Consider the following 121,896-nt stretch of genomic DNA (forward strand, 5'->3'; position numbering starts at 1 on the left):
AATTATTATTTTAATATGGTAGAGGTAAGTTATTTACTTAATATTAAATTATATTTGTAAAAGAAAGAAAAGTATTCAACAAAATTAAAAAAAGCCTATGAGCAACTGCTACACGTTGTGTGCTAGGGTTATAAATATTAAAATTTACTTTTAAAATTTTTGGGAACGAAGGGAACAATTCCTGCACATACTTAGTTACGCTTAAAATATAATTTGACAATAGATAGCAGAGGAAGGCAAACTAGCTTGTATGGGGAATAATTTGCAAAAGTGTTGAGCTTGAAGCAAGAAACAATAGTTCTAGTTCTTCACAGACTGGTACATGGACGTACCCAGAATTTTGTTAAGGGCAGAAGAAAAAGCGTAAAAAGTCTATATTTTTGTAAAAAAATAAAAATGATTTTTATTTACTGCAACCGTTTACTCACCTTTTTGGCAAAATCTAGCTAAAAAAAAAATATTCACATTTATTTTTTGCTGTTGGTTATCTATAATAATATATATAAAAGCGAAAGGTCACTCACTCATCACGAAATCTCCGAAACTATAACACCTACAAACTTGAAATTTGGCAGGTAGGTTCCTTATAAGACGTAGGCATCCGCTAAGAACGGATTTTACGAAACTCGACCTCTAAGGGGGTAAAACGGGGGTTGGAAGTTTGTATGAAAGTCCTATGTTTTTGAAGTAAGAGACTTGAAATTTAAAATGTAAGCTCTATAGATGGTGAAAAGGTGTCCAAATAATGAATCTTTAGAAATTTACTCCCTTTTGGGGTTAAAACAGGGGATGGTAGGCTGACTCACTCATCGCGAAATCTCCGAAACTATAATAGCTACAAACTTGAAATTTGGCAGGTAGGCTCTTTATAGGACATAAACATCCGGTAAGAACGGATTTTACGAAACTCGACCCCTAAGGGGGTAAAACGGGGGTTGGAATTTTGAATGAAAGTCCTATATTTTTGAAGTAAGAGACTTGAAATTTAAAATGTATGCTCTATAGATGGTAAGAAGGTGTCCTAATAATGTATCTTTAGAAATGAACTCCCTTTGGGGTTAAAACGGGGGATGGTACGCTGACTCACTCATCGCGAAATCTCCGAAACTATAATAGCTACAAACTTGAAATTTGGCAGGAAGGCTCCTTATAGAGCGTAAACATCCGCTAAGAATCGATTTTACAAAATTCAACCCTTAAAGGGGTAAAACGGGGGTTGAAAGTTTGTGTGAAAGTCCTGTGTTTTTGAAGTAAGAGACTTAAAATTTAAAATGTATGCCTTATACGAACGAGTAGATGATGAGAAGGTGTCCAAGTAATGTGTCTTTAGAAATTAACTCCCTTTTGGGGTTAAAACGGGGGATGGTAGGTTTACTCACTCATCGCGAAATCTCCGAAACTATAACACCTACAAACTTAAAATTTGGCAGATAGGCTCCTTATAGAGGGTAAACATCCGCTAAAAACGGATTTTACAAAATTCGACCTCTAAGGGGGTAAATCGGGGATTGGAAGTTTGTATGAAAGTCCTATGTTTTTGAAATAAGTGACTTGGATTTTAAAATCTACGCTCTTTAGATAGTGAAAAGGTGTCCAAATAATATATCTTTAGAAATAAACTCCTTTTTGGGGTTAAAACGGGGAATGGTAGGTTGACTCCCTCATTACGAAATCTCCGAAACTATAACAGCTACAAACTTGAAATTTGGCAAGTAGGTTCCTTATAGGGCGTAAACATCCGCTAAGAGCTGATTTTATGAAACTCCATCCTTAAAGGGATAAAACGGAGGTTGGAAGTTTGTATGAAAGTCCTATGTTTTTGAAATAAGTGACTTGGATTTTAAAATCTACGCTCTTTAGATAGTGAAAAGGTGTCCAAATAATATATCTTTAGAAATAAACTCCTTTTTGGGGTTAAAACGGGGAATGGTAGGTTGACTCCCTCATTACGAAATCTCCGAAACTATAACAGCTACAAACTTGAAATTTGGCAAGTAGGTTCCTTATAGGGCGTAAACATCCGCTAAGAGCTGATTTTATGAAACTCCATCCTTAAAGGGATAAAACGGAGGTTGGAAGTTTGTATGAAAGTCCTATATTTTTGAAGTACGAGACTTGAAATTTAAAATGTATGCTCTATAGATGGTAGAAAGGTAACCAAATAATGTATCTTTAGAAATCAACTCTCTTTTGGAGTTAAAACGGGGGATGGTAGGTTGACTCACTCATCATGAAATCTCCGAAACTATAACAGCTACAAACTTGAAATTTGGCAGGTAGGTTCCTTATGGGGCGTAAAGTTCCGCTAAGAACTGATTTTATGAAACTCGACTCTTAAAGGGATAAAACGGGGGTTGGAAGTTTGTATGAAAGTCCTATGTTTTTAAAGTAAGACTTGAAATTTAAAATGTATGCTCTATAGATGGTAGAAAGGTGACCAAATAATGTATCTTTAGAAATCAACTCTCTTTTGGAGTTAAAACGGGGAATGGTAGGTTGACACACTCATCATGAAACCTCCGAAACTATAACAGCTACAAACTTGAAATTTGGCAGGTAGGTTTCTTATGGGGCGTAAACATCCGCTAAGAACTGATACTAAGGGGGTAAAACGGGGCTTGGAAGTTTGTATGAAAGTCCTATGTTTTTGAAGTAAGAGACTTGAAATTTAAAATATATGGTCTATAGATGCTGAGGAGGTGTCCAAATAATGCATCGTAATCTATATATATAAAAGAGAAAGGTCAATGACTCACTCATCACGAGAACTCAAAACCTCATCCAGGTTGGACAAAGATAAAGTTTGGCAGGGATGTAGATTATAGTTAGCAGACGTCCGCTAAGAACGGATTTTACGATATTCCATCGCTAATCGGGTTTAATTAGGGTTGATAGTTTGTATGAAACATATACAGCCTGAAAATAAAACCAAAAATGTGGTGAATAGAGAGGTTTTATAACAATAACTATAAAATTATACTAAATTGTGCCTTTTAAAGTTACTCAGTTTGATAAGCATTTCAAGTGACTGAAATAAAAAAATAATTTCCGTTAAACATCTAAATAGTAATACATATCTGCATAACCACGCGGACGTAATCGTGGGCAACAGTTAGTGTATTATAAAACAAAGTCTCCAAAAGTGTATGTGATCGATTCGCTCAAAATCTACTGAATGGATTTTCATGCGGTTTCACCATTGTAGAGAGGGCTCCACCATTGCCAAGAGGAAGGTTTACGGAACGGCTAAGCCGATTTTAATGAGAGTTTCACTGGAAGTTTGCCGGCAAAACTTTGTGACACACTAATTTCAACGCGGGCGAAGCCGCGGGCACAGCTAGTACATAGTATAAAACAAAGTCGCTTTCTCTGTCCCTATGTCCCAATGTCCCTATGTATGCTTAAATCTTTAAGACTACCCAACGGATTTTGATACGGTTTTTTTTAATAGATAGAGTGATTGAAGAGAAAGGTTTATATGTATAAAAACATCCATTAAATAGTGGAGAAATACTGTTATTTTTGAGGTTTCTAATGTGATGTCGTAAATAATTACGTTTTTTCCGCTTACATTGCAAACGCAGTCTGAACCCTACGAGATTAATCAAATTAATGTACTAAGTTTTGTACACATTGAAAAGGTCTACAGAAAACTCCGCTATGGTATATGTCTATCTCTTATGGATATCCCACAATAACATTTTTTTTGTCATTTACTTTTTACGACAAATAATGGCAAATTTTCGAAGCGATTTTAACCAATACAGCATTAATCCTTATCTTATCTAAATACTCTAAATACCTAAAATACATTGTTGATTTAATATAGATCTATATGGCCCTTTACAGCATATGATTTAAATGAATATTTTCGAAGAAATTACAAATTTAAAAATTGCGGTACGTAGCGTTTGCGGCGGTTCCGGCCGGCTTTTACTCTAAAGTTAACGCGTGTAGGCCACGGGCAGTAATGAATATGTCGGCACTAGCGCTGTCGTACACAATTAGAAAGGAATTTATAAACAATGGATGCAACGATCGCCCTACCTAGCACATCGTTCGATAGTCACCTACCCTCATTCATTATATTGCTCGAGTTATTATGACGAGTATAAAACGAACGATGCTACCTCGGCTAAGGCAGTCTTGGCTCTGGCTTGGCACGATACACTTGTTGTATCCTGTTAGTAGCTTAACCTAGACTCATTCAATAATTAATTTGTGCAAACGAATTAATTGTTACGTATTAGGGCAAACAATTCGAGCAGTGAAGGTGAGTGTTGATATCTCAAAGGGGGCCTGCCACACGATGGATTCGGCACCCGTACGGTGAACTGTGAATTCATCGAATGCTAAGAAGGTAGTCTTCGCCCCCTTAACTAATAACTATCCCGCCTTCCGTGCTGCGTTATCTTTTTGTTAAGTGAATCCCGTTTCATGATAAATTGATGATATCATAAATTGTGTTTACTTTTGTCAACATTACTCACTGAAGCCCACAGTAGACTGAGTACTCTGAGACCATAAGAAAGAGAAATATACATTCACGCCGACAAAAGTATATCTTCTTCATCTCCGACAAATAAATCAAAACTACTGGATCGATTTTAATCATTTTTCAGGGAATGACATAGGCTATAATTATATTTTATACCCGTGCGAAGCCGGAGCGGGTCGCTATTATATAATATAATACAAAACTTCGTTGATTTGTTGTGTGGCTACGGCAGTATACCAATATTTAATAATACCAATACAGTCGACTCTCGTTAATTCAAACTTGCGATAATTCGAACCTCTCTATAGTTCAAAGTCATCACAAGTTCCCTACAAAATCTTTTTATATTTCTAACTTAATCTATATATTTTTATATACTTGGTAATTCGAACGAAAAAACCATTGCTACGTAACAAAACGACGCATTAATTCGAACTCCTCGGCGTCAAACACTCGACAATTCAATGTTGTAGAGAGAAAGAAACAGAAGTTTGTAAGTACATTTAGAGACAAGTTTAAACTTGTACACATTGTATACAGATTAAAAGTTTGTGTTAGTTATGACTCCTAAAAAGTATAAATGCTTGATGATTACTAAAAAGAAGAAGTTAATCGAAAAAGGAAGGAGAGAAGGAAGATGATTTTTGTCATTGTTAAAGAATAGCAGTTAATAAATTTGTATGTAATAATTGATCAACACTTAATAATTCGAAGTTTTATTTATTTTCTCTCAAAAATTTCGAACCATTTGATATTTCAAACATTCGATAATTCGTATTAATATTTTTCGAATCCCCCGAGTTTCGAATTAGCGAGAGTCGACTGTATTTGATTTCTAGCATAGCCACCTGGTGTGGATGTCGTAAAAGGCGGTTTGGAGTTGGACGCCTAGAGGGGGGGAAGGAACCGGAAGCGGGATCGAAAGTAAGAAGGTTAATTTGGATCATGGAGTATATTATAAAATAAGGAAATGATGTGCATGTCACGGCGAAACCGGATTGAGAGTCACGTAAGTTGAGCATGAAATTGTGAGTTTCGATCATATTTATGTAACCAAAGATAAAGCGTATTGCTGGATTTTATAGGCACTCTAACTTATTAAGTAGCTCTTGTGTCACATCTAAATAGCACACATCTGCATAGTCGAGGATGGGTAAAAGAAGGGATTGAGCAAGCAAAATTTTGCAAGCAAAAGTGTAGTAAATTATTCTACTGAATTCATGAACATGAGCCATCCAAGAAAAGTTTTTGTGTATAATTAAGCCTAAATTCTTGATCTTGTCGCAATAGGGAATTGGTGTACCACAGCAAAAGATAGATGGTACTGAATCCCAGTCAATTATGTGTCTTATACGGCTGTTTCTTATAATTATGACTTGAGATTTAGCTGGGTTTATAAGGAGTCCAAACGATTTGGCCCAGAGGTGTATAGCAGCATGGTCTTTGTTTAGAATATACATTTTCTGATTGGTAATAAAACTGATTTTTTTATTGGTTTATTTAATTTTTTACTGTAAATACCTACTTTTGTATAAATGTTACTAATTTTGTTCAATAAATTAATTCGATCGACACCTTCTGATCAAGCCTTTTATTTCGACACATTTTAAATCCCTAAAAAACAAATATTCGTATTTGTTTAATATTTTATTTGCCATTAATATTAGCGTGGCAAATATCAAAATACCTACTTCATGCATATTAAAATCACTTGCTGCGTGTTTACGACAGCTTCATTTAAGAACGGCTCGACTAACATAGCCTGGGCCATTTGGTGGATTTATTTTTATTAAGTTCGTAGTTATCAGAACAAAATTTGCTTTTTTTTGTAAAATTCGATTAGATGTCGGAGGTTTGGATATATTTTAACAATAGTAATAATATATTTATTAATAATTTATTTAATAATAATAGTAGTAACATTTTAAACTTAGAAACTAATATTAGTACGACACAAGCTACCCACAGTTTTACAGTTTTATTCACAGATTATTGAATGAGATTAAATCGCTTCATACAAAGTCTTTGATCCCCAAATGTGTTAAATGCGCACTATTTCACATAGTCGACTATTGCGACCAGTGAAAATGGAGAAACATTTGGGTAATCGGTCAGTAGCTATTCAGTACGCCTAAATAATCGTGTAAAAGAGGCGTATTTCGACTACTGCAAGTTTTTACAGCAAATAATAAAAGAACAAAATGTGATGCTCATTACGTTTCGTTCTCGTTTTCTTAACAACATTACATGCGTATAACATTGCTTACGTTCGTCAATATTAATCAACCTTTTTCGTTGTTTGTCGTTTAATTAGGGTTGTTGAGATGTTTATCTCGAAAATTCTCCTAGAAGTCAATTATGTCAGCGTGGGTAAAACCAATCGTTACTTTAATATAACAATAAATAACGCGTATTACGTCTAAAACTCTAAAACAAATAGTATAGTTGATTCCATGATCTTTTATTTTCTGAATAGAACGGCAGTTTATGTTTTATTACACCATTTTAAGACGAACAATGCATCTGAGGGGAAGATATTACAGCATCAAATTCAATTCTTTCATTTTATATCTTATTTGACGACTTCGATCCAAACAATTTATTTGAAATGTTTTCTTATTGAAATATACATTTATCTTTGTTAGTAAATAAGTACTCTTAATTGTTATTTTTAAACAATTACAAATGATAGGAGTTATTAACAGTTCAATATATAAAGTACGTTATTAATACTACGTAATAGTTTATTAAATTAATGCGGACATAATTGTGTGATTGGACTATAATATTTATAACTAATTAGACAAATGAATAGGTATTTACCTATGAAATTGCCGTTTTTGATGAAATAAGTTAACGCACTTTTTATTTGTATTATTCAATGCATTTTTGCTGACGTAGCGATAACTTATTGATGCCTTTCTTGAAAAACTCTGCTGGACGGGAGGCAACAAACTCTTCAAAGGCATTTTGTTCTGCCTCTCGGGTGTTGAATTTTTTCCCCGCCAAAAAGTTATGCAAATTCTGGAAAAAGTGGAAGTCTGGTGAGTACGGTGGATGACGAAAAACTTCAAACCCTAGCTCTTGTAATTTGGAGACCGTCTGCTGTGCAGTATGCTAATGCTACGCTAAGTGCTAATTCCTCCTCCACAATCCCCTTTAATTCGTCATTGTCGACCAACATTTTCGGCCGACCACGTGGTTCATTTCTTAGGTAAAATTTTCGGAACGAAAGTGAGCAAACCAATAACGGGTGGTGCGATCGTTATTAGTGTTCGCACCGTAAACGTCGTTGATGTTGCGTGCCGCTTATGCTGTTTTGCTACCACGACGGAACTCATACTCCATAGTCACTCGAATTTTTAACATATCCATGATGACGAAAAACGTACGAATGAGATGTAAACAGAACGCTAACTATTAAACAAATGACTAATTATAAAAAAAAGAATTCAATATTTTTAAAATAAAACTTATTTGAAATTCGAGTTCTTAGCGAATTTTTTTTTTAGAGTTTAAATAGCCAGTACGACAAAACGGCAATTTCATAGGTAAAGACCTAATGTATAATATAACGTCGCGTTGGCGCAAAGATCACAGCACTGGCTTGCGACTGTTGTCCTGGCGGTTGCGGGTTCTCGTACATCACAAGCATTTCTATTGGCCATACAGGTGTTTGCCGTGGTCTGGGTGTTTGTGCAGTCCTCGTGGGTCTCCCCATCGTGCCGGAGAGCACGTTAAGCCATCGGTCCCGGTTGTTATCATTTACACTTATCGATAGCAATCGTTATTCATAGTAAGGAATTTATTCGCCAACCCGCACTGGAGCAGCGTGGTGGATTAAGCTCTGATCCTTCTCCTACATGGGGAAAGAGGCCTATGACCAGCATACGCATTACGCTTACGCTTCAGCATATAATATATTATATGCTGAAGCGTAAGCGTAAGGTTAAAATATATAATAACTAGAGATGAAACGGACATCCGGTAACTATCCGGTATCGGGCCTATCCGGCCTTGTTTTCACTATCCGGCCGGATACCGGATAGTAATTCAGTATCCAGCCGGATACCGGATAGTAATTCAGTATCATCATCATTGGCCTTAGTCCGTCTATTGCAGACGATATAGACAGTGTCAGACAGACACTGTGTCGCCTAGGACACTCTTCAGGAAAATGCAGAGTTAAGCTCTGCGCCACCCTCTCGACCTCACTGGCTAGGCCGACAGGAACGACGAGTCGATACGTGTGGAGCCAGTTCGGCTGCAAGAGTTTTTAGCATTTTAGAGCTATGTGTGTGCGATACACCAAACAGCTAAGTTCCGCCGGATATTCGGCTATTCGGTCACAAGGTTGGCCGAATATCCGGTATCCGGTATCCGGCCAAACTGCTATCCGTTTCATCACTGATAATAACCCTCAATATAAAGAATATTTCTAAAATTTTAAATTTCCAGTCTTTATATCGTCGGACTCTTTTCTTCTCTCATCGTCGTTTTCAGCAATTTCATTTTCGGTTGACAAATAAGCTGTGCTCGATAAATTGAGATTCGATCGTGCTTTCTCAAACCAAATATGAATCTGATGATCAAGTTTTGAAGGCGTCCAAGCTTATTAAGGAGAGTTTCATTTATTCAACATTTCTTTAAATTCGCCGAGACCCATGTCTGTTAATTGCAGAAATTAATATATAATTAACGCAATTAATTCATGTTGTATTATGCAAATATTATAATCTTTTAAATAAGAATACTTGTGGCGCCATCTAGTAACTATTTTCTAATTAAAAAAATACATAATACAATACCTGCAATTGCTTCTTTTTTTGCTCCAGCTGTACTCTGGATCAAACCTGGCTTCAATAAATGAGTTCGATAAAGATAAACTTAGCTCAAGAACTATATTGTCGGAAGTATGAAGTTTTTTTTTTTTTTTTCTAGAAGAGGGGGCAAACGGACAGTTATCTCACCTGATGGTAAGTGAAAAACGACATCCACAGACACCCGCTACATCAAAGGATTAGCAGGCGCGTTGCCGGCCTTATGTATCAATCTAATACACAAAACATTGTTCCATCTTATAGTTTTCTTTCTATTGTCCGTGATATTGGCGACATAATCTGTGTTAATAAAAATAAGTTTCCTATCAAATCAAATGTTGCTTAAATTTTTTAACAATAATAACATTATTTAAAATAAAAAGTTATGCGCTATAATACAACATAGGCCAACGACAAAATAGTCAATTAAATACGAATTATTTGATGTAGCTCGAAAAGTACGCACCGCTTTTCGATTAAAAACAAATCATCGAAATCGGTCCACTCACTCAAAAATTCTGTGGTAACATATTTAACCAATTTTCTAATTTATTTAAATACGCTTCGCTAATTTATATAACCTATCTTGATGATGAATGACATTAACATTTTGATTTTCAAATAACAAAATGTAATCGCATAATGTTAGTTAAGTTTTTGTAGTGTCATTTGTAAAGGTGTAAAGAATTGTTAATAATTGAATTGAATGTCGAAAAAGAGACATCTTTGTGAATTGTTTTATTCATGAACCCTTCTCGTGTTGAAGTAAAGGATCTGGAGCTAAATAAGTGAGAAAAGGCAAACCTAATTAAGCCTACTTTTGACACTTTTAGTCACTTTGCGTCTAAGTCCATTCGACCCTTTTACAAAAAGAGTTACTTTATGATACACTTCATATATAGGCACTTTACTATTACTTTATAATATTTATGAAAAGATATTTGGTAAGCTTAGGTACTTCACTTAAAATCGTACAAAACGTGTAGACGTGTAATTCTTGACGTTAAATATTCATGTAGGTACATATGTCTTGTATTGAACGGAAACAAGCATTGAGGAAATTAACTCATCGAAGAAATTCATAAGAGACTAATTTTCACTACTCACAGAATTTAACTGATTATTTTTCGATTAATGTTTAAAATTTACATTATTTTTTGGGTACTACTTACGAATTTAGCATTACCATTATCTTATACTTTTCGAAGTCTTTTAAATGAGCATTAAAAAATCCATTGTTCCAAAGCCGAGTGCAAAGTTCACACACATACAACTAATTCAGATCAACGAGGCACAGTTAATATGTATATGTGACTACCATTTTAACTAATATGTAAAAAGCACTAACATATTTCATAATTGTATCTAATTTAAATGTAAAAAGTCGTTAAGATAATAATAATATTTAATAACAATACAAGTACTGTTGGTATGTTAATATAATGTAAATTGGTTATCAATATAAAATTCTCCGCATTTCTGCACTTGTCTCGTACACGGAGAGAAATGTTTGAGATTAAATTTAAAAAAATATATAGAAGAGACATATACTTTTGCAAAAAAAGCGACATGGTAATATAAATATAATATGGTTCCTTTGAATATGAGTTTTAAGATAATTACAGTATATTTGAAGTAAGTAGATGCTCGTAAAAATAACGAGTTTAGATGTAGAGTGGCTAAAAAAAATCAGAATTAATGAATGAAGTATTTTTTTCACTTATTATGACTTTTTTCTATGTAAAATAATTACATCTAAAACAGAAATATTAAAAGACTTTCAAAAAATATTATGAAAGAAATTTAAAATTAAATAATCTATGAATAAATATTTCTACCTATAATTACCTGCTTCGTTTCTCAATCGGTCAGAAGATTGCTTTGTTGAAGCTAGTCTGAAACCTTCACAGGAAGATATTATCGCTTCCGCCTGTAATATTCCACTGCTCAGCATAAGCCTCTTTTCCCATGTACGAGAAGAATCAGAGCTTAATCCACCACGCTCCCCCAATGCGGGTTGGCGGATTATTTGAATGATTCTTGAATAATTGATAATCATTAAGACCACAATGTGCTGGAAGGGTCCTTAGATTCCCTACAAGGTGGACAAACGACTTTAAACATGTTGCGGGATGGTCGCTAATTTCTGGCTGTACAGAAAGACAGACAAAACATCGAAAGTTTTTGAAGAAGACTTATATCAAAAAGTTAAAACACATCGGTTGATGATAATAATGAGTATTTGGCAATCTGTAAAAAATCATCAGGTAAAATGAAAAAAAAAAAAAAAATCTTATCACTTCTATTTCCTTACATCTTTGTCAACTTCGGATTAATCTGCGACTGACGTTTTAAAAGCTGTTTTTATCGCCATACAAGGATAAATAATAGTTGACGTTATTGCCTGTTATTATGTTTGGAGGTTTTATAAAACCGTAAAATAATTAAAACAGCTGAATAAAATGAAATAAATACTGTTTCATTGTTATTTCCATATTATAGACAGATAATCCCGGCATTATAGACTACTCCATTCCTCTCTCGAACCCCGGGATTGATCCGGGATTCGAGAGATCGTGAGTGCTCAATCCAAAAATCCTGGTATTAGAAAAAAGGGCTAAGATCGAATTCTTTATATGCAGTGAAATGAAATTATTATTTCGTCATTAGGTGATTAAGCAGACTTAACGAACGTAAAAAAAAATCTAGTCAGTTGAAAAATTTCTAAATCCTAACATTAAGTTCATTAAAATCTTAGGTAATGTATTCAGTGATATCCAGCAACCTTAAATTAGTCACAGTTGATTCTTAGTGCCTCAGTAGATATAACACATTGTACCTACAAGAACTCTTCTTTAAATTTTATCAATTATGATGTGTTTATGTGTATATGCTGCTGCCTGTCTTCGATCTGTGTATTTAAAAGCCAGCAGTTGTATAGTTTTATATATTCTTTACTACCGTAGCCACACAAAAAAATGCCAATAAAAAAAAAACAGATTTACAACAATGATATACACGATGATTTATACATTATACAACAAAAAACTTGAGTGACATAAATAGGAAAATGGGCAGATTCATAAGCAGTAAGAGACGCTAATTTACGAATGCCTCGCATAAGCAAATCTGCGCTGTGCAGAGCCGGGAAACAAGTTAGTTTACTTCTACAGCGACACCCTCGAGCGTGTGGATATGGCTCGACTCTATCCGAATAGCATTGACAGCCAACAGTTAAAACAAAGCAGATTGTCCATTGGTCATCTTCTTCTGACAAAGAAGAAACATATTTAGGTAGGTTTCTAGAAAGAGTAACGTTAATGCTAAAGTCAATTTTATCGGCTTTGATAAAAATAATTTGTGTTCTTTAGCAATCCAAACCAATTTAAGCGCACTTGAGTTTTCAGAACAATGGTTCAAAGGACTCTAGCGCGGCCATTGCATTATTTTTATAGTAATAATTGTGAACCAGTATCAAAGTATAATATTCACATAAACAAATTAGACTATTTGATTATTTTTTAATATAACTTCGACGTTTATACGTACACGTAACGCAAGTTGTCTACAAATAGATACTTAAGTAAAACAAGTAGTAGATAACTTGCACAAACAAATCATTTAACGTTATTTACTATTAACACGTAACTAGTTTAAAAATTTTAATCATTTTAATGGTTTTTCCTTGTTTATTCATATGATGTTGGTTTCTGTAATCTTTTTAATCCAAAGCATAAAACAGTTAATTCATATGTCACTAAAAAAGGCAAGTGATTGTAACTATAATTTTTTAATGCGTAAATAATTGAATTATAAAAAAGTAAAACTAAAATCTGAAAATGATACAAAGCATAAAATACTGGTAAGTTTTGTTGTGTATACTGCTGTTAATTAAAAATTAATTTTAACACTTGTATGTCTAATTAGAGAAATATACATTTTTAATATTCTTTTAAGCACTTGAGTAGGTAATTTAGAATTTTCTACTAAAATAATTTTTAAATTATTAATACATTGGGCTACATCCAATATTTATAACGTCGTAATTATAGTACTAATGGTCATTAATTATTGTTTAGTTTTAAAAAGTACGCAAAGATCCTAAGAATAAAGTTAAGAGTAAATAAAGTATGTAAATATGTGATTTTCATATACATATTTAAAATTTTAATTTGTCTACAAATATTTTGTCAAATTTAAAACTTTAATAAGGCCCCTTAACTTAATATAGTGTTCGATGGTATTTAAACATAACAAAAAATTCTTTAAAATATATAGATATTGTCTAGCGAAAAGTAGTAATTAATGTCAAGATTTTTATTACCTCTGCGAGGATCGTACTGCAAGCTAATGCTTTTAATTATTACGATATTGCTCTGAAGCAATTTTCGCTACCTTTATTCAATACCGCGCGTTTTGAAGTGGTCCCTGTTATTTGATTAGTTTTCTTAGTAAAAAGAGTATAAAAAATATTTTTTTAGATAGCAGATGTTAATTAATAAGCACTATAATATATTATCGCCAATACTTCTAATCTACTAGAGATAAAAGATTAGTCCACATAAAGTTTGACACTAACGAACGAAAACACAGACAGTAGCATAGATATATAGTATGTTAGTGTGTGCGTGTATGTCTGTGTGTTTCTGTGTGCGTGTAATTTTTAAAATGTGTACCTGTATCAGCCGGCTATTACCTAAAACTAAAACACGCATGTCTAATTTAGAAACAGGCGACAGTGTATGATACGTATGTAAATAAAAATAATTTTTATTCTTAGTCACCTATTTTTATATTAATATTTATATTCCTTGTAGCCTTCAATTCGTAGTTTCATCATCATCATCATTCCAGCCTATTGCAGTCCACTGCTGGACATAGGCCTCCACAAGTTCGCGCCAAAAATGCGCGAACTCATGTGTTTTGCCCATAGTCACCACGCTGGGCAGGCGGGTTGGTGACCGCAGGGCTGGCTTTCTCGCACCGAAGACGCTGCTGCCCGTCTTCGGCCTGTGTGTTTGAAAGCCAGCAGTTGGATGGTTATCCCGCCATCGGTCGGCTTCTTAAGTTCCAAGGTGGTAGCGGAACTGTGTTATCCCATAGTCGCCTCTTACGACACCCACGGGAAGAGAGGGGGTGGCTAAATTCTTTAGTACCGTAGCCACACAGTAGTTTATCTTATACTAATCGAATAAAAAGGTAATTACAACAGGCATCGTTCTGCTATTATGTTGGCACAAAAGAAAATCTTTGGCCGCATAATGGTTTCAGGTCGCTTTACTGACATTAATATTAGTAACCTAATACCCGGAAGTATTATTTATGATAAGAATTTTATTAAAATAAGCAAATGATCTTGTTCTGTTATAAAAATGTAATGTAGTAACTAACTCATAAATACGACATTAAACATTCCTGCTATTTTTTAAAGATAAAATTTTAATATTATGAGACTATAATTGTGTTTGTTGGCAAATGAAAAAAAATTGACTTCAATTACATCGATAAGTAGTACAACATAGGTAGACAAAAAGTAGTTAAATAATTACGCATTATGAGAGACATCTCAAGAAGGCAAGGCAAGCACCACCTTTCGATTCGAAAAAAAGAATCATCATAACGTAAAAAAAAGGTTATGAGGTAATACATTTTAAAAAATACAGCCGTGTTGAGTGAAAGTCTGTTAAAAATATCAGAAAACTCCTGTACGATGATAAAGGAATGCTTCTAGATGCTAAGAAGAAAAAAGTAGGACTTAATTTATATTGCTTTACTTCATCTAATCAGTCTGTGATGTATTAATGTGACCCTTCTGGTGGAGAAAAGCCTCCTTTCATATCTTAGTTCACCACACAATTCCACTATACGCTGATATATTTCCTACTAACAATAATCGTTGTCAGGTGGTTTGTTTTCTGAGGTTTGCTCTAGGAGGATAGAAGGGAAAGGGATTCACATGAAAAATCACCGTAACCAGAAAAAATATTTGTAAAAAGACATTGATTGTATGAGGGAATCGAACCCACGTCAGCTGCTACATTGCACAATACCAAAACCGTGGTCAAAGTATTTAAACATAATTATATTATACCAATATTACTATGTAATAAATAAACTATCTAATAGGCGTGTACCTATATGCGTGTCTTCGATTTGAGTATTGAAATAAAAATAATTAATATAATATAATTTTACGCTATCATTATTAACTAAAATAACATAAAATAATTGTGTTTGCTCGCAAACGAAAAAAAAACCGACTTTAATTACATCGACGAGTAATATACAACGTAGATCGACGAATAAATAGTCAAGTAACTACGCGTTATCAAAGATTACTCAAAAAGTACTCATCAGATCTCGATAAAATTTATATGTGACCACATGATAAACATCAGCTTTCGAATAAATCAAAATTATCAAAATCGGTACACCCAGTAAAAAGTTATTGCGGATTTTTAAGAGTTTCCCTCGATTTCTCTGGGATCCCACCATCAGATCCTGGTTTCCTTATCATAGTACCAAACTAGGGATATCCCTTTCCAACAAAAAAAAAAATTATCAAAATCGGTACATCCAGTAGAAAGTTATGCGGTATAATACAACGTAGGTCGACGAAAAAAGCGTCAAGTAAAAACGCATTATTAGATATAACTCGAAAAGTAGTTGTTAGATCTCAAATAAATTTAAATGGGACTAAATGACACATACCACCTTTCGATCAAAAGAAAATTTGTCGAAATCGCTCCACCCAGTCAAAAGTTCTGAAGTAACATACATAAAAAAAAGAAAAAAAATACAGTCGAATTGAGAACCTCCTCCATTTTGAAAGTCGGTTAAAAATACTTATCCGTAATGACGTCACTGACTTTCCGACAAGTTGTCACAGCCAAACAGTACTTCACCCGAGGCAGTGTAACCACTACGACTATTATTATCGTCTCCCCTCAAACATCACAGTACAGTTTGCTTTTATGCAAAAAGTCAATTTATCGAATAAATACTAACCAAACTCTAAACTATCTTTAATGACACCAAATTGTAATAATCAAAAACTAAAATATTCTTTAACAGTTAGTAGCAATAATATTAAATCAACAATAATCATACAAGTTCCTTTAATTGTCTTTCAGAGTACTAGTTTATGCAAAACCTATATAGAATATAATTTATAATATAATATAATATAATATAATATTATAATATAATATATTGTAATAATATTCTTAGTGAGGTAGGGCACAGCAGGAAATTTGCTGCTCCAAATATGAAGCAGCCCGACTGGGGTAGTACCTCGACCTTACAGAAGATCACAGCAAAATAATACTGTTTTCAAGCAGTATTGTGTTTCTGTTAGAGAGTACCAGAGCTCCTGGGGGGAATTTGGTTGGCAACGCGTTTGCGATGCTTCTGGTCTTGTAGGCGTCTATAAGCTACGGTAATCGCTTACCATCAGGTGATCTGTACGCTTGTTTGCCTACCTAGTTACATTAAAAAAACCTACATTAATCTAGTGTCAAAAAGTAAATATTTAAAATATCCTTCAATTACCAAAAAATAACAAGAATATTGTTACAGTCTTAAATGTTATTATAGTTGTTTAAATCAACAATAATTAAAACATCTTCCTTTCAATGTCAGATTTCATCATAAGCAATATCAAAAAATTAAGTTGAAAATAACAAAAACAACAAGTACCGTATTTCCTTTATAATTTTTTAAAAATATTAAATAGAAGTGCGATAGAGTAGAGAAGATGTTACTTAGCATCTTTTATTTAATTTAATTTGAAACGTACTGCTCTCTCTCTTAAAGACAGATTCGATACAAAATTCACGAACGATGTAATTTCATCAATATATTTCATTAGTTACGCTGAAACATTTTCCACCGTTCCTTTGTACTGAAAACGTAATGTAATAAAAAACCGAAACGATCGTATTCGTACAGAGCGCGTGTATAAAAAAATCATAAGTAACTGAACTCAGTATTATGAACATAGGTATATGTTTTATTTTATTTACGATAGTATATATATTTATTATGATATATACGTACATGTACATATAATATGATTAAAAAGCATTCAATGTTTTTTAATTTGTTTTCATGTATGTAATTTGGTTTACCTGTTAGAGTTTCTGTTGTTTTAGGTCTAGGGGTCTTCCCTAAGGATTTAATATGTTTTACCTCAAGATTTATTATCGTATAAGGACTAAAATTTTACTGGTGTGGTGTATCTGTGTATGTATAAAATATTACCAGTATTCTGGGATATGCTAGCTAACTGTCGCTGCTATAAGAAAACTCAGGGACCCTAAGTGGGATATAAAATGAACTACCTATGCTGGGCGCTTTTTCTTCGCGATCTAAGCACAACACAACAAATAATATCTATACTAAATAATTAACATGGTCCTAAAAATTTTCTTAGTATTCTTGTTCTGTGATAATTTTGACTAATTAAATCTGCTTAAAAAATCGAACAATTAATAACAATTGAAAAGGAAGAAGGCAGAACAAATATTACACACAGGCATAGTACATAGTTCCATCATTCTGTTTTCGTATTGAAGAATTTTACTAATGTATGGATAAGTACCTATTTTAATTTTCGTATATTACTCATTTTCTTGTGAAAAATACACGACCCGAATTTTTGTTAAAATATGAATGTAGAAAGATAATAAACAATATACCTTTTATAACGTCTACGCGACAGTATCTAGCCAGGTTCACGTGTACAAAAAGACGGATGAATGATGTTTTATTGAATGAACGAAAACGAAAACAAAGGGTTCACAGTTCATCTATTATTTTGATTTTTTATACATATTTCTTAGAGATATCGTTGAGCAGTGAAATAAAAAAATTACTTTTTACAGAAAGCTAATAAACTAATATAGTATAGTATTGTAAAATCGAACAATAAATCGAGTTATCATTACAAAATTCCACTATTTATTGTTAGAAATTATAGGCTATAATATATCATGTTGTGACGTATAAGAGTTAATAAGAAATAAATGTTAACCAATTCGATTAACGCAAATACTTGATGTAAAGCCACAACTTATACATACGTAATGTATTTATTATTAGTACTAATTACATATATCACCGAGTAAAGTATTATTATACTAATATGAAGCAGCCATGAAGATGATTTGGTTTAGATTGATAGAATTAACCCTTCGGAAAGCGTTAATATTAAATTATATTATTCATCTTAAGCTTTACGAATCAATTACATAAGAGCAAAGGGTGTTTAATGTGATCATTTAATAATAGAAACTGACAACGGTTAATAGCTTAAATAAATGTATTGGCATGTTGATATAATTATTTGTAACTGATGAAAACGTATTATGCCCTTTAACCTTGTTAAGCTTACCTGATGTTTGCCGGAATTTCGTGATAATGTTTCACTGAATTATTAAATTATAGTATGATATTTGTTCATTTATTCACATTATGTTTGAGTTGTCAAACGCGTGCATTTGAAAAACTGTACTAAAACTGTATTTTTAGTAACATTTTAACGTTTAGTTTTGTTTCTTAAAAATTTGTCCTTAACTAGTTTTATTTTTTGTACCCATTTCTTATTTATTAAAGCAATTTTAGATTCGATTATTAAAAAATTACAATGACAAAAATTAGATTTTTTTGCTTCAGCTGATTTTATCTTTTTTTTAATCTTCACTTATTTGTCTAAAAAGTAATAAATTAATACTCATGGAAAACAGATTTTGAAGCTGTTAGCATTTTAAGATTTACGAATATTTAACTTAAAAATTAAATGAACGTGACTAGTGCGAATTTGTAATGAGGAAACTTAAACGGGCGACAAGCGTAAAAAGAGTTCGCTGCGCACAAATTTAAGTTTAATTAGTCTACGATAGATCGCACTTGTGTAAATATTATGTACGATGTTTTTATTTATCTCAATTTATTTACAGTGTTGTTTGACTGATAATAGTATCTATATTTGTCAATTTCATCCGTTGATCTAAAAACGTTACACAGTTTGAACGATTGTTATGAAAAAAAATACGTTTTATTAAAATTGATTGATATTAGATTGATATTAGGTTTTATGAAATTTTACTTTAAAACCGATATTGTTGTATTTTCTGTCTAAACGTTACCGATATGTAAAGCAGGTCAAACATACATATAAAAATCATTCTCTGTATAACAAGTGCTATAATTCCACCATTAATAATTGTGTTTGTTCGCAAACGAAAAAAAACCCACTTCAATTACAAAAGTAGTCATCAGATCTCTCAAAATTATAAGAAACTACAAGACAAGCATCAGCTTTCGATTAAAGCAAGAATCATCAAAATTAGTATACCCAGTGACAAGTTACACGGTATAATAAAAACGTAGATGGACGAAAAAATAGTCAAGCAAATATGCATTATTCGATATAACTTGAAAAGTACTTAATAGATCGCAATCAAATTTAAATGATACTACGTGATACGCACCACCTTACGATTAAAAAAAGAAACATCAAAATTGGTCTACCCAGTAAAAAGTTCTGAATTAATATACATAAAAAATACAGGGACGAATTGAGAACCTCCTTCTTTTTTGGAAGTCGGTTAGAAACAAACATGAATACTATTCCCGTTACTTTACTACTACTATACTGAACAAAAACGATAGTTCTTAATTTCTTATTAATTAATATAAGTCGATCATAACAAAAATTAATATACGTGTATAATTTGTATGTATACACAATAAAAAGAAAATAATACAAATCTTTTAATAATGTAAAGAATGTATTTAATTTCAAAATGAAGGAATAAGAAATAAAAGATTTAAATGACTTTACTTATATATTTATATTAAAATAACATTTTACTAAACTTTTTTATGTATTTTATATTATGATATTTTAATTATATATTTTCTATATAAACACTTATTATTAAACAAATATTACATTTATTAATATCTACGATAACATTTAATAATACTGACTCGTACACTTACATAATTATATAATTTAATAATTTTATTAATTTAAATAAAATTACTAAATATTTTTTACTACTAAATTTGTTTTGAGAAAAGTTTCAAAATATCTAAGTAGATATTGTATAATGTGAATTTAGCATTTTGTAAATGTGTATTTTGCATATTTATGAAGTTTAGTCACGTAAGGAAATTCTAAGTAGGGATAAATTTTAAATTGAACTCATTAAAACTGGTTTAGATAAAAGACGCGAGAGACGCGTGACGGATATGGATAAATAAGTAAATACTTTATCGATATTTTAAAAGTTTGAAAATAGGTCGAGTATTGCTCATTTTAGTATTCAACGTTGGTGGTGCGTAGCGGAGAAGTCATAGGCGCGCTTCGAGCCGATGGGAAACTGAGAGAGATCGATCTCATCCATGGGGTAGTCTGGTCTGTATCTCTTCTTATCGAAGTTTGATCTGCAATGAATAGTCTCTACTTTATCTACTGTAGTATTCTCATTTAATACATTTATTATTATAATATTCTAAAATTTCTAACAATTTGTCTTTCCTGATTCTGAAATAAATAATATAATTTTCACATTTGGCGGATTACTTTTATATTTGGCGGTGAATTTTGGGGAGGCTTATTAAAGTAATAAAATAAATATACATGTGTACCGTTATGCTATAATATGCTCAGTTAAAGAACACTTTGTGTAATATTACTCATATTAAAATATTAACTATTTTATTATTAGGAACCTTACAGAATATTTGATTTCATTGTGTTAAATCTTTTGTGATAAATAAATTATACTGTAATACATTTTATGTATGTTAATATGTTGTTATGTATGGAAATTGTATATTACACTGGTGAATCCAAGTTGTTAGGTCCGTAAAGATGATAGAATCGCTTGAACGGGAAGGGCATTGAAGTCTGGTCGATTTCGTCAAAGTTGCGCTTCTTCACGAGGTTGTTTAGGTTCGACCTGCGTCAATACGATGAATTAGTCTCTTAGAACTAAATAAATGCAACATCTATTTGCATTTCCTTAATAAAAAAAAACTACTTCTACAACGAGTGACAGGTTAAGTGAGGTAGCGGCACAATACTACGACATCAAAAACTAAAAGTAAAAGCATACGTTTCCTCAGCTAAATACTTTTAGTTAGTTACAATCTATCTGAGTACTTAGCGCGTATAATAATATTAAATACAGTTTAATACAAAATTTTACTTAATTTTTTAGTTTGTTTTTAATTAAAATTTTGATCATCATTTAAAAACTACACTGTTGTATCACGTTATTATGTTGTAATTAATGTGGAATACACAATTCAATTAGTCTATAATCAATATTTTCATTTAACTTAAACTAAACCTTTTGTTTGTAACGTAATAATTGGCTGTAAGTGTACTTATAGTTTTGTAGCATAGTATTGTTCAAAATTTGAGAACTAACAAACAACTTTTTAATTCAATCATTATTCATATATGAAAATCAAATTTAAGGGCTCTTGAACAAATACATTTTTCATAATAATTGAGTATTAAATAACAAAAACATTTAGCCTAATATAAGTACCTATAGTATATGTAGGTATAATAACGCAGCATTCACGTAAAACTAAATGTAAAACTTTCTTGAAAATTTAACTCCCTGTGGCGAAATACAAAAGTTACACATAAATGTACATGGAAACTAAGAATAAACACGTTGAAAATAATTATGTTACTTTTGAAATGAACATTAGCATCAAAGTAAAATGTTTAGTAACTAACCAATCCTGAATCCTGAGGGTAATTTAAAAATTTTAAAACTAAAAATAAAAATTAAGAGTTATATGTATTGTTTTGGAAGCCGTTATTGGATATAACGGCTTCCAAAACAAGTAGTTAATATATTATTTAACGTTTAAGTATTGGACATTACATTGTATTTCTTTTTTATATAAAAATAAAAATACGAATAAAAAATGAAGATGATTGAAAGAGAATAAAAGTGATGGATAAGATAATAAGATATACGGTACAGTATAGGTTCTTATCCATTATTAAACCTTCTTGTTAAACAAATCCCTAACATTTTGTTAAAGTCACGGTAAATTTCCCTCGTTGCTCGTATCGTCAGGATAGACAAACATCTAAAATTCATAGACGACCCTCTATTGTCACACAGTTTAAGAACGAATAGAATAAATCTTGACATGTGTGTATGTTGATATAATACAGAAGTACATTTCAGTTGATTTGGAATACATTTGCATTAAAAATTACTGGTTTATTTATTAAAAGAAGAATAGTTTGTAACTTGTATTGTAATATTATATTGTAACTTTTAAAAATAAACTTAAGTCACTTAACCCTTAATTGGCAAGCAAATTGCTCCCTGAATTTTTGAGTTTTATCTATATATTTGTGTTCTATAGGGTCTAAAAAAGGCCAAAAAAATAAATTTAAAAATCTCGTAATTGCAGTTTTTTAGATAATGAATGTCCCACTGACGGTACATTGCCAAAGCTATGGATAACTATGCTCAATTTTTAGTGTCCCGTAGATGGTACGTTGCCAAATAGGGGCAAATAAAATACATACTTTGATTTTAATAAAAGCCTCTATTTATTTCTGGTTAAAAATTCAAAAAACAATTGCGTGGTGATTTTCCAGTTATGAAACATAGCTGTACATTGAATTTAATGCAATATACGCTTGTTTTCCTATGACAATGCATGCAACGTCCTACGTCTTCTTTGGTTGAGATGAAATGCCCAACATTGTCGTATCTTATTGGGCTTACAGGCCGACCTAATCGTGGCTTTTGAATTTTAGAATTTTCTGTTTTCTCAACATCTTGTGATCTTCCTCTCTTTATCAAACATTGATATACTTCATGCCTAAAACCCTTTAAAGGTTTACCTTTTCCTTTCAAATTCTTTCTGTACATCATCCATGCATTATTTAGGCAATTTTGCAATAATTGGGTAAAAATTCCAATATACCTCCTTCTAGTCTTAAAATTTTTCATACATAAAGTGCTATGTCTCTAATTAACTATGTATTAATGAGTCAATATGCTTTTTTAAAATTATCAACATTATCCAAACAAAAAGACAACCTAACATTGAAACCTTTATGTTTACGTACAGACATATTTAAAAATCTAATACTATTAAACGAGCAATTCTTGTATATAAATATAATCTGAATCTCGGAAACGGCTCCAACGATTTTCATGAAATTTAGTATGCAGGGGATTTGGGGTGCGATAAATCGATATACCTTGCTAGTATTCATTTTTAGAAAATGTCGTTTTATCCCTGTTTTTAGGCAATGAAAAAATGGCTACAATATCGTTAGAATACGAAGGTCTATTTTGCAATTGTTAATAAAGTTGTAATAGCTCAGGTGGAAAATCGGCCGGTCGGGATCGACCGAGAAGACCACCGTTTAAATCCCCATGTCTCCAGATCGATTGTTTCTTTTATTTATTTTTTTCTAATTGCACTCATGATTTTTTATTTAAATAAGCAGTTCATATTTTTTATTACTATGTCGGTAAAATCGGAAAATATTATTCATATTTTATCAATATATAATTCGTATTTAAATACACTAAAAAACACGATTTACTAAAAATACCGAGCTAACCTCGGGCAACCAGGTACTTTTAATATTAACAGCGGTAAAGAAAAAAAAATATTATTGTAACAAATATTATTAAATTGGATTTTGATTGATGTTTGATGATGATTGCGTAGCTACAAGTTTAGTTACTCTTCACAAATATTTATTTATTTAAGGCTGTTTGTATAATACAGTCAATATTATCGAAAGGTAACGTTAACATTATTTGAATTTCAATGAGTGAACGTAAAATATGTATACACAATAAAAGCAATCGAAGGTGTTAATGGTGAAGAAATAAAAGTCATTTCCAACCGGATTTATCATATGCATCACTTACCGGTCGATCTCATCGAAATTGCGCTTGGGATAGCCGTCTCCATAATATCCGTACTCGATAGGTGACCAAGGATCGCGTTTACCCCCATAAGGACTACAAGCAAATACTTTTTATAAATCACAGTTACATTATATATATAAAAACATACCAAAGATAAATATATACTTTACGAAAATTTTAAGTTTAACCCCTGTAATTGGTAAATTTTTCTTTTCAACAATTGTACACTATTTTCATTTAATAATTTGCTCACTGGAATATAACTCGATCAGTTACAGTTTATAAGTAAAAACACAATAGCTCTTTTGATCTATTATTTAAGGCAAAATGTTTGTTTTTTCTCACTACTAGAAATGGAACTTTGTATGTTGTGAATACATTGAGTTTCACGTTTGAATAATCAAAGAAGTGTAGGAATAGTCAAGAAATATAATCACACGAGCCACAAAGAATTTTCTCGATGGATAATGGTTTTTTAAACAAACAAAAAAAAATGCTAACACTGTATCACGAACTTTTCTTTGTTGAATAATTCAAACCTGATTAGACCAATTTGTAGCATTACCTACGTCGGCGATTGGAAAGAGAGTCTTCGAAATACGTATATTTGAACTTCAGAAACGTAAACAAGTAGATAACACTTTAAAGAATTCGAATTTTTCAAAGAATATAAAATAGAAATAAAAACATACGTATAATACGTTTTATTACTATTTATATTTTAAGAAATATATCTTACCTTACAAATTCGAATCTCCTACCCGTGAAATAAGGAGAATGGCGTAGTTCCCGTACTTCGCGCACCAAATGTCCACCGCCAAGAGGATCCAAGTTACGTGGTTTCTGACCTAAATTACAATAGAAATGTTTAAAGTAAACGCCAGTAAATTAAACTAATAAACTCATAGTTAGTTTAAAACATCTTACCTCTTATGATATTGATGATTCCTATTAAAATTTTTACCTATATAATGCATGACAGGGGTCAGGCGAGGAAAGCTTAAGTATTGCATACGTATGAAGGATGAATTACAAAAGCATAATCGTACTTAGTACAAAGAGTCTGTACTCACTAGTAATTTGCTTCAGTAATGCAAAGGTAAGATCTAAATGAAGTTCTTAAAACATTTCCCATATGCAAGACATTTATTTTACTTGAAAATCTATTTCACAAACATTTGACACTTAATAAATAACACCAAAAATATTAAATTTACTTAAATACATCACATACATTACGCTGTAGAATTATAGGGATTTAGTAAACAAAGAAAATATTACATGATATTGCCGTCTTAACGTGGTTTAAATAAAGTTTCCGCCACCGAGTGGGTCTACTTGTCGCATGAAGTTACTCCCTCCAATAGAGTCCAAATTTCGGACGAAATTTCCACCTCCTAAAGAATCAAGGGTTCTTTTAACTAAATTGGGTCCACCAATCTGGTCGAGATTTTTCTTGACGAAGTTACTACCTCCAAGAGGATCAAGGTTGCGAACGAAGTTACCGCCCCCGAGAGGATCTAGGAATCTAGCGTATGGCATTTTATAATCTACGTTTCTCCCAAGAAGACTAGAGCCTCCAATTCTATTAGAAGCCTTTTTCCCAAAATGGATGCTTCTTCCCAGAAGGGATGATCCACCTAATCCACCAGTTATCCTTTCCAAAGAATTACTGTCGTAATTGTTTATGTTTCTTCCCAGTAAAGAAGAACCTCCAATATGACCCTTTACATCTCCAAGTTGGTTTTCATATTGCTGCATAAGCAAATTCAAAACGTAGTCCATTTCTTCGTTTTGCCTAAAGTCTGGAACAATATATTTACTGTTAAAAGGGTTCTAATGAATCGATTTATGTGCCAATTGAAAATGTTGTGTACTTACCTTGGGACCAGGTTAGTGCGCAATTTGTATTTTGAGGTGCAGTTGTTATGGTGCAGAGGAAAACTCTGTGAAGTGCGATTCCATCACCATGAATAAAACGTGAAAGGGGAAACTTAGTTGGAATTAGTGGTGCAATATTTTATGTAGTAAAAGTTTTTATGTGCATATAGTGCCAGGGGTTAAGTTAATAAGAATAATGTAAGAACGTATTTTATAAGTATTAAAAAAATGTGTGATAATACATAAATTATATAATTGTATACGGACTAAATTAACGCAGTAAATATTAATTAGTATATATTAAGTATTAAATCTTATTTGTTAAAACGTTATATAGTTCTCTGTGCTGAAGGTTTTGGTTTAAACATTCCGAAGTGCAATAGCATAACCGGGATTTTGTGCGCCTCATTCAAAGTTAGAAAGACTAAAGTATTTACAAAAATTACCGTTAGTGTCGTAGTCTCCAGTACGGTGTTCACCCACACTTACATCTTGATCCTAAGATTTGACATTGTTATTAAAAAATTGTAAGAAAATGATAGAAAATACAAAAAATTATATTTATACAATATTAAAACAGAGCCATTTAAAGTCTTTAACATTTTGGGGAAATTTAAAATACATCAGTATTTAAAAGATATACTGAAGTAGAAACAAAGCCGACATAAGCTCCATTCAAATTTCTCACAATTATTTCATTATTTGCACGAGGCTTTCCTTTTCTCGCGAACAGTAATCAGTATCTGATTGGAAGCTTAATTTGTTATTATATTTCCATAGATCGAGGCTCGAGCAACGTATAAGTAAAATTATTTTAGATTTTAATTAACGATTTTTCTCTATAATTTTTTTTTAAATAAAGTTAAATAACGATAGAGCTTATAAGTGATTACAAAATTACAAAATATAATTTAAATTCAATGCGAAGAATTTTTAAGTTTTTGAAATGTTATAATTCTGATATTTAGAGATACAGTCAAATTTAATGTAGAATTTCAGATCAAAATATTAATTGAAATTTAAAATCATGCTATTTTATTACCTGATGAAGATTAGCACTGCAACAAACTAGCAGTGTGGCCAAAGCCAAAGTCACTGCGCCCCCAGTTCGCATCATTGTACCTGTTAAAATGTTTCAATTATTAGTTGCACCTCGCAGTTACACTCGTAATTTCCAATCACTTGGGAATAAAAAGTAGCCTTTCTGCTATTCTGAATCTCCAGCTATGAGCGAACCGCTTCTCATTACAATTCGTTCGGAAGTTTTTACGTGAAAAAAATATTAAAACATCTATTCAAATACCCTCACAAACTTTTGTAACTATTATATTAGTAGTATTATTTGCTGTTCCGTGTGATAGGATTCCCAAACAACATATTTTCGAAAGAAAGTACCATATACAACCATTTAAGGCTGAAAGAGACTAATCCGGCATACGTGAGGTCCGCATTTATACCGATGGCTCCAAAATGGGGACTGGCACCGGTGCCGGAGTGTACTCACAAGACCTTAATATCAATTTATCACTAACGCTGAGCCAACACAGCTCCATCTTTTAATGTGAGTGTGTTGCGATAACCCATGCAGCCACCGCCGTCCTGTCAAAAGGCATTAGGGATTGCAACATCCGTATTCTGTCGGACAGCATGGCCGTACTTAAAGTACTAGGGAGCAATTCGACCAACTCTAGTCTTATATACGAATTTCATCAAACCCTGGAAGTATTAGCCTCACATAATGAGGTAATTCTCCAGTGGATAAAAGGACATAGTGGATCGCACGGAAACGATGCTGCCGACGAGCTTGCAAGACAGGGGTCCAATACAAAGGTAGCCGGCCCAACTATCCTACTGCCGCTACCATTTGGACAACTGCGCTCGTGGGTAAGGCAACGTACACGTGCAAATCACAATGCCCTCTGGGCAAACCGAACCGGCTGTAGACAATCCAAATTGATACTCACGGTAGTATCACCGCACCTAGCGTGCCGACTGCTCAGTCTTAACCGTCTGGACATCAGAATAGTTGTTGGCACGATTACCGGCCACATGGCACTTAATCACCACCTATTCATCATGAATGCAACAGACAGCCCTCTTTGCAGGGACTGTCTGGCTGCTGAAAAAACAGCCGCCCACGTAATCCTGGAATGCGAGGGAGTGGTCGCACACCGGGCTACCATCCTTGAGGAAATAAGGACGCTCCGAGAAGCCTGTGAACGCCCCAGGAGGTTCTTGAGCTTCTGGAAGGAGCTGGGCTGGCTGAACTAGTCAGCCCTCTTTTCACGCATAATGGACCACCTTTGCGTCTAAATGCGGAAAACCGAGCCCAATACAGTACAATAGTAGTATTATTAATGAATACAATTATATTATTGAATTGATATTTTAATAATGTTTTAATTGAATAAAATGCAGTTAATGTTAAAACATTGCGATAAATATTCCTAAAATTAAACTTCTTAAATTATCCTTTGAGTCCATTATTATTTTTGACGTATATGGAACAGAAACAAGCCAACAACTTTATGTTGTTTTATGTTAAACTGATCTAGAAAACTTTGTTTAAAAGCGAGTAACTCATATTTACAACCTAAATATTGAGTTATGCTGTGGATGTGTTCTTTAGCTAGCTACTAAAACAGGATCTTTATTTTATATAACAATAATACAAATATAACACAACTTTTCTCACTTCGCTGTAGTTAATATAAAATTATACAACTATATTAGTAGCGTATAACAAGTAGTAATATAGACTCCTACTACAGTATAAAATCAGGCTATTTATTTATTTGTTACTCTCTAATTTCAACGTAGTAAATAAAAATTAAATACTATTTTTGTTAGAATAGTCAGTTAATAAATGGAGATTATGGCTAAAACAATAAGAAAAGGGATACAAAAATCACGCTGTGACTTATGAGGAGAGTCGGGTTTATTATTTTAGTTTAGTAGAGAAAGTGTAGTATTTAGGTAATTGAAAAATAAAAGTTGTTGTCACTGGGATGATCGGTTAATAATACTTACTAAAAGTTTGGTTGACTGCTTTTATATTCAAAAAATATGAATGTAAAAGTTTCAAGCAGTTGATAACCTGTCTATCGAATTAGATTATATGTCATAGGGGATACTGTGTCATAGGTGACACTAATATATAAAAACAGCAACTGTACCTGTATTGATCGTATTTCACGTGAATAGGCGCAAAGGATGTCTAGTATTGAAATAGTTTAACCATATTATTTGAAACTTAACTTTAAATGTTATAAAACACGTAAGCAGTATTTTTATCTCTCTTTAATCAGTTTAAGCAGAGAAGATCTCTGTTGTTATATTACGATTAAATATAAAAACATAAAATTAAAATACATGGTTGCAATCTTTACTATTACTGTGAGAACCGTAATTGACTGAGATCGTCGATTTTACAAAATAGAAGAAGATTACGAAAAGATAATAAATTTCACAGAAATTGACTTAATGGCCGAAGACAGAGCGACAATGACTCAATATTAAAAATGGAAAAGAATTTCAGTAACGGTTCAAAAATAATCTTCAAAATTTTAAGTGGCTTATTGTATTTGTATTTATAGTAGCTATTAACTAGGCTTTATAGAGTAGACATTTCTGTTTTAACTTATATTTTTGAAGAGAAATTACTTTTTTTGAATATCATATCAAAAATTGACCGCTCCAGCGGGGCTCGAACCCGCGTCTCCGACTGACCGTGTCGGCGCTCTAGCCAATTAAGCTATGGAACGATGTACCCGCTGGAGCGAAATTTTTGATATGATGATTTTTATTTTCGGCTTAAGCGAACCGTGGCGCCGTCTGTAGTGAGTTCTTTACAGAGACCCGTAACTATTCAAAGTTTCATATTACAATGAAAATCTTTGACAGGAGACGACACCATGCTATTTTTAATATGTACGATTTTATTTTTGTGTTACCCACACATTAGGAATTCTAAACATTTTTGAATATCATTAGAAATTACTTCTTTAGAATTATTGTTATTTGTAAATCGATGAAATATAAAAGGATCACGATTTATTTATTTATTTATTAATTTATAAGATCACCAACATACTGTACACTGTTGCTACATAACATATTATAATCAACAGAAATATAACTAAGTGGTGTAGTAAAATTAAGACCACGAAAGTTACAGTGGCAAAAATATTCTATTTACATAAGGAAAGCAATGTTAAAAAAGAACAATATAGAATAGAATCAGTAGTCAAAATAGTTTTGGGAGAACAATATCGAATACACTATTTTTGTATCACACAGTATTTTTGTCTTCACGGTAAAAATACTACTTTACCGAAGTTTCACTTCTGCCGTGTACAAAATAGTGTACACATACACCTTTTTATTAAACAAGAACTTGTTTACGGTTTTTTAATATATCAGCCAGTTTATGCTGTTTATATGTATATATATGTGTGTGTGCGCGCAAATAAGTCTTATGCGCAGTAGAATTTATCCTACTCAAAATCAGAGTAGCCCGTTCGGGAAAGTGGCTCAACTTTACAGGAGATCATAGCTAAATAATACTGCTATCAAATATTTTTGGGTTCCTGTGATGAGTAAGATGGCCACAGGTTCTGGGGAGGGTCGAGGGTAGGGTCGATTACGAGCACACGCAACGCTTCTGGTTCTATAGGCATTTATAGGCTATGGTAACCATTTATCATCAGATGGGTCGTACGCTTGTTTGACGACCTAGTCAAATAAATAAAAAAACTAGCGTTATTTGGTTCACAGACCACAACCTGGTTTTTTTTAAGAAACGTAAGATAAGTTTATTAAAAATCGAAATATCATATAATTATTATACATTTTAGCATGCGATAATTCTTGTTACGAAATGGGAGATTGCATAGAAATGTGAAATGGATTTTGTCCTTAAGAATTTGCATTTATTATTAAATAGCAGTGCAGTATGTTATGTATTACACTGCACAACAAAATTGCAACTTTTGTCTGATGAATGAATTTTATCACATGATGTTTACTAATTTGACTTCACTGATTCTAAATATACCCTCATTTGTGTTGTGACAGTTCTTGTTTACGAGTTATAGCTTCCACTAAAAATTCACTGTGTTACACTGTTAATTTGCTGATAATAATTAATTAATTAAGTTTTCTTAATATAATTTGATATGGCATCGTCAAGTCGAGTTTGTGTGAATGATCCGAATCATTTTTGTTTCATTTGCGGAGAGTATATGTTTAAACAATATCGTTTAAATGTGACAGCGTTCGTAAATGAGGCTTACAAAAACTACTTTGGTCACCCGCTGGAAATGAAAAATAAGCCTTGGATTCCGCAAAAGGTATGCAAAACGTGTGTTGAGTTTCTACGTTTGTGGACAAATAAGAAAAGGAATAAATTTCGGTACGAAACCGCTATGATCTGGAATGAACCCGTGAACCACCACGACGATTGTTATTTTTGTTTGGTGAACATAACTGGCATTAACCGAAAAAATCGAACCAAATGGGAATATTCTTGCATACGGTCGGCACATAGACGTGTTTGCCTCCGTTACATATAAAACTAGGGCTTATAAAACAATTCGTAAAAGGTCTTGACAAAAATGGAAATTGTTTCCGTTTTTTATCAAAAAAGTTTCCAAAACTGAGTGCAGAAAAGATAAAAGCGGGCGTTTTTGACGGGCCACAGATAAGATCGTTAATAAAAGACTCAAATTTTACGGACATTATGACAGAGATTGAGAAAAAGGCATGGAATGAGTTTGTTTGGCTTGTTCAAAATTTTTTGGGAAATAAGAAAAGTTCTGACTGTTCTCAACACATCGAACAACTAATGAGTCACTTTCAAAGGCTTGGATGTAACATGAGTATCAAGTTACACTTTCTCCACAACCACCTGGACTGTTTTCCCGCCAATCTTGGGGATCTAAGTGAAGAACAGGGCGAGCGATTCCACCAGGACCTTCGTACGATGGAGGAACGCTATCAAGGCTACTGGAACGCACACATGATGGCTGACTATTGTTGGAGCATTCAGAACAGCTCTCTACCTTCAGCTTCAAAAAGGAAATCAAATAAAAGAAAGTTTTTTTCAACTTAAAAACTAAATAAAATAGGATTATCTTTAAATATATAGTGTTTTATTATAAAAAGACCTATGTGTAATATTTTTTTAACTAGAGCTGATACAGAAATTTCAGTCACAGATTTGAAAACGTCATTAACAATTGGACTAATATCATGTAACATAACCCAATCATCAGACATGCTGTTGTGCAGTGTTATCCGTCTGCAAATTTGCATAATATTAAATTAACATATTTAAGAGAATTTGCTTCAATTTATTCAACAAGGAATTATTTGCTTCGGATTAGAATACTCATTTTTATTGATATGAGATATAGTATATATATTTGTGAAATGACTGGTCAATAAAGCTCGTAACTTCAACTTGATTTGTAAGAATTTATATGTATTTATTTAATGGTTAATAAAGTTCTATCTAAACTAAACTAAGTACTATTGTAATTTTTTATGAAATAATTTTAATAAAATAGTTACTTTCGTAATACGAGTATTATTCATTTTTTTATCCATGTTCGTTGTAACTGATTTTAATGTCTTACTAGCCGATCCGGCAAACTTAGATATTTTTTATTTTATTTTATTCTACCTTGTCCTGACAATAATGAAACAAATATTTTAGCGATTTATTTATGTTTATATACATCACACACACACACTTCAGCCTAATACAGTCCACTGCTGGACATAGGCCCAAAAGTTTGGGGGCCTTATTTATATACATTTACAGTTTCATAAATTTTTGTAGCCGATGTTATAGTTATATTTAATAGGAGTAAATTTTTTAAACCTTAGTTTGTTGCATTTTGTCAGATATTCTTTACGTTAGTTTATTTTTTTATTTCTTAATTGAGATTGTTGTTTTACCGAATATAGAGTTGTTTATAGTTAGAGCAGCGATGAGTTAATAATTGTTTGATAGTATGTTCTGTTAGTAACCTTTATTTTAATAAACAGCGACCTAATTTAGTTCAGTAAATGAAGTAAACAGATGTTTTCACAATAATATCACTGATCCTCTCCTCTCAGCCTCGTTATGAATCTTTGCAACAAACTTCACGGGGAGTCCTTAAAAATAAACTCACAAAGGCAAATACTTGTTGCATTTTGTTTATTGCTATCGATTATTTTGTCTATAACACAACTTGATATGCTTTTAAATGTATATATATATATATATATATATATATAAAAAATTGAATGTTTGCCTGTATGTTCTTTATAGAATCGTAAACTATGTATTTGATCATGTCATGATATTCAGCAAAGTTCTGAGTTTGTATGACCAAAAAAAAAATTAATCTACGCGTAATTTTAATATATAAAAAATTACCCGTCACGTTGTTTGTCCGCGACGGACTCCTAAACTACTTAACCGATTTTAATATCTAAGATTTTATTTTTGTGTTACCCACATTAGGAATTCTAAACATTTTGAATATCATATCAAAAATTGACCGCTCCAGTGGGGTTCGAACCCGCGTCTCCGACGTACCGTGTCGGCGCTCTAGCCAATTAAGCTATGGAACGATGCACCCGCTCGAGCGAAATTTTCGATATGATAATTTTTAATTTCGGTTTAAGCGAACCGTGGCGCGTGTCGGAGACGCGGGTTCGAACCCCACTGGAGCGGTCAATTTTTGATATGATATTCAAAATAACCGATTTTAATCAAATTTGCACACCGTGTGCAGTTTGATCCAACTTGAAAGATAAGCTTTATTTTATTTCGATATAGGTATATGTAATTAACAAAAAATTGTATTTAAGAAAAATAATTGTGTCTGCAGGCAAACGAAGAAAGAGCGACTTTAATTATATCGAAAAGTAATACAACGTAGGTAGACGAAAAATTGTCAAGTAAATACGCATTATCAAAGATTACTCCAAAAGTTGTAATCAGATCTCGATGAAATGATAAACATCGGCTTTCGATTAAATTAAAAATCATCAAAATCGGTACATCCAGTAAAAAGTTATGGGTATTTTCGAGAGTTTCCCTCGATTTCTCTGGGATCCCATTATCAAATCCTGGTTTCCTTATCATGGTACCAAACTAGGGATATCTCTTTTCCAACAAAAAAAGAGTTATCAAAATCGGTTCATAACGACGGACTTATCCCCGAATATACATAAAAATATGTTTATATATATATATATATATATATACAGTCGAATTTAGTAACCTTCTCCTTATTTTGAAGTCGGTTAAAAAATAAGGCGGTACGGAGTTCGCCAGGTCAGCTAATAATATAATATTATAAAACGTAGAAGAAATAACTGTTAGTACAGTCAGTCGTTACAGTAGAAATATTGCGTCGGTGGAAGATAATTGAACATCCAATTAGTTAACAATAAGAACACGATTTTTATCATCCCGGTTTTACTTTAATATCCTGGTATCGCGTATTAATTAAATAAATAATTTATAGTCTATTACGTTTCATGCTTACGTTAAAAATTCTGAAAGGTTTGTAATTTAATATTAGCCGGTCAACGGTATATAAATACTCATAAGTCTAGGTTATTATTTATCTTCTCTTGTCCTAGTTAGAGTGGGTTTTATTAATTATTTAGTAAGTTTTAGCGAACGGATAAACGTTTAAACTAACTTGTAGTAGTTCAAACGGTTTGAAATTTAATGCAATTGAGGTCATAACGTAGTGATAATATTATTTTGAATATAATCGATTTTTTTTTAAATATAGTTTTTCTTTAAAATATTAAAATATAAATGCTTTGTTTGAAATAGCATAAGTAATTTTGTCGTCACATTTTAGAATTTTAACTAATCAAAACGTTTTTATGAAACCTTGAGAATTACCACGGAAAATCAAGAACTGAAATTCTACACGTGCAAGCAATCATCTAATTACTAGCAATTTTTAATCTAAATATAGACACGAATTTATAGAATCAGAATTTTACTGTTTGAGAATGGATCATAATAGAAACATCTGCCTACTCAATTTGTGACATATATTTGTGGAACGAAATTTATAAATTTAAAGAAATAAATGAAAAGAATGAAAGAAATAAATTCATTTATTCGGAACTCAAAATTAATAGTTAAATCATTTATCCTTAAAATAACGCAAATTAAAAAAAATATTTTAAAAATGGTATACTCGTAATCTAATATATAAAATTCTCGTGTCGCGGTGTTTGTAGTTAAACTCCTCCGAAACGGCTTGACCGAAACGGCTTCTCGTGAAATTTTGTGTGCATATTGGGTTAGGTCTGAGAATCGAACGTCTATTTTTCATACCCCTAAGTTATAAGGGGGGATTAAGGGGTTAATAATATATATTGTAAAACAACGTTTGCGGGGTCAGCTAATATATTTATATAATAAATATGGGTTATGACAAAATATTATGAGTTTCGTATCGTTCTTATAAACCTATAGTCTTAGAGTATGTTAAAATTAAATTAAAAGTATTATATACTAACTAGGCTCTACGATAATATTATATAAGCTTATTTAAACGTTAAATTGGGAATTTAAGCTTAAAACTCTTTTATTACACGTTTATCTATAAATGTTTAAAAACTATTTCGAAGAACTATGTCATTTTTTGACATGGACATGGACATTTTTTGTCTACAATTAAAAATCGAATTATATAATAAATTATGTAAATATCTATAAATAATTGGATGTATCTATGATCTGATCCTTTATGTGCACGACTTTTGTTATTTTTTTTAATAAGCATTTAATGAACTTCGGGTTTTCAATAGTCTGAGTTATCAAGTTGACAGAATATTAAAGTTTTTTTCTGAAAACAAGATATTCACGCATGATATATTGCTTATTTAATTAACTTCTAGAACAGATACCATAAGCAAATCATGACATCCAGTAACTTATACAGTTAATCTTAACATATTTAGTAGCTATTCTGTTACAACTTTTTGCAATATAAAAATAACTATTGAATTACGAAAAAAAAATACTAATACGCGACACGAAATACGTGACACAAAATATACGTTAATAATGCAGCATATTTATTTTCAAAAAATATATTGCCATTTTTTGACACGGCAGACTTTTTTTTTTAAATAAAATACTACTTACCAGTTGTGCCTGTCGTAGGGCGGTAGTGCTAGGGCGGTTGAGTCGGTTGTTGGAATGCGGTGTGTCGAAGGCTTTCGCGCTTATATACGCGTTGGGCGGAGGCGGGTCCCGCCCTCCGCCTTGTTAGTCTGCATCATACATATACTAATGATAACTTTTGTCCTCTTATATCATTGAATATTTAAAAAAGTTAATACACACCTATTATACTACAAAATATTAATGAATATCAGCATAAATAAAACATATTTTAGTCTATTTTAAAATTTTATCCATACGCTAGAAACTCGGCAAAAAAATTTTTTTGTTGGCTGTGAAAATGACATTTTTTTGTTTGTTAAATAAATTTCAAATACAAATTTTAAGAAATATTGATAGCTAAATTGGACTCAATGAAATCTATCTTTTAAACTATACAATTTCCTGAATAATAAAAAGAATTCTGAACCCGCACATTTAATATGTAATTGACGATTTTAAATAGCAATAAATCTACTTAAATAAAGTTTATTTTGAATTTGAATTTCAATATGTATCTATATATAATCAAGACATACTTAGACTGTGCCACTGTGTGTATGTGCCCTTAATTTTCGATAGGTCTTATGATTTCTTTATAATTTAATAATAAAGCAGATTCATAAATATAAGATGAATTTTTTTCAGAAAAAATAATTCATTCTTAGAATACTTAAATATTCAAAAAGCTAATATAAATTTTCTTAAATAAAAAGATATTATAATTGCTTGCTGCCTTTGGTACAGAAATTAGGCCCGTTGACCGGGGACTCGGTCAAAACGTGATTAAAAAATATCAATTTCCTCAAAAAACATTTTTATTTGTTATGTTACGTCATGCGATAAGTGTATTTATAATGATTAAAAATCCGTTTTGTTTTTTATTTCAGATCCATAGAAGAGCTAAATTATCGCTCGCCTCCCAGGTTTTTTTTAAGAGACTGACTTCAACGCCATCTTTAAAATAATTGATATAATTTTTTTTCTCTGTAATAATGATTTTTGTATACTTTAATAGTAATAAAATAGTTCTTTCAAAGTTTCAAAACTTTTGGTTGTTATTTAGAAATAAAAAAAAATGTAAAAATTCATGTAAGCTTCCTGACCACCACCCGGTGGTCCCCGGTCCCTTGATTCTTTTCAAGTTCTAAATATTTCTAACAAAAAGCAATATATAGTATAGTAATAATAATAACATTATTTTTAATGTGTAATAGACTAAGATTTTGCGACATGGTAAAAATTACTGAGTTAACGAAAAATGTTTATGCGTTGATGACGACGTGTTGGTGTAACGGCCACAGCTCTGGTTTGTGGCTGTTACCCTGGCGGTTATGAGTCCGATCCCCGCAAATGACAAATATTTGTATTAGTCATAGAGATATTTGCCGTGATCTGGGTGTTGACCTTGAGGGTCCCCCAACCGTGCCTCGGAGAGCACGCTAAGCCGTCGGTCCCGGTTGTTATCATATACACCTGATAGCGATCGCTACTGTTAATAGGGAATATATCTGCCTGATCCTTCTCCTACATGGAGAAAGAGGATTATGCCCAGCAGTGGTCGTATTACAGGCTGAAGCGTTTTCGTTGTGCAGTAGGTTGTATTTAAACGAATTAGTGCTTTATATAATACGCCAAAGCTTTATGTCGCAATAAAAGGTTACAATATAGGTACCTATCACCTTAAGATTCTTCTTAGCAAAAACGTTGTGTGGGATATCAAAGCAGCTCAAGCTTCTGTTTACAACACAAAAGATAGATTTTTACGAATTTATTAAACAAACTTTGTTGATTATTTCACAATTTATATTATTAATCTATTGGCAAGTTTAAAAGACATGAAAAATTTATAAAAATTATTACAATACATATCTTAGTTATCGTGAAGGAAACTGAGGTAGGGCACAGCAGGAATTTCTTGCTCAAAATATGGAGCAGCCCGACTGGGGAAGTACCTCGACCTTACGCTAAATAATACTGCTTTCAAGCAGTATTGTGTTCCTGTTGATGAGTAAGGTGACCAGAGCTCCTGGGGGGAATTGGGGATTGGGTCGGCAACGCGCTTGCGATGTTTCCGGTGTTGCAGGCGTCTATAAGCTACGGTAATCTCTTACCATCAAGTGAGCCGTACGCTTGTTTGCCGAACTAGTGATATAAAAAAAAAAAACAGTAGTCACAATTGTCAGTACGTGTAAAGCCGCGAGTATTTTCTATATTTTGAATATTGTGTTACTTTTGCTGAAACAAGTAAATGTCAGTTACCAGTCAAATCTAACCTATGTTCAACCTCACTTTTCTACAGAGAATTTAAAATTTTGTAAACGCCAGCCGTTATTCTATCAGAATAAATTGTTTTCGAAAGGTAGGCACTTTATTTTTTGCGTATATTTGAAAAAGATGTACGTATTGTATTAAAATAAGTAACTAACCGGGCATTCTAATATTATTAGTAAATAATGAATCCACAATAATAAACGCCTCATTCAATCAAACACACACAATACTAAACCGCAAACGCCCAGACATTTAAATCAAACCCGCTACTTCCGCCAAGAAAGTAGGTGACGCCAAAGCGAGATATTCTTCATTGGTGATCCTCTCCTGTTGGTTTTAGCGTAATGATATATAGCATATAGTCATCCTCGATACATGTGTTATCAACGATGATGTGATTCAACGATGAAAGAATATTTCAAATCGGATTAGTAGTTCCTGAGATTAGCACGTTCAAGCAAACAAACAAACAAACTCTTAAGCTTTATAAAATAATATTACTACAGATGGTTTTACTGATCCGATACTTTAGTGATTACTATAATGTAATTATGATATGCTGAACCGGCAAACTTGTTACCGCATTTATATTTCGTCAATAGGTCGATTTTTTTAATTTTCTTCTAAACAAACCTTGACCTGAATGTAGAAAACACATAATTGTATTTGCTCCCAAATGAAAAAACCGACTTCAATTACATCGACAAGTAATACAACGTAGGTAGACGAAAAAATAGTCATGTAAATAAGCATTATCAAAGGTTATTTAAAAAGTTGTTAATAGATCTAGATGAAATTTAAATGTGAGCACATAATAAACATCAGCTTTCGATTAAATTAAAAATCATCAAAATCGGTACATGACATAAAATGTTATGTGGTATAATAAAACGTAGGTCGACGACAAAATTGTCAAGTAAAAACGCATTATTAGATATAACTTAAAAAGTACTAGTTAGATATCAAATAAATATAAATGGGACCAAATGACACGCACCACCTTTCGATTAAAATTTTTTTGTCGGTCCACCCAGTCAAAAGACATGACAAAAACATACAATCCAATTGAGAACCTCCTCCTTTTTTGGAAGTCGGTTTAAAAAAAAGAATCATTGAATTTCTTCGTTCGGAAGTTATGCGCGTACATAAATTTTGGCGTTTATTTTGCAAATCGAAGTTACACCCGTTATAGTACATATAAGGCACAACAGTTAAAACTCTATAGTATAAAAGTTATAATATAATATAACTAGACTCAAACTTGTAATTTTGCCCGTGGCCAACCTTGAATGTTCGTAATAAGATTTACTGCTACGTTTCTACGAGACTTCACTAGAACTTTCAACGGTTTTAAAAATGGCTAATGTATTTAATATACATTTTTTTTTAATTTAAATAAAACATATAACGCAGACTTTTCATAATATTAGTATAAATAAGTAACTCTAAACGTAAAGAATATAAAACTTCGTAGCTCGTAGCACATATTATTAACGTCACTTTTGCGTAGCAAGTATCTTGTTTACTTTCTTGTACAAGATAAAATGTGTCTACTACGACTTTTCATTAATTATGTGAAAAAAGATTCAATCACTGCGTGTGCGATAAAATTAACATTAATAGTATATTATCTCCTGACGAAGCTTATATTACACACACTTTTACTTGCTTTTAACTCATTGACCTAAGAAAATATCTAATCAAAATTCTGTCATAAACTTACATATATATAGTACATGCATACACGTGCTTGAAATACCGAGCTGGTACATCTATTTTACTTGATGTAATTATGTTGTAAGACGTTGACAAATTTTAAAATGAGACACAAATTAAAAGTTAAAAATATTTAAATTAACTTCTATTGGAGCTACAAATGTAGATTGGGCGAAGGATTTCTCAGCTCTCTCATTTGTCAAACTAAACCGAGTTCATTTATTCAAAAAACGATTCGTTTTACTCACGAACAGTTAATTTTTGGACAAGTCGGTTGACTGAAGGACTGAGGGAGGATCATGGTTGCTGTATAATATCCGAATTGTCGGAGATTTAAAAAACATAATAAACTGCGATAAAAATTCGAAAAGGCTGTTTCATTGTAATGAGTAAAATTTGCATAAAAATTAGAAAATAATAATTTGAAACTTTTATATCGGCTGTTGTTACTATTACAAATAGATTTTTATTTCGGATATCCGATAGTTTTGGTTACGGTTGCGAGGCTCCATAACATTCTTAGTTGGAATCTTAGTTTTCTGCAAGTACTATAATGCGAAGCTCTTTTACTCTTGCATAATAAGTCAAGCGACTACAGTATTGATTCAGCTATAAATAAAATTGAATACCTTCGCCATAACGCATCAATATCTAATTTAATTTGCTGGAAACTATCAATTAAGTTTTTTCATCTCAGCGTCAAACAACTCGTACACTAAATCACACTATCTTTCAATAGAGTGGTTATTTTCTCAAAAAATATCATTACCGGGTTCGATCACCGAATTTAAAAGCAATTGTACTGAATTTCACATTTAATTTTCAGTACGTTTTTCGTGAATACTGATGTATGTAGTTATATCACTTTGAACTTAAAACTTTCATAAACATTAGTTTTATTAAAAATTGAGGATAGGCAATTGATGTTAAAAAAATATGTATATCTTTATCTTTTGTTTGTAAAACACTGTGCTCGGATCATTACTCTAGAGTTTACATAAAGATAAGTTATAGGTGTAAATTAATTTAACTGTTCAATTATCATTTATCACACAATTTTAGTACTTAATAATTGTGAAAAGGGTACAATTAAAAAGTTTTTTTCGTAAATTAAATTTGAAATTTAACATTAATAAACAAAAAAAACTGAACCTAACCCACGACGAACGAACAAGATTGTTTGGAATCTCGTATTTACCCTCCTGTAAAATGATAAATTATCGACTTGTATAATTTGTCACAGGAGACAGAATTATATTTTATCGATCAATTTGATTGCGCATTTTCAAACTGTTAATTAAATTCTACCGTATCAGTGTATTAGGTTGTGATATGAGAGTAGCAAAAAAAAAAAATTCTGAATAATAAAAAAAAAAATGATGTCGCTATATTTTTACCATAATAAAGTGTATCGCCCTAGGGGGGCCTTGTGACCACCATGCTCCTGATCAAAATTGTTTTTTTTTTTAAATAATTGGAGAATTACCATCTTCGTACATCTTCTACCAAAACACGCACCTTTTATGATTTTCTTGTCAGTTCGGATTTGAACTTTTTACTTTTTACTTAGGATTGACGTTATATTTTGCACTATGCTATCTAATATATAAAATTCTCGTATCGCGGTGTTTGTAGTTAAACTCCTCCGAAACGGCTTGACCGATTCTCATGGAATTTTGTGTGCATATTGGGTAGGTCTAAGAATCGAACAACATCTATTGTTCATCCCCCTAAATGTTAAAGGTAGTCCACCCCTAATTTTTTTTTAATTTTTAGATAATTTATTTATTTTTATTTTATTATAATTTGGCGTTAAAAAATAGATACAACCCTAAATTTTCACCCTTCTACCACCAACCCCTATTTTTAAATAGCGTTTAGCGGCAAGACAACGTTTGCCGAGTCAGCTAGTTTGAATATACTTTTATTTGAAGTTTTGACATAGGTAGTAACTGAAAGAATATTCTAGGTCTGTACAAAAACAACGTTTTCCTAGAGCAATCAAGTTTTTTAAGGATCAAGTTTTCTGTGTTGTTTTTTGATTTTGTAACTTAATATCAAATTTTCCAGATTCGGGAACACAACCTACTGGGAGTCGTCAAGTGTGAAGTCGTTATTTATATATTATTTCACACCTCCAAAACGGTATTTTACCTTTTACTGTAAATAAAATAGATAATACCTTTTAGTGATTCCCTATAAAAATTGATAACCACATCCAAATATAAGTCCTATTATAATTTACGGGCGAAATGATGAAATATATGTTTCTCATAACTGTTATCTCTTTTTTTTTTATAAATCTTAGAATCGAACGATCATTTCGTAATAAAATCGGTCATTTAAAAACATCGCGCACACACAATTTTTAGTTGAAATAAATTTTAGTATTTTTATACGGTTGAAATTATAAAGTTATGAGTTTCGTCGTTGTGCCTGCTTTTATCTCGTACGTCTCGATCCTGTGACAATTAGTTTAAAGCTAATCATTCTTTCATAGTTACAAATAAAACTATAAAACAAAGTATCAGTAATCCATCTTAGCTCACAAATTTTCGCTTCTGTAATATTTGATATTGAGAAAACCAAGGCTTGAGGGAAATTTAATATTTTCTTTCTCTTATTTCTGAATCAAATATTTAAATCTGAGTATATGAAGAAGAGATTATTGAAGGAGAGATCAGCGAATGTCAATAAAATATAGACGGAAACATTTTCATAGTCGAGTTATGCGTGTTTCCTAAAGCACCACGTCATTCGTCGTGCATTATTGTGCTCCTTATTGCATTCTATCCACCAAGTTACCGTTCATTTAAAATTTTCATTGCTTATAAAACCAATACGTGTATATATATTATATATACACGGCATAGATGCCATGATAATATAATAATGAATATCTATATATTTAAGAATATTTCATAAGCATACTTACCAAAGTATCAAGTTTTAAAGTTCTTCTATCAGTATATAGCTTAGATTGACAATCGCTGAGTATCTACTAGGTATTTTACTACTAGCTGACCCAGCAAACATCGTCTTACCGCTAAACGCAATTAAAAAACAGGGGTTGTTGGTAGAAGGGTGAAGATTTAGAGTTTTATGTATTTTAACGCCAAATCATAATAAAATAAAAATCATAATTTAATGTCAAAAAAAAATTCATTAAGGGTAGGTCACCCTTATCATTTAGCGGTATAAAAAATAGATGTTCGCCGATTCTCAGACCCACTTAATATGCACACAAAATTTCATAAAAATTGGTTCAGCCGTTTCGGAGGAGTTTGGTAACAAACACCGCGACACGATAATTTTATATATCAAATTATTAGTACAGGTTTGTCTATATCATTAAATAAACAAACTTAAATTTCCTAACATTTCAATCGAACAAAAACTATTTAAAGAAAGTAGATATGTATAGGATATTACTAGCTAAGTTTTTATAAATAAAGTAATTAAAAACTTGTAAACTATAAGAAAGTTGACGAAATCCCGATTATGGTTTTCTCTTATTTGTTTGTTAGTTTTTCACGAGGGTCGAGTTATTTATAAAGATTTTACAATATTTAGGCAAATATTCATTCAAATCACGAATACTCCATTCGCCGTCTATTATAATAGATGGGAAATTAGTAGATTTTAATATTTTTGTCACAGCGTTCGTAATTATTGCTCCGACTCTTGATGAGTGGCGATTCAAGAAACCATTACCACTTTTATGAAACCGCTTAATTACTTACTCATTTTGCTGTTCGCCACTTCTTTAATTTTGATATTGTTTAATTTTGACATGGCGTTTCACAACGGACACAAATACAAATGGACTCATTATTTGTTCGCCTGTAATGTTGTTTTAAATTACGATAATTTATAAGTACATTAAGTATTTATTTAATGATAAGAAAGCTATATTATTAAAAAACTATATTATAGTAAAATTAGCGAGCAAAATCGCGATGGTTCCGTTTTAATATACAACCCCAAATTAAATATTAAACAGTAAAATTAGTTGGGTAAAGGGTCTCTACAGTTTTAATAACATGCAAATACCCCTTTGTTATCATCCTTAGTACAGTGTTGACATCTGAGAAAAGCCACGGTTAAAACTTATCACACAGAACTAGTAGAGATGATAACGCAACTAATGTCTCATTTGCTACATTATACAATGGATTGTTAGATTACTGACGACGTGTTATGTGTACCACCATAATTTCTAATTAACAATCTTAGACGACTGATCCGTCTACCTACATGAAATGACTATAATACTTGTTTCAACTACTTCGTGCAAGTTATATCGAGTTTCAAATTGTCATCATTCAAATTTTGATTAAAGGTCAACTAACTAGGTATCTATTATTTATTTATACTTATTACTATTCATTTTTTTTATATATACATAATATATCAGAGTTAAAAAAATTGCAGAGAAAATAATATCGTTTTAGTTTTAGAACTCGCTGTACCCGTGCGAATAATTCGATTAAATAAGTATAATTAATTATCACTTTTCAAAGTTACAAAAAAGTATTTATACTAAAATGATATATAATTTATGTGGAGTAATTATGAGGTTTTTTCTAAAAAGGGAGGCAAACATTTTAACCTTAGCGTGTCAATATATATCTATTAAACGAGCAATTCTTGTATATATATAACCTGAATCTTGGAACCGGCTCCAACGATTTTGATGAAGTCTAGTATATAGGAGGTTTCGGGGGCGATAAATCCATCTAATTCATTTATAGAAAATGTCGTTTTATCTTTTTTTTAGGCAATGAAAAAATTGCTACAATCGTTAGAATACAAAGGTAAATTTTAATAAAGTTGTAATAGCTCAGGTGGGAAATCGGCCGGTTAGATACGACTGACAAAACCACGGTCGAATCCCCATGTTTCCAGGTCGATTGTTATTATTTTTTTATTTTAGATTTTTTATATTTATTTATATTTTTTATTAGTATCGGCAAAATCGAAAAATATTATTCATATTTTATAAATATGTAATTCGTATTTAAATATGATTTACAAAAAACACGATTTACTAAAATACCGAGCTAAGCTCGGTCACCCAGGTACTGATTTTATTTTGTGACAAAAATTTTCATTTCCTTCTCATAAATGAATATAAGTAAGGATATAACTAATCCTATAATGGAAAGTTTAGGTGCAGTAAGTAATATATACGGCAGAAATTTTTAAGCATAATTGTTAATTAAGATTTTTAATAATCCCAAAAATAAAAAATACTTCCAATTTATGGGGTTACTAATTACATATTGTAAGCTAAGCTGGTGTCACTTTTGTTATTTATGGAGGATATATAATATGTTTGGGCGTTGTACCGTCGACGACAAAAATTGAGCAGTTAAACAATATTAGTATTATATATTTAGAAGTAACTTGAACGGAAGTTATTTGATATTAGTAAATTACATATAAACCTGTTAATGAGTAAATTTTAAATTTTCATTGTAGTCTTTATGGTGTAGGTGTATATACACATATATAATCTGAAATAACATGTTTCTATTGTTGATTTATTATTTGTAAATACTCGCAAATGTTTAGGTACACATCTTTCATGAACACATGAACATAAAAATAATTTAATATCAATATATCTTATTACATTGTTTGTTTAGACAATTGCAACATGGCATATAGAATACGTACAACGATGCTATATTCATAATTAAGTAATCGAGAATGCACATCATGCTCAGGCATTAAAATTACCTAAACTTAACCCTAGGAATAACACTTGATCAATATCTTCCCTGGACACCTCAGTTAACAGAGCTTAGCGAAAAGTTGTTCGCAGCAATCGGTTCGCTTCCTTGACTTTCTTCCTCTCCTCCTTCTTCCTTCCTCGTGATTTCTTCCTCTGCTTACTAAAATTGCGTTAGCGCAATTACTCCTTTTACTGATTCTTGACAATGCAGATACATCTTTCTGGATCCTATAGAGGAACAACTAAATAATCTTGAGTGTGTTTAGAATCCCTGTATACGGTTCATATTTGGTCTTCGCAAATATGACTATGGCTCTACTTTTCGCATTAAAGTCAAGTGGCTTCCGATTTGCTATGTGTACTTTTTAATCCTGATGGCCTTTAATACCTCAAAGAATGGTTCACGTTTCTTTGCAACTCCCATGAACGTTCCCTTAGATCTGACTCAACTTTGCTTCTACAAACTTCTTCTCATCACATCCTCCTTCTATTCTAATTTTTTTACTATTAAAGCTCCACCTTTGGAATTCCTTTCCGCTTCCAATCAGATGTGCTCTCTCCAGCCTGTTTAATGAACGTCTTAAGGAGCACTATACGAGTATGTCATTGCAGACGTCATAATTATCGTATTTTAAATATACTAATATAAATAAATAAACTCAAATTTAAACACTTTGTGCAGGAAATATTCTGCTCAAAATGTAGAGCTACTTTCATTTAAATTGTTTTGTTTAAATTAATTTTATTTGTGCAACAGTATTAGCTATAAACTTAATAATTCTTCCTCATTCCAATTAAAGCAATCATTGTCAATGTATGTGAAAGATTTAAATGGATTGTTGTGAAAACAGTTATATTCGAAATATATAAAAGTAACTTTGTTATTTGTGCATTATTAATCAATTAGTAACGTAGCAACAAATTGACTAATTGTGTTAATTTTCGAAAAACTTTTAGAAAAAGAAAAATACGTATATAATCTGTAAACAAAAAACTTTTCCGGTTAGTTTATGACGAATTTGCCGCTTTGTACGTTTTTACAGTCAATTCCATTATCTAGAGTGCTCTTGAGATTTAATAACCGCACTTGACACGGAGTGCGATACAAATCTGTATTCCATTCGTCTACCACCTGTGTGCTGACGAATGATGTCACGGACATTGCGTCAATAGATAGAACGGTTAGGCTATGCGTATGATCACAGGCAGGCAACTTTGTTCATCTTCAATTGAATCCTTCGTTGTATGGCTAGGTTGTATTAATTCGATATCATTTGATCAATGTCATATGTGATTTAGTCCGTCTTAATATTATATTAATTACATATACATTCAGTTTTGTTTAGGGTATATACATATATTATTTAGAAAATAATTCTTTTCTTTATTTTATTACTGTAGATTTAAACAGTAAATATGATCAATCAAACACATTTTGTACGTATCTTAGTAATAAAATGGTTTTTACAAAACATCTTCAGATGAAAAACTATATTTTTATGCATTCCTGGTGATCATTGTGTTTGTGTTTACATTTTGTCACATTTGGTCATTTTTGTGATACAACGCTTTGTGAGGAGGGCTGTTAATGACTGCGACACAGTTTTATACTAATGTAGTTATTATGGTTACAAATTGTTTTTGCTATGTACCAAATATTTAAATGAAATAAATATTATTATTATTATATTATTTTAACCGACTTCCAAAAAAGGAGGAGGTTCTCAATTCGATTGTATTTATTTAATGTACATTACCTGAGAACTTTTGTCTGGATGGACCGATTTTGATGATTTTTTTTTAATCGAAAGGTGCTGTGTGTCATATGGTTCCATTTACATTTAATTACGATCTAACAAGTACTTTTCGAGCTATATCTAATAATGCGTATTTACTTGTATTTTTTCGTCAACCTACGTAGTATTATACCGCATAACTTTTCACTGGGTATATCGATTTTGATGATTCTTGCTATTTACGTACTGAAAATGAGACAATATTTACTTTTCGTTCAATATCGAAAACGGCGTGACCTTGGAGATAAGTTGCGTTTACATTATATTTACGTATAAACGCATACAACACTATAAAACTTTGGTTCTTTGAAAATGAAAATGAGCTTAGTACTTAAGATTTTAAATAAAATGACTATTTTTATTGCGAAAATTATTCAAAAACGGGATTTTTAACTATTAATTTGCATTTATTTAAAAAGACATTCGTAGCTAATGTCGCAATATAGAGCTCCGCAAAATGAAAATAAAAAACATGGCAAATATCCCGTTTACGAATAATTTGAGCTTAGTACTTTTACTTCTACACTATTGTAACGTATCCTACCTAGCTATTGTAGTAATTTTTAAAGTATGTATATTCTTATGAACCCAAACTGGAATATTAATCATGAAACTTTCAATGTTTAAAATATATATAATAGGTATATCTAATGTATTTTACGTAATGCACTGCATTTGAATTAACTATAGTTTTTCGCTATGTCACTAAAGCTAGTATGTTTGTTATTTTAAGTTTGAGGTACACACTACTTTGGTTTTGTAATTTTGATTTTACGTTTAATAATATGGCTATTTAATAAGCCAATCATATTGTTGTAACTAATTTATTTATTTAATTTTTAAAACAATTAGGTATATTAACTTTACGAAACTTATAGGTTATTTAATTAAACACATGTCACAAATGAAAACCATGAAACAATTGAAAGTCCGCTTAAAGGTTTTATTGGGTACTTTCTTGCTCATCTGCATTCTCTTAAAAAATTAATATTTTAGTATCCATATTTCATACTATTTATACTCCATATACGAATATAAACTGGTCATCAAAAAAATCGGCCCACCTGCGTTTTTACCGATAATCACGTTTTTTTTAAACAAATCACAACAAAACTTTTTAGTACTGAATAATGTTTTATTGAACTTGTTTATTTACAACAATTTAATCACAATTAAAACATCAAAATGTTTTTTTTTTAAGATTTTGATTTAAAAATCAGAATCTTTAATTTTACACGATTTTTTGATTAATTTTTAATACGCTCTAGTTCTTTAGTTTTAAATGGTATACATACAATTGTTGCAATTTAATATTGCGTATTCCCTCCTCTTGCTCGAATGACGGCCTGCATCCGCCGTTTTAATGACCTTATCAAGATTTTAATGGTCTCTTGAGGGATTCGGTTCCATTCTTCCCTAATGGCGGTTTCCAGGTCTCCTAATGTTGTAGGGACTGGATTACGGGCTCTAACCTTTTGTTTTAGGGTGTCCCACATATGCTCTATAGGATTGAGATCGGGGCTTCTTGCTGGCCAGGACATTACCCGAATGCCAACCCAATGCAATGCAATGCCAAAGAACGATTCGAATTTGTTACGATGTAAAACCATCAAATCAGTACTCAACAGTGTTTCTGTATAAGAAATGGTTAAGTACCTTCAAGTTCAATAAGATTTACGACAAATAAGATGCCAAACATCGTAACCGACCCTCAAAATAAAAAACAAACGTGTGAAACAGCTTATCTGTGAAACAATCGATAAATATTAAACAAAAAGTGGGTGGGTCGATTTTTTTGATGACCTGTGTATATATATATATATATATATATATATATCATGATCTATAACAAAGTATTGTGCATGAGCCCACAAAGGTTTCTGAGTTGGTACGACCAAAAAAAAGCTAGTATTATATATAAGAAAGATTTGATTGTTGTTTGTTAAAATCAGAAAGCAGAAAGTACAGAATTGATTTGAAAACATTCTTTCACAAATAGAATGCTGCGTTATCACTGAAATGACATGAGCTGTTTTTTGATATTTCTAACGGTCTTCTCATTTCGTTAAGTGCAGATATGCGTAAAATTAAAACATTTTCATCGAACCAAATACAAAAATTAAAACATAAAAACCAATCGAACCAAATATTAATTATTCACAGATAGGATAGGATAAGTTCGTTGAAAATTGGAAAAGTTGATTAATGAATTTCCATTATGGTTTGTCATAAGATCCTCGGATTGATTATGGGCGACCGATATCGAGACAGGACAGACGAAAGCAGAACTCTGTTATGTTTGAGAATTAGCTTGAACCATTTATTTGTGAAATAAATGGTTCCGTTTTATTATTTTACTTTAATTTATATTTTAATTATAAAATGACATCTCCTAATCTTACATAATTCGCAATTATAACTACAGAGGGTTGAAGGAATTTGACGAAGAAGCTTTTTGTAATGACAAACTATAAAATTAAATAAAATTAAAATTTGCTTTTATGGATACATTAAAAAATTATTTTGATATTTAAAAAAAGAGAAGTATACATGGCGCAGGAATAGGCAAATAAATAAAATAATGGTTTTTATTAAATAACAAGATAATTCAAATGAATTACTATTTTAATTGTACTAATATTACAAAAACGAAATTTTGAGATGATGGAAGGACGTATTTTTGGTACTCTTTCACATAAAAGTTACTGAACTTGTTGTCTTGCCGCTAAACGCTATTAAGAAATAGGGGTTGGTGGTAGAAGGGTGAAAATTCAGGGTTGTATGTATTTTTTAATGTTGTATCATAAAAAAATAGAAATTAAAAATTTTGTCTAAAAAATAAAAATAAAAAAATTTTGGGGTGGACTACCCCTAACATTTAGGGGGATGAAAAATAGATGTTGGCCGATTCTCATAGATACCGGATAAGCACAAAAAAATTCATCAAAATCGGTCAAGCCGTTTCGGAGGAGTACGAAAACTGTGACACGAGAATTTTATATATTAGATACACATAGGCTGCTTTCTATCCCAACATTCCCATGAAGTTAGAAATTACGCGGATGAAACACACATTACAATGCTAGAACAGTTTTATAAATCATATGAGTCATTTAAACTAAATAATTTAGTGATTGAAGAATTGGTCGATCCGTCAAAATACAATGATAATACGTGACCCGTAGAATATTTGTCATTTTCATACATTTAGACTGGTTGTCAAGAAATGTAGTCAAAACAATTGCTCACATGTTTTTAGCTGAATTATTTCACTGCAGAAATAAATAAAGCTGGACACGCTATAAAATCATAGACAACAGACAAAATGGAGTGCGATGCAAGTAATTTCTGTATAAACACATATAAATATACTATACCTTACTATCAAGGACAATAATTACAAATTTCTGTACTTGATGTCCTTTTTCCGGCTAATCTCTGAAACTACTGGATCGAATTTCACAAGTCTTAGTCCTTATAAGGTAACGTTTAATAAAAAAATAAAAATAACGACGAATTACTGCGCAAAGTATAATAGAATGTTTCGAAAAATAACTACATTATTACATGATTATTACTGTCGAGTACGAAACTTTTCTAAAAATTTTTGAATATCATATCAAAAATAGACGCGGGCTCGAACCCCGCTGGAGCGGTCAACTTTTGATATGATATTCAAAAATGTTTAGAATTCCTAATGTGTGGGTAACACAAAAATAAAATCGTACATACGAAACTTTTCTTTTAAGGAGGATAAATAATAATTATATGTAGGTATCTATGTAATACATCTGGATATGAAACTATTTTCAGATGATACTAGTGTTATACAACAATGTAATCATGAAGTTTGCGAACATGAATTACAAGGGTAAAAGTCTCTTAATGACTCTCCAGCGGGTAAAGACCTCTTCCTTGTGAAATGCCTACGAAAACATCGTGTTGCTCTTCGTAGCGAGTACAATTAATCATCATTTCAAACTAAGTTTAATTTTAATTAATTTAAAATCACGTATACAGTGGATTAACCTTAGATAAAATGTTACACAGATGATAGCTGAAAATCTGGTAGCCTGATTAACCATAATTATCGTTCTAGATGAGTTTTGCGGTTTTCCTCGCTAATCAACGACATAATGTCGATCTCGTGGCACTTTGAAATAGTAACCAACGTGCAACTCCATTTGACGTGAAAACAACGCTACAATAAAACTAAATACAAATAACTTGAATTAAAGCGACAACGTAAAACGATTTTTATATATTCTACTAGCTGACCCCGCAAACGTTTCTTTGCCATATATGTTATTAACCCGCTTAATCCCCCTCCCCCCTTATAACTTAGGGGTATGAAAAATAGATGTTGGCCGATTCTCAGACCTACCCGATATGCCCACAAAATTTTATTAAAAACGGTCGAGCCGTTTCGGAGGAGTTCAATGTTTAACACCATGACACGAGAATTTTATATATTAGAAAGATGTATAACAATATCTGAAAAAAAAAATCCTCTTCATAAGCTTACAGTTCACGCAAGACATGACTAAATTTAAAATGGTTTTTACATCAAATTAATGAGCAACTGTTGAGTTTCGTGACGATTTTCTCAACAGAAACTACATTCCAAATCGGTAGTAGCTTCATAATGATTACGATTAATTTATTAAAAATGACGACTCAAAAGGGCTTATTAAACCTAATTGACGTTTTTGATTATTTGACTGATCCATTACATAGTCGTCGTCATCTCTAGTATGCAAAATAATAATCTAAATATTAGTATTTAGATTATTATTTTGTATACATGTACTTATAGTTTTAATCGTTCAGTTCATATAAAATTCAGTTTGTTAAAAACATACAATCATTTGTTTAGCAAGCTGAGCTGGGCTGATATTAAAAGTTATATTTTTATTAAAAAATCTATTTATTGAGATGTTATGAACGTTACGCTGCGTCTAATAATAAACAATTGTAGCTGTGCGGGCACAAAATAATTGAAAAAATATTTATGTTCACGATTTATTAAATGATAATATGTGTACTATAAAAACAATTTTGCTTAAAAAATACCCAGAAATTAGGAATATTACATTATAGAAAATATTATACAGTAAAACAATTTCAGACATTTAAAAGAAAAAGGCAAAAATGTAATAGGTATGGTATAATGTAGTAAGAGTTAAAAGCGACACGACCATTGTCTTATATTTTACATTTTTGAAGCATCCCTAATTGCCAATCTAAAAAATATCTTTACAAAAGAAATTAAAATAAAATTGAAAGATTCTAATTTCTTGCGATTGACATTTGCTTTCTAAAATTTCATTGGCTGCAATGTGCGTAAAAGTATGACAGAGACACACAGAGACACAGAGAGAATATACTTTATTGTAGGTACACGTACAGTACTGAATTAACGTACACTTAAGAGGAAAGGGTACCGGCTCTTTCTCCATACAAACGTAGTCGACTGTTTTCTCCCTGGATAATGACACTAGATCAAATATTTTTGTGACATAGAACTCTTTGCTGCCATGACCATGCCCCTATGTTTTGATTTTTTTCATATTCTTATTATCATAGGAATTAGGAGACTTCAAAAACTCGAAATTTTGCATAATTTTTTGTACATTTTCAGACACTCATTAAAAAAAATATATGCATATTTTCAAAAAAATGAAAACATAGGGGCATAGCCGAAGTCTTCTTTTATTTTCTAAAAATAAATTTAAAAAAAAATTGCCATGTTTTGAGGAGAAAACAGTCGACTACGAAACACTGTTTTGGTCAAAAATTATCTACCTAAAACGGTCTGAGCTGCAGTTGTCCCTTTCTTGCTTTTTGGGGGATAGGTCTGGGGGAGGGAAGGGTCAAAGCAATACGTATATACGCCAGCGAAGTGATGCCTCATAGTCGATAATTATATCGATACACTAGTGATGTAATTTTTAGTCGATATTTTCTAAAATTCGTATTAACAAAATTAAATAATTTCTCTTTTCATAACTACAATAAAACCGTATTTGTATATGCGGTTTTTATTGTAACACTGTGCAAACCTGGGCTAACGAAGGGTTTCGCTAACAAATAACAATGATAATTATGGTAAATAACTGTGTTGTTTGTTTTTGGTATCAAATTAAAGGGCTCAATACAAGGATTTCAAAAAAGTATATTATGATTATTATTACCGTAATACTAATAAAAACTACAATAAGAAAGTTTAAAAAAATTAGGATTCTGCTCTTTCCCATGCCTATGCCAAGCAAGCTGCGAGCCGCGCTTCTGCCTCGCCTCCTAGGCGAAAAACAACTTCGGGGTTTACTCTTTCCAATATATTTTTTTTTATCAATTTCGGAATACTCTGTAAAAAGTTATGCATGGTCAAACATAAATAAATATAGGTACGTGGCGACTTTAGAACCTCCTCTGTTCTGTTGTTGTCTGTTTGTTTATACTCGATAGTTGATATTGTTCTAGGTGACACTAATTGTCACTTCTCTGTATATACTTCCCTACCGCTTTTTCACTACGCTGTGTCCTATATGCCAAAAGGTTGTCTGGAAGAGATCGCTACTCTAGCGATAAGACCGCCTTTGTACACTGTTTTATTTTTTTTGTTTGTAATATGTTATTGTGTTGATTGTTGTTGTGTACAATAAAGAGAGTATCTATCTGTTTTTTTTCATCGGTAAGGATGAAAGGAAGGAGCAGATTATTAAATTTGGTCGAATCTATGTACCTATGCGATTCGTATTTAGACTTCGCAAATAGAATCATATTTCTGAATTGCGTAAAAAACTCAAGTGGCACCACTGGCGCAGCATTCCTTGGAACCCCGGGAACCTTGGGGCCCTATATCAAAATTAGTGGGGGGGCAGGCAAAATAATGGGTAAAGATTTCTCATTAAAAAATGCTTGCATTGAATTAAAATAAATATTTATTGATTATAAGTTATTACTTTCTCCTAAAATAGACAATAGTGAGTGTAGTCTGCTGTAGCTGTTCCTGTTCCATCGAAATCCTTAGGTAATTTTTTATCACTTTTAGTTTTGAAAAACATCAAGTTAATACCCCCGAAAAACTGGATGCAAGGCTATTGAATTTTATCAGTAATAATTCCATGAGTTCTTTAATGAAATCAATGTTTTGAATTTCGGATTTTAAGCTAATTTAAAGAGCTTGTAGTTCCAAGCTGGAGAGTTATTAGCCTTGACCTGCAGCAATAGATGCGGGGGATCGTTCGCTTCAGCCTGTGAGGCCAATACTATTAGTGAATTCCTATGAATCTTCCGCATCTATATGGGAGATTCACAGGCGCATAACCTGAAGAAGAGATTCAACGCTGCCTCCAGGTCTTACAGGTAGTAAATCGCTAGGGCAAAGTTCAAACACAGCAGAATTGGCGAGAGACTATTGGGCTTTCCAAATGGAACCCGTGCCTTTTGTTTCTTACAAAAGCTGTTGAAGGTAACGTTTTTTAGTCTACACTTCCATCATTGCGCGAACCTGAAGGCTCTCTGGCACATTATGCGAAAAAGTAAGCGAAAATTCTTTGCACTCTTTTTGCGTCGAATTTAACTCTTGACGATGAGGGAAAAGCACCATCGAGCATTCCACGGTGCGAGCACGCGATGCGTAATGTGCACTATGAGCCGTGTCGTTTGTCGTGTTCTGCATTCTTTCGATGTCAAGAAGTCTAGTGGTGCTAATTGTATCCACCAGTGGTTTGCAACCAATGTGCGAGCTTCGTGCGCATTCTTTCCGCGTACATTCAAAGTGTGGAATGACCTTGCTAAAATTTGGGGGTTTTCAAGCGTCTAGTGTTTAAATCTTTTCTCTAAAGGCCATGGGCGACGGTAGCCGTTATAAATCAGATGGCTTCGTCTGCTTGTGTGCCCCATTCTTATATAAAAAAGATTAATTCATTGTTCATAATGATTAACTGAATCCCGAAATAAACGATGCAGAATGTTATCAACAATTGGGCGCACGCTTGACTCGGATAAAAGGGGATTGCTTTTCAGACTTCAGTCATTTCTGAAGTGAAAACTCTATAGGTATGTATGACAGTTTTTTTATTCTTTTTTCCAGGATTCACAAGATTAAGTGACATTGTGGATAACATTTTACTAATTTTTTTTTTTATGTCACTAGGTCGGCAAACAATCGTACGGCTCACCTGATGGTAAGCGATTACCGTAGCTTATAGACGCCTGCAACACCAGAAGCATCGCAAGCGCGTTGCCGACCCAATCCCCAATCCCCCCCAGGAGCTCTGGTCACCTTACTCACCAACAGGAACACAATACTGCTTGAAAACAGTATTATTTTGCTGTGATCTTCTGTAAGGTCGAGGTACTACCCCAGTCGGGCTGCTCCATATTTTGAGCAGGAAATTCCTGCTGTGCCCTACCTCAGTCAAAACTTTTACTTACACACCTTAAAAAACATCCTGTAAATAAGGGGCCCCGTATCATTGATACGGCTGATATGGTAGTAGTTACGCCCTGAGTGGCACCCAATTCCCTACTGCGGGAATACGTATATTCTCAACTTACTTTACTCTATTCTTTTTAACCCTGTTGTACCTGCTTATCTAAAACGACGATTTAAATTTCTTAGTGATTCCAATGAACGCAGTCTTCGTTCTGAGGAAAGCTTACTTCTTGAATTTCCCTCTCACTCCTCTTTCTTTTATACTAAATCTTTCACTGTTCAAGCTTGTCGACTTAGGAATTCTATAGACGTGTAAAATCGATTTCTATTTTTAACCGACTTCCAAAAAAGGAGGAAGCTCTCAATTTAACTGTATTTTTTATGTATGTTACTTCAGAACTTTTGACTGAGTGGACCGATTTCAACATTTTTTTTAATCGAAAGGTGGTGTGTGTCATTTGGTCTCACTTAAGTTTATTTGAGATCTAACAACAACTTTTCGAGTTATATAAATAATACGTTTTTACTTGACTATTTTCGTCGACCTACGTTGTATTATACAGCATAACTTTTTACTGGGTGTACCGATTTTGATGATTTTTAATTTAATCGAAAGCTGATGTTTATCGTGTAGTCATATTTAAATTTCATCGAGATCTGATAACAACTTTTTGAGTAATCTTTAATAACGCGTATTTACTTGACTATATTTTCGTCTACCTTTGTTGTATTACATGTCGATGTAATTGAAGTCGGCTTTTTTTCCTTTGCGTACAAGTCGAACTCGGTCGACCCAGTCAAAAGATCTGAAGTAACATATATACAAAAAAAAAAGGAAAAGAAAAATACAGTCGAATTAAGAACCTCCTCCTTTTTTTGGAAGTCGGTTAAAAATCAATCTGATACGTATTATTATTTTCTGTTGGTGTACAATAAAGTGTATTATTATGTTATGTCATGTTAATCAACCACTCTTTAAAAAAATTCAATCGATTACGTAATTTGCCTAACTAAAAAAACATAAATAAAATAATAATTGAAAAAGTCGCCTTCATGATTTTTGTAAGTGTACATAATGTGTGAAATTGGTGTGATTTATATAGCTATCTTTGTGTAATTATTGAATTTTTATCTTGTTCCAGCCTTTTCAATTGACTTTCTAATAGTTGTTCTTCACGCAGGCGGCTTTTCTTGTTTTTTTATTTTTTAAATCATAATATTATTTTTAACCATTGTTATATCGCCGCAATTATATGTTAATTAATACATATAACCTATACCTATGTATTAATAACTGCAACAAACATGAGACATTACAAATTATATAGGTACTAAGACAAACATTTTATACTATGTATGTACTACATTACATATATATACTATACTTACACTTATACTATGTACTACATGTATACACTATAATTATGTATGTATTTCATTACCCATTCTTAGACACACCTCAACCATGTAATTACATACCTAATTCATAAATAAAGTACCTAAGTATTTCGATAATTACCCACAAAAATATAGACATGTATCAAGTCACAAAGAGTACCCAAGTCAAAATAATAAAACATAATAATAAGTAGTTTACGAAATTCAATAATAGTAAGCCGAGTCTCAGCAATACGATGCAAAACAAATTCAATAAAACAAGCCAAATTCAGAAAAATAGCACTATGCGCTCTATGTACTCGAAGTCAATCACAAACGAAAGATGCGAATACTAAAATATCGTCAACAATTAATAGCTGAATAGCCGGCGCACGCACACTAACAATACGACAGTCACACATAAAAAAAACGGAGCGGAGATGGTGCGGGGCGCGGTAGCGGCATGCGGCGCGACAGAAACATTTTATTCAAATACCTATTTTTGAAAAGTCTCTCCGGTACCCTTTCCTCTTAAAGTGTTTTCTTTGCGATTTTGTTTCACACTTTCAATCTTTCATAAGCATTTGTATAAATAAGTGGAGTGTACTTATCCCGTTTTCTATATTTAAAAAAATGATCCGTTTCACCGACGAACCGTTAAATTTCGAACACGACATCTACAGCACGAATCTTCTAGTGAACATTTTGTTAAAAATTTAAAAATTAGTACGAAAAACGATACGTTTTGAATATAGAATATCTGCTTTAAGGCGTTCGGCAACAAATCCGACTAGCATCGACATAATAAAGCAGGAGAAACCACGCGACGTTAAGATGTAAATTGCTCTATAGGTTTTTTTCGGTGCGAGAATTCTGGAATTTCGTTGTACAGTACTAATGCCCGTTTCATCAACATTGTAAATTGAATTTGACTTAAACTGGTATTTTGTCATGAGTGTTTTTAAATTTTCAAAAAATATATCTGTTTCTTCTTGATTAAATGCTGTGATTCTATTTATTGAAGTAGCTTCTGGTCTTCGAAGTGATATATTGGGGTGTCTCGCCATAAAATTGTAATACCAATCCATACCTGCCATTTTTGTATCTTTATTAAAGTCATTTACTATGTTATTAGCAGCGGCAAAATCAAATGCTATTTTTCTTAGGGTAGGAATTGTTATCCCAAAGAAGGCTTTGCAAGATTTTAAAATGAATTCGACCAGTTCGTTTTCTTGAGATTCATTAAAAACTGATTTCTTTCCTGTTTTTGGCATGGTACTAACACAGTCTTTTTTCACTTGATCAAAAAGGGTCGCTCTGGGAATGCCATACTTCTCTGCCGCCTGTCGAAAAGGAGTCTTTTTTTCTTTAATTTCTTGCACAGCTCTTCGTAAAGTTTCAATGGTGTAAGTTGGTCCTTTTTTCTTAATATATTTTCGAGGCATCTGGAATATAGAAACATTTCTATAGGTTTTGATAGATAATGGGGGAATTACAAAAAATAATATAAAAATAATAGGTTTTGATAAATAATGGGGTAATTACAGACGTCCGTATTTACCCCAGGCCATTTGTCCGCAATTGACCCAAACGAGTTAGAAAAAGAACAACAAAATTTTTTTTAGGTTAACAAAATTTATCAAGGAAAATGGTTGTACTATTTACTCGTCATTTACATCGCAAACGACAGAAAATATGACTTTTTTACTGACACCTATTCTTTTTGAATAACACTCAAAATAGTTAATACTAAAAATTACATCAAAATCACAAAAAATGTAAAATTGTAATTACCTTGAAACGTGTGCGCAGCCGTCTGTCAGAAATGTTTAGTGGGCACTAAAGATGGCGGAACGTAACGCGTGATCGCGGCGGCGGGACGCGGGCGGTAGGTATAGAGTAGATAAATGTTAGTCCGTATTTACCCCGTGTCCGCAATTCCCCCATCGTCCCCTATTTCCATGTACAGGTAACGTTGTGCAAGCTAATTTAAATTCTAATATTACCTACACTAAGACAAACCTAGGCTAGCTTTAATTATATGCAATATGTCTGGCATGAAGCCAACACCTAGCTTATACCTATATAGATATCACACAAGCATTTGGTACTATGATACAATTAATATTATAATATAAATTTCACAGAATATGACAATAAATAATATGTGATATTGCAACTATGTGTTTCAATGAAAATGGGTCCTAAAAGTTTTAAAGAGAACCTTAATACGTACGAGGTCTATATGTCTGTCAAACTATCTTATCTAGTTTATAGGTGGCTTGTGTACATAATATGTTTTATTACACAAATATATTTACCATTACAAATATTGGATAAAGAAGTAAACTTACACAGTGCCAGTGACCATTATATCTAAAATCGTAAATGTCACAATCTTTGTGTTGTTTGTTTCATTAACTATAGTAAAAAACTCTAAAATAAGTTGATATGCAATACACATTTGCTAATTAAAAGTTAACTTAATGCCAAGGACAATAATTATATTAAAAAAATGACAAGATATTTTAGATAAGTTTTTTTGTTGAAGTAAAACTTTTTTACGCACACTTGACTTACGCTGGTGAATGCGCGACGACAACGTTACGAAAACTGTGATCGAGCGAGGCTAACGGAAATTGAGAGTGAGATATAAGTTAATGAAGATAGAAAGTTTTACTTCAGTAGTGTGGTCTAAAGCACATTTGTATTTTTAGCAATATCTATTTTTTATTATTTATTAAAGCATAAAAGTTTTAAAAATTTTGATAAATAAAATAATCTTTATTGATTATCATCCTCTTTAATCGTAGGTACTTGTAGACAAGTCCTTGGGTAGTGAAATCTTGAATTGTAGCAAAACAATGAGGTATATAGCAATCATGCTGATAGCCTGCAAAAGAAAATTATCTTTTTAAAACCATACAAGCAAAAATAATAAATTGTATATTTATTTAATTGAGTATATTAAATTTAGTATATTTATGCTTTTTTATACTATTTTATAACAACTAAATGTATATTTTGTATATTTTCGTAGAAGATAGCTGAAGTTATACGCAGTAACTTAAGTTGCTCTACATTTTTCACTTTCAAATAACCCAGAGGCAGTTCTTAAACTACGTTTTCACATGTCGCTTTTTTGATACCATAATACCTATTAGTAGTATTATTATAGTTTTATCAAATGTATAAATAATATTATTAAATTAAAGATCGAAATTAAAACTGGTATGGATAAGAATATTGATTTAAATATGTTTCGTCAAGACCTGGAACACTGAGCGTTAGATATTTTGAGATACATTTACTATATATATATGATAGATATATGATATATTTACATTTATAGAAAATCGCTAGCCACGCACGTTTCGTATAATATTCGTATAGTATTAATATCACTTGATGATGAAATTGAACTATCTCGACAGTTAACCGCATCTGTACGCTACTTTCAGATACAATACCGACGGTTTGCGAGTTCGATACCCGGCTGGGATGTATATTTGTATTTGTACAAATATCTCTTTTTTGCATGTCTGTCCTTGTGGGTCTCCCCATCGTGCCTCGGAGAGCACGTTAAGCCGTCGGTCCCGATTGTTATCATGAATACCAGATAGCGATCGTTACTGATCGTAGGGAACATACCCGCCAACCCACAGTGGAGCCGCGTGGTGGATTAAGCTGCAACCTTTCTCCAACATGGAGAAGAGCTCTATGCCCAGCAAGGGGATATTACAGGCTGAATCGTGATCTACACTGCTATATTTATATACACGGCAATTACAGCATACATAATATACTACACTGCATTAATAATATACTACACTATATAAACTTACAGCATCATACACGGGTAATATTTTCCTATGAAGAGACAAGGACCCTTACGTTTTTTTTTCAAGTCATTGATAATATTTATTTAACGTTTCGACGTACTTTGAACGAGGGTAAAGAAAGATAAAGAAAAAAAGTTTAATTTATTCGCACGTGATGTCGAAGAGGATAGTCGCTGTACTTATTTACATAAATAGATCGTAATAAAGTTTAGCAAATTTTTTTTAAACAGTGGTAGCGAATTCTAGATCAATAAGAGTTCATATAAGAATAGTCGGAACAACGTTTGAAAATAAATAAATTGCTGTATCAAATTCGCCGGATCAGTCAGTTTTCTGTAAGATTAATCCGTCAAAGCAATATTAAATACGACTCTGACGATAAGAGCACGGCTTCAGATGTCATGGCACTGCGGCTTTCAGTTTCAGCTTCATTACCGGACTCCATTACTGTTGATGTCACCTTAACGTATAATTTACCTTTTATAATAACGTTATGAGTTACAATTTCTTGGACACTGTTATGTAGTAATATTTTGTAGTAATTTTATGACGAACATACTTAAAAGATATGCAAAACAAATATAATTAGTGGGTAAATTAAAGAAAAAGAAAATAGTACTAGATTTGATTATAGGTATTATGTAATCCTTGAGTAACATTAATTGTTTATTTGTTGAAAACTAGAATTTTTTTATCAGTACTAAATATGATTTTAAAAAAGTTTATAAACTATCTAGACTGTATCTACTTCTGTAACTTTTAAAAGCATTCTTGTTTATGTCAGAGGTATCTCTGACTTTTTGAGTGCTGGTTTATAGTCCATATGTCTATTTCTTTCTAAACTCTTTCGAACACGAAAAAGTTCTCTCATGATATTTTTTTCTGTCGCGTTAGAGTTTTTTTATACATCTGGATGACTGACAAAATTGAAATATCAGTGGTTCCAAATCATAGGTATTACAATTTGCAATAATAGGTTATCCATTCTGATTTTCTATCTAGTGGTGTAAGTAATTTTTTTTATAGGTGCTCATTAATTGAATGCAGCAACTTACCGATGTTAAAAGTTCTCTATTAACATGTGCGTATCCCTTCAAACTGACAACAGCTGGGTTCATTTCAATAGCTTGTATAAAATGATCAATCTAAAAAAAAAACAAGTATTAATATATATGAATTATACTAAAATAAATTTGCCTTTGAATTTTTACCTCTTTCTGAGTTGGTCGGTCTACTGATAAAACATCTATGGATAGTAAAGTGTCTTGAACTCCAGCTGCCACCTGTTCACAAAATACCTATGTAATTTAAAACTATTAAACCTAATACAATATGATTACTTATCCGTCTTTTAAAGATGGAAGCAAAATTTAAAATTGATGAAAAAAAAATGATTTCTGTTTTTTCATTTCTCATTTATCAAAGAGATGAAAAGGCACTTCTTGAATGCTGACCTGAATTTGAACGTCACGCTTATAAATCTAATAAACACGTTTATATAAGTATAATAATTTCATAATATTCTAGTCTGATTTCTTATTTTCTAAATTTTAAATATTTTAACTAACTTGAACGTATACAAAATACATATTAGTATTTATCTTAATTCAACGTGGTTCGACCTGCTGTAGGTGTCTAGTAATCGTATAAATTTACCACACCCAATCAATTTGATTGTATTTATTTTAAAAGCTCAACACGAAGCCTCAAACCTTGATCGAAAACACTTTGAAATGCGGTTAAATAATAATAAAAGTAAAGGAACTGTTTTACATTTAATTTACTTCATTGTTTTTTTAAAAACCCTCTTACCTCTTCCAAGAATGACTCAATAGGTCTAAAAAATGTCACGTTCAAGAGCAATAAACGGGAAACTAATAAATAAATTTATCATATAAATGAAAAAAAAAAAACAAAAAAAATGTTATATTAAAAAGGAGAAAGCTTATATAATAAATTAAACCAATGTCACTGTCATTTATTTTCGCTATCATCCGATAGAGAAACTGTTGAAGGGGCTCTATTTTTACATGTCCTTTACCTGAAATCAAATGTAAACTGTTTCTTTGAAGTTCAACGGACAACTTCAGACAGGGACTAAATTGGTGTCTAAAGTAGAGAACAGATTCACTTGAAGTTCAAATATATTTTTTTTGAGTACTTAGTACCAGGAACCATAAAATTGTCGGTATCAAAATCAATACTGAATTTTCGGAATCTTTCCGAAATATATTTCGAAATCTCATAAGCCTGATTAAAATATGAAAAATGCATAATGCATAGTTCTCATAACTTAGTGTGAGAAGTTGGTCTGCATTTGTCCATGATTTATGAGAATTTTTTTCCATGCAGAATTCCTTTACTCAAATACATGTTCAAATTACGCTTCGTGTCTTACGTAATCTTCTTATCTGATATAACTTTAAAATCTAATTTTATTATAAAATCTAATAGACTAATATCTTGTCTTAAGAAGCTCAAATTTTAGAATGTAAATAATTGCTAATTAAAGGGTTCATTTCTTGTAAACATAAATTAAAGTCACACATTTATATTTCGTATCGATTACCTCAATACTGCATGCGCTAATTGTAAGTTGTACTTTACAAAACATAAGAAACTTAGAGTTACGTATTTTAATTTCACACTTACCTTAATATATTTGTAATTACGTTACCTTAAGTGTCGATTTATGGGAGCAATCAGCAAATATAAATAGTAACGTAGAACAGTAGAGAGCGTCGACAAAAAGGCCAATCTCTTTAAAACTGAATCCGAATCCATGATCTACGATCTCGGACAATGCACCGTACACCGCAATCGTTATGTTGAAAAACCTAATTAAATTGAACGTCTAATATTAAGTTAGGTATGACGTAATAAGTTGCGTTAATCTGTTAAGGTAGAAAAATCGTATCTTGATGTTGATGTTATTTTTTTATAATTGACAGTACATTTGTACATTACAAAACACTCAACTACTTACATGAAGAGGCAGTATGTAGAATAAGTACGCGCATACGCATTTCCCAGCAACTGTAGTTGCTCCGACAAATTCAGCCAAAGAAAACGATAACTCGATATCAAATTAGCTGTGCATTCTCTATGTACGTCCTGGTAATCAAAAAGCTATTGTTACACATGGTACATGTTAAAATTACTACATATGAACGATTATCTCTCATTCCATTACCCTTCTAAAACATTCTGAAAGACTTTGAGAAGCAATTTTAATTCCTTTGCAGTTGATATACCATAGAGCGCAGTTCATATTGATCATGGTTATTATATGGTAATAAGCTGTTGTATGTCGGAGCAAGAACCCATCCAATAAAGCACATAGACTAAGAAGAAAACAGATGGCAAGAAGCAAACAGCCCACACTTATGATTACAATCGAAGTCTTCAAGTTTGGAAATTGAAGATTTTCGCCTGTTACTCGATAATATCGTACCTAGAAAAATAAGAAGCTTAATTATTTTTTACAGCCTTCTCAATCGTCTTGTAAGGTACAAATTATATTTTTATTTAAGTCACGTACATATGTTCTATGGAAGTTAAGTTCCCAAGTAACAAAATTTTGGTAAAATTATTCGACCCTTACTTGAAACTTTCCCCAATTCGTTTTATAAATTGCGACTTGATGTGCTACACCCCAGCCGACGAAAGGTATCCAAAAGTGAGGAACCAGAAAAGCCACGAAAAGAATCGAATAAATGTAGTCATCGAATTTTTTGGTAGAACGTAAAATCAAAATACGCTCGTAACCAACTATAAGAACAACTACAGTTGCCACTATGTAGAAAAATATAGCATAAGCCGTGGCTCGAGATTTCCAGCTAAATGTAATAGTTCCTAAAAGTAAAATTAGTTTTGTTAATTTTCTTTGTTATTAATAAATATTGAAATGCGTATGTGTATCAGATCTTCTTAACCCTATCTGAAAGGGGCCAAGAATGTTATTCCAATTTCTGCTACATAATTAAAACAATGTTTTAGTCAAATTAATTTTTACACGCTGTTATATAGATAAGAATTTAAAATCTAAATTATAAATTTAAAAAATGTTTTCGAAACGTTAAATAAATTTTAAAATGAAAATTAAAATATCAAGCGCCTATCAAAAGTATAGTAATAGATACAGGACATATATATACATAGCATATTTATGTGTATTCTTCTTTTAACCGACTTCAAAAAAAGGAGGAGGTTACTCAATTCGACCGTATATATGTTTTTTTTTTATGTATGTTCGGGGATAACACCGTCGTTTATGGACCGATTTCGATAATTCTTTTTTTCTTGGAAAGGAGATATTCCTAGTTTGGCACCATGATAAGGAAAACAAGGATCTGATGATAGGAGAAATCGAGGGAAACTCTCGAAAATCCGCATAACTTTTTACTGGATGTACCGATTTTAATGATTTTAAATTTAATCGAAAGCCGATATTTATCATGTGGTCACATTTAAATTTCATCGAGATCTTTTGGAGAGAGAACTTTTGGAGTAATCTTTGATAATGCGTATTTACTTGACTATTTTTTCGTCTACCTACGTTGTATTACTTGTCGATATAATTGAAGTCGGTTTTTTTTCGTTTGCCTGCAAACATAATTATTGTTTGATTCAGCCTGTAACATCCCACTGCTGAGCATAGGTCTCTTTCTTCATGTAGGAGAAGCGTTGGAGCATGGTCGGAGCTTAATCCATTACGGTGTTCCACGGTTGGCGGATATTTTCCCTTCTATGAGGAGTAAAGATCGCCATCAAATGTCTATGATAAAAACCAGGACCTACAGCTTAACGTGCTCTCTGAGGCACGATGAAAACCCACAAAGGCAGAAAACCAGACCGGAAAGCAATATTTTTATATCTGTCTGAAAATTTTAAATGAAAATTTTAATACTTAATTAAAACAGCATCATAACTAGTCTGGCCATAAATACTGTTACATAAAAACTTTTCTTTTTTTCAACTTTTTAATTATTTTGAAATTGGAATACGTATATTATTTTAAAACTTATTTTGATTTTGCGCCATTTAACATATTTTTTTGTGTTCATTATCAAATTACAATATGGAATGGGGTGTTAACGAAAATAGGATTGATCGCCTTGCACAAAGTAGTTATGGAGCCGTCGATCATATCCCAGACACTTCAAAAGCTTGGTATCAGCCGTATGTTCGTATATCGTACTATCAACAGATACAGCAACACTTCGTCTGTCGAAGACCAGAAAAAATCGGGGCGGCCGCGTGTTTTTAGAACTACAAAGGCTGTTAATGCTGTTAAAGCCGGAATTCGTCGAAACCCCGTTGTGAAGCAAAAAATCTTATCGCAAGAAATGAAGATTCCCGCTAGGACTCTGTCGCGTATTATAAAACAAGACCTGAAGCTCGGTGCTTATCGCCGATATACAGGACATGCCCTAAATCAATCTTTACAATTAGAGAGAGTGGATCGATCAAAACACCTTCTGTCGCGATACGCAGGTGAAAGGCACAGAAATATCCTCTTTACCGATGAAAAAATTTTCACGATTGAAGACACTACAATAAGCAAAATAATAAAGTGTACGCTCACAGTTCTAAAGAAGCTGCTCAAGTTGTCGGAAAGGTACAACGTGGTCATCATCCTGCGTCAGTGATGGTTTGGTAGGGCGTGTCTTATCAAGGAGTCACAAAACTACAGCCAAAGTGTATCAAGATACAGTCTTGGATCATGTTGTGAATATCTGTGTGTGTCGTGAAGTGTGAAGTGTCTCAGCAATATACTTTTTAAAATATACCGTGGACTTTCCAGCAGGACTCTGTACCTGGTCACAAGGCACGAACTACCCAAGCCTGGCTTGAAACCAACGTTCCGGACTTTATAAGAGTTGAAGACTGACCCTCATCTAGCCCAGACCTCAACCCTTTAGACTTCAAATTATTGTCAGTTTTTGAGGATCATCAGGATTTGTCATGGCCTGATCTAAACGACACGGCGACATTGAGTCTCTTACAAAATCTTTGGAGCAAGCAGTGGCGAAATTACCCTTGGAAACAGTGAGTAAATCCATAGATTCGTGGTCAAACAGATTAAAGGCCTGTATTAAAGCTAAAGGTGGCCATTTCGAATAGAATATTTTTTTATTTTTTGCTAAGACGTTAATAAATATGTAGGTATAAATTTTAATAATATTACATTACTTCATTTAAAAAAATGCATTTTCATTTGTAACAGAACTTATGGCTGGACTAGGTATAAGTATTTTGGGTTAAAAGGTTTGTATAAGTAGTGGTTATTTGTATTTTTGTAAATATTTTTAATATAGTAAAGAGAACGTTACATGTGACCATTAATAATATTTTTTAATGTATAAGTAGACATAGACACACAATAGCACAGCTTAAACCCACTAAGCTTTGAAACCTTAGTGGGTTTTTTGTTGTTATTATTAGTTAAGCAATGTATTGTGAATAAAAAATAAAAACTAGTGCGCTTTAGACCACACTACTGAAATAAAACTTCTTTACCAATAGGCCAGCAAGATAGGCCTGCACTGTGTCATAAATATACGAAACGGCTATGAGAGAAAGAGAGAAAGAAAATGTGTGCTCTCTTTCATCACACTTTTCGTAACGTTCTTGTCACGATTTCATAAGCTTACTCCCCTAGTCAAGCATGCATAGTGAAGTTTTACTTCAAAATTGTACGCTTCAGCCTGTAATATTCCACAACTGGGCATAGGCCTCTTTCCCCATGTAAGAGAAGGATCAGAGTTTAATCCACCATGCTGCTCCAATGCGGGTTGGCGGATATAATCCTACTATGAGTAACGATTGCTATCAGGTGTATATGATAACAACCGGGACCGACGGCTTAACGTGCTCTCCGATGCACGGTGGGGAGACCCACTAGGACTGCACAAACACCCAGACCACGGCAAACACCTGTATGTTAGCGCGCGACGCGCTCAGCGCGTACAAATTACACACAGCACTACACCAGAGCGATGCCCTTCGATGCAACCGTAGTTTATTTGTATATATATTAAAAATAAAACACACCAGGCCTCGAACGAGTAATAGGCATAACAGCTAAAGCTCTAAACAAGACTAAAAGCAGTTTGTGGTCCCTGTAGAACTGATCGTGAATCTCACAAGTGTCGCCATCTTGTGACGACAAAAGATTTCGTTGCTCCCTTTCCTGAAAAGTTTTATATATAGGTATAACAGAATTTTCTTATTAAGCACTATTGTCAAATTCTGAATGCATTTTCACTTCATCTGATTTTATCGAATTTAATTGTAGGCCAAACTGATTGAGAGCTGATTTTAAATAATATTTTACAATGTTTACAAAAATGTACTCACGTAATCCTTTTGTGTTTTCTCATAAACGACTCTATTTAATTGAACATGTTTCATATCATTACGTAAAAGCGAATTGTTTATTCCTTCTTCAAATAAGTGGTCGGGTATCATTTTTGAGTGAATATTCACTTCTAAAAGAGCAGACAAAATGTCAGAGGCTAATAAATGAGTGGCCTTAAAATAAACAAGGTGACATTATCGAGTAGGCAAACAAGAAGTGAAATATCGTGGCATATTATATTAAATTTGTAAGCAAACGACGGTGGAAGCTTTTGAATTTTAATGTTCTATAGCTAATGACTGTAGGCATGATACATAAACAAGTTAGATACGACAATATTTTTCCGCTATACTGTAAACTATTAAACAATATTTTTTATAATAACTACGATACTAATTTATTAGTATCAGTAGAGTAGTAGAGTTCATTACATTACCTTTCACTTGTCAAGTACTTTTTGCGTTTTAATCATTAAAATGTTGTTCATTATGGTATTGACTGAATGATATATATATGATGAATACCGGATCCCTCCGCCGGCTTCAATATTTTCTTCCTATGCCTACCAAAATTGCGTTAGCACAGTTACTCCTACTACCAATTCTTGACTATGCTGATATTTGTTACCTAGATCTTAAAGAGGAGCAGTTAAATAAGCTTGAGCGCCTTCAGAATCTCTGCATACGGTTCATATTTGGTCTTCGCAAATATTACCATGTCTCCGATTTTCGTAATCAACTCAAGTGGCTCCCTATCCGTTTTCGCAGGAATACTCACATCCTTTCTTTAGTATATTGTGTACTTTTCCATCCAAACACATCGCTTTATCTAAAAAATCGCTTTGAGTTTCTTTGTGACACTAATGAACGTTCCCTCAGGTCATCTTCAACTTTAACACTCAAAACTCCTTCCCATACTACTTCCTTTTATTCAAACTCCTTTTCTGTTAAAGCTGTACAACTTTGGAACTCTCTTCCTCTCTCTATAAGAAAAGCTCAATCTCTTGCTTGTTTTAAAAAATATCTAAAGGCGCATTTTTTTACACTAAATACCTCATAAATATCATTATCAGCTCCATAAATATTTATATTATGTAGTATTTTGTTTATGTAGTATATATGTATATATTTATTTTCATATATGTATGTGTATGTATATTGTGTTTATATGTATATTTACTTCTGTTAATATCATACTGCTTGTTAACTTTATGTCAATTCTTTATGAACTGTTTGTACACTTCCCTACCGCTTCTCTTTTTCTTCGCTATGTCTTATGCCCAAAGGTTGTCTGGAAAAAATCGCTCTTAACGATAAGACCGCCTTTGTACATCTTTCTTTTCATGTATCACTTTTGTTGTAATGTTCTTGGTGTACAATAAAGAGTATTTATTATTATTATTAATGGTTTAATGGCTTTCAGTTGTGCCAGTGGAGCACGGTTGATTCCGCCAGCGTAACGTAGAGTGGAGAACACACGAAGGAGATTGGTCAGGTGCAGTTGAGATGTCTCAATTTAATTTTGAAAAGAGGCAAAATAGTCAGGCTATCATCATTACACCTTTTTATAATGGCGTTACACATTTCTTTTATTTAATGAGGTCATTAGATTTTTTTTATTCTATTTACTTATACGAAATAACCCTGTTGAAAGTTCCAAATAAAAAACGATAATCTTCTGGGAAGTTATTGTAACTATTGTGTGTTTGATACAGGGATCCAGATAGATCTATTTGGTTCTAGATAGCTATATCTGGATTCCAGCCCAGATGAAGACAGATAATATATATATATATATATATATATATATTCTATAAATGAATCCGAGCTAGATGGATTTATCGCCCCCGAAACCTTCTATATACTAAATTTCATTACAATCGTTGGAGCCGTTTCCAAGATTCAGATTAGACAAGAATATATAATAACTAACATACATAAGAAATACAATCTAATTGAAAACTTTCTCCTTATTTGGAAGTTGGTTAATAACCAAGAAGCAATCCAGTCTCTCTGTTCTAAGGCTAAATTGAGCGGTGCGCCAGTTTTCCGTCACGACCTGTAACTAACCACATAGATCTCGACTGAAATTAACTTTTAACATTAGATAATTAAAAAAATATATTTTTTTAGTAAATTTTACACCAAATAGGTGTTAAATGTTTTATGTTACATTACCGTTACAGTGTTACATAGAGAGATCTCAAATCTAAGCGAACTGTTTATATATTTCAAAAGTGTTGGGGCGAAGACAAATCTTTGAGAATCTTCGCCACAGCAGTTAGCATAGAAATTTGCTCATAAAGATAAATCACCGTTAAAAGCACTTAAAAGTACGACAATAAGTTCTTATATATTATTATTATTACCCAGCTGCAGTGCCGGTTTTAGAACTATCAGCGCCCTGGGCAAGATTTCAAGGGCGTCCCCTGATTGAAATTCAATCCTACATTTAAAAAAGGATTGGATGTAATTATATAACTGTTCAGTAAAATCAGCCCTCAATATAAAAAAAATTGCTGAAATTTTAATTTTTCAGTATTTATATCTCTATATTTAATTTTCGATTGACATTATCGAGTATCCATTCAACAGTTATCTGATCTACCTACCTATCAGAGTCAGAGCCTGTGACGCGCCCTGGGGGTTCGCCCTAGCGCGCCCTACCCTAACGCCGCTACTGCTTAGCTGCACAAAAGCTCTATCAAAAGAGATAAGTTAATGTCGGCGGCTTCGTCCGTAATATGAGTAGGTACCTATGCATGTTCATGGGAGTCCATCCTATCTCATGCATAGCCAAGTATTGACAAAAAAAAAACATTCAACCGCAGCGCTTCAAGGACTCGAAGTATTATATGTAATAAACAGATATATGAATATTTGTAGTAATTATCTCCTTAGGAATTACATACCAATATTACTACGGAGTTGTGTCTATGAGTCTTTATCAAAGGTTACCAATCGTCTCGCCTCTCGCGTCAAGAAACAGCGAATTCCAGTCACCAGAGCAAGCTAAGTTTCGGAACCGACCATAGCCTTATTGTTCGGGAGATAATAATTAATTAGCCGCTGAGTATGGCATTTGTTACTAGAAAACCTTTGGATTCTATCGAACCTAGGCATAGTCAAAAATTCTTTTGAAGAGTTGTAGGTAATATCAACTGGTCACGGTTGCGTGCGTTAGCGATCCCGTGGCGTCCCACAACGACGATGAGGGCACCGCTGGTTTTTAGTGGGTCGTCTGGCATTGCACCTCACGCCGGGAGTCCCACACTCCCGTCGCCTACGGGTGGCGGGGTTAGTGCGTAAATTCATTTTCCAGCGATACAAAAAAAAGGAATATCAACTGGCGATATAACGAGGTAATGGTGTGTAAGACGCATCGACGATGACTGTGGTTCTTGTAATTATATTATAATCACCAAAACAAACGTGTGCAGTTGGTACAAATCGCCTCAAGCGCTAATAAAGCACCTGAAAGGTTTGCTCTTCATGTGTTAAATCTAAATTATTTATTCAGAGTGCCTAGTGCGAGTTTTATTCACAGAAACATGAGAGAAACGCGTTTATACGTGAAGATTATTTTGCATGGGAATTTAAACACTGCAGCCTAGACGATAAAGAATAGTATACGATACAATCGATACAGAGTCATCTAGCGGCAAACGCGAGAACTAGGTTGAAATACCGAGTTTCCCACACAAAATGAAGTTAAAATTTACGCCCGTTATTGCGAGACGGATTAAACAAAACTCGCACTAGGCACTCTGAACTTGATTAACGCGATTCTATTTATTTCGAATTATGTTTTCAGATTTACGGTTACTACAGAATGATTCGATTTCGTTCCGTAAATCTTAAAATTTATTTTAGTCGTTTAAAACTTTTTTTAAAATAAAACAATTTTTTTAAAAATGTCACATGATTCACGGCGATGATAAAATTTTGAAAGCACCCACTTGAATTCGTACTAATTATCTATATATTACCTAATACGTGAAGCAAATAATTGGTACCCCTTTTTACGAAAATTGCGCGGACGGAGGAGTATGAAATTTCGCACAAAAAAAAACCATAAAATCAATATAAAAAACATTACACACTACCATGTATTTGAAACACACATGCATATATATGTACTATTTTGTTTATTATTATAGGAGTGTAGTGTTTGACAACAGAATCTTAATAATGTTCAAACTTACAATTTAAATTAATTATGATAGAATTTCGACCACTAGGCGATCACTAGTAAGTTTAAAAAGAAAAAACAGATTAACATTTCTGATATCATTTAATCAAAATATTAAGGTATCACAATTTTTTTTAAATGTACATTATTATATTTACACAAAAAAATGTTCTTATATAAAAGTTATTAAAACATTAAACAGTGTAATATCTGATTGAAATAAAGGTAAAACAACAATAAATTCAAATTTAATGCTCGAATTTGAAAATTTGATCTTCGAACAAAAAAACATACTTCCAAGCGAATACAAATACATAAAAAAAACTTTATAAAATTTCATATGAAATATTGTCTATTGCTTTTATGACGGTATTAAAATACTGAATTTAGAAAACTGCTTCCTTTCCAAATTAGTTGCAATTTTTTGCCGCTATAAGTATGTTTCATTGAACAGCCATTTGACGATACCTCGAGGCTTAAGGTAATGTGTGACCCACCCAAACATCTAATTTTGTTATCAATATCAACTTTATTTATTATTTTCTATCTAAATTATTGAAAATTTTATTGGTTTGTAAAAAAATTGGAAAATTGTGGAGTGTTAAAAAATTAAATCAATCCCACAAACAATTTTACAATTCTTCAATGTGTGGACTTAGTGATGCTGTATTTCATGCAAGATATTAATAATTTTGTACGAAAACACTGCATATATATTATTTTTAAAGGAGTAACTGCTGAATAAATATAACAATAGCTTCTTACCGATTCTTCTCTGCAGAATCTACATCTTGAATCGGGGGTAGCTTCACTATTAAAAATTTAATTACTATTAAAATTTTAATTTATAAATAACGGTTTGAAAGTGCTTTTGAAGCCTATTTAAATATAGTTATTTTTGATTTTGATTTTACATTTGTTATTTAAAATATTTTTATCTGGGTCATAAACAATATCTTAACCTGATTTGTGTTACTTGTCTGCCAATACTGGACGGTTTAGAATTTTACTCTTAGCAGTAATGTTTTAAATATTATAATGACAAATAAAGTCAGTCACTTGGTCATTCAATCGTCTATCATGAAAATTTTATTTTTATGATTGTATGCAAACTCTGATTAAAGTTTTGACGTATAAATTATTTGAAATGAAAATTTATTGACTGGTTATGAATAAAATTTTAAAATCTGAAAAAAAATATTTCACTATTTTTGCTGTGTACCTTAGTTGTCTGTCGGTGTAATTCTGCATTACCTACGCAACAGGCTGTTTGCACCATTATTATATAAAACCACTAACACATTATCTCAAATTTCATACCCTTTAAATATTAAAATAAACTACTATCAATGGGTGACAATTAATATTTTCAGGCTCAAGAGTATCATACCATATATTTGAAAATAATAATTGAATATTAAACCCTATGACTTTAGCTTGGTTAACTGAGCCATTAGTTCTTTATCAATATCGCTTGTAGATTCTCCGACTTTGTTTCGAGATACTGAAGGCGCGTTAGCAACCTGAAAATGTAACACAACATTATAATAACCCCCTAAAATAAATTAATAATACAATCTCCTCGTTTTTCTCTTGTTTGTGTTTAGATAAATACATCTACCTCTGACCATCCTCTGACTAGTACATATGAACTGTATGTTTCAATTTAGATAGATACTCTTTATTGTACACAACAACAATCAACACAATAACATATTACAAATAAAAAACAGTGTACAAAAAGGCGGTCTTATCGCTAGAGTAGCGATCTCTTCCAGACAACCTTTGGGCATTTACTAAGCAATAATTGCAAAAATTTATAAATTTTATTGTAGGTTACTTATTAGAACTAGCTTCTTTTTTAGAATTAATAAGGAACTCATATTTAAAATAAATAGTACCTGTAAAACAGAAAAACAATTTTTTTTCCATTTATTGCAATAATTGTTTTCTATTTGTTTATGCTAGCTAATATAACTGAGCTTGCTGTATGACCCCTTAATTAAAATCAATAAAATCAACTCAAATAAGCTTAATCATTGTATGATCAATACCAAATACAACTGATGGCTTAGAAAATATATTAAACAGTATAACTTTGTTGAGGGTAAATCTTTGCATTACTTTACATACCTTTCCACTAATTTCAATGCCTATTTCATCAAGTACTTTGTTTACAATACCCTCAGTTTCTTCTTCATCACCAGATTCTGTCATTATGTCGTCCAATGTGTCTGATACTGGAAATAAATGTACATAATTTATTATTATTTTAAGAATGTGAAAGGAAATATAAATTATATTGTAAAATAAAATATATTAATTTTTGATACTTTTGTCTATTGCTACTTTTAATCTATTAAAAGCTATAAGATCTCTCTCTAATAATTATTGAATTATAAACAGATTCTGAGTTTATTAATTACAAAGAAACAATTATTTAATCTTATATATAAAATTATCGTGTCACAATGTTAGTTAAAATACTCCTCCGAAACGGCTGGACCAATTTTCATGAAATTTTGTGTGCATATCAGGTAGGTCTGAGAATTGGCTAACATCAATTATTCATTTCCCCTAGGTTATAATTTGGGATTGAGTGGGTTAATAATATATATGGCAAAACAACGTTTGCAGGGTCAGCTAGTATCCCTCATCATTACAGCCTATACAGTCCACTGCTGGACATAGGCCTCCACAAGTGTACGCCAAAAATAACGTGAACTCATGTGTTTTGCCCATAGTCACCACGCTGGGCAGGCGGGTTGGTGACCGCAGTACTGGCTTTGTCGCACCGAAGACGCTGCTGCCCGTCTTCGGCCTGTGTATTTCAAAGCCAGCAGTCGGATGGTTATCCCGCCATCGGTCGGCTTCTTAAGTTCCAAGGTGGTTGTGGAACCTTGTTATCCCTTAGTCGCCTCTTACGACACCCACGGGAAGAGAGGGGGTGGCTATATTCTTTAGTGCCGTAGCCACACAGCACACACACACACCACACCACACAGCTAGTATCCCTACTAATATTATAAATGTGAATGTAAGTTTGCTTGTTACGCTTTCACGCAAATACTACTCAACCGATCATCATAAAACTTTGTACACATATTCTTGGAGGTATTAGAAGTAACATAGGATACTTTTTATGAAAAAAAAAAAATATTTTTTACGGAAAATAAAAAAATTGTTTGTCAAAAAATCTCAAAATCTAGCTACTTCAACGCCATCTAGCAGTCCAGTAATGAAGTTCCAACCCTGAGTACTGTAATACCGTTGCACTGTATTATCGACGGTCACGTCAATATCCAATCCAATTGACTATAGTTTCAGCTGTTTGGGATTTTTCTATATATTTTTTTATTTTTTCCTGTCATCCACATCACTTCAACTTAATACAGTCCACTGCTAAACATAGGCCTCCACAAGTTCACGCCAAAAATGGCGTGAACTCATGTGTTTTGCCCATAGTCATCACGCTGGGCAGGCGGGTTAGTGACCAAGATTATGTATACAAAGTTTCATGATGACCGGTTAAGTAGTTTTCGCGTGAAAGCGTAACAAACAAACTTACATTCACATTTATAATATTAGTAGGGATTTTTGGAGGTATTAGAAGTTTTTATTTAAAAAAAAATCAATGCGAGCAAAGCCTGCGGGTAAAAGCTAGTTAGTATATAAATGTTCAGTATCAGTACTTCAATTAATATATTAAAACAATTTTTTTAAAAGTTATAAGCATCTTCCTCACTATAATCTAACTTTTACTACTACAATACATCCATATCGATTTTATAAAATCGACTTTTAGCGCTTGATTCAAAATGCCATGTTAATAAACATAGGCCAGACCATATATATAAATAATTATATAATATAAAAAAAACAACATAACAAAAAAAAATAACATAGGCTAAGTGTACATTGTAAGTAGAACATAAGTGTAAATATATAGTAACTAGGAATTAAGTGTAGATATAGACATAGATAAGAAAATGATAAAAATGTTCAGAAATTATGAATGAATGAATAATGAGTGATCAAAGAGTATTTGTAAGGGAAAAGAAAAAACCATCAGCGTCAGAACACAACCTAGTTTTACTAGGCATTCACAGGACTGTCGATCTGTAGTTTATAAAAAAAAAAACAGAGACCTAAACCCTCCTATGCATACACATACAACTTTGCGGGTCAGCTTTACTTGCACTTGCTCTGGGACATTTAAAACTAAATGCGTTTTAGTGAGCCATAGTAGGGCCCATCAGAGAAATAAGTCATGATTCCCTGGGTCGCCGTCATCGATACTGATGAGGATGACTATATACCTATATCCATATCCATAACTGCATAATTACATTTTTAGCAATCCATCACACAATTAATATTCCCAGAAAAGATATCTCATCCTTCAACATTGAAGTTGATATATTCAGTTGTGCCAGAGAAGCACGGTTGAAGTTAAAATTTAATATGAATTAAGAGGTTAACTTACTCATGTCATCTGTCATCTCCATTTTAGCACTGGCATGTTTGAATGCTTCCATATCCTTTGCTATTTGATGTGGATTCATAACCTTATTGATACTACCCATAGTCTTTGCTGTAGTGCCCATTGCTCCAGCAATTGCTACATTAGCACCCATTGCCTTATTATGGATTTGAACACTCGAAATCTATGATGTTATAAAAATCAATTTAGTAATGGTATAGCAATGAAAATATGTTTATTATACTTATTATAAATAAAAATTAAAACTTAGTATATAAACATTTGTATTAAAAAAGTAATAGTAAGTAGAACTTATAAATTACACACTTTATTATACTTAATAACATGTATGTTGTTTGTCAGAATAGTAAGCAATTATGAAATAAAAAAAAAAAAATGAAACACACCTTACTGTTCGCAGTATATATTCTCGTTTTCTGTTTTCTTAATTGAACTAATTGTTTAGCAAGTATTTTACAACCCTCATTGTCTCCATCCTTTGCCATTTTTTTAATCTCCATTTCCTATAAGTAACATTACAGTAAAGTTAAATACATTTAAAAAGCAATTGTAAGTAAAATAAATATTGCAAAACATTTTTATAAATTACATATACAAAACCAATCATTTTATATTACAATACCCAGATTAATTTCGATTTCATTGGCAAGAGAAGGGTAGTAAATAATTATACCAATTTCTTTTCTTCCCTCTCTAAAGCTAGCTTATCCCGCTCCAAATCTCTGGTTGCCTTGCGGAGTTCCCGATCATTTTGACGCTGTTGTTCTTAAATTAGAAATATGAAATATTAAAACTTGCTTTGTAAGAAGAAATGAATCTTTAAGACATTTTTATAACACTTACCTTTAACAGTGGGAGCCTTTTTAAAAAAATTCATTATAAACACTTCTTGAAGTTCTTGATCTCAAACGTGTTTAGCATATAAAAACATTGACTAATAGAGCAATGACTAATGGTTGAGAATATATCGTAGATGAACAGTTCACTTTATTGCTATTTAATTACTTAGAAATTGCTAAATATTTTGCTTCTGTCAAGTTCAAGTGACTTTTCGATTGACAGATGACGAAAATGTGCTGCAATCTGTATAAAGGGGCCTACTCAAAGCACTGCCTGCAGGGCCTGCTTGCAGTTACTGCCGCAGAGGATGTTGCTCCACAAAGCACTGCAAATCATTTACGCGGCATACGTTGTCGTGTTCACTTGTGTTCTCTTTGTCCTTGCCTAAATTCGTCAGTTTTTATAAATGGCTCCTACATTATTCAAACACCAAAAAATAGCATTGGGTTTGACTGTATTGAGTACTTGTAGCGTTCAAAAGAAAAAAAGGAAGCACTGGTGTAAAAAAGTTTTATATTTTTCATGTAAAAGCGACATAAGCCTGCGACCGCATATCTTTGTTATGATAATGATCGTGGTTAGTTTTCCAAAGACATGGCAAATCCCTATACAATTAGATTACGTCCCTCCACACGTCTTTTTCTCGCTGGCTCATTTTTCTTGAAGAAAACAGAGCCAGACAAATCTTTAATATAAAAATGAGTCGCTGAATGTGTTGCTAAGCGCAAAACTCGAGAATGGTTGGACCGATTTCGCTAATTCTTTTTTTTTAAATATTCCTTGAAGTACGAGGATGGTTCTTACGGAGAGAAAAATTCAAAAAAAAAAAATTTAAATTTCCTGAAAAAGTCTAAAAACAACACTTTTCTATACTCCCATACAAAAGATTTGTGATAATACTTAAAAGTCAATTTGAACTTTAATAGCATACGATAAAGTTTGTGTTAGGCGATACGAAGTTCGCCGGGTCAGCTAGTAATATAATAAAACCAAACCAACTAACTGATTAATTGCTAAATGACAACCACTGACAAGACAAACCCCAGGTCAAATAGAGTAGACCATGGAGCATAGATGCTCCATGGAGTAGACAAACGTCGCAATGTACCGACGTAAACAAAATGGTGGTCTAAATCGGCCCGACCGAGCTACACATGTCCCTGATTGCAGTTTACGGAGTGGGGAGATCGTGTGTCGGGCTGGCAGAACGACACTGCGGCCCTGCGACAGGGTGAACAATTAAAATATCGGCCCTGCATGCATACATACAATACGATCGGCAGTGGCACTGCAAGCAGGGCCCTGCAGGCAGTGCTTTGAGTAGGCCCCTTTAAGGAAGTTATTTTACTCTTTGGCTGCAACTATGGCTACGTTCCACTTAAGGCCGCAACGCCAGCGACCACGTCCACTAAAATTGCCATTCCCCGGTCAGTTTCCGTAAGTCGAAAATAATTAGGGTCGCGCCACATTAGCATCAGGGTAAATCACAAAGGAAGCGCCAAATATAATTAGAGTTTTTTATTTATTTATACTTTATTGCATACTTATAATAAGAACATTAAAAGAAGATAAAAAACATACCGAATAAAGTGCGGTCTTATCACTGACAATATTTTTTTACAGACAACCCGTCTATAAAGGAAACATTTGTAACATATAACAGGCACACGGTGCAAATTATAACAATATACTATGTATAAGATTCATATAGAGTTAGTTTTCTGTTATTCACATACTTTTTAATAAAAATAAATGTAAAGAAATCAATAAGCGTACTATTTAATTATTTATAGCTTACCAAATAAAAGCACTCTAGCTGCACGTTTTTTTATAATAACTGTTTAAGGTTATATTTAGTACATTATATTGTACAACCGTACAACGTAAGTTGTTGAAATTTTCAATAATTAACTACCATTGACTACTTTAGTCGTCATCATCGTCATCACAGCAGCCTTTCGCAGTCCACAACTGGACATAGGCCTCCACAAGCTCACAGTGTATTCAAAGCCAGCAGTTGGATAGTTATTCCGCCATCGGTCGGCTTTTTAAGTTCCAAGGTAGTAGTGGAACTGTTTTATCCGTTAGTTGCCTCTTACGACACCCACGGGAAGAGAGGGGGTGGGCGGGTGGCTATATTCTACAGCCGTAACCACACAGCATCCGTAACCACTTTAGTCGAGAAGATACTAATTTTTTTAACTCTGCATACTAATAATAATAACCATCGACCATATATAATTATATATATATATATATATATATATATATATATATATATATATATACGTCGTTGTTTTTATCATAAAGGTCCATAATATCTCATATGAAATAAACACTCTGGAAAAGTAACAGTAACCCACAATCGATACAGGTATTTATTTTATGTTATCTAATAATAAAATAGATATAGGGCACAACTTTATTTAAAATATTATCGACTCTTATTCTGTTTATGACATTAAACGCATACATCGAGGCATATAAAACTAGGAGGAAGTTATAGTTCATTTAACCCTTCATACCGACTTTCCGGCGCCGAGGTGCAATCTTGCTAGGAGTAGAATGAACAGCCATCCCGAGCCCTCCCAAAGGGCACCCCTTTTTTTTCACGGTTGGGTCTCAGTACTCGGCCACTTCACCCGATGACGCTATCAAGACCAGTGGGCCAACAGTAATACACAATCAAAAAAATGGCTATTCAATCGGCGTGCGCCTTCTATCAGCTTGCACTTAGATGTCTTTTCTTAAACATTATACTCTTGAGATAAACATCCCAAGTAAATAGTTTTCAATCACATGATCAGTTGAAAACATAAGCCTATACAAACCTCCGTAACTACGTAGTTCCGTATAACTTTTTAATTATTCGTACTAAAAAAAATAATCATACCTATAAGTAAACATTTGTAGATTTCATGACACAAAAATAAACAACCAAGTTATTGTAGATTTGTCTTTTACTAATTTAGCTATTACTTACGTAAAATTACAGTTTTCGCCAACATTTGAAAAATAGACGATTTTTTTAAGTACTGTTTAACAAACAATAAAAATAACGTAATGCAACTACGCCATTACTTCTATAGATAGTACGATCAAAGTAAAATAAAGAAAAATCATATTGAAAAAAGAGGCTATGAAATCTATATATCTCATAACTCGATTTGAGAATTTGGTCTGCATTTGTCCATATTTTTATGACGTTTATGAGATATTTTTTCATAAGGTTGTACACGTCTAAATTCAAGTATAAGGTAGTATAAGGTATTGTCGAGACGGGTAAGGTCGAGATGCTTGAACAGTGAAAGATTTTGGCATAAAAGAGGAAGAGGAGTGAGTGGGAATTTCAAGAAGTAAGCTATCGTCAGGACGAGCACTAAGTTCTAGGGCATCACTAAGAAATTTAAATCGTTGCTTTAGATAAGCAAGTGCAACAGATATAAAAAGATCAATGTAAAGATGTATTTTCTTCAAAATATTAATAATTATCAATTTAAGAAATTAAAAACAATTGCTAGAAAATAGAAAAACTCACATTATTAACATTTTGACTGTTTGCTGTTATGATAAAAACTTTAATTAAATTATTAATATTTGAACACTTTATAAAGTTACACTTTGTAATAATGATAGATGTATGTATATTAAGAATACTATTAATATATGGAAACCTGCAGTAGATACGTGTATACATATATGAAAAATAAAAATAAAAGAACATGTAAATAAAACTAATTTTATTTAGGGAACATTTTATTTCCGAGAGAACAGTTGATATTATTCTTTACTACTTTACGTCACTTCATTCTTATTAAGATTACCATTTTAATATATTTTAGTGTTACGAGCAATTAATGTGTAAACATTACAAAAATACAACAAGTTGCATTCAACAGTCGATTTAAAAACAGGCAGAAAAATATTTAAAAAAAAAAATTATTATAAAATTAAGTATTTACTAATAAAACACACATGAAACAAAGAATACAGTCATGAATATAGCGAATAGAAATGAAATAAATATGCTGTCATTTAATTTCGATTAAAAAATAAAATAAAACGCACATTATGAAAAGTGATGTAATGAACCAACTAACACGAAAAAGTAATCTAAAATGATTGAAAGATTTCAAAATGATTCTAATGTCTGAGTACAAAAATCTGAGGACGGATATATTACTATTCTTAAAAAAAATGTAGGTCAGCTTATAGTAAACACATATATCTAATTGTAATTAAATAGTTGAGAGTTTAGAGATTCACCACGACCAGTTGGGCCTAAAGGGACCAAAATTCCAAACGTCAGGTAGGCCTTCATGTGCTTCGTCATTAAAATCACTTTCGGACCACTGAAAAGGTTTTAATTCATTTTTCTTAAGCATTTCTATAGTCTTCTTTTCAGCTTCTTCCTGTTGATGTTTTACGAGGTCTCTGATTTCTAAACCATTTATCATTGGAACATCGTCAAACTGATCCGTGTATATGGAAGCAATATTTCCTTTATTAATAGGAACAGCGGTTATATTTACTACTGAGAAAGGTGGACTCGATACCGCGATTAAATCTAACGATGTATCTTTTGCCGTACCTGAAAACGAAATTAAATAATTTAACCCCGAACATATATTAATCATAATAGTATAAATATATTGTATATGTTTAGGTAAAACTGTACACCTAAACAGTCTACATATATACCATCTCCTCTACCCAAAGGTTGCCTGGAAGAGATCGCTCATTAGCGATGAGGCCGCCTTTTGTACTTATCTCCTGTTTTTATTTTTTCTAATTTTGCTCACTCTTGGTGTACAATAAAGAGTTTTTATTATTAATATTATATCTTTAAGAGATCCAGTATTTTTTTAACTTACCGATGACGACTTTAGTATCAATAATCCCGTATGCCTCCTTATGTTGTTTGGCTATGTCTCCACGAACTCCAATAACTGACCAATACTCGGGTTCATTAATTATGCAATTTTTATTATCTTTACAATTGACTGTAGTGCTGGCTTCATTGATTGCGGTTACGTTATTAGTTCTCATTAATTTTATTATGCTGTCTAATGTAGTGGCGTTTTTAAAACCTTTTTGAAATATCTTTGCTTTTGGCGATTTAGTTTCGGAGAATATGATTCCATAAGCTTCTTCCATTTTCCGTATGTGTGTATCATTTGCTATATCCTGCAATTATGAGACAACGCATTATTAATCGACTTCATAAAAAGGAGGAGGTTCACAATTCGACTTCTTTCATTTCATTCCTTTTTTTCATGTGATGATTCTTTTTAATCGAATTCTGGTACTTGTCACGTATTTTCATTAAAATTTGATTGGAATCTGACGGGAACCTTTTAAAAGTCGTATTTAATTAATTATTTTTTCGATTACCTACTCGTATGTTATATCACTTCTCGATGTAAATTGAAGTCGTTTTTTATCATTTACGAGCTAAATTTATTTTTAATAATAAAACAAGAAACAACAAATTTTATATATTTTTTTACATTTGTCAGTATATTTACCGTAAAGAAAGGTAATCCATATGTAGCCCAATAAGTTTTTTCAAGAAAAACGTCAGAAAGATCAGCCGAATGAGTCCTACCAGGAATTTGCTCAATCAGGCACAGTAAGCCTTTGGCACGACCGCTGCCAGCACGATGGACTATTGTGTGTTTTATGTCGCTGTCAAGGATAAAACAGATTATAATTTAGTATAAATAAATGAAAAGGTTATGAAATCATTAACTACTTATGTTGGAACACTAATATGTATGAAGAACATAAACTAGGAGAGCAGATAAGTATGGCAGATACAACACAATTTGTATATACATATAATAAAAATTTATAAATTCTTAGTACCTAATAACTGAGTTGAACATGTTATGTTTGGTCTAGCCCGTTGGAGCAGTTTACAGTGATCACTGTTTTCGGCTACAGGGGCTGTGGGTTCGATTATTGGTATTCTGGGTGTTATTTATACATTTATTGTTTATCAAAAAAAAAAAAATATAGCTGTATCAGTTAACTGTATCAGTTAGTTTGTAAACACAGACATTAAATTGCCTAGCTTAAAATCAGATCACTATGTTTTAATCTAATTTTTTTTAATCTCAACTGCAATATTGAGCTATATCTAAAGTTATAGCAAATTATTAATTAATATTAAAATTCTAAAGATACCATTCATATATTAACTTTCGCATGGGGAAAGATAACAAAAATCAACAGACTATTAATAAAATTGCATGACTCGTGTTGATGATGTCTTTGTAACTGCGAGTTTTCCAGTCAAAGTTTCAACGGATGTTTGATATAAATGATGTAACGTTTGTTTTATCTTGACATTGATTAGACAAGCTATTCATGAGATTGAAGGAGGAAGTTTCCATTCAAACGTCTATTAACAACTTGATAGTTTAATACTTTGTACCTGGTGTTAATTGGCGTGATTAGACGTAGAATATATTTAAATCATTCTATGTTTATATTAACTAAAATAGTAATTTCTAAATATAACAATTGTCTTATTTTTAGTGATGACAAGTATTATAATAAATTTACACACTTATTAATTTTGCTCTCTGTAATGATTTCCTTTTTTTCAGTCTTCGGTACGTAACTTTCTTCGTTCGTGTTCATGATTTGATTGAACTTGTTGAAGTTGACAACGAGCCACTGCTTGCAGCCAGTACCGGAATTGCTCCGCGCGATGGTGTGGCCCCAGGAACTAGTGTTCGAAGCGAGGTGATTAGCGGCTGTTATACGAGGACCGATAGGAACCTGAAATGTTATTTTTGTATTGTAAAATTGATTTACTATAATATATAACTTGGGGAGGCCTATGTCCAGCAATGGGTTGCGATAGACTGAAGTAATGATGATGAGTGAAATCCATAAAATATTGAAGTTGAATAAAGGTCAGCGCTTCTATTCGTGTCGATAACTATACAGATATACCTAGCCCGTGATTTTATTCTGACAAGTTCCGAGTACTATTTATTAATAATACAATTAGACTATAAACGCCGTACAATAAGTCACGTTACGCATTGGTAGAGTTGTAATACATTAAACTGTCAGCAGTAATTTCATCAACGTAAATGCTTCCTTCGGTTTAAAAGAAGGCAGTTTAAGTGGGTAGTAATAATATATGAATAAAAACCGTCACACGATTGAGATATTGACATTTAATAAACATGTTCAATAATTATTGTATTACAGGATTAAAGCATTTTTTAGTTTACATAATTAATTATTAAAAATCAAATATAAAGAGTTAAAAAGTAAGAGTGCCTGTAATCTTAAAAAAACTAAGTACGATGATTTTAAGTATCATGATATTTTACCAAATGTATATTTACATAATATTTAAGTAAAAAGATAGTTGCGTTGACATTAAACATATAATTGTGGATTTTACTCACACGTTCTTCGAAAGTGCGCACCATTTACAACAATACAGTAGAAATAAATAACTCTTATGTTTACACTAAACAAACTAAGTTATTACTCTACTTTCTAATTGAAAACAAACTCAAAATCTTATATATAAAATTCTCGTGTAAAAATGTTAAATACCATACTCCTCCGAAACAGCTGGACCGATTTTTATGCACATCGAATAGGTCTTAAAATCGGACAACATCTATCTTTAAGATATGGGGGGGGGGGTTTAAGGTATTTAATAACATATGGGAAAACAACGTTTGCGGGGTCAGCTAGTAGTAGGTATAAATACAACTAGGTCAGCAAACAAGTGTACGACTCACCTGAAGGTAAGCGATTACCGAAGCTTATAAATGCCTGCTACACCAGAAGCATCGCAAGCGCGTTGACGACCCCATCTCCAATTCCCCCCAGGAGCTCTGGTCACCTTACTCACCAACAGGAATACAACACTGCTTGAAAACAGTGTTATTTAGCTGTGACCTTCTGTAAGGTCGAGGTACTACCCCGGTCGGACTGCTCTATATTTTGACCAGGCAATTTCCTACTGTGCCCTACTACCTCAGTTGTTTCCTCTAACTCACCTGTTCTGTAATATTGACGTTCTTCCATAGTTTACTGTTATAGTTCTTTAATGATGTTCCAGTAATAGCTAAACGATGATGTTCCCCTTTCACGACATATAGTTCATCTTGACTGGTCACGGAGCCCGGGTAGCTGGAGAAATCCACTGTTGACCCCGGTGCTGGGGTGGAATCTTTTGACGTACGATGGTAATTTAATTTATATCTCTTCATTATTCTGGTCATTGATGAATAACTGAAAAAAAATAATAATTGCTTATTCAAATAAAATATAGAACGAAATTTATATCGATCAAAACTGCGCTTAATTATATTAAGGAACGTTTAAAATTTTGTTATCATGTATTTAGGAATTCGTGAAGAAGTGAAAAGCAAAAGAAAAATAATATAGTTCCTCTATTATTAAAATTGTAATTTTAGTGTTCTAACGAACCATTGAGGTAGGGCACAGCAGGATATATCATACTCAAAATCTCAAGAAGTACTTCAAAAACACTGCTCTCATGTAGTGTTGTTTTTTTTTTTTTTAATTATGTGATATATCCACAGGTTTAGTATGCCCGTGCCTTTGTTATTCCATATATTATTATTATTATTTTTTTAACATGCATCGGCACTTCACCGCAACTTAGAATCTAGAAGCCTTAATAACTAGTCTTAAATTTCAAATTTCTAAAAGTCGACGCGAGTCCACTGATCAACACTATTCTACATATTGCTTTTTTATATTCCTAGTAGTGTGTGTAGTGTTGTGTTCCTGTGGTGAATAAAGTTCCTACTACTCCTGGGTATATTAGGAGGTAGGGTCGGCAACGCTCTTGTAATGCTTCTCGGGTCTATAGACTACGGTAATCGCTTACCATCAGGTAGTCGTACGGTTGTTTGCCGACCTAATTGTATAAAAGAAGAAAAAAACAACACGGAAAGTAAAAAGTCCCATGTTATTTGAAACTACTCGAATCCATTGTCAATGCACGACATTTTACAAATGTAATATCAGTTTGTCAAAGTTTACTTATAATACGACAGAAATCTGCGTCTTTTGAAGACTAGATTGTAATCGAAGCATGAATCAAAATACGCCGGCGCAGACATGCGATCGTGCCTGCCATTGTTCTATTGTTATCATGCCTTACCTTCCAGCTACATCCTGCGCTACAAACAGCTTCTTGATAGACGTTCCATCCTCTGTCGTTTCATTAATAATTCTTAAAAATGCACTCGATAAACCTGGCATATTACTGATTTCAGGGTCCTCTATGGTAATATTAAGTTTGTGCTGTAATTCATTAACTTCGGCTATGGAATTCAACCAGTATAAGTCGGATATGTCAGTTTCATATTCGTTCATACTTCGTTCTACTCCATGTTTCCATCCTGTATATATACCTCCGATTTGCGTGTAATACAACGAAACCTGTAAAATTAACAAATCATATTATTCAGAAAATATAGAACAGGAAATAACCTTTTTATGTTAATATTTGTATAAGTAATTAATTCCACATTTTGCTTATTGAATAATGTTTAAATGTTGAACTATTCTAGTATGTTGAACTGTTCTAGTATAAAAACACGGAAACGTTACAAAGAACCTACGTGATATTAACAATACTGTACAATCAGTAAACATAGCGTACAATGTTAAACATTTTATTATTTGTTTCCAAAGCGCAAAGTTCAATAACTTCAGGTTTTACTTTTCAACATTAAAAATTGTGACAAAAATCTCTTTCACATAGTTAAAAAAATGGAATACAAAAGGATGTTGTTAACAATTCTAAAAAAGGTAACTATGATGCTTAATCAAAACTAATACTCGTACTTAAGAAAAGTAAAAGAATGTTACGAATTTAAAAAAAAATTGAATTTAACTTACGTGGTGCCAAAAAGGATCACTCGAACTCCGTTCTGCGGCGTAAGTTTTCCATATATTGGCAGATTTATCCAAAGCATCTCTTAATTTATCGCATTGTTTCTCAAGCGGTTGGTCTTCACATTTCGCTCTAATAGTGTTTTCAAGGTGCATGTGGATGAGGTACCAGGTCAGAGCTCCTTCTACTACACCAGCTGCGTAAGCTTGAATTTCATCAGGGTATGAACCATCTGTTTCAACTTCCAGTAGTGACCAGCTATAATAATGTAATGCAAATGTAATCGGCATATCTAATAATTAATAGTTGTTGAAGTTAACAATGATATCTGACTTTGAAGCATGTATCGTTGTGAAAACAAAATAATGGATTATGAAATGTTTAGTGTGACAAAATTCGTGACTATGCAGGACGCAATATTGATCCAGTTTATTAATGTTATTATTTAAATTATTCTAATATTGTATCTTCTCTAAAAACAAAATACTAAATTACAATATAAACGTGTCCTTGTAAAATTTAAGTATTCTTTTTAATGAATAGAAACACTTTTAACACTCACCCCGTAGTCTCAATGTCTCCTCTAAAGTAGGCTCGAGCCACTCCCTTAGCTATGTCCTTTAAATTGTTGCTCTGACCCCAATACTCTATGCGATATCCGGTTTTCTCTGAATAGAACACGGTAGCCGCATAGTTTCCGTCTTCCTGGATTCTGAAACAATACATCAATTACTTGCCTCGTTATAAGAATCGGACACTCGGTATAATAATTGGTTGTCTGATAACAACGTAACTATTATTTAAATATGTCTTTAAAATAAATGCGTCTCAGAATTGTTTTTAGCTTTGATATATCAAAGTAAATTTTATTAAGTCAGTTTTATAAAACTTTTATAACACTAAACAATATTTTTATACCACTGTTTTGGTTTGAACAGAACCGAAAATCAAAAATACTACGTCATCATATTTCCAAATATTATTAAGCGTAAAAACAACATGAAATAATGCTTTTGATACAATTTCTATTTTCGTGCATACTAAATCAAATAAAAATAATATAGATTTACACAAAATATACGGCTGCGCATTGAATTTGCGTCATTCACATATGGTTTACTTTAAAAGTTTAATAACACTTAATAAACTTTTCTTCAATTTATAAAAAAAGTATTCATTTGTATTGGACGTAAGGTGTAGTAGGATAATACAGTAAATAAATTTTAGTTGTTTATTTTTTCATAACTTAAGTGAAAGTGTAATAGTATCTACTAACCTTTCTATCTGTCCAACGAAGAGCGCTAATATGGCGAGGACTCCAAGAAATCCTAATATATAAGAGCTTATTTTAGTTTGGAGCCAAGAGGCACCTATGACTTTTAAATTTTTACTCATTTTGTCTACTAAATAAGAAATAAAGGTTATCTGAGTTATAAAATGAAAAAGATGTTTAGAAATTTAATAATAATGAAGTGACAGTGTGTGTAGACGATATTTCCCAATGGGAGAGCAACCATCAAAGTTGCTGTTTCTCTCGGTGTTCAAGGTTCCCGTACCGCTCCGACTGATGGGCTCGGAGTACGCATTGGATTCCACTTTGGTGATGATGTGTGGTCTCCTTACACACGTATTTAGACTTATTAGCTTTCAACCCTGTAACAATTAAAAGGTACATGTTATTTCCGAGATTTCTAAATGGCAAATGGAGTTTTAATTTACTTTTGTTAGTATCGTTTTTACTTTTATTATATTTAAATCAAAACAAAAAAAAATCAAATTGTTAAAGAAAATATTGAAACTTTTTATTTCACGAAAAACTATATTCTCATAACAATAAATTAGGATTCTTTCATTTGTTTCACCATACCGTTGTTTTATCGCACAATAAATCATTCATTGGGCACATTCATGAAACTAAACACACTAAATTGACTTATTTAAAATGTTTTATTATAAACAGTTTTTTTTTTTTAAATATTATATAATTATTTAAGTACTTAATGCCAAGTTTTGTTATATCACAAGAATACTTTTGAGACGTTATTTATGTATTTCGCCTGTTGTTGTTCGTACTCGTATGTTCTCGCAAATACAACTAATAACTTTACTGTACATCAGTAGTCGGCTGATATGATTCTGTTATCATAGTATCAATAAAAGATACTCTTGGGATTGTGCTTTCTATGTTATCTATTAAACAAAACTAAAACAGGAATTAAACATTGTCAAGTTATAATATCAATTTTAACGCATTCTTTTAATGCTTGATAACATAAGTTAAAATTCCTAATTTGAATTATGTTACAATTTTAAAATGCTCTTTCGTCTTTAGGTGTCAACCTAAGAAAATGATTGTAAACGTTAGATTTATATTTAGTAATTTTTATACGTAATAAAATAGTTTTTAAATCATACCTGCTTAGCATTATATTTAGATATTTTAGACTTTTTTAAATTTATTATTTATACTAGAGCAACAATAGTGTTTTTAAAAAAAGTTTGTTTCACATTATCACTTCACACCTAAATATACTACGTACTCCTGACGTACTGTCGGGACAGCGTGAAGGCGACCAATCTAGACTGGTCCCAGCTTACACTAGAAGCAAAGCCCGAAGCTGAAATCGTACACTGTACCTACGATTATACACGTGTAGTTGAAACAATCGCCTAGTAATAAATACTATAATTACTGCTATCTGCATCAATAATAAGACCTTTTTGGTAATCAGAACAACTACTTTTTAACCGACTTCAGAAAAATAAGAAGGTTCTCAATTCGACTGTATTTTTATGTATAATAATACCTCAGAACTTTTGACTTGTAGGGACGAAGTCGATGGTTTTTTTAAAAATCGTAACCTAGTGCTTGTCATGAAGTCAAGTCCATTTAAATCTGATCGAGATCTAACTTGTGATTTTTGAGTTATTTCTAATAATGCGCATTTATATGTTTTTTATTTTTTCGTTGTATTACTGTTCCGCGTTTGAAGTCGGTTTTTATTTGCAGGTAAACACAACTATTATAAGTATACTAAGGAAAAACACAACAATTAACTAAACAACTAAGTAAATAATAGTAAAAGATATTGTCACAATCCTAACAGTATATTTCAAGATAAAAAATAATAAAATTTTGATTTTGATTAAAGTTTATAAATTAAGTAATTGTTTATTTTTTTATTTTTAGTCCATTCACATATATTGCGATTAAAGGTAATAAATTGAAATGGGTCTTTATTTATAATGTAAGCAGATGTACTATAAACCTTGGAAATTTGCCAAGTAATACTGATCGAAAATGTAATATTTGTGGTTTTATGTTATGTTTTACACTTATAGAGATGATAATACAATCAACAACATTACATGGCCATAGCTATTTAATATTATTATTAGAATATTCTCAAGAATATTAAACAGTTGTTTTATTATTCGCAAATATTGTAAAAAAAAAAAACTGTGTAAGTATTATAACACTTGCGTAATAACATATTGTTGATTTTGTTATTTACTCCACAGTTTGACGTAATTAATAGAATAAGTAAGCGTTTTGCTATTGATTAATATATGCGTAATTTACTGAATTATAATCGTTAGTAATATTAAAGAAAAAACTCTAAAAGTAATAATTTTATTAGTTACTAGCTGTGCCCGCGACTTCATCCGCGTGGAATTTAACAAAATATTTATTGTTTAGTTCGCATACTTATATAAAAAAAAAAAAAAACTAAAAAAAAAGTAGCCTAAGTTACTCCTTATCACATCAGCGATCAGCCAGTGAAAGTCCCGTTAAAATCGATCCAGCTGTTTCAGAGATTAGCCGGAACAAACAGACAGACAGACAAAAATTATAAAAAAATGTTATTTTTTTATAATTTTTGTGTATATCGTTATAAAAAAATATATTTTTTGTAATTTTTGTATACATATGAATTTAGTAAAAAACGGTTATTTTAATAGTACAAACACACTCCAATTTTATTTATTTGTATATATAATGTTAAAAGCGTTTAAATTCATTCACGTCAATATAATATGAAATTTTGGGCATATAAAATCTGAAATTTTGGTATATCATCGTGTAAGTTCGAATGTACTTTGTTCGGTGCTTCTGTACTAATATCCATGTCTGTAATGTGAACCGTCGTCGCCAGCGGTTAGCCGACTCTAGGCGCCATGGCAACAAGGCCGCGTTTCAAGTTAAACGAGCTTCCATTACATTATTTTATAATCATTATCATTAACCATGCCTACACATATTTTTTTAATCGACATCAAAAAAAGGAAGAGGTTGTCAATTCGACTGTATTTTTTATGTACCTCAGAACATTTTACTTAGTATACCGATTTCTACGATTTTTATTTTAATCGAAAGGTGTGGTACGTGTCATGTGGTCTCATTTAAATTTAATGGAGATCTGACAAGTATTTTTGAGTTATGTCTTATAAAGCGTATTTACTTGACTATTTTTTCGTGTACCTAACGTAGGTATTACTCGATCGATGTAATTGAAGTCGGTTTTTTTTTTTCGTTTGCGTTATCAAAGATTAATCAAAAAGAAGTAATCAGATCTCGATATGAAATTTAAATGGGACCACATGACAAGCATCAGCTGTCGATAAAAAAAGAATCATCGAAATCAGTACATCCAGTAAAACGTTATAAGGTATAATATAACGTAGGTCGACGAAAAAATAATGCAGTAAATACGCCTTATTAGATATAATTCGAAAAGTACATGTCAGATCTCGATTAAATTTCAGTAGAACCACAAGACAAGCACCACCCCTCGACTAAAAAAATAATCAACGCAATCGGTTCACCCAGTATGGCTGAGGTAGCATACATAATAAATACAGTTGAATTGAGAACCTCCTCCTTTTTTAAGTCTTTTAAAAAGAAACATATTTTTCTGTTGATATTATATTAACTGTTGTATTATGGTAACTTGTTTAGGTTTGTCAAATTACCGTAGTATGATTTCACTTCAACATTATAGAGCAATAATTAATTTCATTTAATAGAAGACACTTTTGATTTTAGGTTTTCGTATTTTTTTTTTTTTTTTTTCATATTTTAATAGTTTGATTTGAAAAAATTAATCAAGAGTTAAGTTCAAAATTTTTCGAAATAATTTATGATACAGAAAATTTTAGGACATTAATTGACATACTTACGAGTACGTATAAAATACAGATATCGTAAAACATGCTTAAATTGTGACAAATCTGTTTTGATTTGTTATTGGCTGTAAAAATCTCCTTCTAAAGAAGCAGGGTATGAACTTAATTTCTCACGCGACTTCAATTTATATACTTCAGAATTTGCCTTAAAAATATCGATATCTCCTCAAAAGTTTTCCTCCATCGAGAATCACGAAATAAATTTTGAAGACAGATTTAACCTATAAAAAGCGCAATTATTTTAATTTTTAACTTATTTACGGATTCTGTTTTTTGTAAGTTCGTTGTGTATTTAATACAATATTTTCTAGCACTTTTGTAATAAAAAGTTGCTATCATTCTAATAAAAATGTAGATATTTTATGAAAAATATTATTCACAGTTGGGGACCACACGATAAAACATCTTGTAATGCACAAATTTATATTGATAATAAATTTTCAATTTATTTTAAGTATTTATTTATTTATTTAAAATATTGTTTACATGCAACATTCTCAAGAATATAGTAACAAGTCGGCATTGTGGGGACTTACAATGACTCTTTAAAAATTTTACATAAATTGGACTTGCCAATTGCGCGCCGGGTGCAAGTACGCTGTAAACACTTTTATATTCGAATATTATATTAGAATCAAGAGAAGTTTTTAAAGACGTCCATCAGGCACGTAAACATGTCTAAAGTAAATCAATACTGACCAAAGCCAGAGCATACATTTGGTTTTATAAATTTTACGTGTTATTACGTTATGTTAGGATATGTTTCTGAGAGCTGACGTGTATTTAACGAGCAAGTATGTAATATATGAAAATAAAATCTTATTTCCTAAAAGCACTAAAAAATGTTTCTCTTTTTCTTCTGTTGTTGGACAAAGAATTAATTAACAAATACCACCGCCTCGTTTCAAGAAGCATAAAATTTTATACATAAATTTGAATTCATATTACCTGACGTTTTTTGTCAAATATTTCCTAAGACTAGACGATGCTGTCAGAAATGCCTTATGCGGGTAACTTATGATAGTAATAGATGGTCGGATGCTGAAGCTCAAAACAAATACTAACAAGTTTACGATGATGATGCTATTTGACATTTGTTTAACGAGTCATTTTAATAACTTTAATGAAAACTTTGGGCATTTCGTAAGAAGTTATCTAAAGTGTAAGTGAGCTCGTGTCTGTCGAGCCCTTTTTATTTTATTAGTCAAATGTTAAAATTTATTAAAATTACTTATAATTTTCAAAGTCCTTTTAGTTCATTTAAAAGAAATCGTTGCTAAACAAAAAGTTTTCCATTTAGCCTATATGTTACACATTTAGCCTTAATTAACCGACTTCCAAAAAAGGAGGAGGTTCTCAATTCGACTGTATTTTTTTTTTTTTTTTTTTTTTATGTATGTTACATCAGAACTTTTGACTGGGTGGACCGATTTCGACAAATTTTCTTTTAATCGAAAGGTGGTGTGTGCCAATTGGTTCCATTTAAATTTATTTGAGATCTAACAACTACTTTTCGAGCTATATCTAATAATGCGTTTTTACTTGACGCTTTTTTCGTCGACCTACGTTGTATTATACCGCGTAACTTTCTACTGGATGTACCGATTTTGATAATTCTTTTTTTGTTGGAAAGTAGATATCCCAAGCTTAGTACCATGATAAGAAAACCAGGATCTGATGATGGAATCCTAGAGAAATCGAGGGGAACTCTTGAAAATCCGCTATAACTTTTTACTAGGTGTACCGATTTTAATGATTTTTAATTTAATCGAAAGCCGATGATTATCATGTAGTTACATTTAAATTTCATCGAGATCTGATAACTACTCGTTGAGTAATCTTTGATAACGCGTAGTTACTTGAATATTTTTTCGTCGATCTACGTTGTATTACTCGTCGATGTAATTGAAGTCGGTTTTTTTTTCGTTTGCGAGCAAACACAATTATCATTTATCAACATGACATACACGAGTAGCAACTAATTATTTAAGAGAAAAGTACACAAATGAGAACAAAATTGTAATGGTAATAGGCGTCAAAGTGATTCGTTTACATACGCACTCATTTGCGCGAGCAAATATTGACAGAAGCTAAATTTCTTTAAAGCTTAATATATACTGATAAGCGATATTGAAGTATATAACAGTGATTACGTCAAAAGAATACATAAATCGTGAGCTCTAGTCAATAATGTTGAGTGACTGTTGGGATCAATGGATCAATGAAGTGCGCAGGCGTGAAATTGCGTGTTATTTTAGTAGCACGGTAGCATCCCATGTGTTCTAACATCTTTAACTGTGCTTATTGCTTTGGCGACATCTACGAGGTAAAGTGTAATCGTATACGTATTCCTTCCGTATTACCTCATTGCACTTATAAAACTAGAAAAATATTCTATACCATGTCCATTCGTTGATTTTCTTTTTGACAGTTCAAGAAAATTTGAAATTAGTGACTCCCTCAGACGCTACTAATTTGATTTGAAATAATAATCGATTTTATTGAAGAAGAATTTTCAATCTATTTAATGAAATATTTTTAATTAAAAAATATTAATTTTCTTTTTATTAGTTAGTTTGTTAAATAAATAAGTATGTAGGTACCTATATATGTGATTTTCCAAGTATATTTGTTCATAACTCTTGATATATTTTATTTATTTATTTTATTTTATACTTTATTGTATACCACAAATATATTACAAACAAAGCATAAAGATAGTTACAGACAGTGAAGTACAATGGGTGGACTTAGGCTAATTAGCCATTTCTTCAACCTAGTCACCAACAAGAGTCCAGACAATCCAATATAAACTTGATTTAGCTTTTATTTAAACACGCGTTTTAAAGTTAAATTTCACTAGCTCGTGCATAGTTACATTTTAAGGTAGCCGTCGAAAAATAAATAAATGAATGAATTATTTTTGGAACGAAGTTACGTTACGGCAGGCTTAACATTTGGCTGGGCGACCGAACTGAAAAAAATTTGATACAAAAGCGTAAGAAAAATATATAACGGAAGTGACGTAATATTAGTCACACGACTGTGTAATATGACGTTTGTAAAACTGAAACATTACTAGTAAACTTTTTTTTAAATTATTTATGTAATTTTATACTGTCGACAAAAATAAATAAAGACATGTTTTTTTATTTCACTTACTAGTTTGAAATATTATTATTTTGGTCGATTTATTTCATTTTAGGGTATTTGTTATTTTTTAAAATATTAAATCTCCTAAATACTTTTATGTACTTAATTAAAAACCAATCAACAAAATTTAAAAAAAATCAAGAACTAGAAAATATATATAAAATTCAATATATTTTTGTAAAATTGTGTTGCTTCTATACTATCCGAAGGAACTTCGTTCCTACCTGGTGTCCCATGACACCACATAATACAATACAATACAATACAAATATACTTTATTGTACAACCAAAAACAATACAAATAACATAAAAGAAAAAGAAACAAGCGAGAAATAATAATAATAATAACAAAAAAGGAATGTATAAAAGGCGGTCTTATCGCTAAAGAGCGATCTCTTCCAGACAACCTTTAGAAAAAGGACATGAATAAGAATAAAGCGGCATAGAGGTGTACTTTAAAATAATATAATATGCAAACACATAATTATACAACTATACATACACTTGAATAGATATAATTACAGGCATGAAACTACATATAAGAGTACATACATAAACATACATATACATACATACATACATAAATACATACATAGATTCATACATACATACATACATACAACATAAACAATAAATCTTGGACTCATAGATACTATTTTTATTTCCTTTTTTTTAATGTATAGAAACAATAATCATACTACAGTTACGTTCGTACGTTACGTACATAACATACTGTATCACTTCGAAGATTCCGCAATGCTTGAAGACAAAAACCTTCGAGCAATGCGTCCTGCCTGTGTAAAATACGGAGCCGAGACGTGGACACTGACGAAGGGACTGGTCCACAAATTTAAAGTCGCTCAACGTGCACTGGGACGGGCTATGCTTGCGGTTTCTCTCAAAGATAGGATATGCAATGAGACTATCTGCGAGAGAACGAAAGTAACCGACATAGCCCACAGAATTAGCAAATTGAAGTGGCAGTGGGCTAGTCATCTATGTCGCAGTACCGATGGCCGTTGGAGTAGACGGGTCCTGGAGTGGAGACCGTGTCTTGGCAAACGCAGTGTGGGGCTACCTCCTGCCCATTGGACCGACGATCTACGTAAGATTGCCGGTGTAGGCTGGATAAGGATTGCGGAAACCGGGATGTCTGGCGCGAACTTGGGGAGGCCAGCAGTAAACTGCCATAGGCTGAAGTGATGATGATGATGATGAGAAACAATAATTACATGACGTGAAATTATTATTACCATAATATGATCGATTTATCGTATTTCAAGAACTGTTTAAGTCTGTGGTTATTTGTTTTGCACAGGGCACTTCACTACCCGTCTATAAAGTATTACTTTACTGTAGAATTTTGCAGTTCATTATTCCTAAAAAAAATTATAATTTATAGGCGTGAGCTGTCGAAAAGAAAATAAACGGTTGGACAGCGTATAAAATATCAGTTAATTTTTTTTTATACACTATACGCTAGTCAATACCACACAAACATAAAATAATTATTAACCATTTTTTTTTAAATTTTAATAGAAGTTTGTGAAATTTTAGAAAACATCTTATTTTTTATTCTCTACATCTATACTCGCTTCGCGCTCTACTTCGCGAGACAGGACAGCGGGCCGGCTAGTTAAAAAAAGAACTTAAAATTAAACTTAAAAATATAAATTTATTATTTCGTTATTAAAAAAAAAATCCAATGTAATTATTATTTTGTAATACTATCTAAATTTTGGTCTAGTCATTAAGTTGTCTGTATATCGATGTATGTGTGTGTGTGAATAAATGATGATGATGATTAATATTATTATTAATAAATATTTTGAATTATGTATGTTTTTTTTTAAATCTGTCTAATAAAAAAAAATATGATAGTACTGAAAAACTCTAAAGTTTTATTATCTGGTGTTGTAAACAGTGTAAAGTCCATTTAAACCTTATTAAACAAAAACAAAATTAATACCCGAAGCAAAGTGTGCACGGACCGCCAGTTATTAAAATTTTCACATATTACCTATTTCTTTTGTTATTTTAACAAAATCTTTAATTTAATAAAACACGAGATCTCTTGATTTCCGCTCTACGGCGTTTACAATGTACATGAAAATCGTTCAATCCAAATACAAACTCCATGTATTTATTTAGTTATAAATTCATGTGTCCAAATAAAACTTTAGAACCTATTGTCGTAAAAGGACATTAAAAAAAGCAGGGAATTTTTTTCTTTTTATGGTATCATTATACACACATAGATGCACGTGTTCCTACAGTGCCATTTCTAGTCGCCACGCACACATGAATAAAAATTGGCTTCATACTTTTTGTTGCACACACTCCATCTGCCTTTTGTTTATTATTCTGAGGCATAATATAAATTTTTTTGGCTGTAGTTACCACGCCGTAACACAAGAATCCAGCTTACTAAGGAAGAATGGATGGAACATGGGAACAATAGAATAAGCGATTCAGCATTTTGATTGTTTTACAATTTAATTATTAAAATATATTTTAAATCAGTCTTGTATCAACTATCTCAAAGAACAGTTACTTTTATTTTTAATTTGATTGTAATTTCATTTTATATTTTGAATAAATAAATATTGTGAATTTAAATAAAATTGTTTTTAAAAAGACTTTCATCGGTCGCCATATCATAACTGGCGCAGTCGGTAGTTGTTGCGGCAATTGAGTGAATAAAATCTTCGGTCAATTGAACGATTTTGATCGTTAAAACCGCGACCTTCTCTACAACGAATCTACAACGGCGGCATCGGTGAAGTCTTCAAGAGAAGATACAAGACCCGGAGAGGAGATGCAGAAGGCGCTTTGGTGAGTACTCTCTCAATTCCAAGTTCCTTTGCTATATTTCCTTCCGTATATATTTTAATTATACTTTTAAGGGTGTTTTTGTCTAAAGGCTAAAATCGCTGTAGGCATTTACTTCCTATTAAAATAAAATAGGTATTAATATTAATTGAAATAAATAAACACTATATTTTTAGGGTGTATATCTTAAATGCTAAAATCGCTATAGAGATTTACGTCCTAGTATAATAGTAATAACAATTAATTAAAATAATTATATAATTAATAATTTCTTTTTATTTAATTTGAAATAATTAAATAAATACTTTTACTTAAAACTATTATCTTTTTAAATTTTATAAAGTTAATTATAAAGAATAACAATGTCGTTTGAAACGTGTGATGCCTCAAGTTTCAAGCTTATCTCGGAATTCATGCCGCGATACGATGGTAATCCGAAACTATTGAATTATTATATTAGAGAAGTAGAAAACATTTTAAATCTTTTAGATGGTTCAGTTAGAGCTCATCCAGCTATATTATGTTTAATTAAAAGCCGATTAAGTGGATTAGCCACAGAAGCTATCGCGTATGAGGAAACTCTCACCTCTTGGGAAGTCATTAAGGCTGCCCTCATACAACGATTGCGGGAACCGCGTAACGAAATACAATTAATGCAGGAAGTAAGTCGTATGAGGCGTCATAAAAATGAAGACGCAGAATCGTTTGGCAAACGCTTACGAGATATATTGGATGCACTTTTCTCAGTAGGCGCGCATTCTGATAAATCATATTATGAAAAGATGGTAATAGAACAATATACCAATAATTTAGATTTCCAAGTTTCAATAGGAGTGAGAATAGCTCAGCCGCTTAATTTAGAATCAGCTATAGTTATAGCCAGACAGGAGGAGGCTAGACTTGCATATAGCAAGACATTCAATAATAATCAGGTTACTATACCAACATCATCTCAAGTCAAGGTTAGAGAACCAATTAAAAACTTCATTCAGTTTCCAAATTATACACCATTCGTAAATAACCCAGTCCAAAGACAAAATAACAATTTTGTACCACAAAAAAATAATTTGTCACCTGAGCAACGCCAGCAATGGGTTCAGTCCATGTTACCATGGACGAATCGCCCTTCATCAAGCAACTATAGACCACCAGCGGGAGGTTTTCAAAGAAACTTTCCCCAACAGCAGGTAAGTCAGCCTAAGCAACAAAAAGTTTCAGACGTGACCATGAGATCAGTCAATAGACCTCAAAAGCCACAGTTTGCAGTGGAAGAGTTATACTACACAGGTTCACCCGAAGAACAGCCGTATGAAAACGAACAAGGTATGTACCATGAACATTATCCGTACGATAGCGTATTAAATGAACAAGAATCATACGTTAATGAAGAGGTAAGTGACCAGCAGGTTTTTACGATAAGCCCAGACCCAGGAGAAGAGAAGTAATAAAATTAAACAATCAAGATAAAGACCATCTGCCTTATATAGAATTACCAGAATTTAAAGGTAAGTTCCTAATAGATACTGGTGCTTCTAGATCATTGATATCCCCCGAAGTAATTATAAATTCCATCTTTCAATATTGTGTAGAATTAGAACCGTTCGAAATAAAGACAGCACATGCAACCACGCAGCATAATTATGTCGCTTATCTACCATTACCTCCAGCTTTTAACACAGATATAGTTCATAAGTTTCTAATATTTGACTTTGACCCGAAGTACAAAGGACTGATAGGTTTAGACTTACTTAAAACGTTATGTAGTAATATCGACTTAAACAATAAGGTTTTACATACATCGACAGCAGACTTACCTATTCATTTTGACCATCCCAGTAAAAAATTAACCATCGAACCCAGATGTGAAAAAGTTATAACTTTAAAAACGAATTATTCTGACGGTGAATATATTCATGACGAGTACATTTGGTCTAATGGCTTAAAATCACCCGCGGCATTAGTGCAGGTTAGTAGAGGAAAATTCAAAACTTCCATTATTAATTTTAATACAGTTAAGAAAGTAATACGTAATACGGAGAATATTCCTTTAGAATTCTATAACAGTAACTCGAATATAACTCAATGTAGCTTAAATTCTCATACAGTGAACCCAGACTTAGACAAAGAGTTGTGTAATAATTTACGAAAAATACGTACAGACCACATGAATGATGAAGAGCGTCGCGAAATCACAAAAATTTGCTATCGGTACAGAGACATCTTCTACTCTGAAAATATTCCACTTTCTTTCACGCACGAGGTTAAGCATAAACTTAGACTGACTGATCAAACCCCAATATTTGTTAGAAATTACCGACAGGCCCCACAACAGCGTAAGGAAATACAACAACAAGTAGATAACTTACTAAAACAGGGTATTATACGTGAAAGTATATCTCCATGGTCTTGTCCCGTCCATATTGTCCCAAAAAAGGCAGACTCATCCGGAAAGGTGAAGTGGAGGCTAGTTATCGACTATCGAAGACTTAATGACCGACTCATAGAGGACAAATACCCCTTACCTAACATTAATGACATCTTAGATAGACTAGGACGAGCACAATACTTCACGACGTTAGATCTTGCTAGTGGGTATCATCAAGTAGAAATGCATCCAGACGATATCGAAAAGACAGCTTTCTCTACCGAGAGAGGACATTACGAGTTTCTTAGAATGCCGTTTGGTCTGAAAAATGCACCTAGCACTTTTCAAAGACTAATGGATCACATCCTTAGGGGTATAGAAAACGTTTTCACTTATTTAGACGATGTCATAATTATATCCACATCATTACAAGAGCATATTGAAAAAATTAAACAAGTTTTTGATAAGTTTAAGATTCACAACTTAAAAATCCAATTAGACAAATCCGAATTTTTGAAAAAGCACGTCAAATTCTTAGGTCATGAACTAACAGAACAAGGAGTCGTTCCAAACCAGGACAAAATTAAAGCCGTTTTGAACTTTCCTTTACCTAAAACCCCTAAAGACATTAAAAGTTTTTTAGGACTAGTAGGGTACTATAGAAAATTCATTAAAGATTTCGCAAAACTGACCAAGCCCATGACTCTATGTCTAAAGAAACATAGTAAGGTAATACATTCACCAGAATTCGTAGAATCTTTTAATAAATGCAAACAAATCTTGACGAATGCACCTATCTTACAATATCCAAATTTTGACCAGACTTTTATACTGACAACAGACGCATCAGATGTAGCCCTTGGTGCAATATTATCACAAGGACCCGTAGGCGCGGATAAGCCCGTAGCTTATGCATCTAGGACTCTTTCTGACACCGAGACTCGCTACTCAACAATAGAAAAGGAATTATTGGCTATAGTATGGGCAGTTAAATACTTCAGACCATACCTTTACGGTCGAAAATTTATAATATATACCGATCATAGGCCCCTAACATGGTTAATGTCGTTAAAAGACCCCAACTCTAAATTAACGCGATGGAGATTAAAACTAGCCGAGTATGACTACGAGGTTATTTATAAAAAAGGACGACAAAATACAAACGCAGACGCTCTCTCCCGAGTAAAAATTTTCCATAAAAGCATTGATTCTCTTGCAGTAAATTTAGACGACAATGACGATGACGAAATAATAAATAGGATATTTGAGAATGTACGCCAAGAAGAAGAGACCGAAACAGAAACACAACAAGAAATCCCTTCTGTAGGTAATAATACTAATATTGACGAGGACACAACACTTAGACATGACGAACGACCTCTTAGCATAGAACCTGAATCTGACAGTATGAGTGCAATTGACCCTGACAATCTCGTTTCGACCAATCATACCCAACCCGATAATGAAAACCAAGGAATACCAATTTTAGAAGATGCCATAGACAGACAACTTAAGCAATTTCATATTAGATCAACCCCTGGTTCAACTTATAGGGTAGACAATAGATCAACAAGTTCTCGTAAAATTATTAAGGATGTATTCATCCCAGTGAATAATACTGAAAAAGAAATTATACAATTTTTAAAAGAACATACCATAGCCGATCGAGTATTCCATTGTTATTTCTATAATGAAGATCTTTATCATGCATTCTCTAGAGTGTATACAACGATATTCAACGATAGAGGCCCTAAGCTATTGAGATGTACTACACGCGTTACTTTGGTAGAAAATAAGACAGAACAACAAGAAATAATTAAAAAGTATCACGAAGGAAAGACGATTCATCGTGGTATCCAAGAGACGTACAAGAAAATCCATAGAAGTTACCATTGGCCCAACATGTTACTCACTATTCAAGCATTTGTCAATCAATGTAATATATGCTTACAAGCTAAGTATGAAAGAAATCCCTTAAGACCCCCATTAGCCCTAACAGAAACCCCAACTAAGCCTATGCAGCATCTATTCATGGACTTATATTCCACGGAAGGAGCTACTTTTCTTACTATCATCGATAATTTCTCAAAATATGCTCAGGCAATCCCTTTAAGTGCAACTTCTAGCGTACATATAGCAGAAGCCTTATTTGATGTCTTCTCAGTGTTAGGAACCCCTTTTAAAATTACAACTGACTCTGACAGTAAGTTTGATAACGATGTCATAAAGGAGATGTGTGCCTTACATGATATCAATATTCATTTCACAACTCCATATAACCCAAATTCAAATTCACCCATAGAGCGTTTTCATTCGACAATAGGAGAAATAATTAGGATCCAAAGAATGACTAATAAAGACGACCCCATACAATTAATCATGAAATTCTCTGTTATTGCATACAATAATACTATTCATTCAGCAACAGAATACACCCCACATGAGTTACTTTTTGGACATACTGCATCTCGAAACCCCTTAGAGCTTCATTATACTAAGCAATTTTACCAAGATTATGTACTTAAACATCAAAAAAACGCTGAAGCCGTACAGGAGTGTGTTGCAGCAAGCATGTCAAAGCACAAGGAACAAATCATAGCAAAACGCAACCAGACAGCAGAGGAAATAACATTTAAGGTAGGTGAAACAGTTTTCAAACAGGTCGCCAAAACCGCGAGAAACAACAAAACGAAGCCGGTATTTAAAGGCCCGTATAAAATCATCCATCTTCATCCCAATAATGTAGCAGAAATTATAGGTAACCATCCTAACTCTAAGTCTATAAGAGTTCACTTCAAACTCCTACGTAGACCTCATCTTGTTCCAGGGTCATCATCTTCATCACCGGATCCTTCGTGTTCCAATCAAAATCCGACGTAGCAATACAACCCATTGATAACACTAACGGAATCCTACTACTTAAACAAGGTCATATCATTAAACAAATTGATTCCTTTAACCTTGCCTGCACTTACAATATAACTCATCTACATGAAGTTTCCACTAAACTGATGTCCCTATATGCAAGTACAAAAGCAGCCGAAAACAAGACTCCATTAGTAGACCTACATAAAACCTATAGGGATCAGATCGAACACAATCTGAACCTTATTGACAAAAAGTTAAGTTTCATGGCACCTAGAAATAGAGTCAAGCGCGGTCTCATTAACGGTTTAGGTTCCTTAGTAAAAGTTATCACTGGTAATTTAGATAACGAAGACGCGATTCGTATAGAAAATGAAATTAATAATATCCGTTCTTCAGTCAATAAAATTAGCAATTCCCAGAAACTAACAGTGTCATTAGCGCAGGATACTATTAATGAATTTTCTATTCAGGTAAATAAGATAAATGAAAATGAAAACCGAATAGCTTCTATGTTAAAAAATATTACCGTAAATGCAAACACTGTTATAAATCAGTTGCACTTTTTAGAGATATACGTACAAATAAGTTTTAGTTTGCAGTTAATTTTAGATAAGCTAATGTTGTTAGAAGATGCTATGTCATTCTCGCAATTAGGCATAATGCATCCTAGTATTATAAACCCACGAAATTTAATTTTAGAAATAAATAATTTGCAGAAAATTTCATCTTTCAAACCAGTTGTAGAGATTTCTATGGAAAATATCCATAAAATAGAAAAGTCTATGGTCGTAAAAGCCTATAGTACAAGACATTCTTTAACTTTCATATTGGAAATCCCATCCACTGATGATAATATATATGATTATATCCATATCTATTCCATCCCTAATAAACAAAACCTTACTATAATTCCTAAGTCCAAATTCCTTGCACTTGGAAGAGATGAGTACGCATACTTAGAGGAAGATTGCAAGAAGATCTCCGATGACACCATGCTTTGCAAATCGTTGGACACAAGAATAATAGAAAAATCAGAAGATTGCATCATCTCTCTTATCAGACAACAAGCTGGAAACTGCACACATGCTCGTCTAAACTTGAAACGGGGAAAGCTTCAGAAGATATCAGAAACTACGTGGCTAACAATATTAACTGCACCTGAAATCTCAAGAATTCAATGTGGACCTAAAACAAAATATTTGAAAACGTCAAATGTCTTTCTCGTCACCATCACAGAAGATTGTCAAATTAATTTATTGAACAGAACGTTGAGAACACATAGAAATATTATCAATATCAATGAAGTTATCCCGTTACCTAATCAAAACATCATACATGAAGAAGAGGTCAAGTACGAATTACGTTTAGACGACCTTTCGTTGGACAGCATCCATGAACTCATGAATAAAGCAGAAGACATTCAAGAAGTAGAAGAATCCGATTGGCTCAATACTATGCTAATCCCGAGTTGGTCTACGCTACTCCTCTATGTCTTGATAGGAGGCGTAGTCGCATGGAAAGTATATAGCAGAAGCAAACAGTCAGATGTCAGAACAGAAAGATGTCGCGAGGACGCTCCTGGAAGCTGCGTTACTAGCTTCCATCTTAAGGAGGGAGGAGTTACCACGCCGTAACACAAGAATCCAGCTTACTAAGGAAGAATGGATGGAACATGGGAACAATAGAATAAGCGATTCAGCATTTTGATTGTTTTACAATTTAATTATTAAAATATATTTTAAATCAGTCTTGTATCAACTATCTCAAAGAACAGTTACTTTTATTTTTAATTTGATTGTAATTTCATTTTATATTTTGAATAAATAAATATTGTGAATTTAAATAAAATTGTTTTTAAAAAGACTTTCATCGGTCGCCATATCATAACTCTGTCTGATACATTTTTTTTTTGGCTTTCAAATATTTTTTTTTTGCTAATAATAAACTGAAATTTTAAAGAATTTTAATGCTACAAAATGAGTTCAGCGAACGACGCAGGTAGAGAAACATTCTTTAAAGCATTCGTGTACAAATTATACGCTTACATTCTATAATTCTATGTTTTTACGGTTAAAATGTCCAGGAATGGCCAGGAATTGTCCAGCCGACCCTTTCGCGATTTATCTTTACATCCTAAAAAATATAATTATTTAATTTATATTTTTATGTTATAAGATATTTGAAAAAAAAAAATATTTAAATTTTTTTTATCGATAAGCGAATGGGTAAATCACGTCTAGTTCGGATTTTAGACTATGTTTAAATTCGATACTTATTTTGCAGACTGACACTAATTTGTAAAAATGAGCACGTTTTTAAACACAATTTAAAGTTATTTTTAAAAATTTATTACGAATATATAAATTTTGTTTGTTTAAACTTCTTTTGAAGTTTATTTTACTTTGAAGTTAAATTTAATAAACCTATGAAGTAAGTAGGTATATAAAATAATAATGTAACTCATAAAGTTATATACTTATGTTTTGTATGTAATAGTGTTATATTTTTATATATATAGTTCAACTAACACTCAGTTAATCAAGTCAGATTGAGGTTGCTCGGGCAAGTGAAGCGCAACGAGTTGTAATCTCAGACTAGACATTCGACATACTCTTAGTCATATTTTATATTAATAATTGTGTTTACTTATAAACGAAAAAATACCGACTTTTATTGCATCCACAAGTAATCGACGTAGGTAGTCGATAAAACAGTCAGTTAAAGAAGCGTTCTTAACTCAATCTTAGAGACAATTTTATGTTAAAATTTAAATGGGACCACATGGCAAGATCACTAAGGACCACCTTTCGATTTAAAAAAAAGAATCATCAAAATCGGTCCACCCAGTAAAAAGTTATGAGGTAACACACACAAAAAATAAAGTCGAATTAAGAACCTTCTCCTTGTTCAAAGGCGGTTATAAAGGCGTGACCGTGATATTGAAAGCGAGAGACAAAATATATCTACATGACTGTGTATACTGTTCTAATTAATACCTAATTCCTGTTAATAAAGTTCTCTTTCCTCGAATGTTTTGTATAAATTTTTAAACTTGGTTAGCGGAAATAGTCAGTCCAAAAAAAGATATGTTGAAGCATTTTTTATCAACTTAAAGGATTGCGTTTTAAATATTTGAATTATTGGTTGGTCTAGTTTTATACAAAAAATAATAATATTAAATTGGTTTCGTTAGTAATATTCCACTCAATAAAAATCACATTTATATTTAGCTAACCTTGTTACAATTTATGTATGCGTAGATTTACGTCTATTAAGCAATATTTAAATTGTCTTTATTTATTTATTAGTATGAGATTCTAGTAAAAATTCTAATGTAACAAGATCATTAACATGTCATAACCAGACACTTATTTAAAAAGTAGCATCTTGAATGCACCTAAATGCATGCATACTGTGAATGCCCACGGTGAACGGGATACCATCAAAGTTCATTGAACTTGCTACTGAATGTCTGATTTCACTCTCAACAAGAAATAATTATTATTACTTCGACCGAAGAAAGTAACTTGTATTCAAAGTTTTCTTTTTGTTAGGTATTATTTATAATTATTAGTTGAATAGTAATATTTTTATTAAGAACCAAATAATTATTTTTACGTAATCCGTTGGTAAAGTACTTTTTTATTTGCCATAGCCGTGTATAGATAATAAAATAATGTAAAACATATACAAAAAGTGTAATTAATAAGCGGTTAATGACATAAAACCTTGAAAATCGTTGATAACATTATCGAGTCACGCTTACAAAACTATCGTAGGATAAGTTAATTAATGGCTTTGAAATAACAATTTTACTTTGTTTCAATTCAAATACAGAAATGCTTTAAGTAAACGGAATTATTTGTATGTGTTGCAAAAAAAACGCATGATAAAATTTCTTGTTTGTCACGTAACAGCGTCTCAATTTGAAAACCTATAATATAAACAAATAAAACTAGAACAAGAATTCACGTACACTTTAGATAAGTAAGGTAAAGGAAAGATATTCGATGAAATTTTTATTAGTTTTATGTGATATACTTAAACAGAAAAAAAAAACGAATGGAAATTAAGTATTAATTTATTCACAAATTATTTTTTTAAATACCTATTCTATTATAATTAAATAAATGATGAAATGATGCAATAAAAAATCGTATTGCGTCGTCCCTTTATGAACCTAACAAATAAAAAATAGGATATAAAGTCCTTTGTCGTTTCATTAAGTTAGAAGTTAATTTTAAGCTATACAACTACGTTCTTGGTGGTTTTATATATGTTGTGTCTATAAATATATTTTAAAAAATGTATGCAATGCAAATAGTAAAGTCACAAAGGTTTAAGTAATCTTAACGGAATTAAGAAGAAACAATAATAAGCGCATCTGAAACAACCCATTAAACGTCTCTCTCTCTCTGACTAACTGTAATATTTTATTTGTTTCGAATTGTTATAAACAAGAAATAATAATTAAGTACAAACTAGCTCCTACTCTTTAGCGAGGAACTGTAAATTATACAAACGTACAAGGCAAAGACAATATAAACGTTTAGGAAGATAGACTAATCTGAAATAAAATGTCAAAACCAAATACAATAATTGCTTACTCCTAATATTGTTTATAAAGTAAGAAAGTACACGCTTCAGCCTGTAATATCCTACTGCTGGCCATAGGCCCCTTTCCCCCTGTAGGGAAAAGATCAGAGCTTAATCCCCCACGCTAAGCTGCTCCTAAGCAGGTTAGCGGATATATTCCTACCCTACTATGAGTAACGATCGCTATCAGGTGTACATGATAACAAGCAGGACCAACGGCTTAACGTGTTCTCCGAGGCACAGTGGGGAGACCCACAGGGACTGCACAAATACCCAGACCACGGCAAACACCTGTATGGCCCATACAAATGTTTGTCGAACCCGCAATCGCCAGCGCAACAGTAACAGACCAGTGCTATGACCATTGCGCCAACGCGTCATCAAGTAAAGAAAGTATTTATAATTAAAAAATAAATGCAAATATTTTTTATGTTCCGCTGAATTTAATAATCCTGGCGAGCTAGTCCTTTCTAATGCGTTTATTGGGCCGCACCAGCACTATTTACTTAATTTGGTTACTATTCGTTTAGACTGTTTTTATGATAACGTAATTATTATTTTGATTCCAATTTTTATCTTATTTTTGGAACGAAGTTCCTTACGGCAGGCTTGACATTTAGCTGGGCGACCAAAGTGAAAAAGATGTGATACTAAAACCGTAAGAAAAATATATAACGGAAGTGACGTAATATCAGTCACACGACTGTATAAGACGTTTGTAAAACTAAAATATTACTAGTAAACTTTTTTAAAATTATTTAAGTAATTTTAAACTGTCGACAAAAATAAATAAAGACATATGTTTTTTTTTTCACTTACATAATAGTTTGAATTATTATTATTATTTTCTTTGCTTTATTTTATTTTACGGTATTTGTTATTTTTTAAAATACTAAATTTCCTGAATACTTTTATATACTTAATTAAAAACCAATCAACAAAATTAAAAAGAAAATCAAGAACTAGAAAATATACCTATATAAAATTCAACATTTTTTTTTCAAATTGTGTTGCTTCTATACTAACCGAAGGAACTTCGTTCCTACCTGGTGACCCATGACACCATGATAATTTTTTTATTTTTCCCTGAATTTATTTGTGTTGAAATAAAATAATGCGAAATGTCATACTTTTACTATAATATATCTACGTTTCTTTTTATTAGCCTAGTAATTCACGAGTTAAAATCCAATCAAAAGAAACAAACTTGTTCGCATTTGTACTACAATAATACAAGATAGATTGAAGTAAAAAATGTTTTCGTATACCATTACATAAAAGGAAAATTAGAAGAGCTTGTAAGTGGAATCGTAATTCTGAATCACTTATGTTCATTCTTTAATGAATCTGTCCTTTAAGCACCAGTCAGAAAGTATGATGCGAAATTAAATTTCGTGTCTCTACTATTAGTTAACTATTGTTTATACTCACAGCGTCAGTGGTGTGCCCACAAACACAAAATCTCGGCGTTCTCAACCCATCGGGATGAAACTGCTGATGACGGTGGCGGATGGTCGGTAACTGACTTAAACCGCCACTGATCTGTAATAAACATAGCCAATAAGAAATACATAATATATACTATATAGTATGTACCATTGGAAAACATTCAGTAGTAACGTCATAGAGGAAGTTGAGAATAGTTACATGGGTAGATACGTACTAAAGTATTCTATCAAATGTATTTTGTATGCTTTTCCACTACATCATGAAATGTTTGTTATCATGATACTTACTTAAAAAAAATTTAAAAAAAAATATTTATTTAAATTCTTTATTATACAATAAAAACACTAATACGAGTGTGCACAAAAGGCGGGCTTAACGCTAATGCATTTTCTACCAGCCAACTTTGGTATGTGCAAGAAAGTATAGTGTATAGATGTAAAAAAAAAAACCAAATAATATAATATAAAATCACATATAATAATATAATATCATTACTTGTTACGAAAAAATATCATACGTATCCTCTTTTGTGCGTCAGTTTTTTAATAACGCGCTATTCTGATATAGCTATAATAATAGATGTGTTTATTCGTAAATGAAAAAAAAACCGACTTCAATTACATCGACAAGAAATACAACCTAGATAGACGAAAAATTAGTAAAATAAATGCGCATTATCAGAGATAAATCATGAAATATTTGTCAGATTTCGATTAAATTTAAATGGAACCACATGATAAGCACCAGCATTTGGTTTAAAAAAGGAATAACCAAATCAATATACTCACTAAAATGTTATTAGGTATAATATAACTTAGGTAGACGAAGATATAATCAAGTAAACATGCATCATCAATCAATAAATCAAGAAGTATTCGTCAGATTTCAATCAAATTTGGGTATATACGAGAAGCACCAGCTTTTGATTACAAAGTAACTGAGAACTAAAACAGAACTGAGGTAGGACACAGCAAGACAATTTCTTGCTCAAAATATGGAGCACTAAGACTGCGGTAGTACTTCGACCTTAGAGAAGCGAAATAAATTGTGCCACGGCTAAATAATATTGTGTTCAAGCATTGCGGTGTTCGTGTTGGTGATTAAGATGAGAGTTCCTGGGGATGGGAACAGTTGGGGATAAGGTCCGCTTGCGATGCTTCATGGTGATGCAGACGTCTATAAGCTACAGAAATCACCATCTGGTGAGCCGTACGCTTCTTTACCGAACTATTTATATAAAAAATGAGACCTGAAAGACTGGTGCTTGTCATTGCACACAATACCAGAACCGGTTCCTTCCCAAGCATTGTCCCCTTCAACAGGTAAAAATTACAATGTGTAATTGCCGATATGAAATGGTGGATGACGGCTGTTCCGGGTTCTCTACAGATAAACGCAAAACCCGATACGATACATCTGACGACAGATGCCTCAGATATTGGCTGGGGAGCTCAGATAGGGGAAACGAGAATATCAGATCAGTGGACAATAATTCAGCAATCATGGCATGTCGATTTCAAAAAGATGTTTACAAGCCACGAGGCGATAGTCCATGCACAAAGTTTCTCCATATTATACGTTTTAACACAAGGTTCTACTTGTTAAAATTATGTACATAAAATGGTATGATTATACCCTTTCAATTGAAACTATGATTGTTTTACTATAACATATACATATATCACATATACAGAACAATTTGGTAAAATTACCTTAGTATTACGATACTAAAACGTCTTAAACTTACAAACTGGCGGTCATTCGTAATCTTATCGTTTATGATCATATGGTAACATTAACAATATGAGATAAGACGATCGGCCACGCCAAGACAGTCGTGTGTCATGCCATGCAATTTAATTTTAATCGTTAATTCTAGATTACTTTTTGAAATTAACAAAGGCTTTAACATTAATTTAGAAGATATATAAGATATAGATAGATATAGAAGTGTGATATAGACATAGATAAGAAAATGAATAAAATGTTCAGAAATTATGAATAAATGAATAATGAGTGATCAAAGAGTATTTATTTGTAAGAGGAAAAAAACCGACAGTGTCGGACCACGTCCTAGTTTTACTGTAGTTTGTATGACAAATCGCCTGTGGTAATGATATAATTATAATGCACGTTTAACAAAAGGCATGAGCATTTTGAGCCAGTGGATGTAAATTTTTAAATTGAAAAAATACAGAAGATATCGAATTTAATGAAGAAATTTGCCGATGAAGAATTTGGTGCTCAATTACGTTGCATGCATTTTTTCGTATTCTGCTTGAGCATTTTACAGGATTCTTAGCTAGAAATGTAAACATTAAAACTCGACTACAGATTGAAGATAATAGATTCTAAAAAGTCTTACTAAACATTTTTTTTTTCTAGGAATGAAAGGATTTCTAAAAGTATTCAATGGGAAAATTTTTCGAACCTCAGGTAATCAATTGTTAGGACGTCCGGGGAAAAAATATGAATGTCACAGGCCGTGATGATCGTATTTTAAAGAAGGTTGCAAAATACTACTATCTCATTTTTGTAAAAAATCTGATAAAAGCAAATTTTATATGCCTTAATTTGTAGTATTCACCACTTCAGCCTATCGTAATCTACTGCTGGTATGTCCAGCAGTTCCCATAAGTTCGCGCCAAAAATGGTGCGAACTCATGTCTTTTGCCCATAGTCACCAGACTGGGCAGGCGGGTTGGTGACCGCAGGACTGGCTTTTTTGCACCGAAGACGCTGCTGAAGTCTTCGGCCTGTGTGTTTCAAAGCCAGCAGTTGGATACTTATCCCGCCATCGGTCGGCTTTCTAAGTTCCAAAGTGGTAGTGGAACTGTGTTATCTCTTAGTCGCCTCTTACGACACCCATGGGAAGAGAGGGGGTGGCTATATTCTTTACAGCCGTAGCCACACAGCGGAATAGTTTTGTATATGTAATGTAAATTATTTAAAATATAATTATGTTTTTAATCTTTATAAATTGAATTTCCCCAGTTTAATTATCTCAGTATCAGTCACTAGCTCGTCGCATGATCGATAACAGCATTACTACCGCTCACCATGGCGGTGAGTAATAATGATTCAAAACTACGTGTTATCTAGAATACAAATTAATCGTAAAATATTATCTTTCGATATGTTAGCTGTATATTAGACAATTTGGGTTACACGTTTTTGTCTTCTCACTTCTATTGTTTGATGATTAAAAACGAGTTTTTAGAATTAAAGATTTTCCACCTCATTTAAAAAAAGAAACATTTGATTAATTTTTTTATAACGAGGAACAGAAGAACTTCACTATAACTTTGAGAAAATCTTTATTATATTGAAAACACTAACTATATAACTTCACTTTCATTGTTTAACAAAATATAATATTTAGTTTGAAGATTAAACTTTGATGTTTGATTAAAGTCTTGTGTATGCCCTGTCTCCCCACTAAGTGGGGTCCCGTATAGTGTCAGATAATAGTTACACATAAAAAAAAAATCTTTTGGACTGTTGTAACGTTATACAGTTTTAGGGTTATTTTTTGTCTAAGGTGCAAAAGTTCCATAATACTTTGAGTCGTCACTGGTTGATACAGGTATTTTGTAACTCAGTTCTATCATTCATACTTTTAAAAATAGTTGAACTTAGAAAAACTTGCTGCTATGATTTCTGAGTAAGTTGGGCAATATGTGAAGACAATATTGTCCCCTCTCCCTCCATTCTCTATATTTTCTTTTTTCACGTAAGAATTTTATTTAATAAAAATAAAGTAAAATTGAAAGAAATATTTACATATTTGCACGAATTATTTAATGATAAAATAATTAATTTACATTTAAAAGTTTCAAGTATGAAAGTATTTAGTTTTCTAGTATTATCCAGTTTGAAGGCTTAATCATCAAACACTATCAATATGTACCAAAATGGTCCAAATATATCAGACATGGATTGTGCCTGTTGCGCTGGCGGTTGCGGGTTCGATCCCCGCACATGTCAAACATTTGTATTAGTCATACAGGTGTTTGCAATGGTCTGGGTGTTTGTGCAGTCCTTGTGGGTCTCGCCACCGTGCCTCGAAGAGCACTTTAAGCCGTCGGTCCCGGTTGTTATCATGTACACCTGATAGCGATCGTTACTCATGGTAGGGAATATATCCGCCAACCCGCATTGGAGCAGCGTGGTGGATTAAACTCTGATCCTTCCCCTACATGGGGACAGAGGCCTATGCCCAGTAATGGGATATTACAGGCTGAAGCGAAGCGAAGATATCAGACATTCTCCACTCCTTGAAAAATTTAAAAATTGATATCTCGAGTGTAAAATATTTGAGCTGAACGTTATCTTTAGATTATAGTCTTTGTTTTGCCTATTTATATTTTAGGCACACGGATTAAAAAACTCCTTGAAGGTCATTGAGATTTGTGTTAAGATTCCCATCCAGTCTTTGCCAAACGGTCACGTCATTGGCAAAGCGAAGGTTAGTTATGTACTCGCCGTTGACTTTGATGCCAAAAATTCAATCAAGTAAACTATTAGACGTCTTATGACCGTATATTGATGAGTAAATTTAATTAAAAATTTCAAATTTAACAAATTGCATTTTTCAAATTTAAAAATTATGTACCTATATTTTAATCTGGGTATTACTAAATGTTTGTATATATTATGTTATAGCAAATGAATTTAATGTTTTTATATTTATTAACTTTGCATTGTTTTTGTTTTAGTATTATTTTTTATGTCAGCTAGTTCTGGTAAATATAGTAGATACTTTGAAATTACAATTACTTTTAGCTCAAAGCTGCATAGTTTATTTAAAAAAAAATTGGTATTTATTTTACGAGTGAATTTTCCTTATAAGCACATAATTTGAAATATGTTATGCATAAGTAATTAAGGTGTAACTAATTAAGTATAAGTTATTTAAAATCTAAATGATGGAAGGTTACCGTTTTTTATTCATATCATTATTTTTATGAAAGCGTAACAAATAAGCGTATTAAATATATAATAGTAACCGTAGTAAAAATTAAAACTACTCACGTTTACTGAAATTGTATTTATTTAAATACCCAAAACGCACAAAAATGTACAGTACCTACTTATGTTGCAAAAAAATTCAATTATTAAACTTTTCAAATAAAATAAAATATAATCGATTTAATATATGTTGATTTTATATTTTAAAGGCAAAAGTTACTTTTTATAACTTTCTTATTCTTATATTGTCTCTAACCCTCCGAGTTCCGGTAACATTTCCGAGTGTCATTCGAAGAGTTAATCTTATTATGTTGGTATTTCTCTACAATTTTCTATAAATAATTGACACAAAAAGAATTTGCTCAGGCAAGCTCAAGTGAAATTATTTTAATTATGTAGGTACAATGTAGTTATCATAAGGAAAAATGACTCGTGTAATGACTCGATTCTGGAATTTTTGGTGTATTTATGAATTTATTCACTAATACGATTAGAAGTTAATGTAACAGATATCATCAAGAAATCATTTAATAGCGATGTACCTATATATTTTATAGAATCCATAATAATCATTACAAGCAACTTATCAACAAGATCCTGGAATGGAATATTCCTAAACAATTACAGCGTGATGTATCAAAAATATATATCGTCTTAGAGTATTTAACCCTTATAAGTCCTTAGAGTATTTAAAATTATTTCCTTGGCACATGTTAGTATTCTGCAGGTATTTATTAATTTGGAAGTTGGTGTTGCAGTAATTTTATTGAATAACTAGCTGTGCCCGCGACTTCGTCCTCGTGAAATTTAACAAAATAGTTATAGTTCAGTTTGCAGAGTTATAAAATAAAATAAAAAATCTAAAAAAAGGTTACATAGTAAAAATATTTCTTAATTAAAAGTAGCCTAAGTTAACCCTTATTACATCAGCAATCTGGCAGTGAAAGTCCCGTCAAAATCAGTCCAGCCGTTTCAGAGATTTGCAGAAACAGACAGACAGATAGACAGACACAAAAATTATAAAAATGTTATTTTGGTATATGTACCGTGTATACATATATATGAATTTAGTAAAAATCGGTTATTTTAATATTACAAACAGACATTCCAATTTTATTTATTTGTATAGATTTATTACACTTGAGAAAATATACATATCCGATCATGATGTACTTAATAACAAAAATATAGATATAAATAAAATTCAATAAAAATATTTAATTCGGGGCTGCCTCCTAGTCAAATTATAATTACGATATGCAGCAAAGCAATCGTATTAACCACAAATTAAGTATATTTTCCCATTACTGTTGTGAGATGAAGATGTTAAGCTTTAGTTCACTGTTGATTTATTTTTAGAGCAACAACGAATAGTCTTAATGAAAGCATAATTAACAAATTGCCATCAATTTTCTCCCATCATTTAAAGCACGTGCTTCACACGTGCCTGTAATATCCCACTGCTGGGTATAGGCATTTTTCCCATTGAGGAGAAAGATCAGAGCTTAATCCACCACGCTGCTCCAATGCGAGTTGGATAATACATTCCCTACTATGAGTAACAATCACTATCAGGTGTACATGATAACGACCGGGACCAAAAGCTTAACATGCTCTCCGAGGCACGGTGGGGAGAACCACAAGGACAAACAACCAGACTGGAAATAAATATTAGTATAAACAAATATTCAATCCGAGCGGGAATTGAACCCGCGACCGTCGGTGTTTAGGCGCCGCCGACGCGGCACACGAACCATTACACCAGAGCGGTCAAATATAATAAAGCGATACTTGCAAACTTATTGTTTAAATAGTTTATTGTTTAATTTGTATAAAGAACGACTTTCACCAACCACCCACTTGAAAACAGAATATTCTAAAACGTTTGAATGGTAGTCCACAATGGTTTTTTTTTGTGGGGGTTTACTCTTTTTATACTTAAAGGTGATCCATAGCCTTTTTGTCCCAAAGGTTATCTAGAGAAGAGATCGCTCTGGTACATTTGCTTTTACTTTTATCTTTTTACTGTTATGAAAACTTTCGTCCTGTACACATACAAATATTTTACTTCACTCTACGTTGTAGAAAATAAAATATTTAAATTTCAGGAACTAATGCGTTTGTATAAGTGTACGATTAATACAATGTACTTTTCCTTAGTCATCCTTATCTCACTGTTTCACCACATATGACTTTGGACAAACCCATCGATAATGACTGGGGTATAACGTCACTAATTAACCCAATTGTTAACAATATGATAATTGTACAAATTGAGTGATTAAAATACGTACGATAACTATGAGGTGTGTTAATTTATAGGAGATTTAGGGCCTGTTTCGCCAACAATGGATAACGCTCTTTGACGGCTGACGATACAAATGGACTTTAACAGCGTAAAGTATATAAGGTTAGTAGGACCTGTTTCTGCTCAGTTAATAAACTGCAACTTTAAAATTAATATATGCGAATTGAAATATCTTATAAATACAGTAGAATTCGATGCTAAAATAGAGTAATGAATCTAAAACTTTTTACTGTCGAATACTGTCATCCTTCAAATAGCATTATCCACAATGATGAAACAGACTCTCAACCACTAAGTTAGGGCAAAAGGTCTATTTATAAAATAAATGTCGATAATCAACAAGAATCTGCTGTTAAGTCCGGTTTTCTTACCTTATTTGCAAAACGTGTAAAAGGATGATATTTATATATGAACACATGTTGAGATTTTAGTTTACTCATATAAAATAAGTAGCCGGTTTCTCTTCCTTGCAACGTGCTCTAAATATATGTATAACCACGAGCTCTTTAATAGTTTGTGGAAACAATGTTCGGAACATTGGTACGCAAAACGATTGGGGTCAAGTGCCTCGCGTCTAGACGGCACCATATCGAAAGATATTTAATGATCAAAATCTTCGTAGAGTTTTCTACATAACTTTCTGATGGTTAATAATGTGGTTGTAGTTTTAGATACAAGTTTGTATAGTTAAAAAAAAGAGAAAAACATTGTAATGGGTGAAATCTTGGCTATTGTAATTAATACGAGGATGTTGAAGGCTAAGTGTAAGAGAGTGAGGAAAAAGAATGTTGTGGAAATGCAAATAATTACTAGAATACCATAATAAAACATGATTGCATCTTTAATTGTCCCATTTTCATGGAAACCCTTCTATGTATTGAAAGTTGTGCAATATGTTCACAGTGAGTAACTAATGAAAAACGAGAAAGATAAAACTTACGTTTGCATTGATTTTCTTCTTGAAACTTAGGTTGCCTTTAACGTAGGTCACAGCAAGGGGACTACATTTGAATAGGCACTTTAAGGGCTTTCGCGCGAACTACAATGAGCCCTGCAGAAACACGAGCGCACTATGTTACATCCAAGTGACGAATGACGATTGACGATTACATTAAATGTAGCGCGCACGGAAATCGTCGCTATCGCAAGCGCATGACTCTACAGAAGGGTGCAACTGCCATACACAACGACAAGCTAAAAAAAAATGTATCGACACTAACGACACCTAGTGGTCAGAAGCCATTTATGTTTTTAATTTTTTACCAAGTACATCACTAGATGGCGATATATATGATTATATAAAGTAAAAATTATTAATCAGTTAAATGTTACTATCCGAAATATTAAATTCGATTTTTTTCACGACATGATTTATTTAAAAAAAATAGATTATTGTTTATTATTTTTTAATTTACTACAATGGCAGCATCAAATAAAATAATCAAGTCTTCAAATCTTTAAATTCAGATGGTAGATTAGATTCATCCATAGGCAAAGAGTAAAATAACTTGCTTATACAGTATATACAGTATACAGTCCTTATGTAATATACCTACATAGCATATAGTACTAAAAATGTGTTGATCTTGATTGATGTTATTCATCTTTACTCTTTGGGCGCCATTGAATGTAACTAAAAAAAACAACTTTAATTACATCGACAAGTAATACGACGTAGGTAGTCGATAAAACAGTGAATTAAATACTTATTATATGGGATAACTAATGGGACCACATTACAAGCATCAGAATTCGATTAAAAAGAATCATCCAAATCGGTAAACCAAAAATTTAATAAAAAACAACCATATTCACAACCTTCTTATTTTCTTTGTAGTCCAAACCTTTTGACCGCCACGCCTCAAAACCATTCCCGTGCCCTGTACGCCAAGGCATAAAATAAACAAAAATACCTACGAAAAAAATAGTGCTGCCAAGAGTCTTTATCGAGTACCACACAGTGACTTGTTTTTGCTGGTTTTTATGCAATAAATGACCACTTATATAATCTAGGAAGGTTTATTTTTTAATATTTTTCTTGTGTTATCTTGCACTCGTTATATATACTTACAACAACATAAATAAAAAACAAACATTACAAAAATAATAGTAGTAAAGCACAACACTATTTTCCATCGCCATGACGTCATTGTCACGACTGGACGACTACGGCGCAGCTGACCTACGGTTATGAAACTCTCTTTAGAGACGTGCTGTCGCACGCAAGGAAGCCGCAGGCTATATATCGATTTCGAATCGAATCGATATATACATGAAAAGTAATTTAGAAAAAAAATAACCGAATTCAAATTTGTAATTTTTTAACCGACATCAAAAAAGGAGGAGGTTACTCAATTCGACCGATTCGATATATATTTTATATTTTTTTATTTATGTTCGGGGATAACTTTGTCGTTTATGAAACGATTTTGATAATTCTTTTTTGTTGGAAAGGAGATAACCCCGGTATAGTACCATGCTAAGGAAACCAGGATTTTATAATGAGATCTCGAAAATCTGCATAACTTTTACTGGGTGCACCGATTTTGATAATTTTTAATTTAATCGAAAGCCGATGTTTATCATGTAGTCACATTTAAATTTCATCCGAACTCGATTACAACTTTTTGATTGATCTTTGATAATGCGTATTTACTTGACTATTTTTTCGTCTACCTACGTTGTATTACTTGTCGATATAATTGAAGTTAGTTTTTTTTCGTTTGCCTGCAAACACAATTATTATCTTATTAGATAATAATTTATTATCTAAGGTTCATTAGAACAGTATTCCACTGTGCCCCGTTCCATAGTTCCCCATAAGGCCGTACGTTACGGTTACGTACGTTTTAAACGAGTTTTATAAAAAGTTAGATTATTTTTTGAACTTTCCACACAATTGTCTCAAATAGACAAAATGATTAAAATTAATGAAAAAAAAATATCATTTACCTATTCTTTAAACTTTTTTACTAAAAAGAAAGTACTTTGAAAAGAAATCTCAACTTTTGAACAAGAATAATTGTGTTTGCTCGCAAACGAAAAAAAACCGACTTCAATTACATCGACGAATACAACGTAGATCGACGAAAAAATAGTCAGGTAACTACGCGTTATCAAAGATTACTCCAAAAGTAGATATCAGATCTCAATGAAATTTATATGTGACCACATGATAAACATCAGCTTTTGATTAAATTAAAAATTATCAAAATCGGTACACCCAGTAAAAAGTAATTACGGATTTTCAAGAGTCCCTCGATTTCTCTGGGATCCCATCATCAGATCCTGGTTTCCTGGTTGGTACCAAACTAGGGATATCTTCTTTCCAATAAAAAAAGAATTATCAAAATCGGTACATCCAGTAGAAAGTTATGCGGTATAATAAAACGTAGGTCGACGAAAAAAGCGTCAAGTAAAAACGTATTATTAGATATAACTCGAAAAGCAGTTGTTAGATCTCAAATAAATTTAAATGGGACCAAATGACACACCACCTTTCGATTAAAAAAAATTGTCGAAATCGGTCCACCCAGTCAAAAGTTCTGAAGTAACATACATAAAAAAAATACAGTCGAATTGAGAACCTCCTCCTTTTTTGGAAGTCGGTTAAAAATGGAATATTTTTCTATTCACAGTTCCATCGTTGTCACGCCGCCATATTTCACTACGTCCTCGTTTGACGCAGGACGCGCTGTAATTGGTCAAAGCGTTACCACACGAATTACTTTAGAATTCAAATTTTATCGACACTGTTCCATAGTGCCCCGTGTTCCATTGTTCCCCAACTCAGTAGTTGATCCGACGAAGCAAATTAATATAA

General features: G+C 32.2%; 4 protein-coding genes and 1 long non-coding RNA gene across 5 annotated transcripts; 1 reads left to right on the forward strand and 4 right to left on the reverse strand.

The window, feature by feature from the left end:
- Positions 1-20,341: 20,341 nt before the first annotated feature.
- LOC123656362 (orcokinin peptides-like) lies at positions 20,342-36,385 on the reverse strand. Its single transcript, XM_045592054.1, has 7 exons — positions 36,328-36,385; positions 27,190-27,269; positions 26,594-26,645; positions 25,006-25,114; positions 24,267-24,359; positions 21,171-21,290; positions 20,342-20,772 (listed from the first exon to the last, which is right to left on the reverse strand). Exons 2-7 carry the CDS (start codon positions 27,262-27,264, stop codon positions 20,652-20,654), a joined length of 570 nt encoding a protein of 189 aa, XP_045448010.1. The 5' UTR covers positions 27,265-27,269; positions 36,328-36,385; the 3' UTR covers positions 20,342-20,651.
- Positions 36,386-60,474: 24,089 nt separating this feature from the next.
- LOC123656421 (gustatory and odorant receptor 22-like) lies at positions 60,475-69,006 on the reverse strand. Its single transcript, XM_045592109.1, has 9 exons — positions 68,896-69,006; positions 68,590-68,728; positions 65,138-65,388; positions 64,727-64,987; positions 64,520-64,647; positions 64,211-64,370; positions 62,745-62,816; positions 62,589-62,678; positions 60,475-60,584 (listed from the first exon to the last, which is right to left on the reverse strand). Exons 1-9 carry the CDS (start codon positions 69,004-69,006, stop codon positions 60,495-60,497), a joined length of 1,302 nt encoding a protein of 433 aa, XP_045448065.1. The 3' UTR covers positions 60,475-60,494.
- Positions 69,007-74,292: 5,286 nt separating this feature from the next.
- LOC123656422 (charged multivesicular body protein 2b-B) lies at positions 74,293-78,663 on the reverse strand. The gene is made up of 6 exons (XM_045592110.1): positions 78,435-78,663; positions 78,265-78,356; positions 77,978-78,094; positions 77,574-77,754; positions 75,221-75,327; positions 74,293-74,610 (listed from the first exon to the last, which is right to left on the reverse strand). The coding sequence occupies exons 1-6, from the start codon at positions 78,466-78,468 to the stop codon at positions 74,512-74,514; spliced, it is 630 nt and encodes a 209-aa protein (XP_045448066.1). The 5' UTR covers positions 78,469-78,663; the 3' UTR covers positions 74,293-74,511.
- Positions 78,664-80,717: 2,054 nt separating this feature from the next.
- Positions 80,718-85,282, forward strand: LOC123656227. Its single transcript, XR_006743501.1, has 2 exons — positions 80,718-80,805; positions 85,046-85,282. It is a non-coding gene; the product is annotated as an uncharacterized LOC123656227 (long non-coding RNA).
- Positions 82,170-119,255, reverse strand: LOC123656226 (putative phospholipase B-like lamina ancestor). The gene is made up of 11 exons (XM_045591927.1): positions 119,014-119,255; positions 110,777-110,887; positions 89,621-89,997; positions 88,907-89,056; positions 88,350-88,602; positions 87,607-87,887; positions 86,471-86,705; positions 85,006-85,220; positions 83,960-84,119; positions 83,306-83,618; positions 82,170-83,022 (listed from the first exon to the last, which is right to left on the reverse strand). The coding sequence occupies exons 3-11, from the start codon at positions 89,737-89,739 to the stop codon at positions 82,694-82,696; spliced, it is 2,055 nt and encodes a 684-aa protein (XP_045447883.1). The 5' UTR covers positions 89,740-89,997; positions 110,777-110,887; positions 119,014-119,255; the 3' UTR covers positions 82,170-82,693.
- Positions 119,256-121,896: the final 2,641 nt, after the last annotated feature.

This window comes from Melitaea cinxia, chromosome 9, assembly GCF_905220565.1.
Source record: "Melitaea cinxia chromosome 9, ilMelCinx1.1, whole genome shotgun sequence".
Classification (NCBI taxonomy): Eukaryota; Metazoa; Arthropoda; class Insecta; order Lepidoptera; family Nymphalidae; genus Melitaea; species Melitaea cinxia.

What these genes read in the sequence shown, in the direction of transcription:
- LOC123656226 (XM_045591927.1), bottom strand. Translation starts at nt 89,739, where the DNA reads ATGAGTAAAAATTTAAAAGTCATAGGTGCCTCTTGGCTCCAAACTAAA. An exon ending in GCGCAGGATGTAGCTGGAAG is followed by an intron (nt 86,706 to 87,606) that starts GTAAGGCATGAT and finishes ATTTTTTTTCAG; the next exon opens with TTATTCATCAATGACCAGAA. An exon ending in TGATACTAAAGTCGTCATCG is followed by an intron (nt 83,023 to 83,305) that starts GTAAGTTAAAAA and finishes TTTCGTTTTCAG; the next exon opens with GTACGGCAAAAGATACATCG.
- LOC123656421 (XM_045592109.1), bottom strand. Translation starts at nt 69,006, where the DNA reads ATGATACCCGACCACTTATTTGAAGAAGGAATAAACAATTCGCTTTTA. An exon ending in TCTACATACTGCCTCTTCAT is followed by an intron (nt 64,371 to 64,519) that starts GTAAGTAGTTGA and finishes CAATTTAATTAG; the next exon opens with GTTTTTCAACATAACGATTG. An exon ending in ATAGAGAACTTTTAACATCG is followed by an intron (nt 60,585 to 62,588) that starts GTAAGTTGCTGC and finishes TTTCTTTTGCAG; the next exon opens with GCTATCAGCATGATTGCTAT.
- LOC123656362 (XM_045592054.1), bottom strand. Translation starts at nt 27,264, where the DNA reads ATGATGCGAACTGGGGGCGCAGTGACTTTGGCTTTGGCCACACTGCTA. An exon ending in GCAGTGCTAATCTTCATCAG is followed by an intron (nt 26,646 to 27,189) that starts GTAATAAAATAG and finishes GTCAAATCTTAG; the next exon opens with GATCAAGATGTAAGTGTGGG. An exon ending in AACAACTTGGATTCACCAGT is followed by an intron (nt 20,773 to 21,170) that starts GTAATATACAAT and finishes TATTCATTGCAG; the next exon opens with ATCAAACTTCGATAAGAAGA.
- LOC123656422 (XM_045592110.1), bottom strand. Translation starts at nt 78,468, where the DNA reads ATGAATTTTTTTAAAAAGGCTCCCACTGTTAAAG. An exon ending in AAAGGCTCCCACTGTTAAAG is followed by an intron (nt 78,357 to 78,434) that starts GTAAGTGTTATA and finishes TTCTAATTTAAG; the next exon opens with AACAACAGCGTCAAAATGAT. An exon ending in GCATTGAAATTAGTGGAAAG is followed by an intron (nt 74,611 to 75,220) that starts GTATGTAAAGTA and finishes TTACATTTTCAG; the next exon opens with GTTGCTAACGCGCCTTCAGT.